The 144,179-nt window shown below is 37.5% G+C and overlaps 1 long non-coding RNA gene across 1 annotated transcript; it reads left to right on the forward strand.

Annotated features, from left to right (window-relative positions):
- The first annotated feature begins 59,434 nt into the window (after positions 1–59,434).
- On the forward strand, positions 59,435–80,584 carry LOC122428632. Its single transcript, XR_006265783.1, has 3 exons — positions 59,435–59,446; positions 69,513–69,517; positions 80,442–80,584. It is a non-coding gene; the product is annotated as an uncharacterized LOC122428632 (long non-coding RNA).
- The last annotated feature ends 63,595 nt before the right edge of the window (positions 80,585–144,179 follow it).

A 144,179-nucleotide genomic window follows, 5' to 3' on the forward strand; every position in this document is an offset into this window, starting at 1 on the left:
CTCATCCTCTGTTGTCCCCTTCTCCTCCTGTCTTCGATCTTTCCCAGCACCAGGGCCTTTTCCAATGAGTCAGTTCTTCAGATCAGGTGGCCAAAATATTGGAGTTTCAGCCTCAGCATAGTCCTTCCAATGAATATTCAATTATTAATTAATTAGAATATATTCCATGCTTTCCCTTGTGGGCTTGTGGCTCAGCTGGTAAAGAATCCGCCTGCAGTGCAGGAGACCTGGGACCAATCTCTGGGTTGGGACGATCCCCTGGAGAAGGGAAAGGCTACCAACTCCAGTATTCTGGCCTGGAGAATTCCATGGACTGTATAGTCCATGGGCTCACGAAGAGCCAGACAGGATCAAGTGACTTTCACTTTCACTTTATATTCCCTGCCAAAATGTTAAATTTTGATATCATACTGTATTAAATCAGGATGCATCTGGATAGACAAACTTTCTCTGCAAAGAAAAATAAATGATATTCTAGCTTTGTGGTTCATAAAGTCTCTGTTACAAAAAAAAACTCTGTTATTTTACCCCTGAAAGTAGCCATAAATCATATGTAAATAAATGAGATGTCTGTGTTCCAATAAAGCTTTATTTATAAAAAGAAAAAGCTACGCGCTGGATTTGGTCCATAAGTCGTGGTTTTCTGATCTCTGATCTAGATATGTAGAATATCATTTTCTAATTTCTTAAGTAGGCAAATGTATTCAGTCTGCCTTCAGAATATGTATGTATGTATAAATATATCTATATATTTTATATATACAGGCATGTGGAGGAGATGTTGCAAGAGTGGTTTCAGACCACCACCATAAAATGAATAAATAAATAAAGCAAGTCATTTGAAATTTTTGGTGCTAGTGTGTATGAAAGTTATGTTTGCACTATTCTATAGTCTACTAAGTGTCAAGTAGGATTATATCTTAGAAAACGTACATACCTCAATTTAAAAAATGCTTTACTGTTAAAAAAATGCTAAAAATCATCTGAACCTTTAGGGGTAGCAATTTTTTTGTTGTAGAGGATTTGTCTCTATGTTCTGAGTGATCAGGGTAGTGATCGCATGAAGGTTGGGATGGCTGTAGGAAATCTTAAAATAAGACAATGAAGTTTTCTGCATCAGTTGACTTTTCCTTTAATAACAGAGAAAAGCAACCTGACACCATGTTGGATATTCTTTTAGGTCTAACTTTTGAGCTCTGTCATCTGTGCTTAGTCATGCTGGCTCTGAAACTTTTTCTAATAGAATATTGTCTATAACCTGAAATATCCATGTAGCCTTTTGTCAAGGCTCTGCCTCTAGGCTGGACCTTTAAAGCCATAACACTTTTCATTCACATAGAGACAAAATGTTGCAGAACAAAAAATGACATTTGTTGTATTGGGGGTTTGCAGGAATACAGTGACTAGACTTAACTGGACAGCTGCAAGAACAAAAGGTTATCACATACCATCTAGAGTGTGGCCAGCACCAAGAAGTCTGCAACAGCCAGTTATGCCTGCCCCTGCCACCAGCTCTTAGTATAAAAGAAGCTTGAATTTTAACTCAGGTAAAATGGTTCTTTAGACACTAGTTTGCCATCTACTCCATCTGCTGGCTTTCCCCTATCAAGCTGCTGTTTCTTTTTCCAACACCTCATCTCTCAGTGTGACCAAAAAGCACATGAAAAGATGCTCTATATCACTATTTATTAGAGAAATGTAAATAAAAACTACTGAGAGGTATCACTTTACATCAGTCAGAATGGCCATCATCAAAAAATCTCCAAGCAACAAATGCTGCAAAAGATGTGGGGAGAAGGGAACAATCCCACTCCTTGGTGTATACCCAGAGAAAACTACAGTTCAGAAAGATATATGCACCCCAATGTTCATGGCACTGCTGTTTGCAACAGCCAGGACATGGGAACACCCTGACCAGGGACTGACATATCTGTATATAAAACAGGGAAACTGATAAAGCGCACAGGGCACTCTGTGCAATACTCTGTAATGACCGATGTCAGAAAAGAACCTAAAAAAAAAGAGTGGATATATGTATAACTAATTCTCTTTGCTATGTACCTGAAAATAAAACAGCATTATAAGTCAACTATACTCCAATATTTTTTTTTAAACTGCTATAATGGAAATGTCTTAAAGCAGGGAAATTTTTGTCTTTTCAATCACATTTGCCATCAAAACTGATAATATTAAAAAAGAAGGTCCTGATGCTAAGTTTTCTCATACTGTTCATGGGGTTCTCAAGGCAAGATTACTGAAGTGGTTTGCCATTCCGTTCTCCAGTGGACCACGTTCTGTCAGACCTCTCCACCATGTCCCGTCTGTCTTGGGCGGCCCCACACAGCATGCCTTAGTTTCATTGAGTTAGACAAGGCCGTGGTCCTGTGATCAGATTGGCTACTTGTTTGTGATTGTGGTTTCAGTCTGTCTGCACTCTGATAACCTCTCTCAGTGCCTACCATCTTACTTGGGTTGCTCTTACCTTGGATGTGGGGTATCTCTTCACGGCTGCTCCAGCAGGCCTATAAAGTCAGCAAAAACAAGAGCAGGAGCTGACTGTCGGTCAGATCATGAACTCCTTATTGCCAAATTCAGACTGGAATTGAATAAAGTGGAGAAAACCACTAGACCATTCAGGTATGACCTAAATCAAATCCCTTATGACAATACAGTGGAAGTGAGAAATAGATTTAAGGGACTAGATCTGATAGACAGAGGGTCTGGTGAACTATGGATGGAGGTTTGTGACACTGGACAGGAGACAGGAATCAAGACCATCCCAAGAAAAAGAAAAGCAAAAAAGTAAAATGGCTGTCTGAGGAGGCCTAACAAATAGTTGTGAAAAGAAGGGAAGTGAAAAGCAAAGGGGAAAAGGAAAGATATACCCATTTGAATGCAGAGTTCCAAGAATAGCAAGGAGAGATAAGAAAGCCTTCCTCAGTGATCAATGCAAAGAAATAGACAAAAACAACAGAATGGGAAAGACTAGAGATCTCTTCAAGAAAATTTGAGATACCAAGGGAACATTTATGCAAAAATGGGCTCAACAAAGGACAGAAATGGTAGGGACCTTACAGAAGCAGAAGATATTAAGAAGAGATGGCAAGAATACACAGAAGAACTGTACAAGAAAGATCTTCACAACCCAGATAATCATGATGGTGTGATCACTCACCTAGAGCCAGACATCCTGGAATGTGAAGTCAAATGGGCCTTAGGAAGCATCAGTTGAACAAAGTTAGTGGATGTGATGGAATTCCAGTTGAGCTATTTCAAATCCTGAAAGATGATGCTGTGAAAGTGCTGCACTCAATATGCCAGCAAATTTGGAAAACTCAGCAGTGGCCACAGGACTGGAAAAGGTCAGTTTTCATTCCAATATCAAACAAAGGCAATCCCAAAGAATTCTCAAACTACCACACAACTGCACTCATCTCACACGCTAGTAAAGTAATGCTTAAAATTTCAAGCCAGGCTTCAGCAATACGTGAACTGTGAACTTCCAGATGTTCAAGCTGGTTTTAGAAAAGGCAGAGGAACCAGAGATCAAATTGCCAACATCTGATGGATCATCAAAAAAGCAAGAGAGTTCCAGAAAAACATCTATTTCTGCTTTATTGACTATGCCAAAGCCTTTGACTGTGTGGATCACAATAAACTGTGGAAAATTCTGGAAGAGATGGGAATACCAGACCACCTGACCTGCCTCTTGAGAAATCTGTATGCAGGTCAAGAAAACAGTTAAAACTGGACATGGAGCAACAGACTGGTTCCAAATACGAAAAGGTGTATGTCAAGGCTGTATATTGTCACCCTGCTTATTTAACTTATATGAAGAGTACATCGGGAAAAATGCTGGGCTGGAGGAAGCACAAGCTGGAATCAAGATTGCTAGGAGAAATATCAATAACCTGTGAGAGATCTCTTAGCAAATCCCAAAGACAACACAAGAGACAAAAATCTAAGACACCAGAGGGCTTTGAAAAGTTTGGCACCTTCAGTTATGTCAAGCAATAAACTCCTAGATAAACATGCACCATCACACCAAAGGCCTATTTACCCAATACATTAAGTCCAGATTTTAACAAAATTGCAAAATGTGCTAAAAGCCAGGAAAGAGTCTGAAGAGACAAAGCAAATTATCAAAAATGGACTGATATGAAACAGATGTTGAAATTATCAGAGAATTTAAAATAGCTATGATTAACTTGTTATGAACCCTAATGGAAAAAAATTGACAATGTGGAAGAACAGATGCATTAGATGGAAACACTGAGACAGCATTACGAGTAAATGCTAGAAATCAAAAACACTGAAACAGGTTTGAAGAATCCTTTGATCATCTCATCAGTAGACTGGACACAGCTGAGGAAAAGATCAGTGAGCTGGAATATATGATGATAGAAACCTCCCAAACTTAAACGCAGGGAGAAAAAGGAATAGGGAAAAAAAAAAAAAAGGAGAGAGAGAGCCGTGGGACAATTTCAGAAGATGTAACTCATGTGTAATTAGAATACTAAAAGGAGAAAAAAAAATCTGAAGAGAAAGATTTAGCCAGATATTTTCTAAAATTAATGACAAATAATAAAGAATAGATGCAGGAAGCTCAGAGAATATCAAACAAGCTAAATACTTAAATACTGAAAAATCTACATGAGGGATAATGTATTCAAATTAAAGAAAATAAAAATACTTAAAAAGACAGAGAAATAACACCTTATCTGCAGAGGAATAAACAGAATTATATGGGACTTCTCAACAGAAAACACACAAGAAGTGTGGTGTGACAAATTTCATTCTTTTTTTAAAGATACCAACACAGAATTCTTTATCAAGCCAAACTATGCTTCAGAAGTAAAGGGAAAAAAAAAATTTCTCAGAAAAACAAAAACTTAGGATATTCATCAACAAAAGAAATATCTTGAAAGAAATAATAAAAAAAAATTCTTCAGGGAGAATAGAAAATATATGGGTCAGATACTCAAATCTATGTAAAGAAAGGAAGGATGTCAAAAAATAAATGAGTAAAATAATTTTTAATTATTTCTATTTAGTGATATAAAAATAACTTTAAAATAAAAATTAGAACAACATATTTTGTGCTTATAGATTATGGCTAAGTCTAAAGTTTAAGGGGCTTCCCAGGTGTGGGAAAGAATCTGCCTGCCCATGAAGGAGACTCAGGAGATGCAGGCTCCATCCCTGGATCAGGAAGGTCCCCTGGAGGAGAAAATGGCAACCCACCTCAGTATTCTTGCCTGAAAAATCCCATGGACAGATGGGCCTGGCCGGCTACAGTCAATGGGGTTGCAAAGAGTAGGGCGTGATGGAGTGACTGAGCACGTACACACGTGTTGGGTGGGTGGTAACAGAAGGTCCCTGTAAAACATGAGATTGAAACGGTAAATACAACAATAAAAGGAAGTGTAAACAAAAACAAATGATGGGACCAAAATTCAAAACCTAAACGTTTGAAAATCAAAAAGCCATTTAAGCACATAAACACTCTGAGTCACCCTTATTCCAACAGTAACATTATTTACTCTCAAATAATTATTTGATATTATCCATATCAAATATGGATAATCTTAGAACACTCTTGAGGATCTTTTTCTGCCTATTTATAACATTTTATGACATAAAGTAAGTTATAAATAATAGCCAATAAATTGTAGCTTATTCTTCTACTTGCCAGTAATTTACTTATGATAAAAATACATTTTGTATATTCTACTACATTTTTATTCATTTATCAAATATCTAGTGAATACTAACCACAGGTAACTGCATCATAGAAATATCTTGCAGAAGTTTTTCTGGCATGCATTATGTAGTGGCCAAGTTTGAAGAGTCTGAAAGTTTCATATCCTGGACCCATCACTTATAAACCACATAAAGAAAAGTGAAGTCGTTCAGTCATGTCCGACTCTGCGACCCTGTGGACTGTAGCCTACCAGGTTCTCCATCCATGGGATTTTCCAGGCAAGAATACTGGAGTGGGTTGCCATTTCCTTCTCCATGAGATCTTTCTGACCGAGGGATCAAACCCGGGTCTCCCACATTGTAGGCAGAGGCTTTACTGTCTGAGCCACAGGGAAGTCACTATACAGTCCATGGAATTCTCCAGGCCAGAATACTGAAATCGAACTGGGGTCTCCTGCATTGCATGAGGATTCTTTACCAACTGAGCTTTGGAATTCTCCTCTAAAGCATGTGGTTGTGGGCAATGTGTTTATCTTTTCTGTATTTCACTTTCCTAATCAGTATGCTGTGTGTCGTAAGTAGCTTCAGTCATGTCCAACTCTTTATGGAATATAGCCCACCAGGCTCCCCTGTCCATGGGATTCTCCAGGCAAGCATACTGAAGTGGGTCGCCATTTCCTTCTCCAGGGGATCTTCCCAACCCTGGAATATCCCCAGGACTGAGGGACTGCAACTTTTCACTTTCATTAATACAAATATAACATATTTGCAGGAGAGGATACGTACTATTTAGTTTTACAAAGTTACTCTAAGGAAGAAAACTTTTGAAACAGATCAGCTTCTCAATCCTAAAATTTTCCTTTTCCTATTCATCTCCACAGCACAGAGTCAGAAGGAAACATGTTGCCAACAGGTGTCCATCTCTAAGACATGACCCTGTAGAAATGATAGATCAGATCTGGAAGCAAGTAGAAAGCCCTCTGAAAAAAATTGGAAAACAGTCTGATTTTCCCCTCCTGCATCCTACCTCAGGCCAGAGATACATTGGATGCTGAAATATTTGGGATGCGCAACAATTCCTTGAGGTAAATATAAATGTGATAGCATCCTTGTTTCACAGTGACTGTGTATTTATTGACTGTACATTGATTTTGGTTGCTTTTGTATTGTTCTTGTTCTGGAAATGCTGTTTTATACTTTGTTGGAAATAGGAAGAGAGTTTAGGTTCATTTGACCTGTTAGCCTTACTATGACTTATGTGTGTATCAGAAGATTTTCCAATGCCTGATTATTGTGGAAAAATTTATGAAAGTGTAAGACTTTCTGGGAACTAACTGGCTCTTGCCACAATTTCTATATTTTCATAACCAGTGTCTGGGTATTTTGATATTATTATTTGGATGGAAAATGATGCAAAGAATATTAAATGTTTTTTTTTCTTTTGCTTCAATGACTGCCAGATATTAAGCAATAGTTAGAATGTACTTCCTTTGAAAAGAAAAAAAAAAACCCACACACAGACACTCTTCAAGTATTTTTTTACCACAAAAGGAAGCAGGTTAGCTCCATTACACCCTTAAGCAAACACATTTGAAACTCAAATTCATTTTAGAAAATAGCTACAATTAAGAAGTAATGTTGATCTTCCCTCTATAATTGCAACATACCAAAGATATGCATTTCTAATATTTTTCAAGGCTACAATTGCTATTCAGTTTTATAGAGACACTTGTTATAGAAGCACTTGGAAGGACTTATATTCTCTGAATATATTCTAAAAGTAAATTTCCATTATGCAACAGCTGGATAGAGAATCCAGAAAGTTGGAAACTCAAACTCTTCAGTAGAGGCCATCAAAGTTTATCCAAATGAGAAAGTGTAGATTTGGCTGAATCACTCCCTTACCTTCATAGAATAATCACTTAGAAAGAAAAACTCCCTGGATAATTCAGAGGATTTGGCAAAGATGTTTTTCCTCAGAAAATTATTTTAAACTCTGAAACAGAAAGTCAAGTTTCCCACACTATCTCACACACCCTAAAAGGAACTAGTTTGTAGCCAGTGGTTACACCCTTCCCCTCTCCTATCTGAGTCTTTGGAAATGGATTCCAGGGTTCTAAATATACTGGATCTCTTAGTTAAAAACTCAGAAGGAATCTCTAATTTCCTAAGGACATATCATGTATCTGCTAAATAAGAGAAGAGCTTTAAAGACAAGTTCATTTCCTAAATGTCAATCAAAAAAGTATGCAGAAACCTTAAAAACAACTGAAGACTCCAAAAAGATGAGGCTGTGTCAGTGACCACGGAAAACTCAGTCTGTGACTTACAGGGTGGCCGTCTGCTGGAGCTTCACTGAGGTGATGAGCAACGCAAAAGTGTCAGCCAGTTTGTTCCCAGGGCTTCTGTAACTGTTTTCAGATGGATGCTTGTGCGAAGTTAAAAAAAAAAAAAAAAGAAGAAGACGAAAAATCAATCTTCTTCTCAGAAATTGCTCTTACAACAACTTTGCTCTGAAATGTAGCCACAGTGGAATATTTCTTGGAAAACACGACAGTCTATATAGTGAATAATTTACATGAATAAAGAAAACACATATGATAGTGAAACACTGGAAAAAGCTTAGCACTCTGGCAACGGACTCATGTTACATCAACATAGAGACCTGCGCTTCTTTACAATGTGAGCTGTTGATGAGAAGGCACAGTGAAAAATAAGTCACAAACACATTAAAAATAAGGGCAGTGCATGGGAGAATGGATCTCAATATGGATCCTACAGGGTAACTGAAGAATTCAGTGGGTGGAAAACAGCAACTGGCTTTGGAAGGACCCAGAGGCATTTCTGTCTTGGGGTATTGTTTACATCATATCCTCACAGATGAGCCAGAGATACGTAGAAATATGAAATTATAGGTCAGCCGTATCATCTTGCTTTGAAAAATGTTCAGAAATGGAAGGCTGCACTTATATATTTCCACCTATTTATCTATCCATTCATTAGTATCACTATAGGAGGAGATAAATAATAAATAGGAAACAAAAAAATGAATGAGACAAGTGACTAGGTCTAAACTGGAGTGAAGTGACACTATATGAGGGATGTCTACTTTATCTTTGGAAGGCAGACTAGGAACTCCTCGGAGGTGGCAGCTAAACAGACTCAGAGGACAGCAAAGTAGTCATGTGATTATCAGGGACTGCATATTTCAGGAAGAAGAAAACAAGGTCTTTGAGTTTGACTAAGCTTGGTTTATTTAGAAAGCAGCAAGATGGGAGAGAGTAACAGGGAGAAAAGTGAAAGTGTTCTTTCAAAACAGTCGTGAAAAGCTGGGAGCGCTACAGGTTTCTCACCACGGTGCACTTATTTTTTTAGCTTATTTCTTTTTTTAAATAAATTTGTTGACTTTTAATTGAAGGATAATTCTTTACAATATTATGTTGGTTTCTGCCATATATCAACATGATGCACTTAAAAATCAAACAACCAATTACCACAATCAGTAATAGCAACAAAAGCAAACTGTGTCCAAGATCAAAGCTAATGAGCTGGGTTAAAAGGCATGAAAGAGGGAAGCAAAATAGGAAGAAAACAGAACATTTGGTAAAGGAGGATTAGAGTCCACTGGATGAAGCTAAACTATGGTATGGGCTGGTCCGAGTTTTGGTTCAAGGAACATCTTATTGCTTCTAATTTTCAGGTATCTTTTACGCAAAGATGATTTTTTTTTTTCTTAAATCTGATTATATCAGGATGAACTCAACTGAATATGTACAACTTGGAAAAGTGAATGAGATCAAGTCGTGGGTCTAAACCTCTACATTATAGGATATGACGCCTAATATTTTCAGTTTGTTTAGGGGTGAGTACACTCAGGGGAGCTGAATGATCTTAACCCTGTTAATTAATTATTTTTTAGCACCCAAGAAGGACAAATCAAGGTGGAAAACCAGGAAAGTATCATAACAGTACAAGATTAGAAGTATAACCTGAAAGAAAAACATCTCTGAATAAGGTGTGAACACAGAAGTGTTTTAATGACTGTCCATCTAAGGTTCACCTACAAAGATGCTTCAGTTCAGTTCAGTCACCAGTGGTGTCTGACTCTTTGTGATCCCATGGACTGCAGTATGCCAGGCCTCCCTGTCCACCACCAACTCCTGGAGTTTACTCAAACTCATGTCCATTGAGTCAGTGATGCCATTCAACCATCTCAACCTCTGTCATCCCCTTCTCCTCCCACCTTCAATCATTCCCAGCATCAGGGTCTTTCTAAATGAGTCAGTTCAACAAAGATGCTTACAGAATTTAAAATCTCCAAAAAGCACTGACTGAACATTGAAACACATGGGAAAAGTCTTACCCAAGATCATACAAACTGCTTCACGTTTCTTTATTGGTTAATTATGCAATTTTTTAAAACTTGAAGTACTTTGATGTATTTATTGAAGGGGGTATTATTCAACTGATAAAATAAATGCTTGTAAACTTGTCAGAAATTTGAAAGTGTCTGCAGGTATGTATTTCATGTTCATGTTTCAGTTAAACACAAGCATAGAAGTTTTCTTCTTTTTTTAAAATTTTATTTATTTTTTTTATTAGTTGGAGGCTAATTACTTCACAACATTTCAGTGGGTTTTGTATGCATTGAAATGAATCAGCCATAGATTTATGAGCTGTACCATATAATAATTTGGTGACTGAAGGTACTTTTAAAATCGTAGAGCAATATACCAATGTGAATTTCTAGTATTATTATGCTTTGTTGTTGTTGTCACTAAGTCATGCCCAAATCTTTGCAACCCCATGAAGTTCTTTGCTATTTCCCAGAGTTTGCTCAAATTCATGTCCTCTGAGTCAGTGATGGTACCCAACCATCTCATCCTCTGTCATCCCCTTCTCCTCTTGCCTTCAGTTTTTCCCAGCATCAGGATCTTTTCCGAGGAGTCAGTTCTTTTTCACATCAGGTGGCCAAATTATTGGAGCTTCAACCTCAGCATCAGTCCTTCCAATGAATAGTCGGTATTGATTTCCTTTAGGGTTGACTGGTTTTATCTCTTTGCAGTCAAAGGGAATCTCAAGCATCTTCTCCAGTGCCATAGTTCAAAACATCAATGCTTCAGCACTCAGCCTTCTTTATTGTCCAACTCTCACATCTGCACATAGCCACTGGAAAAACCATAGCTTTGACTATATGGACCCTTTTGACAAAATGATATCTCTGTTTTTTAATATGCTGTCTGTGTTCGTCATGGGCTTCCCAAGCAGCTTGGTTGGTAAAGAATCTGCCTGCAATGCAGGAGACCCGGGTTTGATCCCTGGGTTAGGAAGATACCCTGGAGAAGGAAATGGCAACCCACTCTAGTCTTCTTGCCTGGAGATTTCCATGGACAGAGGAGCTGGGCAGGCTACAATCCATGGAATCACAAAGAGTTGTTGTGTGAATTTCACTTTCCCTTTTCTTTTCTTCCAGAGAACAAGCCTCTTTTAATTTCATGGCTGCAGGCACAGTCTGCAGTGATTTTAGAGCCCAAGAAAATAAAATCTGTCACTGTTTCCATTTTCCCCCCATCTATTTGAAAGGAAGTAATGAAACTGGATACCATGATCTTAGTTTTTTTAATGTTGAGTTATTAAGCCAGTTTTTTTCACTCTCCTCTTTCACCTTCATCAAGAAGCTCTTTCATTCTTCTTCACTTTCTATTTTAGAGTGGCATCACTTGCATATCTGAGGTTGTTGATATATCTCTTGGCAATTTTAATCCAGCTTGTGATTCATCCAGCCTGGCATTTCACACGATGTACTCTGCATATAAGTTAGATAAACAATATACAGCCTTGACATACTCCTTTCCCAATTTTGAACCAGTTAGTTGTTCATGTCCAGTTCTAACTATTGCTTCTTAACTTGGACTACAAGGAGATCCAACCAGTCAATCTAAAGGAAATCAGTCCTTAATAGTCATTGGAAGGACTGTTGATAAAGCTGAAGCTCCAACTCTTTGGCCACCTGATATGAAGAACTGACTAATTGAAAAAAATCCTAATGCTGGGAAAGATTGAAAGTGGGAGGAGAAGAGGATGACAGAGGATGAGATGGTTGGATGGAATCACTGACTTGATGGGCATGAGTGTGAACAAGCTCTGGGAGTTGGTGATGGACAGGGAAGCCTGGTGTGCTGCAGTCCATGGGGTCACAAAGAGTTGGACATGACTGAGCGACTGAACTGAACTGAACTGAACCTACATACAGGTTTCTCAGGAGACAGGTAAGGTGTTCTGGTATTTCCATCTCTTTACATATTTCCAGTTTGTTGTGATCCACACAATCAAAGGCTTTCATATCATCAATGAGGCATATGTAGATATTTTTCTGGAACTCCCTGGCTTTCTTCATGATCCAGTGAATGTTGACAATTTGATCTATGGTTCTTCTGTCTCTTCAAAACCCAGCTTGTACATCTGAAAGTTTTTGGTTCACATACTACTGAAGCTTAGCTTGAAGGAATTTGAGCATAGCTTGGCTAGCATGTGAAATGAGAGCAATTGTATGGTGGTTCAATAATTCTTTAGGGTTGAAATGAAAACTGACCTTCTCCAGTCCTTTGGCCACTGCCAAATTTTCCAAATTTGCTGATGTATTGAGTGCAGCACTTTAACAGCATCATCATTTGGGGTTTTCAATAGTCATTTCATTCTTTCTGAAGCCATTAGTAATTGCCCTCTACTCTCTCCCAATAGCACACTGGACACCTTCCAACCTGGGGGCGCTCAGCTTCTGGTGTCATAGCTTTCTGCCTGTTCATATTGTTCATGGGGTTCTCATGGCAAGAACACTTGGGAAATTTGCCGTTCCTTCCTCCAGTCAGAACTGCTTTGTCAGAACTCTTCACTACAACCCATGCACCTTGGGTGGCCCTGCTTGGCATGGCTCATAGCTTCCTTGTTACACAAGTCTCTTCACCATGACAGGGCTGTGATCCTCGAGGGGCATTATTATGCTTAGTTTCTAATAAATGATTGGAGATAACTAATTCAAGTCACTATGGAATCTTCTCCAATCAGACACTTCATTGCTTCTAGTTCCTTGTTGTGAAGGCTCCAGAATCTCATGCTTCATTTTTCATAGCTCCTTTGAGGTCTGCCCTTAAATTTGTTTTTATTCTATTAAGATTACTTGTATGGCCTACATCTTTCTTTATTCCTCACTTAGAGTCTCCGTCCTCACAAACCAAGTCAAATATCCCAAAATAAAGTATTAGCCCCAACATTTCTTATTTCTAAAATGTCTTTTGTATCCCATGGTTTTTTAATAAATATTTCACATATGTTTTCTCTAAGTTATGAGGGTTTTTTTTGTTGTTGTTGTTGCTGTTATTCTAAGATTCCTACCAATTAGTAAATTCAGGAATGTGATGGGTAGGATGGCTTTCTAAAGCTTTCCAGTCTCTAAACAGTTGGCTAGGTTATATTAAATGACACAAACACATATACAATCTGAAGATAGAATTGAGATCATGCCTTGTATTAATAGATGAGATTATCCTGGATTATTCAAGTGGGTAATGGGGTAATGGAGGCAATGGAATTCCACTTGAGTTATTTCAAATCCTAAAAGATGGTGCTGTGAAAGTGCTGCACTCAATATATCAGCAAATCTGGAAAACTCAACAGTGGTCACAGGACTGGGAAAGTCAGTTTTCATTCCAATCCCAAACAAAGGCAAAGCCAAAGAATGTTCAAACTACCACACAACTGCACTCATCTTACATGCTAGCAAAGTAATGCTTCAAATTCTTCAAGCCAGGCTTCAACAGTACGTGAACTGTGAACTTTCAGATGTTCAAGCTGGATTTAGAAAAGGCAGAGGAAGCAGAGATCAAATTGCTAACATCCTCTGGATCATCAACAAAGCAAAAGAGTTCCAGAAAAATACCTACTTTTGCTTTATTGATTATGCCAAAACCTTTGACTGTGTGAATCACAACAAACTGTGGAAAATTCTTCAAGAGATGGGAATACCAGGCCACCTGACCTGCCTCCTGAGAAATCTGTATGCAGGTCAGGAAGCAACAGTTAGAAACCTGTATGCAGGTCAGGAAGCAACAGTTAGAACAGCCAGAAGCAATAGATTGGTTCCAAATCGGGAAAGGAGTACATCGAGGCTGTATATTGTCACCTTGCTTATTTAACTTATATGCAGAATACATCACGTGAAATGCCAGGCTGGATGAAGCACAAGCTGGAATCAAGATTTCTGGGAGAAATATCAATAACCTTAGATACACAGATAACACCATCCTTATAGGAGAAAGTGAAGAGGAACTAAAGAACCTTTTGATGAAATTGAAAGGGGAGAGTGAAAAAGTTGGCTTAAAACTCAGCATTCAGAATACAAAGATCATGGCATCCAATCCCATCACCATGACAATAAATGGGGAAACAATGGAAACAGTGAGAGACTTTATTTTGGGGAGCTCCAAAATCACCACAGATGGTGATTGCAGCCATGAAATTAAAAGATGCTTGCTCCTTGGAGGAAAAGCTGTGACCAACCTAGACAGCATATTAAAAAGCAGAGATATTACTTTACCAACAAAGGTCCATCTAGCCAAAGCTATGGTTTTTCCAGAAGTCATGTACAGATGTGAGAGTTGGACTATAAAGAAAGCTGAGCACCGAAGAACTGATGCTTTTGAACTTTGGTGTTGGAGAAGACTCTTGAAAGTCCCTTGGACTACAAGAAGATCCAACCAGTCCTGACTAAAGGAAATCAGTACTGAATATTCATTGGAACGGCTGATGCTGAAGCTGAAACTCCAATACTTTGGCCACCTGATGCAAAGAACTGACTCGTTTGAAAAGACCCTGATGCTGGGAAAGATTGAAGGCAGGAGGAGAAGGGGAGGACAGAGGATGAGATGATTGGATGGCTTCATTGACTCGATGGACATGAATGTGAGCAAGCTCCAGGAGCTGGTGAGGGACAGGGAGGCCTGGTGTGCTGCAGTCCATGGGGTCTCAATGAGTTGGACATGACTGAGTGACTGAACTGACTGATTCAGGTGGGTTCAGTATAATTATAAAATCTCAAAAAAAAAAATAAGAAACTTTTTCTTGCTGCAGAGAGATATAAAGAAGGCAGACACGTGCAAAGTGTGAAAAGAATGTGTTATCCTGTCATTGATTCTGAGAAGTCGCCATCCATACAAAGATGAGAGAGAAACATCTAGAGGCTAAAAGCGGGACCCATATGATAGCCAGGAAGGACACTGGGACCTTCCTCCTGCAGGCACGAAGAACTACATTCTGCTTGCAACTGAGATGAATTTGACCATGGATTCTCCTTCAGAGTTTTCAGATGATAGCCCTTGCTTACCAACACCTTGATTTTGGCCTTGTGAATTCAGAGTGTATGATCCAGTGAGCCCACTTAGCCTTCTGACCCTCAGAACCGTGAGATCATAGATGGGTATTGTTTGAAGTTCTAGGTTTGAGATGATTTGTTACAGCAGCAAGAGAAAACTCATGTAAGTGAAACCGTACACCTCAGATTTGGACTTAATCCACATGCCAAGACGTGAACCTATAAAACCCTAATTGGAACTTGAGCCCATGGTCTTCCAACTGAGATCATATACATGGTTTCAGCACTTAATGAAGCTCAGATTCTTGATGTCTTATTGCAGAAAGAATTCAGTGAGAGACGAAGTGATAGGTAAGAAGTGAATTTATCTAGAGAGAAAACACTTCACAGATGAAATGTGGGCCATCTGAGAGTGCAAGAGTGGCCTCAAACTGTGGTGTGGTTAGTTTTTATGGGCTGGCTAATTTCATAGGCCAATGAGTGGGAGGATTATTCCAATTATTCTGGGGAAGGGGGCAGAGATTTTCAGGAATTGAACCACTGCACACTTTCTGGTCTTTGATGACCAGCCTTGGAACTGTCATGTTGCCTCTGGGTATGTCATTTAACTTGTTGATGTGTTACAATGAGCATATACTGAGGTTCAAGGCTTAGTAGAAGTCCATTTGTCTGCCTGTGGACCTATTTGGTTCTAATCAGTTTATATTGTGTTCTGGGCCTATGCCATCCTTTCAAATGTTGTGCCCTGCCTCCTTCCCTCCTGTTTCATGAGAATTCACTGTTTCTAAATGACCTTTGGTTATTATTAAAAAGATTAATTGGAGAGGAGGGATACTAAAACTACTAGCACTGATGAGAGATTTTCTACCACTGTGAACAGAAGAATGTTAAAGAGCACAGAAAAGAAAAGAAGTTTAATAAAATCTGAGTATGTTTTGTAAGTCATTTATATTCAGGGCAAAATGTCAGCAGCAATTACCCCTAGTATGTCTTTAAAACATATTTACATCAAAGAGAGTATTTCTTCTGTTCTCATTAAGAGGAATTATGGCAAGTTCATGTAACCAAAAGCCCCACCTCAGCTGGTTTGATTTTTTTTCAATATATGAGTCATTACCAATGCAGTTCTTAAATTCCCACAAGAAAACAATAAGTACTTAGCTGACAAGCAATTTTTTTTTTTCATAAGCAAAAGGCTAAGCAATTCTCTTCTTCCTATTTTACTCTAAACTCTATTATGATGTGTTGGTTTTTCCTTTAATGCCATCAAAGATTGTTGTTGTTGTTTAGTCTGTAAGTCATGTCTGACTCTTTTTCAACCCCATGGACTGTAGCCCAAAAAGCTCCTCTGTTCATGTGATTTCCCAGGCAAGAATACTGGAATGGGTTTCCATTTCCTCCTTCAGGAGATCTTTTCAACTCGGGGATCAAACCTTCATCTCCTGCATTATCAGGCAGATTCTTTATCACAGAGCCACCAGGGCAGCTCTGTCATCAAAGATTATTATAAAATAAAAGCTAAAAACCTGCATTTAGCTGTTTGTATATATAAAATACATGAATAACTCTCCGGTTCCCCCTTATTTAGTCAGTATCTAATTTAAGACCCACTTAGTGATTTTATTCACTTTTTAAAACAACTTTATGATACAACAGAAATTGACTAAAAAGTGAAAATTCTGGAGTTAACTGGGTAAATGCTAAATTATTTTAAAATGTTAAGGCAAATTTTATAAATAAAAATGGGTATTGTCAGCAATAAAGTAATTTTAGAAAAATACTTTGATATTTTGTTAATGCCTAATTTTGCAACTTTCCTTTATACAAAATATCCCATCCTTTTTACATTCCAAAAATACTTATTATAATTAAATAGTAACTTCATTTCACACTTTGTCACATAACTTTTCTGCTCTTGTGATGTCTCTGAATCAATACCTGTCATGAAAAACAGTATTAATAAATGCTTCGTGAGTAGTTAGGATATGAAAATGTACAGAAGCAGGAAAACTGTAACAAATTTGGCAGACTACTTAGATTATTACAAGATAGTTTTGAATTGTATATAGGCAAAGAGTGAATGAGGTGGCACTAGAGGTAAAGAACCCACCTGCCAATGCAGGAGACATAAGAGATGCAGGTTCAATCCCTGGGTCAGGAATATCCCCTGGAGAAGGAAATGGCAACCCACTCCAATGTTCTTGCCTGGAGAACCCCATGGACAGAGGGAGCCTGAAGGGCTACAGTCTGTAGGGTTGCAAAGAGTTGGACGTGACTGGAGTGATTTAGCACTCAAAGAGTGAATGTGTTAGTTGCTCAGTTGACCCTGACTCTTTGTGATCCCATGTACTGAAGCCCACCGAGCTTCTCTGTCCATGTAATTCTCCAGGCAAGAATACTGGGGTGGGTAACCATCCCTTCTCCAGGGAATCGTCCTAACCCAGGGATGGGTTAGGGTCTTCTGCCTTACAGGTGGATTCTTTACAGAGGACGAGATGGTTGAATAGCATCACCAACTCAAAGGACATGAGTTGAGCAAACTCTGGGAGATAGTGAAAGACAGGGAAGCCTTATGTGCTGCAGTTCATGGGGTCATAAAGAGCCAGACACAACTTAGTGACTGAACAACAGCAAAAGAGTGCATAAAAAATTCTAAAGTATCATAAATTCATAAAGTCAATTTCTACATTATTTTTATGTTCTGATGTAGTTATAATTCTGCTTATTTTAAAATATTTCTTATATAGGAAAATTAAGAACTCTAATTTATAATATTCTTGTCTACAATATTCTTGGAGCATTTTTAAATTTTCACCTATCCATTTGTTCATTCATTTATCCAGCAACTATTTAATTGAGCATGTCTTATATAGTAAGCACTTTTCTAGATTGTGGTGGTATAGTAAAGGTAATAAAATAGCTCCCCAAATCCTGTCTTCATTGAAGTCACATTATCATTAACAGGGAGGCTCTTAATTCAATGAGTGTTTATAGCACAGCTCAAAAAATATTATTCATGTGAATTTCTATATACATGACTTAATTTAGTTCATCTCCAATTATTTCACTTTTTATGTGGCAACCTTTAGAAAATAAAATATCAATCCCATTATGCTCTTAAAGTTGTTATTAAAAAAAAAACAAAGAAACAAACATATATGAATACTAACCCAGAGGATAGCAGGATCAACTTACTGCTTAACTTGAATGAGGAAATATTTTTTCCCATTTTACAGCTGGAAAATAAGGGACAGACAAATGTTAAGTAACTTGCCTGAGGTCAGTCAGTGAGGTTCAGTTGAGTCTGGGCTGTAACTCAGAAGTTCCTGATTCCCTGTGGTTGGGCCACAAGTTCACAGCCGCTGGCTCATAGCAGCTTCCGGAATAGAGCGGAGTTTTCCTGTAAGCCCTAGAGAGTTGAGCTGCCACATCAACATCAGTGCTTTCAGAATCCAGGCTCCGAGGAAGGTCAATGACCACAGGTTCTTATTGCTTTAACCTTTCTGTCCACGTTGAAGAAATTCATAACAAGGTAAATCTTGCCAAGAGAAGGGAAGCAAGAAAGATAACTGTAGGAAATGTTGTTCCTAACGTTCCATGGGTGAAAATTTAGGGTTCACAAAGTCTGGGAAAATTAACTTTTCTGCAGCAGAAGTTGTGAAATTAAATTTAGCACTCTTGGCAGTTTTCTGACAAATATTTTTGTTTTTTCATTAATCCCAAAAGAAACAGTACTAACTCCAAGTTAAAATTAGAGCCAGGCCAGTGAATAGGCTGTGAATCTTTATACCTAAGAGTTTAATGTGTTATAGTCTTAAACAGTTAATCCTGGGAGTCTGAAGAATCATCAACTTGGATTCAGGTGCAGCTAAATCAATTCCAAAAACTCTGGCGCATAAAATACAGGGTTTCCTGACTTGATGGATTGCAGTGCACTTGGGTGGGCTCAAAAACTACGAGAGAAAAACAAAATTAAATGCTTTTAAATTGACTCAAACCACTGGATTGCTAACATTCAGCACATGAAAATAAGGACGCAGTATTGAAAAGTTGCATTGCAAAAAAAAAAAACAAAACAAAACAAAACAAAAAAAACCACAAAAACACACAATAGAACAAAAACAAACAAAATATAAAATCATACTAGGAAGACTCAATTCTCTCAATGTGGGAAGACTATAGATTTTCCGGTGAGATTACTTGGCTGCTGCAATGGCATTAGAGAAATAGAACAAACATTCTTTTCCAAAGAGAGATGGAGTTGTTCAGTTATCAGCAGAATCCTACTCCCTATGGTACAATTAGACATCCAACATATAGATATCCACTTAATAGCTATTTAAATGCTGAAGTATTTAGATGTAATGTGTATCTTTGATGTGCTCAGCACTACTTTAGGTACTGAGATAAGTTCAATGGACAGAAAAGGAAGAAAACACCCTTTAGGTATAAATTATTCTCATGGACCTTACAGATAAATTGAACGAATAAACAAAAGTTAGATAAGATGAAGCAAAACTTATCTATTAAGAAAATCAGGTCAATGATGTCTTGTTTGTTGTGCAGTCGCTCAGTCACATCTGACTTTTTGTGATCCCATGGACTGCGGCACACCAGACTCCTCTGTCCTCCATCATCCCCTGGAGTTTGCTCAAACTCATGTCCATTGAGTTGATTTTGCCATCCAACCATCTCATCTTTTGTCACCCCCATCTTCTCCTGCCCTCAGTCTTTCCTGGCATCAGGGTCTCTAGAATTTCTATTTGTCATAGACTCAGGGTCAGTATTTGGTTACAGGTAGAGTTGAGCAGGTATCTTGAAGCCATGTGTGTGTAGTGATGTCACAGGTTCACCTAGGATATAGATTTAGTGTGGGTAGCTATGGGAGGAAGCTACTGATGGAGATAATCGGGGAGAAGGGGGATTAAAGATCCCTAAGTGCTTCCCTGAATTTATCCTCTATATACCCACTCTGTCCTCTGGCTGAGTGTGTTTAATATTTTAGATAAACTGTTAGGTATAAGAGTTTCTTCTGCCAGTTATATTGACAGAGGAGGAAAAACAAACTTTGGCCAATTATATCACATGTTACCTGTGCTTTCCATAAAAATAAACATTGTTTTCTAAGAGAGTTAAAATGATATGACTAAAAATCTAGAAGTCAGGCTTTCCCTGGTAGTCCAGTGGTTAAGAATCTACCTTCCAATGCAGGGGATGCAAGTTTGATCCCTGGTTGGGGAATCAAGATCCCACCTGCCACAGAGCTACTAAGCCTATGCGCTGCAATTACTGGACCTACGTGGTCTCGAGCCCATGTCCCGCAACAGGGGAAGCCTGCTCGGGGCAACTAGAGAAAGCCAGTGTGCTATAACGAAAGAACCAGCAAAGTCAAGGAAAGGAAAGAAAGAAAAATCTCAGAGCCATCACTCTCCTGTGTACAGTTATCAAGTTCTTTTATCTGGTGTTTGTTTTTTCAGCCCTTATGACACACATCACCTTAAGGTATGAGGACTGTGACTAAGCCTATAACACATTCCTCTGGCCCCCTTTTGCTACCTGTCATTTTGTCTTAGGTCTTCCCAGGTGGTGCTAGTGGTAAAGAACCTGCCTACCAATGCAGGAGACAGGAGAAGCTGGTTCCCTGGGTTGGAAAGATCTCCTGGAGAAGGGCATGGCAAGCCCCTCCAGTATTCTTGCTTGGAGAATCACCATGAACAGAGGAGCCTAGTGGGCTACAGTCCATGGGGTCACAAAGAGTTGGAAAAAATTTCTAGATGATGTAATGCCTTCAATTTTAACTCTGCTGTCTGGCACCAATCAGCTAAGCACACACTGCCTCTTGCACTCTGTGTTTATAACTCCAGTTGAACCTTGCTTTTCCATTCATTCCCCCTGTAATATAACCTATTACATAGCTTTTCTCCCTCCCTCCCTTCTTTCAGTTTCTTTCCTTCTTCCTCCATCACTCTCTACTTTCTTTCTCCATTTTTTCTTTTGTTTTCTTTTCTTTCCTTCTTTTTTCTCATCACCTATCCTCTCCTCTCCTCTCTTCTCTCTTTTCCATCCCTTTCTTTCTTCCTCCCTCCTTCCATCCCTCCCTCTCTTCCTTCTTTCCATTTTCCCTTCTTTTGTTCATTTATTTATTTATTTTGATCTTCATTAAGACACCTCAGGTGCCAAGTCACTTTACATAGCTTTAACATCAACCTCACTGATTAACGCAGAGGAAAAGGCAATGAATACTACTGGTTTTCTGTTTTATGGCTTGGCTGAGGTTAAAAAACAAAAAGATTGATAACACACTCAGGTGCTGAGAGACTGAGAAACAGGAATTTATATAATTGGATTACATTAGTAGTATTTGGTAAAAACCTATGTGGAGAGCAATTTGATTATAGCTACTGCAAGTGAAGATGAACATGACCAGTGAAAAACCAATGCTGCTTTTTAAGACTTATTAGTTCATTGGAAGGACTGATGTTGAAGCTGAAACTCCAATACTTTGGCCACTTGATGCAAAGAGCTGACTCATTTGAAAACACCCTGATGCTGGGAAAGATTGAGGGCAGGAGGAGAAGGGGACAACAGAGAATGAGATGGTTGGATGGCATCACCAACTCGATGGACATAGGTTTGGGTGGACTCTGGGAGCTCGTGATAGACAGGGAGGCTGGGCATGCTGTGGTTCATGGGGTTGCAAAGAGTTGGACACGACTGAGCGACTCAGCTGACTGACTACCTTACAAATATATGCACACATGTGCAATAAATGCTTATTCTTTGTAGGATTTTTGCTTTACTTTGCTTTTCAGCATAGCAAAGATTTAAATAGTAAGTATTTATCAAAAGAGACTGTTTAGATTAATGAATTTCACACATGGAATTCATCTGACTAAATAAATATGACACATATTTAAATAATTAAATATGATTTTTTTAAACAAAATTAAATACTACTTATTCATCAATAACAAAATAACTTTGTGTTTTAAAGTGGAAGCATATATCCAAGATATATTGAGTAGAAAACTGAAACAACAATAACAATAACAAAAACCAAAGTACTGAAAAACATATATATACTACAATTTTCCGGAAAAAAAAAAAAAAACACAAAAAACAAAACAAAAACTGGAGAAATTAAGTATATATTTAAATTTACTTGTATATCCATGGATATATTCTGCAAGAGTACGCAAGAAGTTGGAAACATTGCCATTAAAGAAGGGAATTGGAGCAGACTAGGAGGGGAACTTTTCACTAAGTGCCCTTTTGAAATTATGAAAATGGAAAATGTATTTTTGAAGAAAGAAATTCTTACTAAACACTCTTCTGAATTGTTTTTTCTTGTCACCATGTGCTTCAGTTACTGAAAATTAATGTGGATTTCATCGCTAAGCACTAAGTGTTGCTTCAGCATGGTGGGGATCAAAAAGTCCAGAAACTCCTAGGACTTAGCTCAAATTTCAAGTTACATGCTCGGGTGTCTTGGAAGGTTTTCAACCTCATTTCAGTGATTCTTCACATGGCCCTAGCTCTGACAGGATGTGGCAGACTTTCCACGTTTTGTGGACCATTGCATATTCAGGAATCTACCATTCATCAGTGAATATTTCTTCATGTCTGGTATTTTTGTTTTTGAAAATTACCGGACACTGAAGACACATTAGACCTCTAAAAATTCCAAAGACCAATGATTCTAAGGTGGTTTTCAAAGGAAAATAAAAGTAAACATGAAGGGGAAAATTGATGACATTCTTGATATAATCCATTATGATTATGGTTTAAAAGGCAACATATACATTTTTGTGAATTACAAATTTGACAGATAATCAAGCATCATTCTGGATATGAAGAGAAAAGTTTGTTCTTTGGGTAGTTTTCATTTTTATAAAGACACTTAAATCCAAAAGAAAGCTACTATTGCATGGAAATTTTGTGTTCTTGCTTGTATTTTATGCATACACATTTTTTCAATGAAAATTTTTTTTTCCCATTTGGACTGAAGGATTTAAGCTAAATTTTCAATCCCTCTAGAAAATTTCCAGGGAATATTTTATTTTGCTTGGCATTATGTAAGCACTGGGCATATTTACTGAGTAGGAACAAAACCACAAAGTTCTACAGCCAACTTCAAACTGAATTAACTCCTAGAAGTTTCAATATAGCATATTTTGTATGTGATTTCCTTTGAATCACTTATCCTCCTGTTTATATACCTCACTACAGTAAATTTGAATGCAAAACTGTATATATGCAACAAAACAGGAAAAATATTTTAAATTATATGTGAAAACTATTTAAGAATTACCTTTCTGTTTCATCAAAGATCAAAGAAAAACATACTAAGCATATCTTGATCTTAGTAAAAATAAAGTTTGATAATATGCAGTCATAAATTATTTAAAGTTTAAAAGTCAATCTTTCTGGTAATTTGATGATTTTATCATGAATTGCCTTCCCTTTTGATTGCTTGCTAGTGTTTAGTTTTAAACACATGTGTATCAAGAAATGTTTACCTTTTATTTCTTGTAACTAAATTTTAGCCATACTGAGAAATGAAGATTATCCTACCTAAAATTAATTATTTCATTTCACTTCTTCATCCTAATTCTTTTGATGGTTTCAGATTATCCTTTAGGATAATTTCAGAATTTCTAAAAATATATATATGCAAAAATATCATTTTTAAAGCTACAGATGTAGTTCTAATATGTAAAAAACATTATATCTTAAAAGGGTTGTGATATTTGAGAATTTTTTTGTATGACATGGAGGATGTAATTAAAGGATGAGCAGCATTCAGGTATCATGACCAAATTTCAGACAGCAGTTGAAGCCATGTTCTTGTGAATTGGGAATATTACTTTTTAGTATTGGGATTACACTTTGTTAGTCTCTTCCTAACTTCTTGAAAACGTGTTAAGGATCAGTGTATCCTAAAGGTTTAATTCTCATTTTAATTATTGTTATTTAGTGGCTTAGTCATGTCTGGTTCTATTACAACCCCATGGATTGTAGCCTGCCAGGTTCCTCTGTCCATGGGATTTCCCAGGCAAGAATACTGGAGAGGGCGGCCATTTCCTTTTCCAGGGGATCTTCCTGACTCAGGTATTAAACCCAATAGATGGATTTAAATCCAACCCACTACTTGAAATATTCCCATTGAAGGGACTCTCTTAGCTTTAATGGCAGCAGCCTTAGCAAAAGATACACCCATCACTGTTGTATTTCCCTCTGATTTTGGGGATCAACTTCGCCATCATAACTAGAGTTTCACCTTTCTTCTGGATCACCTCTTCTTTCAGAAAGACTCAAAATTTTCTGTCTGCCTCTGGCACTGGACAGAACTAATGCCTGCCATGTTGTTTAACTGCCATGGCCATGGCCTCAACTCTGGTACTGAGAAGCCCAGTTCACTAATGCTAAATATTCCCTGCTCATCTTGTAATTTGACAGATACTAGATACTATTGTATCCAAATATATCTAGAATGGCCTGATATCCTGTGGAAATGGCAAACAGAAAAAGAGCTTTAACTCAGATGATAGTGGCTATTTGGCTAAGAGCATCAAGAATACAAGAAGAGAAAATGGTGGCCCATCTCCATCATTGCTAGTGTCTGAGATTACCACCAGATCCAGAGAATCAGTATAGGTCTGCAGGGAATAATGGTCCAAAATCAATAGCTAGTGCCTCCGTGCTCCTATTAGTACATTGAAAAATGAATCATTCAGATCTTGTGATCTACACAGTCAATGGCTTTAGCGTAGTCAATGAAGGAGATGCAGATGTTTTTCTGGAACTCTCTTGCCTTTTTGATGATCCAATGGATGTTGGCAATTTGACCTCTGCTTCCTCTGCCTTTTCTAAATCCAGCCTGAACATCTGGGAGTTCTCGGTTGAAATTCTACTGTTGAAGTCTGGCTTGGAGAATTTTTGGCATCACTTTGCTAGCCTGTGAGATGAGTGCAATTGTGTGGTAGTTTGAACATTGTTCGGCATTGCCTTTCTTTGGGATTGGAATGAAAACTGACCTTTCCCAGTCCAGTTGCCACTACTGAGTTTTCCAAATTTATTGGTGTATTGAGTGCAGTGAGAAACGCTGGGCTGGAGGAAGCATAAGCTGGAATCAAGATTGCCGGGAGAAATATCAATAACCTCAGATATGCAGATGACACCACCCTTATGGCAGAAAGTGAAGAGGAACGAAAAAGCCTCTTGATGAAAGTGAAAGAGGAGAGTGAAAAAGTTGGCTTAAAGCTCAACATTCAGAAAACTAAGATCATGGCAACTGGTCCCATCACTTCATGGCAAATAGATGGGGAAACAGTTGAAACAGTGTCAGATTTTATTTTTGGGGGGCTCCAAAATCACTGCAGATGGTGACTGCAACCATGAAATGAAAAGACGCTTACTCCTTGGAAGAAAAGTTATGACCAACCTAGATAGCATATTTAAAAGCAGAGACATTTGCCAACAAAGGTCCGTCTGGTCAAGGCTATGGTTTTTCCTGTGGTCATGTATGGATGTGAGAGTTGGACTATAAAGAAAGCTGAGCACAGAAGAACTGCTGCTTTTGAACTGTGGTGTTGAAGACTCTTGAGAGTCCCTTGGACTGCAAGGAGATCCAACCAGTCCATCCTAAAGAGATCAGTCCTGAGTGTTCATTGGAAGGACTGATGTTGACGCTGAAACTCCAATACTTTGGCCACCTGATGGGAAGAGCTGACTCATTTGAAAACACCCTGATGCTGGGAAAGATTGAGGGCAGGAGGAGAAGGGGACAACAGAGGATGAGATGGTTGGATGGCATCACCAACTCAATGGATATGGATTTTAGTGGACTCTGGGAGTTGGTGGTGGACAGGGAGGCCTGCCATGCTGTGGTTCATGGGGTCACAAAGAGTCAGACATGACTGAGCAACTGAAATGAACTGAACTGAACTGAGTGCAGCGCCTAAACTTCATCTTTTAGGATTTGAAATAGCTCAGCTAGAATTCTATCACCTCCACTAGCTTTGTTCATAGAGATGCTTCCTAAGGTACACGACTTCACATTCCAGGATATCTGGCTGTAGGTGAGTGATCACACCATTGTGGTTATTTGCATCATTAAGATCTCTTTTGTATAGTTCTTCTGTGTATTCTTTCCACCTCTTCTAACATCTTCTGCCTCTGTTAGGGCCATACAGTTTCTGTCCTTTATTGTGCCCATCTTTGCATGAAATATTTGCTTAGTATTTATAATTTTCTTGAGGAGCTCTCTAGTCTTTACCACTCTTTTTCCCTTTATTTCTTTGCATTGATCACTGAGGAAGGCTTTCTTATCTCTCCTAGCCATTCATTGGAAATCTGCATTCAGATGGATATATCTTTCCTTTTCTCCTTTGCATTTAGCTTTTCTTCTTTTCTCAGCTTTTTGTAAGACCTCTTCAGACAGCCACTTTGCCTTTTTGCATTTCTTCTTCTTGGGGATGATTTTGATCACTGCCTCCTGTACAGTGTTACAAACCTCATCTATAGTTTTTCAGACACTCTGTCTATCAGATCTAATCCCTTGAATCTATTTCTAACTTCCACCGTATAATTGTGAGGGATTTGATTTGGGTCATACCTGAATGGTCTAGTGGTTTTCCCCACTTTCTTCAATTTAAGTCTGAATTTGGCAATGAGGAGCTCATGATCGGAGCCACAGTCAGCTCCCAGTCTTGTTTTTGCTGACTGTATAGAGCTTCTCCATCTTTGACTGCAAAGAATATAATCAATCTGATTTCAGTTTTGACCATCTGGTGATGTCAATGTGTAGAGTCTTCTCTAGTGTTGTTGGAAGAGGGTGTTTGCAATGATCATTGTGTTCTCTTGGCAAAACTCTGTTAGCCTTTGCCCTGCTTCATTTTGTATTTCAAAGTCAAACTTGCCTGCTACTCCAGGTATCTCTTGACTTCCTGCTTTTGCATTCCAGTCCCCTGTGATGAAAAGGACATCTTTTTTGGTGTTAGTTCTAGAAGGTCTTATAGGTCTTCATAGAACTGTTCAAGCTCAGGTTCTTCAGAATTGAGGCATAGATTTGGATTACTCTGATATTGAATGGCTTTCCTTGGAAATGAACAGAGATCTTTCCGTCATTTTTGAGATTGCACCCGCCTATCACATTTTGGACTCTCTTGTTGACTATGAGAGTCACTCCATTTTTACTAAGGAATTCTTGCCCACAGTAGTAGCTGTAATGGTCATCTGAATTAAATTCACCAACAAAGAGTTAAAAATTATTCCATTTCTTTCATATCGTCACCAAAATTAATCACTTGTTTTTATGATGATAGTTATTCTATCAAGCATAAGGTCATATCTCATTGTGTTTGATTAGCATTTTCCTAATGATTAGCAAGCAATGTTGAGCATCATTTCATGTACCTGTTGGCCATTTGGGATAACATTTATTCATTTCTTTTTTTTCATATTTTAATTGATTTTTTTGCTCTTCAGTTTTATGAGTCTATATATTTTGAATGTGAACCCCTTTTAAGTATACTCCCAGCCCTTAGGTAGTCTTCTTATTTGGTTGATTATTTCTTTTGCTGTGTGAAGCTCTTTAGCTTGATGTAGTACTGCAGCACACCAGGCCTCCCTGTCCATCACTAACTCCCGGAGTCTACCCAAACCCATGTCCATTGAGTCAGTGATGCCATCCAACCATCTCATCCTCTGTCTTCCCCTTCTCTTCCCACCTTCAATCTTTCCCAGCATCAGGGTCTTTTCAAATGAGTCAGCTCTTCAAATCAGGTGGCCAAAATACTGGAGTTTCAGCTTCAGCCTCAGTCCTTCCAATGAACACTCAGGACTAATCTCCTTTAGGATGGATTGTTTGGATCTCCTTGCAGTCCAAGGGACTCTCAAGAGTCTTCTCCAACACCACAGTTCAAAAGCATTGATTCTTCAGTGCTCAGCTTTCTTTATAGTCCAACTCTCACATCCATACATGACCACTGGAAAAACCATAGCCTTGACCAGATGGACCTTTGTTGGCAAAGTAATGTCTCTGCTTTTTAATATGCTGTCTAGATTGGTCATAACTTTCCTTCCAAGAAGTAAGTGTCTTTTAATTTCATGACTGCACTCACCATCTGCAGTGATTTTGGAGCCCAAGAAAATAAAACTTAGGTAGTCATAGTCATAGTGTTAGTCACTCAGTCAATGTCTGACTCTTTGCGAACCCACAGAATGTAGCCCCCAGGCTCCTCTGACCATGGGATTCTCCAGGCAAGAATACTGGAGTGGATTGCCATTCCCTTCTCCAAAGGATCTTCCTGATCCAGAGATTGAACCCAAGTCTCCTGCATCACGGGCAGATTCTTTACTGTCTAAGCTACAGAGAAGTTCCTAGTTTAGGAAAGGGTGATGCAATGCTCTGTTAGGATTAAGTAATTAGCTTTCTTCAGAACCTGGGTAGAAATCAGCTCTACCCAATCACAAGCTCTAAGAAGAAGATCCAAGTGTTACTACCTGAAGGGAAAATGGATTCTAAGTGGTTTGAAGAAAATGTGGCTTGTTCTTGTTGAATTCTTAAGTTGGGTCTGACTCTTTTGTGACTGCATGGACTGTAACCTAGCAGGCTCCTCTGTCCATGGGATTTTCCAAGCAAGAATACTGGAGTGGATTCCTGTTTTCTCTCCAGGGGAACTCCTGACCCAGGGATTGAACCCACATCTTCTGCATAGGCAGGTGGGTTTTTTATCACCAAGCCAACAGAGAATATCATGAATTCATGTCTACTAAAACACTTTTCATGAGAAGCCAACTAATAGAAAGCATAATAAAAGTGGAATTGCAAATATAGTAAAGAGTGGAAAATACAATTATTCTTTGTAATAATCTATATCATAAAACTATGATATTTTATGTTTTGATATTAAGATGCATAGTTCTAGAATATATTCTTTCAAGAAAGCAAGTTATTTTTACCTTAAATATATTTATATATACATATATGTACATAGATATAGAGAGAGATATCATCTCATATATGTTTAGAAACAATTTGGTGTTGAAGGTTTAAGAGCCTCAGACCCAAGTGCATTTATATAATTTAAATGAATGTTATGATTTTTAAAATTGACCCACATTTAGATATCAATGTGTATGTGTGTAGAGCATTTAAATTATCCTTTGAAAATTAGACTGACTATAAAAGATAAGTATTGAAGTGAAAATGAATCCTAAAGAATTGACTTCATTGAAAATATTACTTTCTCAAAGTTTCCATTCTGCCTTGTCATAAAGGTATATCATTAAAGATGTGTCATAGACTTAGTTTCACTGATGAGTGACTCACAATTATATACTTAAAAGAGGAGAGGCACACTCATTGAATGCTTTCTAACTCCACCTCTACATTTTACATGAAATAGTAATGTATAAAACACCTTATAACTAATAGCTCTTTGATATAGATGACTCATAACCAACATTATTAACTAAAATACCACTTACAAGTTGAGCAGTGTGAATCAGGAGGTGAAAGTTTCGTATGTGAAATTTCCTCTATAAATTAAGAATAGCGTATTCTTAGGTAGAGAACAGGTCATATTTCCCTAATGGATGTTGTAAAATTTTAATATCAGAGAAATACTGTGTGATTCATGTCAGAAATATTTACTTTCATTTCATTAAAAATACGTGTGTTGTAGGGCCTTAAGGAGTTTCTAGAAATACATATTATTTACATTAAATTAGATGTAATTTATCAACTGGATTTTTTTAATCTTCTCAATCATTTAAGTGCTCCAAACAGTCATTTTGATTAAATAATTAAAAGTCTTAATTAAATTGGAAGAAAAATATATAGACTACATAGAAACCTAATTCTACAAGGAAACACAAATGGTTTATTTAATTTACACTAATTAGCATATAGTTCCATTAGTACATATTCTTTTAAAGAAATATAACTCCTGAAAGTGAAAAAAAAAAAAAAAGAAAGAAATATATGTCTTGCAAGTAGTGATAGCCAAGAGAAAACCATCATTTTAGACACCACTTTTGAACACTATGTCAAATTTTTACTACTTACTTTACATCTCAGCTCTATTTCACAAATTTTATGTCTTAGGAAATAGCTTTACTTTATATTCCAAGGTGAAAATAGATGTGATAAGCCAAAACATCCGTTCATTTTTGTTTTTCCTACTCCTATGGTTACCTCATTAGCTCCTATGTTTAGTAGGACTCTTTCATATACACTCCTGGATCCAGTCACCTTTCTCTTGCTTATGTAATTTTGTTCTTCATCCAACTCATATCTTTGAATTTTTAACCTTTTTCTTCCTTATGACTTATTCCAAATAATTAACATGCTCAAAACTCTTCCTACTAAAAAATAAAAATCTAATAAATAGCCTTTTTATTAACCCAACCTCTGTTTTTTTTTTATTACAGTCTCTCCTGTGTCCCTTTCTTTCTTTGTAATCAAATTTATTGAAGGCATGCAGAATCAGTCTTGAGACTAGCTTGAGACACAGTTAGTCTCAAGCAATACTGGCTTAGATAAAAGGTCTCAACCTACAGCCACCACCTATACTACATAGTTCATTTCATGACCTTGAGCTACTATTACTTGTGCTATCCATGGACAGGCTGGCTCTCAAAACAGAAAGGAAAAGGAAAAACAGAGCAAAGCTTGCTAATCCTGATAAAAAACTTGTCAAATAACCCCATCTGAGGAGCTGTGAAAAGCCAGAGATGTTCCACTACTGGAGCAACCTTCATGATGAGGGAATGAACAAGAAAGCTAAACATCCCCTCCCACTCAAAACAGTGCTCTAATTTGTTCTCATAAACCACTGGGCTTCTCTGCCAAAACTATGGTCACTTGAATTTGTGGCTCTTAGGAAGAGGTTTTTATGTCTGTATTGGAATGCCCAAGCCCTCCACCCCCACCACAGTTTGCACCTCCGTCTCCATCTCCATCTCCACCTCTAACTCCACCTCCATCTCTATCTCCGGGTTGCTTTCACAGAATGCTGTATATTGTTTTGTGATTCCAGGTCTTTGAATACTTTATTTTGCTGTTTCAGCATCCTTCTTTTCCTTTTTTCACTTAACCACCTTCTACAAGCACGCCTCAAAGATACTGACGGTTTGGTTCTAGACCACAGCAATAAAATGAATATTGCAATAAAGTGAGTCACACAAAATTTTTGGTTTTCCAGTGCATATGATAATTATGTACACATGCTACTAGTCTACTAAGTATGCTATAGCTTAATGTCTTAAAAGAAAATGCCACATATCTTATTAAAACTTATTACCAAAAAATGGTAACCATCATCATATCCTTCAGCAAGTCATAACTGTTTATGAGTGGAGGATCTTGCCTCAGTGTTGATGGCTGCTGACTAATCAGAGTCATGGCTGCTGAAGATTGGGGTGGCTGTGACGACTTCTTAAAATAAGGCAATAATAAAATTTGCTACATCAATTGACACTTCTAACATGAGTGATTTCTCTGTGGCATGTAATGTTGTTTGATAGCACTTTAATCAAGGTAGAACTTATTTTAAAATTGTAGTCAATCCTCTCAAACTCTGCTGTCTACTTTACTGGCTAAATTTATATAATGTGTGTGTGCGTGCTAACTCGCCTCAGTTTTGTCTGACTCTTTGAGACCCTATGGACCATAGCCTACCAAGCTCCTCTATCCATGGGTTTCTCCAGGCAAGAATACTGAAGTGGGTTGTCATGCTTTCTTCAGTGTTGTAATTCAGTACAGTTCAGTTGTTCAGTCGTGTCCGACTCTTTGCGACCCCATGAATCGCAGCACGCCAGGCCTCCCTGTCCATCACAAACTCCCGGAGTTTACTCAAACTCATACCCATCGAGTTGGTAATGCCATCCAGCCATCTCATCCTCTGTCGTCCCCTTCTCCTCCTGCCCCCAATCCCTCCCAGCTTCAGGGTCTTTTCCAATGAGTCAACTCTTTGCATGACGTGGCCAAGGTATTGGAGTTTCAGCGTCAACATCAGTCCTTCCAATGAACACCCAGGACTGATCTCCTTCAGGATGGACTGGTTGGAACTCCTTGCAGTCAAAGGGACTCTCAAGAGTCTTCTCCAACACCACACTTCAAAAGCATCGATTTTTTTGGCGCTTAGCTTTCTTCACAGTCCAACTCTCACATCCATACATGACCACAGGAAAAACCATAGCCTTGACCAGACGGACCTTTGTTGGCAAAGTAATGTCTCTGCTTTTTAATATGCTATCTAGGTTGGTCATGACTTTCCTTCCAAGGAGTCAGCGTCTTTTAATTTCATGGCTGCAGTCACCATCTGCAGTGATTTTGGAGCCCCCCTAAAATAAAGTCTGACATGGTTTCCACTGTCTCTCCATCCATTTCCCATGAAGTGATGGGACCAGATGCCATGATCTTAGTTTTCTGAATGTTAAGCTTTAAGCCAACTTTTTCACTCTCCTCTTTCACTTTCATCAAGAGGCTTTTTCAGTCCTCTTCATTTTCTGCCATAAGGGTGGTATCATCTGCATATCTGAGGTTATTGATATTTCTCCCAGCAATCTTGATTCCAGCTTGTGCTTCATCCAGACCAGAGTTTCTCATGATGTACTCTGCATATAAGTTAAATAAGCAGGGTGACAATATACAGCCTTGACATACTCCTTTTCCTTTTTGGAACCAGTCTGTTGGTCCATGTCCAGTTTTAACTGTTGCTTCCTGACATGCATACAGGTTTTTCAAGAGGCAGGTCAGGTGGTCTGGTATTCCCATTTCTTTCAGAATTTTCCACAGTTTATTGTGATCCACACAGTCGAAGGCTTTGGCGTAATCAATAAAGCAGAAATAGATGTTTTTCTGGAACTCTCTTGCTTTTTCGATGATCCAGCGGCTATTGGCAATTTGATCTCTGGTTCCTTTGCCTTTTCTAAAACCAGCTTGAACATCTGGAAGTTCTCGGTTCATGTATCACTAAAGCCTGGCTTGGAGAATTTTGAACATTACTTTACTAGCGTGTGAGATGAGTTCAATTGTGCAGTAGTTTGAGCATTCTTTGGAATTGCCTTTCTTAGGGATTGGAATGAAAACGAACGTTTTCCAGTCCTGTGGCCACTGCTGAGTTTTCCAAATTTCCTGGCATACTGAGTGCAGCACTTTCACAGCATCATTTTTCAGGATTTGAAATAGCTCAACTGGAATTCCATCACATCCACTTTGTTCATAGTGATGCTTTCTAAGGCCCACTTGACTTCACATTCCAGGATGTCTGGCTCTAGGTGAGTGATCACACCATTGCTATTATCTGGGTCATGAAGATCTTTTTTGTACAGTTCTTCTGTGTATTCTTGCCACCTCTTCTTAATATCTTCTGCTTCTCTTAGGTCCATACCATTTCGGTCCTTTATTGAGCCAATTTTTGCATGAAATGTTCCCTTGGTATCTCTAATTTTCTTGAAGAGATCTTTAATCTTTTCCATTCAGTTGTTTTCCTCTATTTCTTTGCATTGATCACTGAGGAAGTCTTTCTTATCTCTCCTGGCTATTCTTTGGAACTCTGCATTCAAATGGAAATATCTTTCCTTTTCTCCTTTGCTTTTCATTTCTCTTCTTTTCACAGCTATTTGTAAGGCCTCCTCAGACAACCATTTTGCCGTTTTCTGTTTCTTTTCCATGGGGATGGTCTTGATCCCTGTCTTCTGTACAATGTCACGAACCTCCGTCCATAGTTCATCAGGCTCTCTGTCTATCAGATCTAGTCCCTTAAATCTATTTCTCACTTCCACTGTATAGTCTTAAGGGATTTTATTTAGGTTATACCTGAATGGTCTAGTGGTTATCCCTACTTTCTTCAGTTTAAGTCTGAATTTGGCAATAAGGAGTTCATGATCTGAGCCACAGTCAGCTCCTGGGTCTTGTTTTTGCTGACTGTATAGAGCTTCTCTGTCTTTGGCTGCAAAGAATATAATCAATCTGTGTTGTAATAGGGAAGAACAAATACAGCTCCATGTTAGGTCTGTTCCAATTACTTTAACCTTTGTGTTTGTTTCCTGTGCTTACCCATGCTGTACCTTTTTAAAAAGAATGTTGCCTATAGCTTGAAATACACAGGAACATTGTGACCTGACAGTAACCTAACCTAAACAGAAAACAACATTTGTCTTGCTGACGGTTTACAAGAACATCTTGACCGGATCGACGTGGACAGCAGCAAGAACAAAACATCTGACACCAAGGAGTTTGCAACAACTAATCATGGTCTGCTGTCACTTTGCTTTTTGAAGGGCTTTGCTGAAAGCTTTCAAACAGCTCAGAATTTTTAAGTCATGAGCCACTTGTCTCCTGGCATGGCCTTGCAATAAGAGTTTGGCATGTCTCAAACTCTGATGTTTCAGTATTGTTTGGCCTCACTGAGCGTCAGACACAATGGCTTGCATTCATTAGCAATATCCTCAATCTTTTGTTGTTACCTTAACAATTTTTATAGCATTTTAACCAGCATTTTATGCTGATCCATAAGAAGTAGCTCCTAATCTCTTAAAGATCTATCATGAAATTATAGTAATTCAGTTACATCATCAGGTTTCACTTCCAATTCTCATTATGTTGCTATTTTCGCTACATTGTGGTTTTTTATTTCACTGAACTCTTAAGCTCCACATGTCCATCCGTAGGGTTGTAATTCCAAACTCCCATTAATGTTGATATTTTGACCTTTTCCTAAAATCACAAATGTTCTCAATGGCATCTAGAAGGGTGAATTTTTTCCAGAAGGTTTTCAAATTACTTTATCCACATCCAACAGAGAAATCACAATCTATAGCAGCTTTAGTTATACTAAGTGTAGTTATTACATAATAAGGGGCTTCCCTGATAGCTTCCAATACTTTGGTCACCTAATGGGAAGAACTGACTCATTGGAAAAGACCCTGATGCTGGGAAAGATTGAAGGCAGGGGGAGAAGGCGATGATGGAGATGAGGTGGCTGGATGGCATCACCAACTCAATGGACATGAGTTTGAGCAAGCTGCAGGAGTGGTGATGATAAGGAAGCCTGGAGTGCTGCATTCCATGGGGTCGCAAAGAGTCAGACATGACTGAGCGACTGAACTGAACTGAACTGTTAGCTTAGCCGGTAAAGAATCTGGCTGCAATGCAGGAGACTCTGGTTCAATTCCCGGGTTGGGAAGATCCACTGGAGAAGGGATGGACTACCCACTCTAGTATTCTTGGGCTTCCCCAGTGGCTCAGCTGGTAAAGAATCCATCTGAAATGTGGGACTCGAAAGTCATAATTAATCCTTGAACCAGCATGGGCTGCAGAGTGGATGTTGTGTCAACAGTCATGAAAAGAACACTAATCTCAGTGTACATCTTCATTAGATCTCTTGGGAAATAAAGCACATTGTCAATGAGCAATAATATTCTGAAAGGAATATTTTTTTTTCTGAACACTAAGTCTCAACAGAGGGCTTAAAATATTTAGTAAACCATATTGTAAACAGATGTGCTATCATTCATCCTTTGTTGTTTCATTTATAGAACACAGAGTAGATTTAGTATAGTCCTCTTCTTCCAACTGTTTCCCTTACATTGAAATTCTGTTGTTTAGTATAGGTGCCTTCATTAATGGTCTTACTGAGATCTTTTGTATAACTTGCTGTAACTTTTATGTCAGCACTTGTTGCTTCAACATGTACTTTGATGTTATGGAGATGGCTTCTTTTCTTAAACCTCTGGGGCTAACCTTTTTAACTTAAAAGTTTCTTTTTGCCGTTTTCTCACCTCTCAGCCTACATAGAATTGAAAAGAGTTAAGACTTTGCTCTGTAATTAAGCTGTGGTTTAAGGTAATGTTGTGGCGGGTTTGATCTTCTATTCAGACCACTAAAACATTCTCTAAATCAACAGTAGGACTATTTTACTTTCTTATCTTCCATGTGTTCACTGGAGTAGCATTTTATTTTCCTTCTAGAACTTTTATTTTGCAGTCACAACCTGGATAATCTTCAGCACAAGAAGCCTAGTTCTTGGCCTATCTCAGCTTTCAACATGCCTTCCTCACTAAGTTTAATCACTTCTAGCTTTTGATTTAGACATCTGCCACTTTCACTTGAACACTCAAAGGATGTTGTAGGGCTATTAATTGGACTAATTTCAGTATTGTTGTGTTTCAAGGAATAGAAAGGACTGAGGAGAGGGAGAGAGACAGAGAATTACTGGTGGGTTGAGCAGCTGAAACATATACAACATTCATCCATAAGCTCACTTGTCTCACATGAGTGGGATTCATGGCTTTCCCAAAACAATGACAACAAACATCAAAGATCACTGATCATGATAACAAATATAATAATAATTTTAAAGACTTGAAACATTGTGAGAATTACCAAAATGTGATACAGAGGCACAAAATGAGCAAAGGCTGTTAAAACAAATTGTATAGACAGACTTGGTAAATGCAGGATTGGTACAAACGTTTAATTTGGAAAAAATGCAATATCTGTAAAGTTCAATAAAGCAAAACACAACAAAACAGGAAAACTAGATATGACGGCATTTACTCTTTAGTTCCCACCTGTGCAAGAAAGCTTTTCTTTAACCCAATCCTCCAACACATCACACTTATTTTAACTCTCCTGTGTCTCTCCTATGTCATGAGCTGTCTGTAGTAGAGAACTGAGGATTATGATTGTTGATTAGGTGGATTTTATATTCAGTACAATCCCTGGGTTGGGAAGATCATCTGGAGAAGAGAGTGGCAGTCCACTCCAGTATTCTTGTCTGGAGGATCCCATGGAGAGAAGAGTCTGGCAGACTACAGTCCACGGGATCACAAAGAGTCTGACCAGACTGAAGCGACTAACACTACACAATGTTACTACAATTTAAATGTACACTGTGACTTTCAAAATGTTCAGTGCGATTAGATCCAGGTAAGTCAGTTTACTAAGATAGTAAGTACTACTGCCTGTCTTTATATTTACCTTTCCAGTTATCACAAAAATTTGCATATTTACATTTACTTATTAGATTTAAAGTGAAGTTGAATAAGTTTGGCATTGAGTTTTAGAGGAAAAAATCAAGAACTCTGATTTAAAAGACATATTTATAAATGCCAGTTGTTTAATCTTGACATTCATTTAAAAATATCAGTATATAAATTCTGGCTAAACTCTTATTTAAATAATATTTATATTCTTCATCTAAATCTTCTTTTATTAAAATGCATTTTTATATTATTTCTGTTCTGTTTTCTTCAAGTTAATGTTATCTTAGTCAAAAATCACATTATCTTTGACAATAAGTAGTTTCTCATTGATGCTTTCAATGTGGAAATCATGAGACATAAAATTTTAAATGCTTAGCCTATGTTAATGATTCAACAGAATATTCATCAAGGCAAAACTGCTTTAAAAGTCATCCCTGGAGAATTATCTCATTTTTGAAATATGGATCCATGACTGAAGACAATCCATGATTCTCAAAGCGAGGTGGAAAGAAAATGTGGTAACAGTGGCTTGGAAAGAAAAAAAAAAAAAAGTGTCCAAGGAAAAAAGAAGTAGTCACACTACTAAAGAATTATTTTGTTGTTTGATTCTCTTGTGTCCATTGCCATTTGTATAAGAATATTATGTGTTTCTATTCAATCTTTGTAAAACACACATATGCATTTTTCATTTAAAAAAAATAAATCATATGGAGACACTAATTCCTTTTTTGTATATGTAGCCTAACTGCAAAATGAAAGTGAAAAAAAATGAGATTCAAACTAATCACACTTTTATCCTGTGGTGAGAAAATTTTATCCAAGCAAGGTAAATCTATTTTGTGAAGGTTAGTATCTGCCACTAAAAGCCAAGTAAAAACTCTAAAGTCAAAATCTATTTGATCAGCCAACTCCCACAAAGTGTATCAGCTGTTCACTTGATTTGGAATGGGCCTGAACAACCCCTTTGATTTTGTGGGAATGGCTATTTGCAAAGAAGCTTTTCTACACAAAAATAAATAGAACACAAAATTCTTGAAGTTACTTATTTCAAAATGACACATTATCAAGAAATGTTTCTCAGGCAGTAACAAAAAATGCATAATGATAGCTACAAACACCATAGACTTGTGTTTAAAAAAAAAAGAAAAGGAAAGATCTGTAGGTTTTAAAGAGCTGCCTACCTCATCTTCTTTATGACTGGGATGGACAGTAAAATCAATTGGAAAAAAAGAAAAAACAATTTTAAAGTCATGCAATGAAAGCGTCAGATAGTAAAGCATATTGCTCAAGCTAGAGTAGGTAAGTAAAGGCTAAACTGACACATTTTACCAACTAGACAAAAAACCACAACAGCTGTGAATGAAACATTATTCACACATCTGAGGCTCTGTCATCCATTCTTCAACAATGTGAAGTTTTCCACTTGTGTAAGCTTGTTTTGTTGGTGTTTTTATCCAGGAGACAATTTGATTCACTGATGAAATATTCTAGCTATGTAAAGCCTTCCTCATAGGTGGACTCTTAGAAAAGTGAGCATATCCAACTAAAAGAAACTGAGGTCCATTGGTAGGTTGATGATGACTGATTATATCTACTGTAATGTCTAAAAAATCTCCAAGAACTTTAGGGGGAATATGAATAATTGTCCACAGCTTGTAAAAATTAAACTACATGAGGTGTTATATCCTACAGAGCAAATCAGTAATACAGTGCAAAATTTCCAGTAGATGTGTTCTATAATTACAGTTTTTCTTTACACTGGAGATTGCAGAACTGTATAAAATAAGCTATAAAAAGTCATAAAGAGAAGGAAAATCACTTAAAGACACTATTTTAGAGTTAGACCATTGCTTAAAATGTACTGATTTTAGGCTTACATACTAGTTTCAAACTTTAATTCTTCTATTAATACCTATGATCCTTAAAATATAAAATTTGATTTACCAATAGATTTGTTATTAGTATTGCTGTCCTTAAATCCTCAAATTATGATAAACTTTTTTTGACTCATCACATAAGAGAAAAAATTTAAAACTATACATTACTCAGTGATATCAAGTAATCAAAAGAAGTCATCAAAAAACCTTATCATTCCTCTAGAATCTTGGTATGTTTACTTCAGCCCATTGATTAGCAATACACTGACTTCTAGTAGATTGTTAGAAAGATTATTTAAAACATTAGTTTCAGAATTGATACCTGTGACCATGGAAGAATATATTGCCTCCCCTCTGTTATGCGCTTTGATATATTCAGCAGCAAGAAATGCTCTCCTCTTTCAATGTGTGTTCCACAAACCCATCTGGGAAGACTATTAGCTTCTAGTCAGTCGTTTAAAGCTGTGGAGTAAGAAATGACTTGGCATCAAGCTTCTTGCCATTTGTGTTCATTCCTTACCTCCATTCCTGCATCTTACTTCCCAATCAACTCTTTCTGTTGCTTTGGGCTTTCCCATTATGTTCTATGGCTTCCCCAGTGGCTCAGATGGTAAAGAATCTTCCTGCAGTGAGGGAGACCCAGGTTCAATCCCTGGGTTGAGAAGGTCCCCTGAAGGAGGAAATGGCAACCCACTCCAGTATTCTAGACTGGAGAATTTTCTGGATAGAGGAACCTAGCAGGCTACGGTCCATGGGGTCGCAAAGAGTTGGACACTACTGAGCAACTAACACACACTCTTCATGCTATATCAGTGTCTTAAGTCTGCCATAAAGATACACCATAATATGAGTGGCTTAAAAGAGCAGGGATTTATTTTCTCATGGTTCTGGAGGCCAGAAGCCTGAAATCAAGATGTTGGCAAGGTCATATTCATTCCAAAAGCTGTAAGGGTGAATCCTTCCTTGATTCTTCCAGCTTCTTGTGGGTCCTGACATTCTTGGCTTGTGGTAACATAACTTTAATCTCTGCCTCTATTTCTGCACAGTCTTACTCCTGAATGTTTCTGTGTCTTGTCTTCATCTTATAAGGTCACCTGTCTTTGGATTTTAGGCTCATGCTCAATCTAGATTAATTTCATATCAAGATTCTTAGCTACTGTATTGGTCTTTATCTTTCTGGCTTACTTCACTCTGTATAATGGGCTCCAGAGAAGGTGAGGGTGGGATGTTCTGAGAGAATAGCATTGAAACAAGTATATTATCAAGGTTGAAACAGATCACCAGCCCAGGTTGGATGCATGAGACAAGTGCTCAGGGCTGGTGCACTGGGAAGACCCAGAGGGATGGGATGGGGAGGGAGGTGGGAGGAGGGTTCAGGATGGGGAATACATGTAAATCCATGGCTGATTCATGTCAATGTATGGCAAAAACCACTACAATATTATAAAGTAATTAGCCTCCAACTAATAAAAATAAATGAAAAAAAAAAAAAAGATTCTTAGCTAATTCAATTTTGAAAAGATTTTGTTTTCCTAATAAGACCACATGGGGCTCTGGTAGACTTGAATTTGGGAGGGTGGGTATTCAACTCTTCAGCATGTTATTAATCCCTTTCTTCTCAGTTATTTAGAATTAATTTAGCAGAATTCTCAGACACTAGTGAGTAGCTCTTTGTGAAAAAAATCAATCCATCTTTGGCAAAGGACTGTACAGAAGTATAAATTTCACTTCTCCACTTATCAGGAGAAATAAAGTGAACAATTTTATTTCTGCCACCCACACCACTGTTGGGATATTAAGCTATGCCTGTGGCTAGTATTTGGATTTCACATCCTGAGAATTCTTATTGCATGATGGAATGTGCCAGTTGGCAGGCCTGCAGAATTGTAGCTCCTAGTGCAACAGCTGCATCTTGATGTGTTCCCCTAATTGGAAGAAGGGCTCAAGAGCAATTCTTAACTGCTTCCAAGGAAGGAACATAGTTGGACACGAACATCTGCTGCTGCTGACATCAGAGAAATGAGCATGTGACTTGGAAGGGCCTTTGTGCCTGTGCAGTGGTAGAAGAGTTATGAGTTAAAGCACCCTTAGCAAATAAAGCCTGAAGCAGTTTATGGTGAAACACTGTAGGAAGGGGTGCAATTTTAGGTCACAAAAGTAGAAGGGGGAAAAAAAAATCACATTTGAGGTGGTATGTTACTGAGCTGGCGACATGACACACAGCTATTTGCTGAGTGCTGCTCGGTTGGTGGAAAAACTATTGAAAATATTTTCCCAAAGATGACTCTTTGAGGGTTAGGGAGGATGTGAGTAAATGTGAAGAAATAGTATGTTGGCCCCTCCATTTCTCCTGACTCTCAACCATCATATTTTATCCCCAAAGCCTGAAACCTCCAACACTGTTGCATGGTGCTACCTAGTCCCCCTGGCAGTAACTGGGGAGGCCTCACAGGGTTCAGGAAGCTTTGCATAGAGTATTGGAGTCCCTACAGCTTCCACCAAAGCAGGTAAGACTGATACAGTGCTTCTGTCAACCCATTTCACAAGGAGGTTGAGATAGCCAGTGATGCTATGAGATGAGGCATGGACACCCACGAGACTATGTGGAACAAGTAGAGAGGTCTGGCACAACAAGTTGGGCTGACCAAATACCTTAGGAAATACCACATGGACATGTGTACTACACAAGAAGGGGACATGTGTATACCTATGGCTGATTCATGTTGATGTGTAACTGAAGCCAGCACAATATTGTAGAATAGCTATCCTCCAAATAAAAATAAACTAAAAGAAAAATAATAAACAAAACCAGCTCACCTCTGACAACCTATATACTGCTATTCCCTGATTTTCAGAGGCAATTTTAAATTCATTTTTATTTTGAGTAATTTACATAAATTACTTCTTGATCTTTGAATTTTATACACCATTGACCTTGCACTGTGCAGAAGAGACTTCCATCACACATATTTCTTTTCTATCTCCCATTCACTCAAGATAATCAAAACATAATTTTTATTAGACTAAGGTTCATTTTTCAGATGTATACCATGATTGCCTTTTCTACATATTTTGCAGTCTCTATTATTAATATACATCTTACTTTATATGTTTTGTTTCCCTATAAGGTTAATTATTAATGAATTTATATTTCCCCACCAATCACTTAAATCTCCTCTAAATTAATTCAAAAATTTTTAGGTACTCAAATTTATTTTCTAGAAAAAGTTGTTTATGAGAGCCTTTTGATAAGTTTCAATAAAGACCAATTATTCTTTCATATTTGTCCTGTAAATACCTTTTGGCTCTGTCTTACTGTACGTCATGCCTGGATCCTGTGTTTTCTGATTCCTTGTTTATTCCTTTATTTTAGACACATACTTTACTAATATCTCAAGAGAAACACAAGTGCTAAAATGTGGAGGGCCTCCTCTATGTCTTAATTCTACTTTGAGACTGATGCCAAAGTAATCACTGGAGTGGGTTGACATTTCCTTCTCCAGCGGATCTTCCCCACCCAGGGATCAAACCTGGGTCATCTGCATTGCAGGTGACTCCAACTGAGCCACCAGGGAAGCTGATCAAACTACTACATTTAGCTTTTCTACAGGCCCATCACTGTATGGGACAGATTTAAAACAAGCTTTCAAGAAAGTATTCATAAACTTCTTGACTCAAGTATCTCTGCCAGTCATATCTGACTCCTTGTCTCCAGGATTTAAATTTAACTGATAACACAGAAATCACAATAAATTTTTATACTATTAAAGAATGCCTGCATGAGTTTCATTCTAATAGTTCAGAGAAACAAGGCTACCCACATAGAGAAAAACAAAAACTATTCAAAAAACTTAAATTATTCATTAGTTTAGCAGAGCATTAGATGATTAGATAGCATCACCAGTGGACATGAATTTGAGCAAACTCTGGGGGATAGTGAAGGACAGGGAAGTCTGGCATGCTGCAGTCCATGGGGTTGCAAAGAGTAAGACATGACTTAGCAACTTAACAACAACAATGAATCAACTATATTCAGTACTGGAGAGATTGGAAGCGATAAAGACACAACCCCTGATTTCAGAGAGCTTATGGCCCAGTAGGGGAAGGTGGCTCGGGTGGTAGGAAGAGACAAACATTCAACAAATCAGTTTTTCAATATATGTGATAAGAATTAGAAGGAGAAACACAGGAAGTTGTTAGATTGAAGAGAGTGGAGTGATCAGAAAAAGGATTCATTGAGAAAATGATATTTAAATTGGAAACCTATGGGTGAAAAGGAGCAGAGAGGATGTGGTAGGGAGAAGAGAATCCCAGCATAAAACAACAGAAGATGTTTAGATTTGAAAGCGAGAATGAGCTTAGTGATTAAAAGAATTATATATGTTTTAAAATGAAACAAAAGTAATGTGGCTAGAATAAACACAGAGGGGGCTGATGAAAGATGTGGCTGGAGAACCAATTCAAGTCTGGAACATACAGAGCCCTCATTGTTGTTGTTTTCCAGTTGCTAAGTTGCGTCTGGCTCTTGTGACCCCATGGACTGCAGCACACCAGGCTTCCCTGCCCTTCACTGTCTCCCAAAGTTTGCTCAAACTCATGTCCATTGAGTTGGTGATGCCATCCAACCATCTCATCCTCTGCTGCCTCCTTCTCCTTTTGCCCTCAACCTTTCCAAGCACCAGGTCATTTCCCATGAGTCACCTCTTCTCATCAGTTGGTCAAAGTATTGGAACTTCAGGATCAGTATCAGTCCTTCCAATGAATATTTAGGGTTAATTGAATTTACGATTGACTGATTGACCTCCTTACTGTCCAAGGTACTCTCAAGAGTCTTCATCAGCACCACAGTTTGAAGCATCAACTCTTTAGTGCTTGGCCTTCATTAAGGTCCAATACTCAAATGCATACATACTACTGGAAACCATAGCTTTGACAATACAGACCTTTGTTGGCAAAGTGATATCTCTAATTTTTAATACACTGTCTAGGTTTGTCATAGGTTTTCTTCCAAGGAGCAAATGTCTCTGTATGTTGTGACTGCAGTTACCATCTGCAGTGATTTCAGAGTCCAAGAAAATAAAATCTGTCACTGTTTCCATTTTTTTCACATTTATTTATCATGAAGTGATAGGACAGGATGCTGTGATCTTAGTTTTCTTAATGTTGAGTTTTAAGCCAACTTTTTCACTCTTCTCTTTTACCCTCATCAAGAGGCTCTTTAGTACCTCTTTACTTTCTGCCATTTGAAGGGTATCATCTGAGTATCAAAGGTTGCTGATATTTCTCCTGGCAATCTTGATTCCAGCTTGCAAGTCACCCAGCCTGGAATTTTGCAGGGTGTACTCTGCATATAAGTTAAATAAGCTGGTTAAATAAGCCTTTTTGTACTCCTTTCCCAATTTTGAATCAGCTAATTCTTCCATATCCATTTTAACTGTTGCTTCTTGACCTGCATACAGGTTTCCCAGGAGACAGGTAAAGTGGTCTGGAATTCCCATTTCTTTAAGAATTTTCTACAGTTTGTGGTCATCCACACAGTCAAAGGCTTTATTTAGCATAGTCAATGAAGCAGAAATATATGTTTTTCTGATTTTAATTTCTTTTCTTTTTTATGATCAAATGGGTGTCAGCAATTTGATCTCTGGTTCCTCTGTCTTTTCTAAATCTAGCTTCTACATCTGGAAGCTCTTGATTCATGTACTGTCAAAGTCTAGCTTGAAGGATTTTGAGCATTACCTTGGTAACATGTGAAATGAGCACCTTTGTATGGTGGTTTGACAATCTTTGGCATTGCCTTTCTTTGGGATTGGAATGAAAACTGACCTTTTCCAGTCCTGTAGCCACTGCTGAGTTTTCCCAATTTGCTGACATAATGAGTGCAGTACTTTAACTGCATCATCTTTTAGGATTTGAAATATTTAAGATTGAACTCCATCACTTCCACAAACTTTTTTTTTTTTTTTGGTAGTAATGCTTTCTAAGGCCCACTTGACTTCACACTCAATAATATTTGGCCATAGGTGAGTGACCATACCACTAGGGTTATCTGGGTCATTAAGAACTTTTTGTACAGTTCTTCTGTGTATTCTTGCCAACTCTTTTTAATATCTTCCATTTCTTTTAGGTTCTTGCCATTTCTCTCCTTTATTGAGCTCATCTTTGCATGAAATGTTCCCTTGGTTATCTCCAATTTTCTTCAATAGTTCTCTAGTTCTCCCCATTCTATTATTTTCCTCTATTTCTCTGTACTGATCACTTAGGAAGGCTGTCTTGTCTCTCCTTGTTATTCTCTGGAACTCTGAATTCAGTTGGGTATATCTTTCCCTTTCTCCTTTGCCTTTGACTTCTCTTCTTCTCTCAGCTGTTTGTAAGACCTCCTCAGACAAGCACTTTGTCTTCTTGCATTTTCTTTTCTTGGACATGGTTTTGGTAACCACCTCCTGCACAATCTTACAAACCTGTGTCCATAGTTCTTCAGGTAATCTGTCTACCAGACCTAATTGGCTGAATCAATTAATCACATCCACTGTATAATCAAAAGATATTTAATTTTGATCATGCCTGAATGACCTCATGATTTTCCCTACTTTCTTCAGTTTAGGCCTCAGTTTTGCAGCCACAGTAAGCTCCAAGTCTTGTTTTTGCTGACTGTATACAACTTCTCTATCATAAGCTGCAAAGAATATAATCAATCTGGTTTTGATATTGACCATCTGGTGATGCCCATGTTTAAAATCATTTCTTGTGGTGTAAGAAAAGGGTGTTTGTTCTGACCAGTGCATTCACTTTGCAAAACTCTATTATCCTTTGCCCTGCTTCACTCTGTACTCCAAGGCCAAACTTGCCTGTTATTCCAGGTATCTCTTGAGTTCCTACTTTCGCATTCCAATCCCCTATGATGAAAAAGACATCTTTTTTGGTACTAGTTCTAGAAGGTCTTGTAAGTCTTCATAGAATCATTTGACTTAAGCTTCTTCAGTGTTAGTGGTTGGCACATAGTCTTGTATTACTGTGATATTGAATGGATTGCCTTCGAAACAAACCGAGATCTTTCTGTCATTTTTGAGATTGCACCCAAGTACTGCATTTCAGACTCTCTTGTTTTGACTATGGGCCACTCCATTTCTCTAATGATTCTTACCCATAGTAGTAGATATAATGGTCATGTGAATAAATTCAGCCATTCCCAGTTTTCCCAATAGCCAGTCCCTCCCATTATGAAGTTTGCAAAAGCCTCTCAATCGCATCCATTAGAGGGCAGACAGAAGGCATAAGAACTTTAACCTCACAGAATGAAAACCACAATCACAGAAAGCCAACCAAAATGATCACATGGATCATTGCCTTATATAACTCAGTGAAGCTCCATAACATGCTGTACAGGGCCACCAAAGATGGATGGGTCATGGTGGAGAGGTCTGACAAAACGTGGTCCACTGGAGAAGGGAATGGTAAACCACTTCAGTATTCTTGCCTCCAGAACCCCATGAACTGTATGAAAAGACAGAAAAGAAAAGAAAAGAAAAAAAAAAAAACCTTGACAGCAGAAGATGAGCCCCCCAGGTTGGTAGATGTCTCATATACTACTGGGAAAGAGTGGAAAAATAGCTCCAGATAGAAAGAAGAGACAAGGCCAAAGCAGAAATGACCCTTAGTTGTGGATGTGTCTGGTGGTGAAGCAAAGTTTGATGCTGCAAAGAACAATATTGCATAGAAACTTGGAATGTTAGGTCCCTGAATCAAGGTAAATTGGATGTGGTCATGCAGGAGATGGAATAGTGAATATCAATATTTTAGAAATCAGTGAACAGGGTCTTAGAGGGCTCATTAAGAGCTATGCATTTTCAGTTCAGTCCAGTCGCTCAGTCGTGTCTGACTCTTTGCGACCCCATGAATCGCAGCACGCCAGGCCTCCCTGTCCATCACAAACACCTGGAGTTTACTCAAACTCATACCCATCGAGTTGGTAATGCCATCCAGCCATCTCATCCTCTGTCGTTCCCTTCTCCTCCTGCCCCCAATCCCTCCCAGCTTCAGGGTCTTTTCCAACGAGTCAACTCTTTGCATGACGTGGCCAAGGTATTGGAATTTCAGCTTCAGCATCAGTCCTTCCAATGAACACCCAGGACTGATCTCCTTCAGGATGGACTGGTTGGAACTCCTTGCAGTCAAAGGGACTCTCAAGAGTCTTCTCCAACACCACAGTTCAAAAGCATCAATTTTTCGGTGCTCAGTTTTCTCCACAGTCCAACTCTCACATCCACACATGACCACTGGAAAAACCATAACCTTGACCAGATGGACCTTTGTTAGCAAAGTAATGTCTCTGCTTTTTAATATGCTATTTAGGTTGGTCATAACTTTCCTTCCAAGGAGTCAGCGTCTTTTAATTTCATGGCTGCAGTCATCATCTGCAGCGATTTTGGAGCCCAGAAAAACAATCAGCCACTGTTTCCACTGTTTCCCAATCTATTTGCCATGAAGTAATGGGACCAGATGCCATGATCTTAGTTTTCTGAATGTTAAGCTTTAAGCCAACTTTTTCACTCTCCTCTTTCACTTTTATCAAGAGACTTTTTAGTTCCTCTTCACTTTCTGCCATAAGGGTGGTGTCATCTGCATATCTGAGGTTATTGATATTTCTCCTGGCAATCTTGATGCCAGCTTCTGCTTCTTCCAGACCAGCGTTTCTCATGATGTACTCTGCATATAAGTTAAATAAGCAGGGTGACAATATACAGCCTTGAGGTACTCCTTTTCCTATTTGGAACCAGTCTGTTCTTCCACGTCCAGTTCTAACTGTTGCTTCCTGACCTGCATACAGGTTTCTCAGAGGCAGGTCAGGTGGTCTGGTATTCCCATCTCTTTCAGAATTTTCCACAGTTTGTTGTGAGCCACATAGACAAAGGCTTTGGCATACTCAGTAAAGCAGAAATAGATGTTTTTCTGGACTCTCTTGCTTTTTTGCATATCCCACGGGCTATTGGCAATTGATCTCTGATTCCTCTACCTTTTCTTAAACCAGCCTATGAACATCTGGAGTTCGGTTCACGTTCTAAAGCCTGGTTGGAGAAATTTTGACATACATTTAGCTTGTGAGATAGTGCAATTGTGCAGTAGTTGGCATTCTTTGAATTGCCTTCTTAGGGATTGGAATGGGAAAAGATGGGCATTTCCAGTTGTGTGGCATTGCTGAGTTTTCCATTCTGGGCATATTGAGTGCAGCACTATTCACAGCATCATTTTTTGCAGGTTTGAATAGCTCAACTGGAATTCCATCAACCTTCCTAGCTTTGTTCATGTGATCTTTCTAAGGCCCACTTGACTTCACATTCCAGGATGTCTGGCTCTAGGTGAGTGATGACACCACTGTGATTATCTGGGTCATGAAGATCTTTTTTGTACAAATCTTCTGTGTATCCTTGCCACCTCTTCTTAATATCTTCTGCTTCTCTTAGGTCCATACCATTTCGGTCCTTTATTAAGCCCATTTTTTGCATGAAATGTTCCCTTGGTATCTCTAATTTTCTTGAAGAGATCTCTAGTCTTTCCCATTCTGTTGTTTTCCTCTATTTCTTTGCATTGGTCACTGAGGAAGGCTTTCTTATCTCTCCTGGCTATTCTTTGAAACTCTGCGTTCAAATGGGAATATCTTTCCTTTTCTCCTTTGCTTTTTGCTTCTCTTCTTTTCACAGCTATTTGTAAGGCCTCCTCAGACAACCATTTTGCCTTTTTGCATTTCTTTTCCATGGGGATGGTCTTGATCCCTGTCTCCTGTACAATGTCATGAACCTCCGTCCATAGTTCATCAGGCTCTCTGTCTATCAGATCTAGTCCCTTAAATCTATTTCTCACTTCCACTGCTATGCATTTTAGTTAAGGATAATTAGAATTAGCTGCAGTTTTGTTTTGTTTTTTATGAAAGATGACACTCAAAAGAAAATAAAATATTTTTCAAAGGCCATTCATTCAGATTTTGCTCCAATCCTCAAATCTCACTGCAAAGATGCCTGTATTGCCTCCTCTATTTAATACAGTAATCTGTCCTTACCCTTACTCCAATCCTCTCAAATGCCCCAAATCCATTGCATTTTTTTTTTTCTGCCTCCCACCAATCAAATTACTTATCCTGTTTGCGGTCAGTTGTGAGCCCCTGGTCACTAATACAGGAAGCACAGAGCAGAGAGCTGTTCTGGTGGTTGCTGCTGTATTAAGTACAACTTCATAGGGGCACTTAGTACATGGGAGAAAATCTGCTTGATAATTATTTACTCAGGACATGAATTTCCGTCTTGGCTAAATCACTTATTAAACTTTTAACCTTTCTCACAAATTCACACTAGACAACTTAAACTTAATTGAATCATGCATGAAATAAGCTGTTTCTTTTTTCCTTCCTTTAGATTTTTTCCAGTGAAAAATCTTAGGTTTTTTTTTTTTTTTTAACTTTGTAGCAGACTTCATCACATTCTCAGCAAAGAGGTCATGGACCAAATATTTTCATCCAAGAATATATTTTCTTTAGATCAGACTCAAGAGGTACAATATTGGCAAGTCAGCACATGCAATATTTTTCTGGGCCAGTTCTCACATATATCCATTTCTGTGCACCGTCCACAGCATGAACTTCACATTTATGGGAGGTACTGTTTAAGTTCACATAGAGACCCCTCAAATATGTACTCAAACTCAACCTGCTTAAAGATTCTGCAGCAGAAACTCAATTATGTTTTAACTCCTAAAATATCAGAGCTGACATTGATCAGAAAATGGCAGACTTGCATTTTTAAAGGGACATTGGCCTTTTTTCCACAGGGTCTGAAGCATTGACCAGTAGAGGGCAGCTGCATCTCTTCAAAACTGGCTCCATGTTCCTGAACATCAGGAGACACACTTCACTCATCATTTATAGAGAAGTTATGGTTGCTTTCCGTATATGTAAATCTTACAATACTGCTGATTTTTATACATGAGTAATACAAGTAAACCGATTAGTAAAAAGAGAAAAAAATCACTGATATCACCCTGAGATAACATAGCAACTACTGATATTGACTGATGTACTCCAATCATATATTTATATAAATTTCATTGATTTTCCAAAAATAGAATCCTAGAGTGAACACTAATATCTTTTAAAAATAGAATAAATATGCACATTGATGGGGTGATGTCAAAAGGACAGAGGGACCAGCTGAGAGAGCTCTCAGTGTTCAAAGCTGAACCATTTTGGGCAGTAAAATGGAGTAGTATTGGACTACAAGCCGAGGTGTGAAATAAACATCTGAATCTCCATGTTGATATCAACATTGACTAAATAAATTAATGAATGTAGAAAAGAGACAAATCTTTGTAGAAGAATCCCAAAAATTGGGAATAATTTCTCACTTATGTGTAGGCTGTGTGCAACTTTCTTTTAAAGAGTACAATGTAAAAAGAAAGGAAAACCTGACATATACTATATTAGATAGGTATCAGGGTCAAAAATAAAAAGGAATGTTGATGGTATGTAACCTTTATATGTTTGATGCACTTTACCTCTGTGGTTGTCCTTCTAGAACTTAATAACCTAGAAGAAATGGAGATCTGGAAAGACCAAAGACAAATTTCAAATTGCCTGTATTTATTGATCAATTAAGTATTGGAGAGAAGGCTAAGGCAGTTGAAGTATCTCAAAAGAAAGTTGCCAATGGACATCTGGATAAAAGTAGATCTATTCTATCAATTTGTGAACAAAATGCATAATCAATTGCACACAAATGTTGGCTGTAATATATACAAACACCAGATGCCTTGGGATATGATGCTGAACCCACCTGATGGACAGAGTATTGGGGTGTTCTAAGAGATCACCTGAGTGATAGAAGAACAATAATCTTGCTGTAAAAGATATATAGTCACCTTTTAAAAAGTAAATATAAGTGGAAAACATCATGGAGAAAAGTTTGGGGTCAAAATCCAACTCTGCTGTTGTAACTTTGGGGCAAGAAAATGATGACACGAAGTGGAATAATACCTAAATTTCAGAGTTGTTATGAGAATTGATGAAATTATATAAAGAACTATAAGAAATCATATTCCCCTTTCAAAACTGGAACCAGAGAAGAAATCATAATTATTATTAGCTGTCAGGAATGACAGAGGTAGTATGTTTCTGGTTACTATTAAAATGGGATGACGACAGATAATCTGCATCTCCATGCCACCCTTCTACTATAGGTGATATTTTTATGTTGATCTTAAATTTAATACCCCTACTTTTAACTCTCTGGTTACTAAAATAGCCATTCTATCATAAAAAATAAGACTTCAGAGAGTATCAACATTTGTCTTCTGACCCTTATGCCATAGAACAGAAAAAATATATATATCCTTCTAAGTTTTGAAGGCTTAAAAAAAAAAGACTATCTTTTACTTAGCTAATATATGAAACCTTAGTCAGATAAGCAAACAGTTTCTATAACCAAATCAGATAATTTAAAATCACGTGGAACTTTTGGTCATTATGCCAACATATCCATTCACAAGTAGAAGATAAGTCTGGCCTTAACTAAACTGGCAGCAGGAATATGCACCTATTTGAATAGGTTCACTTGCACAACCAAAGGTGATAAGAAAGAGAAAACTTGAGAACAAATCTTAATGGGAAATACTCAATCAGGTTGCTTCTTGAGTAGGGAGATATCCTTAGACTGATGCAAACGTTCTAGCTGCTGTAGTAGAATTCAATCTGTGTAGCTTTTATATCCTGGTTATTTGATTATATTTCTATAAGTATGAGGACAGTTGATGTGATAGTATATATGATGGGGAATGGGCACCTATGTCCTAAGTTAATCTGGGAGTTTATTTGAGTCAATAATGATTCCCAAATCATACTGGAAGAAACATGTCCATAAGAGACATTAGAATGCCCTGGATAAAATATAATGCAGAGACAAAAAGCAGGTCAACGGTGGCAGAGTTTGGAGAAACGTGGGAGGGCTTAATTATACAAAGGCATTCCAAAAAGATTTTGAGGATGATGGAATTCTTCTGAATGTAATTATAGTGGCAAATACATTGCTGTATGCATTTGTTAAAACAAACAAGACTATAAACCACAAAGGGTAATTATTATTGCACATTAATGTTAAAAATACCGATCAACATATGGAGGAAAGGTGGAATGTAGACCATGACAAATGAATCTAACTTATCGCAAATGAATCATATAACTACACTAAAATGGACGGGGAAGAAAGGGTAATTTTGGAAAATAATATTTTGATTGACTGTCAGATTATTAAAGACAAAATAAACTACAGAAGCACTGTATTCTAGCTCATAATGGATTAGCAATTCTTGTTACATTATATGTGTAAAATTGTTGAAAAATAAGTAAATATGCTATTAATATAAATATGCTATTAATATAAAATAAATAACTTCTTGACAGTTTATCAAGAAGTTATCAATTAAACAGCGGGAAGTTTAGAATGATTTCTGTGGTGTGGAAATGAATTCTTTGTGTGCGTATGTGTGTGGAAATGCATGTATTTCACATACATGCATATATTTCCTGTCTGTATCCATTAAGAGCTATTAAAAACAGTGACATCTCATTGGCAAAGAGCGCACTTAATCACCCAGTTTGCCGTTCCTAATAGCATTTCTTAACAAAAGGGATTAAAATTTCCTGGAGACATCGATGATTTTAGGGCTTGTGTAGGGAAATTATAAAATGATCCTGAAGTATCTTGTGGTGCTATAAGTTGAGGAAAGGCTCAAAACAAACAAACAAGAAAACAAAAAAAAAAAGGTGGAATAACGCCAAAATGGCATGTGAGCCAAACTGAAAGACCAGCCACGTAGAAGTTCTGTTGCTCAAGTTAAACAAGATTAATGACAACAACAAAATGAAAAATAGTCTAAAGTTATTCTTGCATGATTCCATGCTAATAAATAGAAAATTAATGAATACATAAATAGTAAAAGAGAAGGAACATCTCTTTTTTGCAAAATAATTTCAACAGTACATGTAGGAGAAACTGGATAAAACAGAAAACCACTGTTAAAATACCGTCCTTGCAGACAACATTCACGAATGGATAATGAAATTAGTGGACAAAAATTTAAGTGAGAAGAAAATACCTGCATAGATTCAAATAATTTTTTCCTAAATATTTAGTAAGTACAAAGGGAAACATAATGATTTTAATTATAGAAACTTAGTAAATATCCGGAGAAGGCAATGGCACCCCACTCCAGTGTTCTTGCCTGGAAAATCCCATGGATGGAGGAGCCTGGTAGGCTGCAGTCCATGGGGTCGCTAAGAGTCTGACACGACTGAGCAACTTTACTTTCACTTTTCACTTTCCTGCATTGGAGAAGGAAATGGCAGCCCACTCCAGTGTTCTTGCCTGGAGAATCCCAGGGACAGGGGAGCCTGGTGGGCTGCACTCTATGGGGTTGCAGAGTCGGACATGACTGAAGCGACTTAGCAGCAGCAGTAAATATCATTTTAACCAAATAACTGAAGTTAACATCTCTATAATAGGTGTTGGCATCATGTACCCACTGATGTGATGCAGAAAGGTACCTCCATAGTATCCTTGTCAATAATGCATGACCTCAGTATAATAATCAGGACATATAAGGGAGGTGCAAACTGATAGACGTAAAATAACTGAGTAATACTAATCAAGTGTGTCAGAGAAAAATAAAAGTGTGTCAAGCTCAGGAAAGAAAAGGAAACACTAAGAGAGTACCACAGACTGAAAACACTTAGGAGACATAAATGAATAAAATGCTAAACTGGAGTCAAGAAGAAAAATGGGTTATCACTGGGAAATAATCTGTAGTTTAGTCACTATAAATGTACCAAAGTTATGTTCTTTGTTTTAACAATCGTTTTGGTCATGTAAGAAGTTAACATAAGGGGGAAAAAGATTACATGAATACCAGACTTCTTTGTACTGGGTTTTGTAACTCTTTTGCAAATCTAAAATTATCTCAATATAAAAATAAATAAATAAATAAATAAAAACACTTAAGTCAAAATTATAGACATTTTAATTATTATTTTAAGAAGATAGTGTTATAAAAATCTCTGTAATAATTATGTGAAGTTTAGTAGAGTATTTTGGTCATTGATACGAGCATGAACTGGGTTTAAAAGAAATTCCTTAAAAATATATTTTTTAATTTCTTTTCCCAATATCTTGTTTAAAGAGGGCAAAAATAAGAATAAAGCTATAAAAGGCTAGTGGCAATTAATAATAAAGCAATATTGGTAATATATTCAACTGAGTATGCAAATAATATTCAATAATTCTTTTTCCTATGGATTTTGTACTTAAAACAACAGGAACATTTGAAGGCACACCACAATAAGCCTGTTTGGTAATGATGAGTAGGGGGAGGGGGGAAAACAGTTCATTCTTAAGGTGTTTAATAAAAAAAGCTTACCTGTGAATTACATCTGATTTCGTTCTGAGACCAGAGTTTTGAGCTCATTGAAGTTATCTGAATGATAATTTTCTTATAAATATGTAATGTAAAATAGAAAGCTATTTAAGAAGGAAGTAGTATACTATTGTAGACATATTTAACAAAGCTCCATGGGAGTATATTTTATTAGAGTGCTTCCCTATTAAAAAACTACTTTAAGATGTATCTAGATTACTATTACATTACATCCTGGGACAAAACAGTTAAAACTGAACATTTCATTTCAACCATTCAGAATATATGCCTAATGCACAATAAATTGCACTAAGAAGGTAGGGGGAAGAGTACAAGAATAGAAAGCAGCCAACTAACAGAATGGGATAGAATACAGCAGTAATTTTTAGCTTTGGATTGGTCAAAATCCATTTAAGATTCTGGTCGAGAATACAGATCAAACCAATTTCTCTACCTTCACTAATGAAATTATACACAAGTTCATCCCATTAAGATTTTGCCAGCTTTCAAGAGTTCAGAAATACCTTGAGTCCTATCCATGGAATTAGGCTGAATAATTCTTGGTATAAGGAAAGTTAGTATCTCATTCAGTTTCAGTTCAGTTGCTCAGTCGTGTCTGACTCTTTGCAATTCCATGGACTGCATCATGCCAGGCTTCACTGTCCATCACCAACTCCTGGAGCTTGCTCAAACTCATGCCGATCGAGTCAGTAATGCCATCCAACCATCTCATCCTCTGTCGCCCCCTTCTGCCTTCAATCTTTCCTAACATCAGGGTCTTTCCCAGTGAGTCAGTCCTTCACATCAGGTGGGCAAAGTATCAGAGCTTCAGTTTCAGTATCAGTCCTTCCAAGGAACATTCAGGACTGATTGCATCTATTGACTGGTTGGCTCTCCTTGCAGTCCAAGGGACTCTCAAGAGTTTTTTCTAACACCACAGTTCAAAAGCATCAATTCCTTAGCACTCAGCTTTCTTAATGGTCTAACTCTCACATCCATACATAAAGTGAAAAGCGAAGTAGCTCAGTAGTGTCCGAGTCTTTGCGACCGTATGGACTCTAGTCTACCACGCTCCTCCATCCATGGGATTTTCCAGGCAAGAGTTATGGAATAGGTTGCCATTTCCTTCTCCAGAGGATCTGGATCCATGTATGGATCATGTCATATCCATTCACGGCTACTGGTTAAACCATAGCTTTGACTAAACGAAACTTAATCGGCAAAGTGGTGTCTCTGCTTTTAAATATGCTGTCTAGGTTGGTCATAGCGTTTTTCCCAAGGAGTAAGCATCTTTTAATATCATGGCTACAGTCATCATTTGCTGTAATTTTGGAGCCCAAGGCAGTAAAGTCAGCCGCTGTTTCCATTGTTTCCCCATCTATTTGCCATGAAGTGATGGGACCAGATGCCATGAGCTTAGTTTTCTGAATGTTGAGTTTTAAGCCAGCTTTTTCACTCTCCTCTTTCACTGTCATCAAGAGGCTCTTAAGTTCCTCTTTGCTTTCTGCCATAAGGGTGGTATCATCTGCGTATCTGAGGTTATTGACATTTTCCCCAGCATCTTGATTCTAGCTTGTGCTTCATACAGCCTGGCATTTTGCATGATGTACTCTGCGTACTATTTAAACAAGTAGGGTGACAACATACAGCCTTGATGCACTCCTTTCCCAATTTGGAACCAGTCCATTGTTCCATGTCCAGTTCTAACTGTTGCTCCTTGACCTTCATACAGATTTCTCAGGAGGCAGGTAAGAATTTTTCACAGTATGTCATTGATACTTTGTAAATATGCAATCTCACTGTTTCATGAACATAGAAGGGATGGCAATGTTGCCCATTGAATTTAGAGCCATGAATGTTATAATATTTAAACATGTTACTTCAATAATCTAAAAGGCTGATTCAGTTTGTCTGTCTGGCAAGATAGCTGCTTCACCTTCATAATTCTTCTCACTGTCAAACTGGTGGTTGACATAAAGATCAGCCATCCATAAAAGAATAGAATTGGTCTTTGACAAAAACATATGTATTCTTTTGTTCTCTATCTGCCACAGAAATTTTGAAGTTTTCGATGTCTCTAAAACCTTTCCCATGACACATGAACACAGTGGACATTTTAACTTCAAGTTTGAGATCATGATAACATGCATATTATGGACTTTTCAGATGTCTCCACATCATTAAAAGTAGGACTTTTTTCTCACTGACCTCTAGTATTACTCAGGCATTAAACAGGGCTTAAGTGTTAATGTCTGCTTTGTGATTGGTGATATTATTTTTATTATAATTACTAAGCTCAATGACACTTGATTACATATTTTTTTGTATAATAAATATGTGCCCTATTGCTAGACAAGGCTTAGAGCCAGGGTTTTTGATATAATGAAGCTTTTCTTGTTGAAATTTGACTTAACAACATATGCAGTTAAAGCAATCATATATTTGGCAAACGTTCTAAGATCCAAATATAGCAGATATTTCAGTGTAATTTAATTTATGATCAGATTTTCCTTAAACTTGGGACACAGCAAGAATTCTCTGATTTGCTTTATGACCTAAAGAAGGCAGCTGTTAAATATGGGATGTTTCCCCATAGGAACCAAGGAGATTTTTTAATATGAATATTGCAAACAAAGTAGGCTAGAAAAAAACAATTATTTCTCTTTCCTCCAATGTGTTGTTGAATCACTATAGTGTATCATGATTCTAAAATGTTACATTTTATTTGAGCTTGGCTTAAAACTTAAGCAAGCTTAAAACTCAACATTCAAAACACTAAGATCATGGCATCCAGTCCTATCACTTCACAGTGAATAGGTAGGGAAAAAGTGGCAACAGTGACAGACATTTTTGGGGGGCTCCAGAATCACTGCAAATGGTGACTGCAGCCATGAAATTGCTCCTTGGAAGAAAAGCTATGACCAACCTAGACAGCATATTAAAAAGCAGAGACATCACTTTGCAGACAAAGGTCCATCTAGTCAAAACTACAGTTTTCCAGTAGGCATGTATTGATGTATTGATGTGAAAGTTGGACCATAAAGCAGGTTGATGGCTGAAAAACTGGAGCTTTCACACTGTGGTACTGGAGAAGACTTGTGAGAGTCCCTTGGGCATCAAGGAGATCAAATCAGTTACTTCTAAAGGAAATCAACCCTGAATACACATTGGAAGGACTGATGCTGAAGCTGAAGCTCCACTGCTTTGGCCACCTGATGTGAAGAGCGGACTCATTGGAAAAGACCCCAATGCTGGGAAAGATTGAGGGTGGGAGCAGAAGGGGACGACAGAGGATGAGATGGTTGAATGGTGTCCTATTTAGTGGACATGAGTTTGAGCAAACTCTGGGAGATGGTACAGGACAGGGAAGCCTGGTGTGCTGCAATCCATGGGGTCACAGAGAGCTGAACACCGCTGAGTGATAGGGCAACAATATTGAAACAACAGCAGTGGTGATGAAAGCCAAGTGCTCTTTAATATGAGTAATCACACTATTAGATCTTTATCAGACACAAGATGGATGATATTATCACCCACCAGTCTACCGAACAACTTCCAAATATAAAGTGACATGAAGACTAATAAAATAAAATTATTCAAAGAGGCAAATGATATGATGTTCATTTCAACCACAAGTTTGTCATTTTAAACAACTTAAAATAGTATAATCTCTATTTTTTCCAAAGTTCAACAAAATTTGTATTGAATGAATTTTTTGTTGTTAACAGAGGACTTTCAAATATTCAAGATACATTGGAGAGCATAGTTAATTACCATGGATACATTCATTTATCCTTTGAAATTAATGTTAATATAAATAAATAATAGAATATTATTTATTTTATTGGTTATTTGCCTGTTTTTAATAATACAATTTTTGGTGTGCAATATAAGGGTTTTTATTGTGTAGTATATTATTTTTCATAGTGGAAGAACACCACAAAGAGATGGCCATAATCATTTCAGGGCAGTCCTGAAGTGAACAAGTTAGAAAGAAAAACAAACTGGCAATCAAAGAGTAAGTAAAGTGATACTTAAAAGACAATGCCAGATGTCATGATGGGGGTTGTTTTATCTACATTTATTAGAAAATGGGAACTGTGCAAATATCCAGGAATAAAAACCAACCAGGGCAGAGCTGATATCACATGTAAACATTTTAGCTCATAAATCTGGACAGCCACTGTATATGAGTGGGACTAAGTTGTTATACAGTCATAATCTAAACATCATAAGCTTTGTTCTTGGCACTTTGCTAATACACATTTCTCCCACTTACAGGGGTCTTTGCAGTTTTCACCACAGCACTACAGGCTTTTCTCAGAGGTAATCTGATACAGAAGGATCTAAATGAGATGAAAACTCAGAACGCATCCAAAATAAACCTCATAAATAACAGTAATTCCCTTATTCTGATTTCATGTTTGACCAGATGGATGAAATTTAGAAGCAAGATAAAGAAAGTAAAAAATATTTCATAAAACTGGATGGACTCTGGATTAATATTTCATTATGCCTTTAAACCTTTTCAGTTGAACATGTTATGCTCAGAATCTGGAAACAAGCATGATTTTACAGTACAAACTCTGTCATGTCATTCACAAACATTTGGTTAAAATGACGAAAATGTCAGTCTGTGGTCTCCTTCGCTTACACTCACTTCTTCCGTCCTCTTGTGTCTCCTTCTTCCTTCTCTTTGCTTTCTTCCTTACTCTGAGAATAGCAGACAGTGCTTTCAACTTTGGGGTCTCAGCCTCAGCGGTGGGCTTCACAAAGCTCGCCTAAATTGCTTATTTATTCATAATGTTCCTAAAATCCACATTGCTATAAAGGTCAGAATGTTTTGTCCTTCTGGAACACAGAAGTACATATGAGAGAGAGAAAATTCCTTTAATGTCTGCTCTGTCCGTCTAGCCCAGGTCTGAACTTCAAACCTCTAATCTTACAGGATTAAAGAGGTGGGATAGGAAAGAAAATTTCAATCACCTGACATGTGCTTATGACTAGTATCCAGTGTCTCCCACGCTCACTCATGATACCAATAAATTTTAGGGTAAATATAGATGGCTTAATTCACCAAGTCTTGACCTAAAGTAAAGATTTAATCCTTTAATGCAAGTGGAGGACATGAGATAAGAGACCAGGCAGAACAGATGGCTTGTCAAAGATATTTAGAAGACTCAAAGACAGAAAAATGAACAAGGAATCACACAAACATGTACTGTTTTATCTCTCATCCTGATTATGATTGTAATGAAATTAGATCATAGTTTCTTTCTCACAGTACTTAAAAATTGAATCTAACATTATTTATTCACACCAAAACAGATGAGCATGTTAAAAAGCTCAGTATCTCTAAAAATATTTGGAGTTTCTTAAAATTTTACCAGATTTTGAAATTTCTAAACTCAATGGAATACAAATATAACTTGCTTTACTTTTTTCTCCCTTAATTAATCCCCATACATTCTCAGTCACTCAGTCATGTCCAACTCTTTGAGACCCCATGGATTATATCCTGCCAGGCTCCTCTATCCGCAGGATTTCCCAGGCAAGAATATTGGAGAGTGTTACCATTTCCTTCTCCTGGGGATCCTCCTGACCCAGAAATCAAATGGATTCTTCCTGCATTGCAGGTGGATTCTTTACCACTGAACTACTGAGGAAGCCCTTCATTTTTGTGGTTTTATATAAAATCTCTTTTCCCATGCCTGGATGACAAGAGAGTTTCTATGTTTAAGGTCACATTCAATTGCAAATATAAGGTTTTTTTTTGTTTTTTTTTTAATAATTACAATTTTCTTCAGGGATTTAAATTTCAAATCTAACCAAAACATCAAGCATAGCTAACTCGTCTTCTTCTCTCTCCTGTAGTTGGAGTCTACTCCTTAGCTAGTGAACTCACAGTGGAGGAAGTGTTAAAACCCTGGGTTTTGTTTGTCAGTTTTATTGTCTTATCCTCCCTTGATATTCTGGATCCTCGAAAATTGAAAGAAAAAGAGAGTGTCAGAGGAAGAGGGCAAAATTCTTTACATCTAACTTGGATTATTTGCAAAATTTTATTTCATTGTCAATGCCTACAAATGTGGCAAGCACCCAAATGCTCTGTCTTCCAAGGGCAGTGTTAGTGAATTCTACAAAATTTTCCCTGTGAACATGTATATACTGTAATTGCCTAATATTCACTCTCTGGTGGCCTCTGGTAACTCACCTTTAGTTTCTGACCTCTGGAAATCTCCCTCCAGACAGAGGCAGCTCAGGCAGCCAGCTCTCACTGGTGAGATCACATTGACTGATGCCAGTTATGTGCCGTGGCCTTTGCTTGACCCAGAAGAAAGGCATGGGTTCTTGCCAGAGTGCATTTACTTTATAGTTTATGAGATTAGCTGTGCACTGAACAAGATGAATGAATGACCATACTGTTGTGTAAGAGAACGCTACTGCTTGCCATGATGATCACTGGGAACATAGGCAACTTCCTGTCATTTCTAGGAAGTTTCAGAAAATCTTCCATCTTGAACCTGCAGAGAAATAAGAATAAATACTTATGTTCATAAATAATCTAGAACTCTCTTCTATGGGATGAGGGAAGGTGTTAGGTTGCCTTTTAATCAACTTAAGTCAAGGTGTATTTAAATTCTGCAAATTAGTGGCTAGCTGTATATCTCTTTAGAATATCAGCTTTTCAAAGCTATGGTTTTTCCAATAATCATGTATGGATATGAGAGTTGGATTATAAAGAAAGCTGAGCACTGAAGAATTGATGTTTTTGAACTATGGTGTTGGAGAAAACTCTTGAGAGAGTCCCTTAGATCCAACCAGTCCATCCTAAAGGAAATCAGTCCTGAATATTCATTGGAAGGACTGATGCTGAAGCTGAAACTCCAATACTTTGGCCACCTGATGTGAAGAACTGACTCCTTGGAAAAGACCCTGGTGCTTGGAAAGATTGAAGGCAGGAAGAGAAGGGGACGACAGAGGATGAGATGCTTGGATAACATCACTGACTCAATGGTCATGAGTTTGAACAAGCTCCAGGCATTGGTGATGGACAGCAAAGCCTGGCGTGCTGCAGTCCATGGGCTAGCAAAGAGCTGGACACTGCTGAGAGACTGAACTGACTGAGCCTCTCTAATATTCTTGTTCTTTTGGGACTTTCAGAGCCAAAACGTTGAGAAAAATGGTAAATACCCCATTCAGCACCCACTAATGTTTATAAATTATTATTATAATTTTGGCATAGTCCAGTCTTGCTGCATGTATTATGTTTTGTTTAAATCTATTTTAAACAAATGAGTTAAAAGCTAATGCCTCAAATAGTCTGCCACTAATTATGCTTGTTTCAAGATTTAAAAAGTTTTGTTTGAATTCTACTTTGTATTTATTTTATTATAAAAATGTGTTTTTTAAAAAATGTCTTTGCTACATCTATTGAGTTGACCACCTGTGTTTCAACCATCAGGTCTATTAATGTGGTGAATAGCATTTATTTATGTTAGAGATATATCAGTTAGGAGTGCTGTCACTAGCAAATAATCACAAAACTAAACTAACATCAATATAAGCAAATTTCCCCCCACATAAGTCAAGAGATGGCTAGTAGACAAAATTAATAATTCATTACTTAAACATGGAGTCAGGGATCCAGGCTTTTATCATCTTTTCACTGTGTCATTCTTAGCTTATTGTATTTCATTCTCACATTTTTACCTAGTTCCAGGGTAGCTACTAGAGCTTCAGACATCATATCATTATTCAATAAATAAAGAGATGGAAAAGGGTGACTTTAAATCTCTGTCCCTTTTGTTGAAAGACAGAAAAAAAGTATTCCACTCAAATGTTCTGGTAGATTTAATAGTATTTCATTGGATACAACTGTGTCAAATGGCATCTTTGCAAAGATATGAAAGTGAAATTTAAAGGAGAAATTACTTACCAGGTAAATACAGTTTTTATTAGCAAGCAAAAAGAAAAGAATAGATATTAGGTAGGTGTATAATTTGTCTGGGCTTCCCTGTTGGCTCAGACTGTAAAGAATCTGTCTGCAATGCAGGAGACACAAGTTCAGTCCCTGGATTGAGAAAATCCCCTGGAGAAAGGAATGGCTACCTCATCCTATATTCTTGCCTGGAGAATTCCATGGACAGAGGAGCCTGGTGGGCTATAGTTCATGGGGGTGGCAAAGAGTCAAACACAACTAGGCGACTAACATAAACACTCACAAATCTTGTCTATAAAGCCATCCTTTAATTTCTAGGTTAGAGTCAAATTGACTAGCATGAGGATTTTTATGTTAATGTTGTTGATTTTTTCATGTATGGAATATTTAATTATTTTTCAGAAGTGAGATTGACCTACATTTTTTTTCTTTTGACTTGGGTATCAAGATTATGCTAAATTTATAAAACAATTTTAGGAGTGTTCCTTTATTTCTATAGTCTCAAAGGCATATTTATGTAGTCCTGAAATTTTATCTCAAATTAAGTTAGTCAGCCTGAAATACACTATATCTTAGGGATATACATAATGCATCCAACGTTTTATAGGCTTTTAATTTTAAAAACTGTTTGGTTGGTTCCTTAAAAATAAAAATGCATTTATTTAACCTTCCATTTTTATAATATATTCCTAGGTATTTGTTCATTTGCCTTTCAGAAAATTGGCTTTCTTTAATGGTTAGATAGAAAGCTCCTCAATGAACCAAAATGTTTTGTTTGGTTTGGTTTTCTTAAAAAAAAAATAAATAAAACTCCACATATCTCTCCTTGACAAGGCTAGAATCACACAATGACAAACAGTTCACAAGACCATTTAATCATGCTCTTTGTACTTTTCCATGTCTTTATGTCAACTAGCCAGGTAAATACATCTTCAGTAGATGAGTCAAGAATTGCATTAAACATAGTACAGAAGGTAAGGGCAGCTGATTGTAGAGGGAGAAACAAAAAAGGATACCTGAAGATTTGCTTGTCATATGATCATAGATGTGTTTCATGTGTCGTAAGTTAACAGACAAAGATATCTAAAGTATGTACAAGACCAAAACACCAGAGGCAAACTGCTGTCCCAATGTAATCAGATTCTTTAATCTAAAGCATACATTCTCACCTCTAGCTAACAAGGAACATGTCTCTCCAACTAATTCAAACACCAGTGTTTTTAAATTGTTTTCGTTTTATATCTTTAGGAAGAAGTATATTTCTCTTATGGGGTGTAAGCGCTGAGCACCTATAGCACATTTTTATTGAATATTGATTGGAGTGAAAATATAAAGAGGGCTACTGCTATTCTTGGTCATATTTGGCATTATATTCATGATTGCAAAATAACTGCAAAGGCTCCTACTTCTCTGCTTTGTGCCTTAGCATCTTGTAGGCCAGTGTATTCTCTGAATTTTTAAAAATTTTGTTACATAATTATTTGTATTTTGGTCATGCCACAGGGCACTCATGATCCTAGTTTTCTGATCAGGGATTAAACTGTGCCCCCTGCAGACGCAGCACAGACTGTTAACCACAGGACGGCCAAGTAGGTTTCCCCGACTGCATTTTTAGCTTTCTCATCTGCTATGCAACATTTGTCAAAATAGATGCGTCAACCTCTCCTTAGATGGATGTTGACTTTTCACCTTTTCTTATTCATTTCCTTGAGGCTTAATTATTTTTAATTTTTGTATTTATAAACAATTGAAATTGTTTGCAATTTTAAAGAGCAAATTCAATGTTGTATCTTTTCAAAGAGGCTTTTCCTGCTGCCCTCTCTGTGTGGATGCTCCTTTGTGTGTGTGTGTTACTCAGTCATGTCCCCTCTTAGTGACCCCAGGGACTGTAGCCCACCGGGCTCCTCCATCCATCGGATTCTCCAGGCAAGAATATTGGAGTGAGTAGCCATTGCTTTCACCATGACATCTTCCCAACTCAGGGATCGAAACCGGGTCTCCTGCATTGCAGGCGGATTCTTTCCCATCTAAGCCACCAGGTAAGCCTTTATGATCCTATGTGGCATATTATAACCTAAGATTTTTTTTCCAACCTGGGCTCGAGACTTAAAGCAGAAGAGATCAGTCTTGCCTCAGTCAGTTCAGTTCAGTTCAGACGCTCAGTCGTGTCTGACTCTTTGCGACCCCATGAATCGCAGCACGCCAGGCCTCCTTGTCCATCACCATCTCTCGGAGTCTACCCAAACTCATGTCCATCGAGTCAGTGATGCCATCCAGCCATCTCATCCTCTGTCGTCCCCTTCTCCTCCTGCCCCCAATCCCTTCCAGCATCAGGGTCTTTTCCATTGAGTCAACTGTTCGCATGAGGTGGCCAAAATACTGGAGCTTCAGCTTCAGCAGCAGTCCTTCCAATGAACACCCAGGACTGATCTCCTTTAGGATGGACTGGTTGGATCTCCTTGCAGTCCAAGGGATTCTCAAGAATTTTTTCCAACACCACAGTTCAAAAGCATCAATTTTTCAGTGCTCAGCTTTCTTCATAGTCCAATTCTCACATACATGACCACTGGAAAAACCATAGCCTTGACTAGACAGACTTTGTTGGCAAAGTAATGTCTCTGCTTTTTAATATGCTATCTAGGTTGGTCATAACTCTCCTTCCAAGGAGTAAGCGTCTTTTAGTTTCATGGCTGCAATCACCATCTGCAGTGATTTTGGAGCTCCCCCCCCCCCCACCAAAATAAAGTCTGACACTGTTTCCACTGTTTCCCCATCTAGTCTTGCCTAGGCATTCAATATTCCCTGGAGTTTTACAACACTATGACTCTTTGTAAAACCTCAGAGATGCTCTCTGAATTTCACATTTTGTCATTAAGGATTCAACTGTCCTCAGTTCTTCATTATTCTTCTGCAAGATATTAAGGCAACTTGTTCCTTCCACACCTTAGAAATAACTGGATCACTAAATCAGCCAGGGAGTTCTCTGTCCCTGGGGATATTTTCCAAAGATATATTTCAGCATAGTTTATAGAACTTGGAAAATTTTTTCCAAGTTTTCAAGCTGGAAGATGAGCCATGCCAAAAAATACCTTATAGCCTGTCTGATCACTTTTGCTTCCAACAGTGTTAATGCACATCTAGGAAGCAGACTCCAAGATGAAATAAGAAGTGAAAGAGATTTATCAGAGAGGTGTTCATAAAAACTCTAAGGGAGAGGGAGCAAGAATGAACAGAAGGTTCCCTGTTTTATTTATTACATGTCAATCCCAATCTCCCACTTTATTCCCTCTTATCCCCTGGAAAAAGAATCTTAAAAAGAGTGCATATATGAATATGTATAACTGATCCACTTTGCAGTACACCTGAAATTAACACAACATTGTAAATCAATCATATTTCAATTTAAAAAAAATTGATTTGCAATATTCTGGTGGCTCAGATAGTAAGGAATCTGCCTGCAATGCTCAAGACCCATGTTATGAATTGTTATGAAAATTGTTATGAAAAATGATGCCAGTGACTTGAGCTTCTCACCCCAAATTTCCCTTGGAGCTCTGTTTGATCCCTGGTTTGGGAAGATCTCCTGGAATGGTTAGCCACTCCAGTATTCTTGCCTGGAGAGTTCCACAGACAGAGGAGCCTGAAGGGGTACAGTCAATGAGGTCACAAACAACTGGACATGACTGAGCGACTAAGACTTTCACTTCACTTTCCAAAAGAAATTTTTTTAAAAATTGAATTAAATAAAAAATGAAAGAGAGAAAAAAAGAATAAGCAGAGATATGCCATAAGTCATGATGTAGGCCTGAGACTTGAGACAGAAGAAAGAAAGAAAAAATCAAGGATTAGGTCGTGAGAGTCTCAGATGGCAGGGTAGTTCTGAGGAAGTCTTGGGTGGGCTGCTGGGAAGCCCCAGAGCAAATAATGTCCACTTCAGGATTTCTTAGTTGGGTAGAAATGGACAGGTTCTTGTACCCCACTGTGGATACATTGGCTAGTGGCAACTCAGGAACTGTGTGGTCTCAGTGAATGCTGTAGGGAATCCAAAGGCAATCAATTAATTACATGCTTTACAGTATGGTTTTCAGTTGAAAATCTGAAAAGCACACTTTTATAGCTTCTTTGGTTCCTTACACAAAAGTGAACACAACCAAAGGAACAGATCTGTGAATAATAATAATAATAATAATAATAAATGCCTACAAAACAACCAGTTGAAGAACTAGAACTTTGCCAGCATCTTAGAAATCTCTTGTGTCCTCAAAAAAACATGACCCTTTTATCCTTCCTCATTAATCTGACTTCCAATATCATGCATTTTTATCAGCTATTATGGGACATCATACATAAAGTACTTTCTCCTGTGTTGGCTGATTTCACTTAACATTACTTTTGTAGATTCATATACACTGCTGTACACAGTTATCAAGGATAAGATAGTTATGAAAAATCATGCCAGTGACTTGAGTTCCTCATCCCAAATTTCCCTTGGAGCACTTCATTAGAACTGTTGTGTCTTAAGGATTATGTGTCTTCAACTTCAGTGGCTAATATTAAAATATTTTCCAAAGGGGCTGTGCCAATTATCCTTTCTTGGCAGGATATAAAAGAGCAGTTGCTCTGTATCTTTAACTATTTTAAGAGTCTGTAGTGGTGTCTCTTTGTGGTTTAAAATAATATCTTTAAGCTGGCTATCTCTATACATTCAAATCTCTCAGTCTTTTCCTTATGAATAATTCAACATATTTAGACTTTTGTTTAATGGCCCTCTATATGAAAGTGAAATAAATATGAATTATGTTCTTTTAATTAAAACAGTTATTGCTATTTTATTTTGATTTCTTAATTTTTCCTACAGCTTGTTTACTACAGAGAAATATTCTGGAATTTTCTCTGGAGTAACTAGCCAATTTTACCACATTGTTTATGAAAATACAATTTAATCTCTTTCAAATTGTGTTGTTTCAATTATTTTGCTAAGTATTTATGTAGGATTCATAACGTTTCAGGACTATTTCTTCTATTTCAATGATATGTCCATGATTAAGGCCATATAAGTTTATTATTGTGATTTAAAAATACTCTTTATTATTTAATTGTCATTCAAGCAATATGTTTATATAGTTATATCAGTTGTTCTTATTTTATTCCCACTTAAAAAATAATTATCAGCTCTTTCACTTTTTCATTATTTTATACAAATTTTATGTTTAAAAAGTGTGGATGTAAGTTTGAATTACATTAAATTTATTTGGGAAAGTGCTTTTAATATAATATCCTCCAATCCAAGAAAATAACAGTTTTACCAATATTCTCAAGTTTTTCTCTCAATTCTAATGCTATAATTATTGATTTTGTTTTGCTTTTAATGCTTATACCAAACTTTTATTGTTGGATGATTTCCTATTCGTACATAATAGTGGATTTTTATTGTCTGCTGTCCTTTAATTTCTTTTATTGAGATCCCAGCTGATCTCCAGATGTTTTCTTGGCAAATGTTTAACATGGACAAACTAAGTAGGTCATCACAACTCAGTCTTTTATTGCTGCAGAATTACTTTATGTGGTTCCCTCAAGGGAAAAAAATATCACTGCAATAAATTCTAATCATAGGTAAAAACCAAGTGATTACTGTGTACTAGACGCTACACTACTGCTCTACATCTAATAACGCATTAATTTCTTTATTATAGTGAAATTTACTGTTACCAGCTCCATTTCACAGATGAAAGAAATGAAGTACAGAAAAATTAACTTTTCATGTTTCATACATATTGTAAGTGATGAGGACAGATTTTAAAGCTATATTGATGTGTGCTGCTTGTGCACCTCTGATCAGCACGTTGTATGTTATTTTTGTGTTTAAAAATGTGTAAATGTGTACAGCACACAGATTTTGTAACCTTAAAATTAGACAGAGGAGGATGAATTTAAACACAAGAGAAAGCATGTCTGAAATGGTATAGATTTCACTGAAAGAGGAGATAATGGTAACAAAATAAGAAATAATAAGAAATTAATCATTCTGTAGTTGGGAAAACTCAGGAAGGTAATTAAAAAAAACAGGTAAATATTGGCGAAATATCATAGTCAGAAGGTTAATGTTCAGTCTAACCATGTCAGCTTTGGAATAAGGTAGATGAAACCATGGATAGGTCTTGATGAATTATTTAGGAAAAAACAAAGATGTATGCATGATTTCTGTAATAGATATAAATAAAATTATTTTTTTTAAAAATAAAGTTTTCTACATGAAAATAGAATCATAAAAATCAGAAAATTTAATAGGGAAAGATTTAGAGAGTACCGGGTTTCACACCTAGACCAGAATCCACTATAAAAAGATCCATTTTACATTCTGATGCATGTCAACAACAACAAAATAATGCAAGAGAAAATAATGCAAATAAGGAAAAAAGCATATCTGGGTTCTTAATAATAGGAATTCAGGAGGCACAGATGTGGGTAACCTCCGTGTTTTCAGGATGAGAAAGAGTCAGAGGCTTATAAAGACAAAACTCCATGAAATTATTAGAAGTTGCCCAGCAACAATTGTGATTGACCCTGATGTGAGTTGAAAAGTATTTGTCCTTAAGGAAACATGAGTTATTGCACAGTAGGGGTTCAATAAGGAGATAGACTGTCACTAGATTCTGACAGATGTTCTGAATGACTTCATTAGGTCAAAATGTCAGATTCCATCCAGGCTGAGACGTGCAAAGTTACACTCCCTTAATGGCTCTCTTGGCTTAATTTTAGAACACTCTCTCAACAATAGTGACTTCTTTGTGATTTTCCTTTTATAATTTTCCCTTTTGATTAAGATCTTTCTGTAGAAAGCACTGACGGTCAATCACTGTGTTATTTGGCACAAATATCAACTCCCTTGGCACTGGGAACTCTTGTTCTCAAAGTCATGTCCCAAGAAGGAGAGAAAGAAGTGGTTGGGAGAGAAGTACACTTTTAGAGAGTTTACATTAACATTGGAACAACGGGAATCATTTGGAAGTGAGTCTTAGGCAGGATCTGAAATGGCAGAAATGTATTGATCTACCTTCAATTCAGTTCAGTTCAGTCGCTCAGTCGTGTCTGACTGTTTGCAACCCCATGAATCGCAGAGCGCCAGGCCTCCCTGTCCATCACCAACTCCCAGAGTTCACTCAAACTCATGTCCATCGAGTCGGTGTTTCCATCCAGCCATCTCATCCTCTGTCATCCCCTTCTCCTCCTGCCCGCAATCTCTCCCAGCATCAGGGTCTTTTCCAATGAGTCAACTCTTCGCATGAGGTGGCCAAAGTACTGGAGTTTCAGCTTCAGCATCAGTCCTTCCAATGAACACCCAGGACTGATCTCCTTTAGGATGGACTGGTTGGATCTCCTTGCAGTCCAAGGGACTCTCAAGAATCTTCTCCAACACCACAGTTCAAAAGCATCATTTTTTCGGTGCTCAGCTTTCTTCACAGTCCAACTCTCACATCCATACATGACCACTGGAAAAGCCATAGCCTTGACCAGACAGACCTTTGTTGGCAAAGTAATGTCTCTGCTTTTTAATATGCTATCTAGGTTGGTCATAACTTTCCTTCCAAGGAGTAATTTCATGGCTGCAATCACCATCTGCAGTGATTTTGGATCCCCCCAAAAATAAAGTCTGACACTGTTTCCACTGTTTCTTTATCTATTTCCCATGAAGTGATGGGACTGGATGCCATGATCTTAGTTTTCTGAATGTTGAGCTTTAAGCTTTAAGCCAACTTTTTCACTCTCCTCTTTCACTTTCATCAAGAGGCTTTTTAGTTCCTCTTCACTCTCTGCCATAAAGGTGGTGTCATCTGCATATCTGAGGTTATTGATATTTCTCCCAGCAATCTTGATTCCAGCTTGTGCTTCTTCCAGCCCAGCGTTTCTCATGATGTACTCTGCGTATAAGTTAAATAAGCAAGGTGACAACATACAGTCTTGACATACTCCTTTTCCTATTTAGAACCAGTCTGTTGGTCCATGTCCAGTTCTAACTATTGCTTCCTGATCTGCATATAGGTTGCTTAAGAGGCAGGTCTACATTAGGAGGGATTATTTAAGGGTAGTCAATCATCTGCAGACATCAAACTATGATTTTTCTTGTGGAGGATGTCAACCTATAGCAGCAGTATAGTAACAAGTGATACAAAGTGTGACCAGTTTAAAAACAACAGAGAGTAGAAATTAACACAATAATTAGCTTAAGTAATTGCAACCTGGATCACAATAAGTCACCAAATTCAGAGGAGAGTCAGCTAAATATATTTAGATATCAGAGTTGAACCCTGTTTTGACATTTGAAATGTCTCTCATGACATCATCAAGCATTTAGTTAAAGGACAGTTTTAATTCTCAATGATTCCAAATTAAAAGGTTGAAATGAAAACTAGAAACACTAGTTTGGAGAGTAATAGCCAGATATCGAAGAAAACTAGAAAAATTCAGGATCAGTTTCATTTACAGATAAAATAACAAAATTTCAAAAACAATTAACAGCATTTGAACCTAATATCCATAAAGGCATTTAATACTAAAATGTAGATCAAGAAGCAATAGTTAGAACTGGACATGCAGCAATGGACTGGGTCCAAATCAGGAAAGGAGTAAACCAAAGATGTATATGCTCACCCAATTTATTTAACTTTATGCAGAGTACATCATATAAAATGTTGGACTGGATGAATAACAAGCTGGAATCAAGATTGCCTGGAGAAATATTAAAACCTCAGATATGAAGATGACACCACATTAATGGCAGAAAGCAAGAGGAACCAAAGAGTCTCTTGAAGAGGGTGAAAGAGGAAAGTGAAAAAGCTGGCTTAAAACCCAACGTTCAAAAAAAGAAGATTATGGCATCTAGTCCTATCATTTCATGGCAAATAGATGGGAAAAATTAGAAACAGTATTAGATTTTATTTTCTTGGGCTCCAAAATCATTGCAGATAGTGACTGCAACTATGAAATTAAAAGACACTTGTTCCTTGGAAAGAAAACTGATTAACCTAGACAACATCTTAAAAAGCAAAGATATCACTTTTTTACAAAGGTCTGTCTAGTTAAAGCTATGGTTTTTCCAATAGTCACGTACAGATGTGAGAGGTGGACCATAAAGAAGGCCGAGTGCCAAAGAATTGTTGCCTTTGAATTGTGGTATTGGAGAAGACTCTTGAGAGTCCTTTGGACAGCAAGGAGATCAAACCAGTCAAACAAAAATTCAGCACAAATCTCACCCTATATGAACCTTACACAAACAACTGGACCAAGCTTAGGAGGGCAGAAACCAAAAGGGAGAAATAATTCAATCTTGAAGCCTGGGAAAAGGAAACCTCAAACACAATAAGTTAAAAAAAAAAAAAAAAAAGAATGAAAAGGCAGAGAAATACCACACAAATGGAGGAACAAACAAGAAACATAGAAGTCCAAATAAATGAAGAGGAAATAGGCAAACTCCCTGAAGAAGAATTCAGAATAATGACAGTAAAGATGATCAAAAACCTTGAAAACAAAACGAAGAAAATTCAAGATCAGCTAACAAATACCTAGAAGAATTAAAGAATAAACACGCAGAGACAAACAATACAATTACTGAAATGAAAAACACTCTAGAAGGAATGTAGAACTGTGGTGTTGGAGAAGACTCTTGAGAGTCCCTTGGACTTCAAGGAGATCAAATCAATAAATCCTGAAGGAAATCAGTTCTGAACATTCATTGGAAGGACTGATGCTGAAGCTGAAGCTCCAATACTTTGGCCATCTGATGCCTGATGACCACCTGAAGACTCACTGGAAAAGACCCTGATGCTGGGAAAGATTGAAGGCAGGAGAAGGGGATGACAGAGGAAGAGATGACTGGATGGCATTACCAACTGGATGGACATGAGTTTGATCAAGCTGAGGGAGTTGGAAAAGGACAGGGAAGCCTGGAATGCTACAATCCATGGGGTTGCAAAGAGTCAGACATGACTGAGTGACTGAACTGAACTGAGATTCTGACTGAACTTACATAGATAACTATATTCGCATGAAAATAGTACTAAGAATTTCCAAATTCTGGATGGTAAAGTAGGGGTGAATATAAATGTTTAATCTGTGTTTGCAAAAGTTTACTTATCAAATCACTGTTTTAGAGAATGTGTTTCCATAAATCAGGAAAAGCAAAATGTAAAAGAACAATATTTCAATTAAAATGTCATTAAAATTATAATTTTCTTATCAGTTCATTCATTCCCATGTAATTAATTCTTGATCTTAATCATTTGTTAGCTGGTTATAAAGCTATCAGTTTCTTCATTAGATTTCTGTAATTTTTACCTAGGTCAATGATATGATATAAAATTTATTAGTAACCTGCCTTCTATGGTGTCAGAGTCCTTTGCATGAATTTTTCTAAAGATGAAATGCATTTATAATTGTTTCAAAATAAAACAATTCATTTTGTCTATAAATGGCAAAGACTTAAAACAACATGGTTAAAGACTATTACAGTGTAATTGACAAGAAAAGTAAGTTCTTTCTGTGTCATGTTTTTGTAGTTCAGTTGATAAGTTAATACCAATTCTTTGCAACCCCATAGAGAGGCCAGCACAAGCTCCTCTATTGTTCACTACCTCCCAGAATTTGCTCAAAATTTTTTTTTTTTTCCACTGAGTCAGTGATGCTATATAATCATTGGCTCCTCAGCCATCCTCTTCTTCTTTTGCCTCAGTCTTTCCCAGCTTCAGGGTCTTTGTATATGAATCAGCTCTTTGCATCAACTGGCCAAAGTACTGGAGCTTCTTATTGAGTATCAGTCCTTCCAATGAATATTCATGGTCAATTTTCTTTAGGATTGACTGGTTTGATCTCCTGGCAGTAAGGGACTCTCAGGAGTCTTCTCCAGCACCATAGTTCAAAAGCATAAATTTCTTTGAACACTGCCTTCTTTATAGGCCAACTCTCATATCTGTACATAACTACTGGAAAAACCATAGATTTGACTATATGGACCTTTGCCAGCAAAGTGTTATCTCTGCTTTTTAATATACTGTTTAAGTTTGTCATAACTTTTCTTCCAAGAAGCAAGCATATTTTAATTTCACAGCTGCAGTCATAATCTGCAGTGATTTTGGAACTCAAGAAAATAAAAATCTGCCACTGATTCCACTTTTCCCTTGTCTATTTGCCATGAAGTGATGGAAAAATATGCTGTGATCTAGTTTTTGAATACTGAGTTTTAAGCCAGCTTTTTCACTCTCCTTCACCCTCATCAAGAGGCTCTTTAGTTCCTGTTCACTTTCTGCCATTAAAGTAGTAGTATCTATATATCTAAAGTTATTGATATTTCTCCCAGAAATTTTGATTCCAGCTTGTGATTAATCCAGCCTGGCATTTTGAATGATGCACTCTGCATGTGAGTTAAATAAGCAGGCTGACAATGTACAACCTTATCATACTCCTTTCCCAATTTTGAACCAGTCCATTGTTCCATGTCTGGTTCTAACTATCGCTTCTTGACCCGCATACAGGTTTCTCAGAAGACAGGTAAAGTGGACTAGTATTCTCCGTTTGAAAATATTCCACAGTTGTGATCCACACAGTCGAGGTTTTTATGTAGTCAGTGAAACAGAAGTAGATGTTTTTCTAGAATTCCCTTGATTTCTCTATGATCCATGGAATGTTGACAATTTGATCTCTGGTTCCTCTGCCTTTTCTAAACCCAGAATGTACATCTGGAAGCTCTTGGATCATGTACTGCTGAAGGCTAGCTTGAAGGATTTTGACAATATCCTTACTTGCATATTAAATAAGATCATTTATACAGTAGTTTAAACATTCTTTGGCGTTGCCTTTCTTTGGGATTGGAACGAAACTGGCTTTTTCCAGTTCTGTGGCCACTGTTGAGTTTTCCAAATTTGCTGATATATTGAGTATAAGTTTCACAGCATCATCTTTTTGGATTTGAAATAGCTTAGCTAAAATTCTATCACCTCCACTAGCTTGGTTCACAGTAATGCTTCCTAAGCTTCACACTTTAGAATGTCTGACTCTAGGTGAGTGACCACACCATCATGCTTTTCCTATTAGTACTTTTTTTTTTTGGTACAGTTCTTTTGTGTATTCTTGCAACTTCTAATCTCTCCTGCCTCTGTTTGGTCTTTACCATTTTGTCTTTATTGTGCCCATTCTTGAATGAAATTTTTTTTTTTTTTTTTTTGGTATCTCTAATTTTTTTGAGGAGATCTCTAGACTTTCCTGTTCTATTGTTTTCTTCTTATTTCTCCTTGCTATTCCCTGGAACTCTGCATTCAGTTGGGTGTATCTTTCCCTTTCTCTATTGCTTTTCACATCTTTCTTCAGCTATTTGTGAAGCCTCCTGAGACAATCACTTTGCCTTTTTGCATTTCTTTTTCTTAGTGATGGTTTTACGCACTGCCTCCTGCACAATGTTACAAACTTCTGTCCATAGTGTTTCAGGGACTCTATCTACAAGATCTGATCCCTTGAATCTATTCATCACCTCCACTATGTAATCATAAGGGATTTGCTTTAGGTCATACCTCAATGATCTAAGGTTTTTCCCTTCTGTGTTCAACATAAGCCTGAATTTTTCAATAAGGAGCCCGTGATCTGAGCCACAGTCAGTTTCAGGTCTTGTTTTGCTGACTGGATAGAGATTCTCTATTGTCATCTGAAAATACTATAATCAATCTGACTTTGGAATTGACCATTTTGTGATGTCCACGTGTAAAGTCATCTCTTGCATTATTGGAGAAGAGTGTTTACTATGACCAGTTTGCTAAAACCAGAGTTTTCTCTTGACAAAACTCTGTTAGCCTTTGCCCTGCTTCACTTTGTACTCCAAAGCCAAACTTGCCTGTTGACTTCCTACTTTTGTATTCATATCTCCTATGATGAAAAAGACATTTTGATGTTGTTGTTGTTAGTTCTAGAAGGTCTTGTAGGTCTTCAGAGAATGGGTAAACCATCTTCTTTGGCATCAGTGGATGTGGCATGGATTTGGATAACTGTGATGTTGAAAGGTTTGTGTGGAAACAAACTGAGATCATTCTGTCACTTTTGAGGTTGCACCCAAACCCAGCATTTCCAACTTTTTTGTTGACTATGTAAGCTACTACATTTCTTCTGAAGAATCTTGCCCATAGTAGTCTATATAATGTGTGTGTTAGTCGGTCAGTCCTGTCCAACTTTTTGTCCATGTCCAGCTCCATGGACTATAGCCCATCAGGTTCTTCTGTCCACGGGATTTCCCAGGCAAGAATACTAGAGTGGGTTGCCATTCCCTTCTCTAGGGGACCTTCCCCATCCAGGGATCCAACCCAGGTGTCCCACATTCCTGGCAGATTCTTTACCATTTGAGCCACCAAGGAAGTCCCTGTAGATATAATGGTCATCTGAATTAAATTTGCCCATTCCCTTCCATTTTAGTTCAATTCCTAAGATATTGATGTTCACTCTTTCCATCTCCTGCCTGACCATGTTCAATATACCTTGATTGGTAACATCCCAGGTTCCTGTGCAATATTGTTCTTTACAGCATCAGACTTTACTATCACCACCGGACACATCCACAAATGAGTGTCATTTCCACTTTAACACAGCCACTTCATTCTTTCTGGAGCTCTTAGTAATCATCCTCTGCTCTTCCCTAGTAGCATATTGGACACCTTCAGACCTGGGGGAGCTCATCTTCTGGTGTCATATCTTTTTGTTTTTTTCATAAGGAGTCATAGAATATTTTAAATAGCTAGACTTATGACTGATAATGTTATACTGGGATGTATAAGATTTCCAGAAATTTCACATTGTTTTTGAAATACTTATGACATATGGTGGTGGTTTAGTTGCTAAGTTGTGCCTAAATCTTGAGACCCCATGGACTGTAGCCCATTAGGCTCCTCTGTCCATGGAATTTACCAAGAATAATACTAGAATGGGTTGCCATTTCCTTTTCCAGAAGATCTTCTCAACGCAGGGATCGAACCAGTTGTCTCATGCATTGAAGGCAGATTCTTTACCAACTCAGCTACTTATAAACATATACCTATACAGATATAACAACCACAACAACAACAAAAAGGCAATATTACCTCTTATTTGACAATGCTTCCTATATAATTTAGCATATCAAATAACCCTGATTAATTTGTTAATAAAGAGAGAGATATTTTAAATATCTTTAATATTTAAGTATCCTTGAGATATTTCAGGGGTCCTGTGAAACATCCTTTATTTCATGATTAGTTCTAAGTCAAAAAGACCATTTAGAATTTGATTTTGGAAAGTTTTTCAAAATATAACAAGTTTTTCTCCTTTTAATGCTTAGTTAAATAAGATCAAAGTTCATTATAAAGCAATTCTTAATTTTCCATTTTACCATAGTAAAATTTGAAGGCTTCATAGGGCAAATATGAAAGGCTTTATAGTTGTAAAAACCCTGGGTGAACAATATAAAATCTTTATCTTTCTAGACAAATTTCATTAAAAGTAAACAAAAACAAAAGAAAATACTTTCTTTGAAATTCTTATTAAGACCAGAAGAATAACTAAGGAAACTGTCTGCTTCACAGAGAGAAAAACAAAAGACAATGCTTAATTTTTTGCTAGCTTACTTTTCATGTTAAAACTCATCTACTTAGCTAAATTTATTCCAATCTTCGCCAATCCTGACAACATATAAATTCCTTTCTAAAGACTTCTTTTTCTCACAAGCCTTTTACAACTTTCTATCCCCATGCTAGTGTGTCCTTTGTCTTCTTTCCCATTTAAGAAAGCCAGTTTTAGGATAACATCGCTTTCTTTTCCATTAACAAGATGCGTTTCAATTTTTGTACTTAAAAAATTCTTTCAGTATGAAGATGCTTTTCTTATTGATTTTAATAGTTTTAATCATGTATAATAATGAAAATGTTTAACTCTTTGAAACTTCAATATCTAGTGAAAACTAGGAAGGAAGCAATTTTGAACATTTACTTTAGCAATCTATGGACTGGCAAACTTATGAATATATTTTATAATTTCATGCTTTCTTGTAGATAGGTTCTCAGTGAGGCAGTGAACACATTTACCAATATCCCCAACTTTCTTTAGTTTTCTGTAAAAGAAAGCCTGGAATTTGAAGGTAATAGCTGCTCAGTCATATCCCACTCTTTGGGACCCCATGGACTGGAGCATACCAGGCTCCTTTGTCCACGGACTTCTCAAAGCAAGAATACTGGAAAGGGTTGACATTCCCTTCTCCAGGGGAGCTTCCTGACACAGCGATCAAACCTGTGTTTCCTGCATTCCAGGTGGTTCTTTACTGTCTGAGCCACCAGAGAAGCCCACGTCTCTTGGGTCTCCTGCTTTGACAGGTAGGGTCTTTACCACTAGCACCACCTAGGAAGCCCAGAGGAAGCTTATGTTTTGTAGTTAATCTCTCAGTATTTAATTTCACTTGAGAATGATCTCTGGCTTCCCTAGTGGTTCAGATGGTAAGGAATCTGCCTGCAATGCAGGAGACTTGGGTTCGATCCCTGGGTCAGGAAAATCCCCTGGAGGAGGGCATGACAATCCACTCAAGTATTCTTGCCCGGAGAATCCCATGGACAGTAGAGCCTGGAAGGCTCTGGTCCATAGGGTCGCAAAGAGGTCGACACGACTGAAGCGACTTAGTATGCAGCATGAGAATGATCTAGATATGTTGCAGGAAGGGGGACCTCTTCCAGGGCCTGAGAATGGGTTCTTGTCTAACACTCAGAAATGAATTGTCCAAGGAGACACATGTGTTGCAAAGCAAAAGGCTTTATTGGTAAGGGATGCCTGGGCAGAGAGCAGCAGGGTAAGGAAATCCAAGAAAACTGCTTTGCTATGTGGCTCACAGTCTAGGAGTTTATGATAAAGGGGTTAGTTTCCAGCTTGTCTCTGGTCAATCATTCTGACTCAAAGTCCTTCCTGGTGGTGTGCTCATCACTTAGCCAAGACAGAGTCTGGTGAGAAGGATTCTGGGATGTTGGTAGGACATATGGACTGTCATCTCCTTTCTCTTTTTGATCTTTCCCAAAGTCTTCTACTTAGTGTTAGATTGTTAGTTCTGCATTCCTTACCAAGACCCCTGTTGTAATATGATTCATGCAAGTGGTTATATTGGGCCTGGCCAATGTGAGTGGTTTTGGTTAGCAGTTCCTATCTAATAGTTAATATATTTTTATCATTTAACTTAGTTTAGCAAAACGATAAATTTTTAATTTATCAAAATGTTGGGGGACATTATTTTTAAGTATAAATACTATAAATGATTACTTTTAAAGAGGTCACTTTAGAGAGAACAGCATCGAAACATGTATATTATCAAGGGTGAAACAGATCACCAGCCCAGGTTGGATGCATGAGACAAGTGCTCGGGCCTGGTGCACTGGGAAGACCCAGAGGGATCGGGTGGAGAGGGAGGTGGGAGGGGGGATCAGGATGGGGAACACATGTAAATCCCTGGTTGATTCATGTCAATGTATGGCAAAATCCACTACAATATTGTAATGTAATTAGCCTCCAGCTAATAAAAATAAATGGAAAATAAATAAATAAATAAAGAGGTCACTTAAAATCTTGTTACATTTACATTTATTTAATCTATTTACATTTATTTATTTAGGAAATATCTTACCAAGTTATTTTTCATGCTGATAAATTTTATAACAGACATAACACAAACTTGACTTTTAGTAAATCTAAGTACAATAAAACTATTCTACTTAATATTACTGCTTCTAAAGACATGCTTGTATTAATTAAACCTAATATTTCCTAATTTTTGTGAACATGAAAGCCATTTTAGTTAGGTTGCCTTGCATTTCTGAGAATTTATATAAGCATTTACTTTTTAAGCCAATTACATAGAACTCTTTACACATTAATTTTGATAATACAATATGAAATTAGAAACATACCATATATAATGCACATACACACATATAGATAGATACAGATGGGAATCTCATATTTTTGTTTATTTTGAAACTTTAGTTATAAATCAGGTACAACATAAAACTCCCTAATTTATAAATAACAGCTGGAATAAATTAAATCTACTTCTCAGATGGCTGTAGTCTTTCCTTATTTATGGAAAAAATTTTAAGATTTGCATTTGCCCTTGATAAGCAATTTCAAGGAAGCAGTTTGAGCATGAGAGTTCATTGAGAAATTTTAGTTTAAATGTCTTCTTTTCCTTTTTTATTTTATTTTTAAAATAAGTTTATTTATTTTTGATTGAAAGACAATCGCCTCACAACATGGTGCTGGCCTCTGCCATACTCTCTACCATGACTCATCAACATAAGTCAGCCATAGGTATACATATGTCCCCACCCTCTTGAGTCTCCCTCCCAAATCCCACCTCTTCCCACCTCTCTAGGTTGTTATACAGCCCCGTTTGAGTTCCCCGAGCCATACAGCAAATTCCCATTGGTTATCTATTTTACATATGGTAGCAAATATGCTTCCATGTTACTCTCTTCATTCCTCTTTTACTTTTTACAGAATTAGGAAATGGAGATGATTTAGGCAAGAGTTCTCAGAGAAGACCAAGTAGAACATATATGTCTCAAAGGCACAGAAAAAGAAAAGCAAAGTCCCTCCAAAAAGACCTTTGTATCCTTGGGGTCAGAATTTTGGGGGAAAAAAAAAAAAATATATATATATATATATAAATATATATATATATTTCTCAGAATGTTTATCATACTCACAATGGATATTAAATCATATCATATCAGACTTTTCCATCATCATTAGATATATTGTTACCTTCTGTGGGACATCAATTTTAGTGTTATGCAAAGGTGATTGATGGCAAAGAAGAGAGCCTTCAGAAGAACAGGAAACATCAGAAGAAGAGAGAGAGAGAGCTCTCAGAAACTTCAGATAATTTTTTTTTTTTTAATTTGGAAATCCTTTGGGAAAATTATGAGTTAGTTTCTCTGGTGGAAACAAAAGTGAATTCACAATTATGCATGGATACCAATTAAAATATGCTTCCATTATTGTCTATTTTCTTTTTTTCTAATTGGCTGCTCAGATAAACTAATTTAGAAATTTCAAAGAAGCCCCAAGTCAGTCAGTTGCTTGGTCATATCTGACATTTTGCGACCCTATGGACTGCAGCATGTCTGGCCTCCCTGTCCATCACCAACTCCTGGAGTCCACTCAAACCCATATCCATTGAGTCGGTGATGCCATCCAGCCATCTCATCCTCTGTCGTCCCCTTCTCCTCCCGCCTTCAATCTTTCCCAGCATCAAGGTCTTTTCAAATAAGTCAGTTTTTTGCATCACGTAGCCAAAGTATTGGAGTTTCAGCTTCAGCATCAGTCCTTCCAATGAATACTCAGGACTCATTTCCTTGTCAATTAATTATAAATCATCCAGTAATCATTGTCTGGCAACACAAATGCTTACAAGACTGTAAGCATACATAAAACCAGCTCAAGTTCCAGAATAAGGCAACTCTGCAACCTTGCCCCGAGGGAATGAACTCCCATATTTCAAGAGGAATTACTCACCAGAAAAAAAAAAAAAAAACAATACAAAACTAACAAAACAGGAAATGAAATCCTGAAAACAGAAACTGGCAACAAAAACTAAACAGGAAGCATAATCTTGAAGTCTACTCATAAAAGCTTGGAAGCTAAATCCCAAAAGCTACATGAACAAAATATAAAAATTGGAAAGCAAAGTCCAAAAAACCATTCAAACAAAAGCAGGAAGTGAACTCCTGAAGGATACTTAAACAAGACAAACAAAACAGGAAGTGAAATCTCAAAGACTATACAAACAAAATGGGAAGTGAAATCCCAGAAGACACCTAAACAAAACAGACAAACCAAAGGACAATTAAATAAAGCAGAAAGCAAGATTCCAGAGCACAACAGCAAGCAACAGAGGATACTCAAACTAGAACCTCTTCCAAGACAGGAGGTTTGAGTACAGGAGGACTTTAATGACACAGTCTGGGACCACTGAGGAGACAATAGAACATAATGAATTCTTGTTGGTAACTTACACTCATCTAAGGGGGCAGGTGAGGGCCGGCGCCCAGAATGCTCTATATCCCACTTCCAACACTATGTAATGTCAACAACAACAAAAATAAGGCAGGAGGATGCAAATTTTAAAAAATAAATAAATAAAAAATAGTTTGCTTGTAATCTTAAGAAATTCAGTTTGAGTAAAGACTTGAGTCACCCCAAAAGAATGTTTCAAACAGAAAAAGTTAGGGGTTTATCAAGACAAAAACCATGCAGTTGTTAAAACTGCCTGGTGAGAAGTGTGATTGACTTTGACACAAGTTGGAAACATTTGTCCATGAGGAATCAGAATTGTTTTTAGGTAGGAGTTTGATAAGTGCCTAAACTGTCATGAGATTCTGGCAGATGTTCTGGATAACTTCATCATGTTAAAAAGTCAGCTTCCATTCAGGTTGAAAAGTGTGTAAGTGATTCTTCCTTAATAGCATTTTGGCTCTGTTTTAGATGGTGATCTTTGCAGTGCTTACTAAATTTTAATTTTCCTTCACACCCAGTATACCTACAAATACCACACAATAGAACACACACACAGACACATTTCACAAAGCAATAATACTCTTATCATATGCTGACTACTCTGATTGTTTTGATCCTATTTTATTTTTATGCTAACCACACTCTATTTTGCTGAAATAATGACTTTCTAATAGCTTTAAATGGCAGCACAAAGATATCCAAAGGAAAATGACAGAAATACAAATAAAAGTGAAAAAGGAGAAAAATATTAAGTGACATTAAACTGAATAGGATCGAAGATATACAGAAATCTATACATTTGTTAAAAATCTTATGAGAAGTTTGCAATTAGAGTTGGATTATAGGTCAGACAATATCAATAGTAGATAATAGGAAGTAGACACATGGATTGCTATATCTTGTACAAAATAATCTGATCAAAGTGATAAAGACAGAATGGTAGATGACCTTTGAACTCTGGTTTTCGCATTGTTATACTTTAAATGTTTGAGGGACTAAACATGCTATCTTTGAATCAGTTCAAGAGATTTATTAACTAAGCCAATAATTGTTAAGAGTAAAATACATGAAAATGGGAAATATGGAGTTGTATGAATCTGAGTTGAATTTTAGAAAAAAAAATTCCCTTGAGTGATCTTTTAGGCTTTCTAAAGGATGTGTATTTTTTCTCTGAGGACTTTGCTATGAAGGCACCTGAGCAGAAGCTGAAGTTAATTAAGGACAAGAAAGTGAGCCTAGAAGGCAGAGTTTTAATAAGCAAAATAGGACTTCAGCAACTGTTATCTAGAATTTTGAGATATTTTCAGTAATGACATTTTCCAAGATCATTATTCAACGAATGATCTTTGTGCTTTTTTTTTTTTTTAAGAAATCTATATGCCACAAAAATAATCACCAAATTTTTGTACTAAGTGTGTTTGACCTGCTTTACTTAACTTTCATTTAAGTTAACATTATTTCAGCTAACTTCCTTAAAGAGTAGGTTTACATCATTCAAAAGAAATGTAAATACTATATGGATTTAACTCTATTTTAGCCTCAGTTACCTTTTTAGATAGTGATTAAATTTTGATTAAATAGTGATCTGCCAATAACAGCACCACTTCGAGAAAGCAGTCACAGGAGATGAGCTCCATCTACTAGATATTTTACAAACTGAAGGGAAAGGCCAAATCTTACCAAGTAGGAAAATTCTCTGTGATTATAAAATAGATTAATATTTCCTCTGAACTATTCTGAAATTACCCTTCTATGGCTAAAATATAGGATTTAATTAGGATACTAACGATAAGAAGTGCTGATTTTGATCAACTTCTGAAATTATTCAGACTACAGAAAAGATAAATGAATACATATTCAATGAAATCAAGCTTACAATATGGAAGGCAGAGGGAAATTGAGTCTCTAGTGTTATTTTATCACTTAGAAACATGCACTTTTTTAAGTGGGGCTTCCCTTGTGGCTCAGCTGGTAAAGAATCTGCCTGCAATGCAGGAGACCTGGGTTCAATCCCTGGGTTGGGAAGATCCCCTGGAAAAGGGAAAGGCTACCCACTCCGGTATTCTGGCCTGGAGAATTATGGACTATATAGTCCAGGCTCACAAAGAGTTGGACACAACTCAGTGACTTTTACTTTCACTTTCTCTTAAAAACATGTATTAAATTGCTTAAAGCATTATAAATGAATATTTAAAGATATTGATGGCTCCTTACTTCCTAGATTACCAATGTCTCATTTAACTCAAGATAGCAAAACATTATGCTCAGTTGTATTTTTACAAAAATTGATTCTGAAAGGCAGATGAGTTTCTTGCAGCTAGATATTTTCTATGGAATGGTACAACTAAATATGTTCACACATCAACCTTTTCTTTCTCAAGTTTAGAAAAGTCATTGAACCAATGGCTTTCTAACAATTTGATCTAGAAAATATCTTTGTGAAGTTTTGAAAAAGCCTGAAAATGTTCAGCTACCAAACAATTTTAGGAAGAGATGAGCATAGCTGCTACATTAACTGTCACTAATTGAGACGCTAGATGAGATTAAGAGTTATTCCAGAGTGAAAAGCATTGCTTTAAATGCTATTGAGCATTTACAACAAATGATATAATTTTTTCATATTTAAAATTTTAATGATAATTTGATTTTATCTTAAATATGATTATAAATGTGGTACACTGAGAAATATAAACTAAGTTTATAAATATGATGAAGTATAGCTATTATAATAATTCCCCTTATAAGCTTCTGACATTAGAACATAAGTGCAGGATTACCTACTTTGGCTATAAAAGGAAAACCTCTTCCTTTCTTCCCATATCACTTTCCTATTGAGAATTGTCTATGTGTTAAGCAAAAGAGACCGCCTAGTGGTTTCAAAGAATATCGATGTTGAACAATGTGTTTTTAATCCATTGTTACTTAGCTCTCCTTGAAGGCAAGGAAAAGGAGAAGTTTCATAGCTCTAATTCTACACTGTTTTATATTATGCCTCTCCATTAAAAAAAAAAAAAATACAATGACTTCTATTTGCCTAGAAAATTAAATGCCTGCCCCACTTCCTCCACTATCATTTTAACATTTAAAGTTCTAAACTACAAGTAACCACCGGAGGGTGAAAGGTGGCAAGTTCTGTACGGCCATCACCACATTTGATCTTCTCACCAATGCTCTGAGGCAGCTGCTGTTATTATTCCCATCGTTCAGGAATCTGAGGCCCATATGGGTTAAGAAACTTAGTTAATCATAAACATAGTGAGACACCTGGGCTTCCTAGCTGGCGCTAGTGGTAAAAAATCTGTCTGCCAATGCAGGAGACATAAGAGGTGCAGGTTTGATCCCTGGGCCAGGAAGATCCCCTGGAGAAGGAAATGGCAACCCACTCCAGTATTCTTGCCTAGAGAATCCCATGGACAGAGTAGACTGGCAAGCTGTAGTCCACGGGGTCACAAAGAGTCAGATAGGACAGAAGCGACTGAGTAGGCATGCATAGAGAGAAACAGAGCCAGTTTGGAAGCCAGATTTTATTTGACTTAGTTTCACCAGAGTAAGCTTCAGTGCATTCATTCATGATGATCTTTTTTTTTTTTTTTTTTTTTCAGTGGGTTTTGTCATACATTGATATGAATCAGCCATAGATTTACACGTATTCCCCATCCCGATCCCCCCTCCCACCTCCCTCTCCACCCGATTCCTCTGGGTCTTCCCAGTGCACCAGGCCCGAGCACTTGTCTCATGCATCCCACCTGGGCTGGTGATCTGTTTCACCATAGATAGTATACATGCTGTTCTTTTGAAATATCCCACCCTCACATTCTCCCACAGAGTTCAAAAGTCTGTTCTGTATTTCTGTGTCTCTTTTTCTGTTTTGCATATAGGGTTATCGTTACCATCTTTCTAAATTCCATATATATGTGTTAGTATGCTGTAATGTTCTTTATCTTTCTGGCTTACTTCACTCTGTATAATGGGCTCCAGTTTCATCCATCTCATTAGAACTGGTTCAAATGAATTTCTTTTAACGGCTGAGTAATATTCCATGGTGTATATGTACCACAGCTTCCTTATCCATTCATCTGCTGATGGGCATCTAGGTTGCTTCCATGTCCTGGCTATTATAAACAGTGCTGCGATGAACATTGGGGTGCACGTGTCTCTTTCAGATCTGGTTTCCTCAGTGTGTATGCCCAGAAGTGGTATTGCTGGGTCATATGGCAGTTCTATTTCCAGTTTTTTTAAGAAATCTCCACACTGAATACTGTTCTTCCACGGACAAAGATTTAGCAACCTCTCCCATTCCTGATTTTCACAAGTGGATGTTTTCTGTCACTCTTTTTTGATTCCATTGAGATAGTTTCCCATCTCACTGTATAACACATTGGGATCCAGTTTGCTTTAGTTATACCCAAGATGATGTGTGCTGCAACTAATATACTGGTATAAGTTTGGTATGAACATTTTGTTTGAATGTACAGAAACTTGGGTTAGTTAGCAATGCAATAACATCAACAAGTATCCAGGGTTTTCAGAACTCTGCTCCCTTTCTTAAGGTATTGTTATGTTACTGAGTCCAAGCTTGCCCTAGACAGGCCAATGAATTAGAGACGAGGTGTTGGGGCAAGGAGTATGACTTTATTCACATAGTCGGCAGACTGAGAAGATGGCAGGCTAATGTCTCAAAATAATTATCTTATTGGGATCTGGATGCTAGATTCATTTATAGAACGGAGATGGGGGAGCTGAGGAAATACAAAAGTTATTATTTAGACGCTAAGTTGTGTCTGACTCTTTTTGACCCCACAGACTATAGCTTGCCAGGCTCCTCTGTCCATGGTATCTCAGACAAGAATATTGGAGTGCCTTGTCATTTCCTCTCCAGGGGATCTTCCCAACCCAGGGATCAAACCCACATCTCCTGCATTGCAGGCAGCCTCCTGCATTGCAGGTGAATTCTTTATCCTGAAGTCACCATAAAAGTCCATTAATCTTGCAAGTACTTCCTGGAATGAATGCTCAGCCTTCGGAAGGGGGTGTGTTTATTTCTTCCTTCCTCTAGCCATTCACTGATGGACAGGTCCTGAAAAGGGATATTTGGTTTAGCATCAGGTAGAGGAGTAGGTTTTTCCAAGGCAGGCCATTATGTAAGGACAGTATTCCTTTAGTGAGCAAAAGAATCCAAAAGCAAAAGTTAAAGTAACAGATCCAACATGGCATCATAATTGGCTCTTCCCTGTAATACTTAATGTCCCCACATATGGTTTTTAAAACACTCCAGAGTTTCTAAGCATCATGTCCTCACAAACCAGTGTCTGAACATAGGAAGGAAATAAATTCTTGCATATTCCTTACTTTTCATCATGGAATTTCCCTTCTCAGACCTCCCAAGTTGTTCTATTGTATGTATTAATTAGTTCAACTAATTTTACATGGATTTTAGCATCTAATACTTAAGGTCTTACCATATAAAAACTAATTATTATTAGCAGCGAGGAAGGATTCATTCATTAACAAAAAGGAAACATCTTGCTTTCATGAGGTTTGAATTCCAGTTAGTAAAGACAGATACTAAACAACAAAATACATATATATGTCAGGATTAAATAAATGAAAAGAAAGAAAAGCATGTAAAGGATAAACTATAATATGTTAGATGCACTAATAATACTCAGACATCAAGTATTACAGGCTTAAAATAAAGCGTAAACACTGGGAAATTACCTGTACCCACAGTGGCAAGAGAGATTATAAAGAAAAATAAACCCAAAATAGGTTTGAAGAATAAAATAACTGAGAGTTCAAGGAAGTGTCCTTGATTCTGAGTAAAGTGCTTTGGGAGACATTGATGCTATTGATGGGGAAAACTGGAGGTTTTGTCTCTGAAAAAAAATTGAAGGAATTCACTGGGAAACACAAAGACAGCTAACTGTTGTAGACATTAGTGCCCCAAAACACAGCCAGCCATCATATGGCACCTGTCCTGCCTATATGCTCTCCTGCTCCTCAAAATGAAATTTGACAGTTGACAAATTTCTGCCATGTACTTAGAACCCTAGTTAGCCTTTATACCATCTCATCATTTAGTCTGAGAGGGAAAAAAAAAAAAATATATATATATATATATACACACACATATATATATATTCTTAGATATATGTGTGAGACTGTCCTCGGAGACCAAATAATCCAACATGAAAATAATGATCCTGGTGAAAACAGAAATAAGACAACAGAAAATACTTCAAAACACTTCCAAGTGGTACCCAGTAGAGGCTTGCTATGTTCACTTCCTTCTTCCCGGGTGGTGCAGTTGGTAAAGAATCTGTCTGCCAGTGCAGGAGACACAAAAGACACGAGTTTGATTCTTGGATCAAGAAGACCCCCTGGAGGAGGAAATGGCAACCTATTCCAGTATTCTTGCTTTGGAAATCCCAAGGACAGAAGAGCCTGGTGGGCTGCAGCTCATAGGGTTGCAAAGAGCTGAACACTGCTGCTACTGAGCACAGTAGCATATTAATCCTGCCATAACCAACTACCACAAACTGAGTGGCTTAAAACAACAGAAATTAATTCATCACAGTTCTGGGAGCTAAAAGTTCAAGTTATCATTAGGGCATGCTCCCTATGAATGCTGTAGGGAATAATCCTTCATTGACTTTCCCTAGCTTCTGGACACTCCTGGTAGTCGATGTTCTTTGGCCTGTGACTTAATCATTCTAATCTCTGCTTCTGTCTTTACAAGGACATTTCCTGTGTGTATATATATGTGTGTGTCCTTTCCACTTCCCATAAGAACACCAGTCATTGAATCTAGAGTAAATTTTAAATTCTAGTGGCCTCATCTCAATCTAACTGGTGATGTCTATAAGACCATATTTCCAAATATATTCTGAACTTCCAGCTGAACATGTTTTCAACTCACTACACTTGTGAAGGTAAATATAAGATCGTAACAGAATGAAAAGGAGACTATCAGAGAATACATTTTAAAAATATAGCTAATTTAAAAATTAAATCAAAAAGTTGAGACAAGAATATCAGAGTACCTCTGGACATAGAACTAAGAAACAAAGCAGTAAGTCATGATGAAGGAAAAACATTATAATTTATTTTAAAAAATAGACAATCATTCCAATGAATATTTATTTAAATTTATTTATTTAAAGACACATTTAAATATTTAAAGATTATTTAAAGATTAACCCAACTAATAAGGCTTTTGGAAGTATCATCTAAAACTTTCATATTGTAAACCTGTAATTTTAGAAAGATCAGTTAATAGAATAATTATAAAGATCAACTAATAGTTCTAGAAATCCAAATAATAGGAAATCTAAACAGATAAGAGGAAAAAATTGAAAAATTATTAAATGAAGAAAAAAAAATCCTCCTATAGTGCTATAACAGAAATATTCTATGATTTATTGTTAGACTCAATAAACAAATTAAGGAAAAGTTTCTAAACATTTCTTAGAGAAAAAGCAAGTCAGCTACAAAGAAATGAGAAACTGTAAAATTTTTGTCATAAAACTGGATGCTATAATTCCACTGATGTTTGCCTTCAGATTTCTAAGAGTAAATTTTTTTCAGTAAAAATTCCATAAACCAACAATCAAGTGCAGGAATGGGATAAGTATATTTTAGACTATTTCAGAAAGCTCCTCCCATGCACTTTCACTGAAAGGTATTTCAAATTATACTACAATAAAATTTAATTTAAATAAACATAAAAGTTTTTATTGAGGTGGTGACACAATGTGATATTTAAGCTAAAATATGGATGACAAGACATTGATCGTATAAAAATTCAGGGAAGAATATTCTAGGCAGAGGATATTTAGCTAGTTATATAAAGAAGTCATAGCATGGCCACATGGTCAGAATTGGTGTGGATAAGGAGTGGAAGTTTCAGAAGAGTGAAAGTACTTTGAGTAAAAAATAAGAAACGAGTTGATAAATTGCATTCTGAGATGCAGTAAGAGCTTCTCATATGAAATTAATTTGCCACTGAACTGATTTATATAGTCCCACTTCACTGAAAATAAAGATATACTCTACCCAACTGTCAATTTTATCCAGTCTTTCTCTAACTGGGATTGAACAATGAGTATCATTGGTACAAAAACTATGTAAAGAAATTATTGCAAGTAATTTCAATTGAAACCTTTATCATCTTTTTTTTTCTTTTTAAATCAACAAAACACTTTAAATTGCAGCTTGAAAACACACATGCTTAAGATGCCACAGTGATTAGGAATACAGTTTAATTTGATTTAACAAAATATTAGCTGATTCAAAATTTCAGATTCATTGCTCCCAAATAACAAAATAAAAAATGAATTTAGTAGATAATATAGAAGATTTCCCATATTATCATGATTTCATAAATACAACCTTTAAATGAAGCTCTGGATAAATGTACATTTTGTTCTATATGGTTCATATTTTAGAATTTCATTCCCACTCAAAAGAAAATGGTGAAACTGCATAATTTGTCTCTTAAAATCCACTGGCAATCAATTTAACTTTGTACCTGGGCTAGTCTACCATAATTTAGATTGTTCTTACTTCCAAGATTTCTGATTGATTTTCTTTTTCACACTAGGAGAAGGAATGCCTGTTTCTTTGATCAAATTCTTAATACCATTTCTTCTTTTTTTAACTGTTTATTTTATTTTATATTGGAGTAGAGTTGATTAATAATATTTTGTTAGTTTCAGGTATAACAAAGTGCTTCAGTTATATATTTACATGTACCTATTCTTGGTTGAGAGTTTATGTTGACATATACACACTATTATAGAAAATGGATAATCAACATCTATTGGATCATAGAAAAAGCAAAGGAATTCCAGAAAAATATCTACTTCTGCTTCATTGACTACGCTAAAGTCTTTGACTATGTGGACCATAGCAAACTAAGGAAAAATCTTAAAGAGATGGGAATACGAGACCATTTTACCTGTCTCCTGAGAAACATCTATGCAGAGCACGTCATGCTAAATTCTGGGCTGCATGAAGCTCAAGCTGGAATCAAGATTCCCGGGAGAAATACCAATAATCTCAGGAATGCAGATGACACCACCCTTATGGCAAAAAGCCAAGAGGAACTAAAGAGCCTCTTGATGAAGGTGAAAGAGGAGAGTGAAAAAGCTGGTTTAAAACTCAACATTCAAAAAACTAAGATCATATCATCCAGTTCCATCACATTATGGCAAATAGAGGGGGGAAAAAGAAACAGTGACAGACTATATTTTCTTAGGCTCCAAAATCACTGCAGATGGTACCTGCAGCCGGGAAATTAAAAGACACTTGCTCCTTGGAAACAAAGCTATGACAAATCTGACAGAATATTAAAAAGAAAAGACATTACCTTACCAACAAAGGTCCATCTAGTCAAAGGTTTTTTTGTTTTTGTTTTTGTTTTTTTACAGGAGTCATGTATGGATGTGAGAGTTGGACCATAAAGAAATCTGAGCACTGAAGAGAATTGATGCTTTAGAAAGATGATGCTGGAGAAGACTCTTGAGCATCCCTTGGAGAGCAAGGAGATCAAACCAGTCAATTCTAAAGGAAATCAACCCTGAATATTCATTGGAAAGACTGATGCCGAAGCTGAAGCTCCAATATTTTGGTCACCTGATGCAAAGAGCCGACTCATTGGAAAAGACCCTGATGCTGAGAAAGGTTGAAGGCAGCAGAAAAAGGGGATGAAAGAGAATGAGATGGTTGGATGGCATCACTGACTCAATGGACATGATTTTGAGCAAACTCTGGGACATATTGAAGGACAAGGAATCCTGGCGTGCTGCAGTCCACAGGGTGGCAAACAGTCAGACATGACTTAGCAACTAACCAACAACAATGAATATATAATTTTTACTTTATAACTCGCTTGGTCACTCAGTGGTGTCTTACCCTGTTAGCCCACCAGGCTCTTCTGTACGTGGAATTCTCCAGGCAAGAAAACTGGAATGGGTGCCTATTCTCTTCTCCAGGGTATTTTCCCTACCCCAGGATCAAACTCGAGTCTCCCACAGATTTTTTACCATGAGCCACCAGATAAGAGAATATATATGTGTATGTATATATATACATACACATATAACACAAAAGTATCTGTATGAATATAATATATATATATATAACAGACTAGAATATATGTATGCATATGTGTATGTATTTTATCCATTCATCCATTGCTTAACATTGAATTTGCTTTCATGTTTGCTATTGTGAATAATGCGGCAACAAACATGGAAATGCAGGTATTGCTTCAAGATCGAGGTTTCATTTCCTCATATATATATGCCCAGGAGTGGTATTGCTGTATCATACGGTAGCTCTATTTTTAATTTTTTGAGGGCCCTCCATATTGTTTTCACAGTGGCCATACCAATTTACATTCTGCCCAATAGTGCATAAGGGTTCTCTTCTTTATATGTTCTCACCAGCATTTGTTATCTTTTGTCTTTTTTATTATAGCCATTTTAAGAAATGTGAGGTGCTATTTAATTTTGGCTTTGATTTTATTTTCCCTAATGATAAGTGATGTTGAGCACCTTTAAATGCACCTGTTGTAAGTGCATTCGTGAGACAAAATTCCATTGGGCAGATCAAGAAGGCTGAAATATCAGGTAGGAGCCCTATGTTGTAGCCTCCAGGGCAAGAACCATGAACTTACAGATATTTAAGCTGGATTTAGAAAAGGCAGAGGAACCGGAGATCAAATTACCAACATCCACTGGATCATTGAAAAAGCAAGAGAGTTCCAGAAAAACATCTACTTTTGCTTTATTGACTATGCCAAAGCCTTTAACTGTGTGGATCACAACAAACTGTGGAAAATTCTTAAAGAGATGGGAATACCAGACCACCTAAACTTCCTCCTGATAAATCTGTATGCAGGTCAAAAAAACAACAGTTAGAATTGGACATGTAACATCAAACTAGTTCCAAATTGTGAAAGGAGTATGTCAAGGCTATATATAATTCACCCTACTTATTTAACTTATATTCAGAATACATCATGTGAAATGTCAGGCCGGATGAAGCACAAGCTGGAATCACGATTGCTGGGAGAAACATCAATAGTCCCAGATGTGCAGATGATACCACGCTTGTGGCAGAAAGCGAAGAGGAACTAAAGAACCTCTTGATAAAAGTGAAAGAGGAGAGTGAAAAAGTTGGCTTAAAACTAAACATTCAGAAAACTAAGATCATGGCATTTGGTCCTGTCACTTCATGGCAAATAGATGGGGAAACAATAGAAACAGTGACAGATTTCATTTTGGGGGGCTCCAAATTCACTGCAGATGGTAACTGCAGCCATGAAATTAAAAGACACTTGCCCCTTGGAAGAAAAGCTGTGACAAACCTAGACAGCATATTAAAAAGCAGAGACATTACTTTACCAACAAATGTCTGTCTAGTAAAAGCTAGGGTTTTTCCAGTAGTCATGTATGGATATGAGAGTTGAACTATAAAGATAGCTGAGTGCTGAAGAATTGACGCTTTTGAACTGTGGTGTTGGAGACTTTTCAAGAGTCCCTTGGACTGCAAGGCAATCCAACCAGTCCATCCCAAAGGAAATCAGTCCTGAATATTCACTGGAAGTACTGATGCTGAAGCTGAAACTCCAATAATTTGGCGTACCTGATGCGAAGAACCGACTCATTGGAAAAGACCCTGATGCTGAGAAAGATTGAAGGCAGGAGGAGAAGGGGTTGACAGAGGATGAGATGGTTGGATGGCATCACCGACACGGTGGACATGAGTTTGTGTGGGCTCCAGGAGTTGGTGATGGACAGGGAAGCCTGGTGTGCTGCAGTCCATGGGGTCGCAAAGAGTCGGACAGGACTGAGCGACTGAACTGAATTGAATTACACGAGACAATATCCCCTCATTGTTGCTGTTCAGTGGCTAAGTCATGTCTGACTCTGTGACCTCAGGTCTGAAGCATGCCAGGCTTCCCTGGCCTTCACCGTCTCCCACTGTGTGCTCAAACTCATGTCCACTGGGTCAGTGATGCCATCCAACTATTTCATTCTCTGTCTCCCTCTTCTCCTCCTGCCTTCAGTCTTCCCCGGCATCAGGGCCTTTTCTGATGAATCAGCTCCTCGCATCAGGTGGCCAAATTATTGGAGATTCAGCTTCACCATCACTTCTCACAATGGATACTCCAGGCTGATTCCTTTAGGATTAACTGGTTTGATCTCCTTGCAGTCCAAGAGACTCTCAAGAGTCTTCTCTAGCACCACATTTCAAAAGCATTACTTCTTCAGTGCTCCGCCTTCTTTATGGTCCAGCTCTCACATCTATACATGACTACTAGGAAAACCATAGCTTTGACTGTGGACTTTCATTAGCAAAGTGTTGTGTCTGTTTTTTAGCACACTGTCTAGGTTAGTCATAGCTTTTCTTCCAAGGAGCAAGCATCTTTTGATTTTGTGGCTCCAGTCATCATCCACAGTGATTTTGGAGCCCAAGAAAATAAAAGTCTGTTACTGTTTCCATTTTCCCCCTCTATTTGCATGAATGTGGCACTTGTGGTAAAGAACCCACCAGCCAGTGCAGGAGACTTAAGAGATGTGGGTTCGACCCCTGCATCGAAAAGGTCCCCTGGCAGAGGGCATGACAACCCACTCCAGTATTCTTGCGTGTAGAATCCCAAGGGTGGAAAAGACTGGCAGGCTATAGTCCATGGGATTGCAAAGAGTCGCACACCACTGAAGTGACTTAGCACAATGGGACCAGATGCCATGATCTTCATTTTTTGAATTTTGAGTTTTAAACCAGCTTTTTCACTCTCCTCTTTCACCCTCATCAAGGCTCTTATTTCCTCTTTGCTCTCTGCCATTAGAGTGGTGTCAAATGCATATCTGAGGTTGTTGATATTTCTCCTGGCAATCTTGGTTCTGGTTTGTGATTCTTGCAGCCAGGGGTTCTCTGCATCTAAGGTAAATAAGCAGGCTGACAACATACAGCCTTGATATCCTCCTTTCCCAATTTTGAACCAGTCCATTGTTCCATGTCCAGTTCTAACTGCTGCTTCTTGACCTACATATAGGTTTCCCACATTATGGAGAGTAATTTCATCTACTCAAAGTCTACTGATACAAACATTAATTATATCTAAAAATATTATCACAGAAACATACACTGATATTTAATTTAAAAAACTGGGCACCATGTCCACAGAAAATTGACACCTAAAATTAGCCATTATGATATATAATAGGAAAAATACCGTCAAGTTTTCAAATTGAAATGAATACTTAAGTAGAGTGAATTCTGTTCTAAACCTCATAAATATTAGCTCCTTTAGTCACCACACATCTCTATAAGGTTATAACTACCATTTCCCCCACTTTAAAGATTTGAGAGAGGAGGGTTGGTTAATAACTTGTTCAAGATGAAAATAGATAGCTAGGATTCAAACTTCATCTTGCTTCAGCTATCATACTGTATTGCCTCTTGGATGATTAAGCCTAAACAATTGTCTCTTAACAGCAGAAGTAAAACTTTGCAGTTCTCTACCCTTTTCACTAAAGGGTATATACACAGATGATATGTGAATCTCTATGAGGCTGACTCCATCTATATTCCAGTGTCATTTCCGCATGATCAAAAAGTTGAAGCACAAATGGTTGAGCTAAATCACTGTTCCATCCTTCAAATTTTAAAGTATTATCAACATTTTAAAGTACAAGGATATCCTTAGAATAGACTGGGGGAAAAATGAAACCAAAATGGCAGTCATTGAAGAGTAGCAGGGTTGGCACTGCTTCAGTCTCTACTTAAATAGCTTTGGCTGCCCAGTTGTTACGCTCTTGCTAAAACAAAGTACAATATTCGTCTTTTGTACATTTCAGTCATGGTGTTGTTATTGCTTAGCATGAAGATAGACACTTAATTGTGCTTATTTCTTTCGTTAGGGGTGACTGACATTGCCAGCAATCCAATTTGTCCTCCTACAGAGGAAGTAAAAATACCTGATGGCTCCATATTTGCCTGAATGTAGAGATCACTGAGTATGATAACCTCTTGCTTTTCTTCTTTTATATTTGTTCTATTATGTGCCTGCAGTGTTCTCAATGTCTTTTTCCTGGATCCTCTAAATTTAGATTTTTTTAAAAAATTCCATTTATTTTCTGGGGGAGCATTTCAACTCACACTGACAATCTAAACTTATGTTTCATTCACTTTGACTAACACAAGATATTTATTTTCTTTACTACTTTAGTTAACAGTTTGCTGACCCCCGAGTTTATAATATCAGAGGTGCTGGCAGGAAATATACACAATGACATCACCCTCAAAATTCCCTAGAGCCATATGTTACCTCTTCCAAATTGAAAACACTTCATCATGCCAGATACAGATTGAGCGTACTGTGCTTCCCAAGTTTGCTTTTATATTTTCTGAAAGTCAAGTTCATCTGGTGGTTATATTCTGACAGCAGAGCTTCTTGTATTCCCATGTGGCATTGTATAGACATCACAGATTTACAGTGTGTTGAAATGGACACAATTGCCTCCTTTGTTTTTGCTCAATAATAAAGACAGTACAGCTAAAGCAAACTTTTCCAAGTGTTTATAAACTAGTAACACATGGCATGTAGTGGTTCTACTCATTTTCTTATATCAGCATGTTTTTTAGTACAAGATGGAAATTAGATAAGGAAATATATTAGTCATCAAAGATACACATTTCTTAATTTAAAACAGGGTGAAGTTCCTCAGATGTCAGAATGAATCCTAGGAACCAAGCAGTAGACAAATAATTAAAAGCCAAATATTGTCTTACTAAAAAAAATGGTGGGTTGATAGTTTAGAGTTTAATAAAACATGATGCAGTGTGTAGACTGGCCCTAAAGTTTGTTCTGAATATATAACTTAATCACATACTTATTGGCCATTTCTCTTTGTTACCATTGAGGCAATACTTTTAATTTTTTTCCTATATAATGTGTGTGCACTTTAGTGAAATACATCTAAAGAACAGATAGAATATCTTTTTTGCCTTAAAAAAAATTCTGATGATTTCTTATGAAGAATCAGCTACTATTTAATCAATCCTAATTATACGGCTGGGGATTCCCTGGTGGCTCAGATAGAAAAGAATCTGCCTGCAATGCAAGAGACTCAGGTTCTATCCCTGAGTCAGGAAGATTCCCTGGAGAAGGGTTGCCATTCCCTTCTTGCCTGGAGGGAAGTATTCTTGCCTGGAGAATCCCATGGACAGAGGAGCCTGGTGGGTTACTGACTGATACTGGAAACTGTTAAAAGAAATGTCATAGTGAAATGAGGAGTAGAACAAATCTTCCTGGAGGGACCCATCTGCTTCTATCTTTTGCCTAAATTCTTTCCTCTTAAATGGATTTTTATCACCTAGTTTTGAAATCTTGTCACATGTTTTCTTCATGCAGCCTGAGTGATCTTTATAAGAGAGAAAAGTCTGATCAAGTGACAATTCTGGCATACTCCATTTGTGGCTTTTCATGGACTTTAGAATAAACGTTGAACTTCCTGACACTACATACATGTTCTGATTCCTGTTCACGTCTCCAACCTCAGATGATCATCTACTTTACCATCATCTCTCAAAGTCCAGTGTATTGGCCTCTACCCACATTTATCCACAATTAGCTTGTATTAAACCTTCAAATTTTAGCTCAAATGTCACTTTCCCAAGAAAGTTTTTCTGACCTATTAGAACACAGTTCTCAATTTTGTGCCATTCTGTGTGTGTGTGTGTGTGTGTGTGTGTGTGTGTGTGTGTGATACTAGTTTTTGGTGTGATATTACTCATCATAGTTGTAGGGACATAAAAAAAGTACTGATCAAAAAAATATAGATCTAGAGCCAGTCATCTCAAAAGACTAAGGCAGGTTCTTGGTCTACTTTTCATGATTTTCTATAGCCCAGGCACAATCAACATACAGGAGGAATATGAACTTTTGGGACTCTAAACCACTCACCCAAGGTTATGTAGATTTAAGTAGTGGAACCAGGAATTATGTCCAGGACTATTTGACTAAATTCCTAAGCTAATAAATGTGTGACTTCACCTCAAACACTAATTGGTCATGATATATTTCTTTTAAACTGCCTTACCGTAGACACAGTGATTTTAATCTGTGCTCATTAATTAAAATTTCAATGCTAGAATAGTTGTCTAACTGGGAGCTCCTAATCTGAAAGTGACAGTTGCTCAGTCATGCCCAACTCTTTGCAACCCCATGGACTATACAGTCCATGAAACTCTCTAGGCCAGAATAGTGGAGTGGGTAGCCCTTCCCTCCTCCAGGGGATCTTCCCAACCCAGGGATCGAACCCATGTCTCCTGAATTGCATGCAGGTTCTTTACCAACTGAGCTATCAGGGAAACCCCTAATCTAAGAATGGCCATTTAGTATTAGATCAGAAACCTAACACATATGAAGCTTCAGCTATCATACTCACATAATACTTCACATTTACACGTAATACATTCACATTGATTAGTAGGTAGCACATTAAAGAATAGTTTCTATTGTTGGTTGAAAATATATTCAAGCTATGAATTTCGGCTAAAATATCTTAAAGACACTGTCTAGTCTTGCATGAACTGGACAGCAAACTCTAGTGAGATGTGTAGTGCAACATCAGGGTTATATCTCTAAGTTCTTTTTCCCCCAAATCATTGATGTAGGAGGATTTCTGGATGCTGGATTCAGAGAATAAGAGTAATAAAATACCACCTCTAGTGAGCCTTTAGTGTAAAGGTATGGATGGAGCCCCAAAGTAAGATAAAGTCCTATAACTTCGGAGCCAAGATGGCGGAGGAGTAGGACGGGGAGACCACTTTCTCTCCTACAAATTCATCAAAAGAATATCTGAACGCAGAGCAAACTTCACAAAACAACTTCTGATTGCTAGCTGAGGTCTTCAGGCACCCAGAAAAGCAGCCCATTGTCTCCGAAAGGAGGTAGGACAAAATATAAAAGATAAAAGTGAGACAAAAGAGCTAAGGATGGAGATCCGTCCCCGGAAGGGCATCTTTAGAGGACATTTCCAGACACCGGGAAACCCTCGCACTGGCGGGCCTGGGGGAAGTGTTTGAATCTAGGAGGGCAACCTGACTGGGAGGGAAGCAATAACTAAAACCCACAGATTAGGTGCCTAAAAGCAACTCTCAGCAGAAAAGTACCCCAGACACCCGCATCCGCCACCAGCAAGTGGAGGCTGCACGGAGAGGAGCGCGGCATTGCTTGGGGTAGGATCCGGGCCTGAGTGCCCTGAGGACAATCGGAGGGAGCTTCTGTGAGTTGCCAACTTGAACTGTGGGAGAGCAAAAGAGAGAGAGAAAATTAACCGGCCCAAACACACTGCCGGCTGTTCGCAGAACAAAGGGACCGAGAAAGTCCAGAGAAGAGCTCGCAGACTGCGGACCGGCCCAGACCCGCCGAGGCGGGAGCAGGTCGCAGCGAGACACAGGGCGCAGGCACCCGACCGGCGCTGGCGGGGACTGGGGCTGAGGACGCGGAGGGCAGAAGGCGCACGCACCCGACTGGCGCCGGCAGAAACTGAGATTGGGACCGTGGAAGGGAGTGGGCGCGCTGCACCCGGGGAGAGTGCGCCTGTCAAGCCCCTGGCTGCCAAGACCGCTCTGATGGGAAAGGCAGAAGAGCGGACGCAGCCTTCTGTTCCGCGCTTTTGTGGAACACCCGAGGGCTGGAGCTGTGCGCAGCACGCGGCACGCTCCATGTAGAGCAGCCGGGAGCCTGAACAGCGCAGATAGAGAAAGCAGCGCCAGCCTCTCCCCGCAGCGCCAGCCCCTCCCCGCAGCATCAGCCCCTCCCAGCAGCGCGACAGAACTAGCTACCTGAATAAGAGTCCACCTCCGCCCGCCTGTGTCAGGGCGGAAATGAGGCTCTGAAGAAACCGGCAAACAGAAGCCAAATAAACAAAGGGAACCGCTTCAGAAGGGACCGGTGCAACAGATTAAAATCCCTAAGTGTAAGCTGGAACGAGGAGATATCTGAAACTGAGCCGAACCCACACTGACCGCAACAGCTCCAGAGAAATTCCTAGATATATTTTTACTTTTTTTTTTTTTTAATAAGAAAAATTTTTTTTTTAATTTTTTCTTTTTTATTTTTTCTCTTTTATTTTCCTTTAAAATTCCCTATTACTCCCCCATCACTCCTTAACTTTCATTTTCATAGATTTTTATGATTTTTATAATTAGGGAAAATTCTTTTTTTTTTTTTTCTTTTTTTCTCCTTTTTCTCTTCTATTTTCTATTTTTCTTTTTCTCTCATTTCTTTTAAAGTCCTCTAGTACTCCTCTACTACTCCTTAATTTTCATTTTCAATACACTATAACCTTACCAAAAAAAAAAAAGAAGAGAAGCCCTATTTTTAAACTGAACTTCATATATATTTCCAAAATTTTTTTGTGTGTGTTTTGGTTTTTGTTTTTAATATAGTATTTTAAGAGTCTAACCTCTACTCTAGATTTTTAATTTTTGTTTTTCAGTATATGATATAAATTGTGAACATTTAAGAATCCAATATTCAGTTCCCATTTTTATTCAGGAGTGTGTTGATTATTCTCTCCCAATCTTGACTCTCTGTTTTCTACCTCAGAACACCTCTATTTCCTCCTTTCCCCTTCTCTTCCCAATCCAATTATGTGAATCTTGGTGGGTGTCTGGGCTACAGAGAACACTCTGGGAACAGACAGCTGCGTAGATCTGTCCCTCTCCTCTTGAGTCCCCCTTTTTCTCCTCCTGCTCATCACTATCTCCCGCCTCCCTCTCCTCTTCTTCATGTAACTCTGTGAACCTCTCTGGGCGTCCCTAACGGGGGAGAATCTTTTCTCCATTAACCTAGAAGTTTTATTATCAGTGCTGTATAGTTGGAGAAGTCCTGAGACTACAGGAAGAATAAAACTAAAATCCAGAGGCAAGAGACTTAAGCCCAAAACCGGAGAACACCAGAAAACTCCTGACTACATGGAACTTTAAGTAATAAGTGACCGTCCAAAAGCCTCCATACCTACACTGAAACCAACCACCACCCAAGAGCCAATAAGTTTTAAAGCAAGACATACCACGCAAATTCTCCAGCAACGCAGGAACATAGCTCTAAATGTCAACATACAGGCTGCCCAAGGTGACACCTAACACATAGACCCATCTCAAAACTCATTACTGAGCACTCCACTGCTCTCCAGAGAGAAGAAATCAAGTTCCACGCACCAGAACACCGATGCAAACTTCCCTAACCAGGAAACCTTGACAAGCCAATCATCTAACTCCACCCACTGGGTAAAACCTCCACAATAAAAAGGAACCACAGACCTCCAGAATACAGAAAGTCCACTCCAGACACAGCAATCTAAACAAGATGAAAAGGCAGAGAAATACCCAACAGGTAAAGGAACATGAAAAATGCCCACCAAGTCAAACAAAAGAGGAGGAGATAGGGAATCTACCTGAAAAAGAATTTAGAATAATGATAATAAAAATGATCCAAAATCTTGAAAACAAAATGGAGCTACAGATAAATAGCCTGGAGACAAAGATTGAAAAGATGCAAGAAATGTTTAATAAAGACCTAGAAGAAATAAAAAAGAGTCAATTAAAAATGAATAATGCAATGAATGAGATCAAAAACACTTTGGAGGGAACCAAGAGTAGAATAACGGAGGCAGAAGATAGGATAAGTGAGGTAGAAGATAAAATGGTGGAAATAAATGAAGCAGAGAGGAAAAAAGAAAAAAGGATCAAAAGAAATGAGGACAACCTCAGGGACCTCTGGGACAATGTGAAATGCCCCAACATTCGAATCATAGGAGTCCCAGAAGAAGAAGACAAAAAGAAAGGCCATGAGAAAATACTCGAGGAGATAATAGCTGAAAACTTCCCTAAAATGGGGAAGGAAATAGCCACCCAAGTCCAAGAAACCCAGAGAGTCCCAAACAGGATAAACCCAAGGCGAAACACCCCAAGACACATATTAATCAAATTAACAAAGATCAAACACAAAGAACAAATATTAAAAGCAGCAAGGGAGAAACAACAAATAACACACAAAGGGATTCCCATAAGGATAACAGCTGATCTATCAATAGAAACCCTCCAGGCCAGAAGGGAATGGCAGGACATACTGAAAGTAATGAAAGAAAATAACCTACAACCTAGATTACTGTACCCAGCAAGGATCTCATTCAGATATGAAGGAGAATTCAAAAGCTTTACAGACAAGCAAAAGCTGAGAGAATTCAGCACCACCAAACCAGCTCTTCAACAAATGCTAAAGGATCTTCTCTAGACAGGAAACACAGAAAGGTTGTATAAACGTGAACCCAAAACAACAAAGTAAATGGCAACGGGACCACACCTATCAATAATTACCTTAAATGTAAATGGGTTGAATGCCCCAACCAAAAGACAAAGATTGGCTGAATGGATACAAAAACAAGACCCCTATATATGCTGTCTACAAGAGACCCACCTCAAAACAAGAGACACATACAGACTAAAAGTGAAGGGCTGGAAAAAAATATTTCATGCAAACGGAGACCAAAAGAAAGCAGGAGTCGCAATACTCATATCAGATAAAATAGACTTTCAAATAAAGGATGTGAAAAGAGACAAAGAAGGACACTACATAATGATCAAAGGATTATCCAAGAAGAAGATATAACAATTATAAATATATATGCACCCAACATAGGAGCACTGCAATATGTACGGCAAACACTAACGAGTATGAAAGAGGAAATTAATAGTAACACAATAATAGTGGGAGACTTTAATACCCCACTCACAACTATGGATAGATCAACTAAACAGAAAATTAACAAGGAAACACAAACCTTAAATGACACAATGGACCAGCTAGACCTAATTGATATCTATAGGACATTTCACCCCAAAACAATCAACTTCACCTTTTTCTCAAGTGCACACGGAACCTTCTCCAGAATAGATCACATCCTGGGCCATAAATCTGGTCTTGGAAAATTCAAAAAAATTGAAATCATTCCATCATCTTTTCTGACCACAGTGCAGTAAGATTAGATCTCAATTACAGGAAAAAAATTGTTAAAATTCAAACATATGGAGGCTAAATAACACGCTTCTGAATAACCAACAAATCATAGAAGAAATCAAAAAAGAAATCAAAATATGTATAGAGACAAATGAAAATGAAAACACAACAACCCCAAACCTATGGGACACTGTAAAAGCAGTGCTAAGGGGAAGGTTCATAGCATTACAGGCTTACATCAAGAAACAAGAAAAAAACCAAATAAATAACCTAACTCTACACCTAAAGCAATTAGAGAAGGAAGAAATGAAGAACCCCAGAGTTAGCAGAAGGAAAGAAATCTTAAAAATCAGGGCAGAAATAAATGCAAAAGAAACTAAAGAGACCATAGCAAAAATCAACAAAGCTAAAAGCTGGTTTTTTGAAAAAATAAACAAAATTGACAAACCATTAGCAAGACTCATTAAGAAACAAAGAGAGAAGAACCAAATTAACAAAATTAGAAATGAAAATGGAGAGATCACAACAGACAACACTGAAATACAAAGGATCATAAGAGACTACTACCAGCAGCTCTATGCCAATAAAATGGACAACTTGGATGAAATGGACAAATTCTTAGAAAAGTATAACTTTCCAAAACTGAACCAGGAAGAAATAGAAGATCTTAACAGACCCATCACAAGCAAGGAAATCGAAACTGTCATCAAAAATCTTCCAGCAAACAAAAGCCCAGGACCAGATGGCTTCACAGCTGAATTCTACCAAAAATTTAGAGAAGAGCTAACACCTATCTTACTCAAACTCTTCCAGAAAATTGCAGAGAAGGTAAACTTCCAAACTCATTCTATGAGGCCACCATCACCCTAATTCCAAAACCAGACAAAGATGCCACAAAAAAAGAAAACTACAGGCCAATATCACTGATGAACATAGATGCAAAAATCCTTAACAAAATTCTAGCAAACAGAATCCAACAACATATTAAAAAAATCATACACCATGACCAAGTGGGCTTTATCCCAGGAATGCAAGGATTCTTTAATATCTGCAAATCAATCAATGTAATACACCACATTAACAAATTGAAAGATAAAAACCATATGATTATCTCAATAGATGCAGAGAAAGCCTTTGACAAAATTCAACACTCATTTATGATTAAAACTCTCCAAAAAGCAGGAATAGAAGGAACATACCTCAACATAATAAAAGCTATATATGACAAACCCACAGCAAGCATCACCCTCAATGGTGAAAAATTGAAAGCATTTCCCCTGAAATCAGGAACAAGACAAGGGTGCCCACTCTCACCACTACTATTCAACATAGTGTTGGAAGTTTTGGCCACAGCAATCAGAGCAGAAAAAGAAGTAAAAGGAATCCAGATAGGAAAAGAAGAAGTGAAACTCTCACTGTTTGCAGATGACATGATCCTCTACATAGAAAACCCTAAAGACTCTACCAGAAAATTACTAGAGCTAATCAATGAATATAGTAAAGTTGCAGGATATAAAATTAACACACAGAAATCCCTTGCATTCCTATATACTAACAATGAGAAAACAGAAAGAGAAATTAAGGAAACAATACCATTCACCATTGCAACAAAAAGAATAAAATACTTAGGAGTATATCTACCTAAAGAAACAAAAGACCTATACATAGAAAACTATAAAACACTGATGAAAGAAATCAAAGAGGACACAAACAGATGGAGAAACATACCGTGTTCATGGATTGGAAGAATCAATATTGTCAAAATGGCTATTCTACCCAAAGCAATCTATAGATTCAATGCAATCCCTATCAAGCTACCAACGGTATTTTTCACAGAACTAGAACAAATAATTTCACAATTTGTATGGAAATACAAAAAACCTCGAATAGCCAAAGTAATCTTGAGAAAGAAGAATGGAACTGGAGGAATCAACCTGCCTGACTTCAGACTCTACTACAAAGCCACAGTCATCAAGACAGTATGGTACTGGCACAAAGACAGAAATATAGATCAATGGAACAGAATAGAAAGCCCAGAGATAAATCCACGAACCTATGGACACCTTATCTTTGACAAAGGAGGCAAGGATATACAATGGAAAAAAGACAACCTCTTTAACAAGTGGTGCTGGGAAACTGGTCAACCACTTGTAAAAGAATGAAACTAGAACACTTTCTAACACCATACACAAAAATAAACTCAAAATGGATTAAAGATCTAAATGTAAGACCAGAAACTATAAAACTCCTAGAGGAGAACATAGGCAAAACACTCTCCGACATAAATCACAGCAAGATCCTCTATGACCCACCTCCCAGAATATTGGAAATAAAAGCAAAAATAAACAAATGGGACCTAATGAAACTTAAAAGCTTTTGCACAACAAAGGAAACTATAAGTAAGGTGAAAAGACAGCCCTCAGATTGGGAGAAAATAATAGCAAATGAAGCAACAGACAAAGGATTAATCTCAAAATATACAAGCAACTCCTGCAGCTCAATTCCAGAAAAATAAAGGACCCAATCAGAAAATGGGCCAAAGAACTAAACAGACATTTCTCCAAAGAAGACATGCAGAGGGCTAACAAACACATGAAAAGATGCTCAACATCACTTATTATCAGATAAATGCAAATCAAAACCACAATGAGGTACCATTACACGCTAGTCAGGATGGCTGCTATCCAAAAATCTACAAGCAATAAATGCTGGAGAGGGTGTGGAGAAAAGGGAACCCTCTTACACTGTTGGTGGGAATGCAAACTAGTACAGCCGCTATGGAAAACAGTGTGGAGATTTCTTAAAAAACTGGAAATAGAACTGCCATATGACCCAGCAATCCCACTTCTGGGCATACACACTGAGGAAACCAGATCTGAAAGAGACACGTGCACCCCAATGTTCATCTCAGCACTGTTTATAATAGCCAGGACATGGAAGCAACCTAGATGCCCATCAGCAGATGAATGGATAAGGAAGCTGTGGTACATATACACCATGGAATATTACTCAGCCGTTAAAAAGAATTCATTTGAACCAGTTCTAATGAGATGGATGAAACTGGAGCCCATTATACAGAGTGAAGTAAGCCAGAAAGATAAAGAACATTACAGCATACTAACACATATATATGGAATTTAGAAAGATGGTAACGACAACCCTATATGCAAAACAGAAAAAGAGACACAGAAGTACAGAACAGACTTTTGAACTCTGTGGGAGAAGGTGAGGGTGGGATGTTTCAAAAGAACAGCATGTATATTATCTATGGTGAAACAGATCACCAGCCCAGGTGGGATGCATGAGACAAGTGCTTGGGCCTGGTGCACTGGGAAGACCCAGAGGAATCGGGTGGAGAGGGAGGTGGGAGGGGGAATCAGGATGGGGAATACGTGTAAATCTATGGCTGATGCATATCAATGTATGACAAAACCCACTGAAATAATAAATAAATAAATAAAGGAAAAAAGAAAGAAAAAAAAAAGTCCTATAACTTCATAGAGCTCACAATATAGACATCTTGAACTAGTTTGTGCATTAGTATTTGCATGAGGCAGAGTACGGTCTTCAAACTGCTTTCCTTATAACCTCTAGTGAGGTTTGGTAATGTCTCTCTCATCTCCCAAGTCTTTAGGAAAAATCATTATCTTCCAAATAAAACCCAAGAAATGTGCACAAACAAATTCAGATGTGGATTAACTCACTGTGTCAAAAGTCCTGGGCTGAATGCACAAAACGACAATCAACCAATATAGATCCTCATAAGGAAAGAACAAATTGGTGGGAGAGATTTAAGGCTTGTTGAATTTTAAATCTATTTTGAAAATCTAACTGAGAACATTTGAGTTAGACACATGTACAGAACTAAGACCTAAACAGCTCTATTCAGAGATTGAAAAATATTAGTAAACAAGAATATATGGAAGCAGCTATACTCTCCAGGGAAACTATTTTTAATAAGAAAAGATAATGGCCAGAGACCACGGGTCACTAATAAGATGACTGCTTTCCCAGAATTAAAGACTATGTCCTCTTTTTAATGGAAGTACTTTACAAAGTATAAAGCATTTTTCAAAGTATTTCATAAATATTTTTATAAATAAATAATAAATCAACTTAGAAAATATTAAGAGGATTATTTGGTCTTTATTAATAAACAGAGGGCTTCCCTGATAGCTCAGCTGGTAAAGAATCCACCTGCAATGCAGGCGATCCCAGTTTGATTCCTGGTTGGGAAGATCCCTGGAGTAGGTAAAGTCTACCCACTTCATAATTCTTGGGTTTCCCTGGTGGTTCAGATGGTAAAAACCTGCCTGCAATGAGGGAGACCTAGGTTTGATCCCTGGTTTGGGAAGACCCCATGGAGGAGGGCATGACAACCCATTTCAGTATTCTTGCCTGAAGAATTCCATGAACGGAGAAGCCTGATGGGCTGCACACTCCAACATTCTTGCCTGGAGAATCCCAGTGACCAAGGCGCCTGGCAGGCTGCAGTCCATGGGGTCGCAGAGAGTCCGATATGACAGAGTGACTCAGCATATGCACACTAAGCAGAAAAGTCTGATGGAAAAGTCTGTGCAGGAAACGAGTCATTTTTATGATGATATATCACTTTGATTATAAAAGTCTTGATTTTGTATAGCAGTAAACACTTTTCAAAACCTTTTCATTTGTATTTGATACTTTAGTTGCACTGTTGAAATATTTCATTTACTGGCTCAAATGTATTTGGAAGGAGTTGTATTTTAAATTGAACAAATGTTTCTACATTCTGCATTTATTATTGTAATTTAGAATTCATGTGAGAAATCACAGATTAGTTCAGAAGTCTTAAAAGAAAAAAATCCTATGCACAAATTATTTCACAGTGAAAATTCATTTACTTAAACTGGTGTGTATATTTCTTCCTCAACAGGCATTTTAAGAAATATTATTGATATAACTAAACAGAGTTCTGATCTGGATAATCAGAAATAGAAAAAGGCCAAGGAAAAAAACAACATTAAAAGATAAATTTGTTTTTTTTTAATTTTCAAATTATTAAAAATAACTGTTGTGTTTTAGCATCCAAACTGCCTCTCTACAGAAAATTATACTTATGTGAGTGAGTATAGACAAATTATTCATAGCATTAACAGAATAATAGATCTAGCATACATGTGAAAAAAATCAGTCTCTGTCAATCTGTTATAAACCTAGAAAAATTATTTAATTATTAGTGTACCAATATACTTCAGTATAAGTCAGTCTCATGTAAAAACTTGTTCAATTGCATGGATCTAAATGTTTACATAATTCTGAAAGTCTAAGATAACAGACTAAATTTAGCATGCTCCCTTAGTTATGGAGGACATTGTTAGATTATTTTGCTAATCCTTTAGACTGTATGATTTTAAGATCTACATGACTATAAAGAAAATATATTTCTTTTTTTTATTTTATTTTTTATTAGTTGGAGGCTAATTACTTTACAATATTGTAGTGGGTTTTGTCATACATTGACATGAATCAGCCATGGATTTACATGTATTCCCTATCCCGATCCCCCTCCCACCTCCCTGTCTACCCAATCCCTCTGAGTCTTCCCAGTGCACCAGAAGAAAATATATTTCTATTTTCGTTTTTACCACAGTGTGTATGTAATCAGTACTGTTATTTGTTTCCATATTACAATTTTACTGAGATGTACCTAGCACCATGCCAGAGGACTGGAGCAAAAAAAGTGAATAAAAAGAAATATTTGATCTTTTCCCTCAAGGAACTTACACATGGAAGTATCTTTAGTAGAATGTGTTTGGTGTGATTTTAGACCCAAAGCCTGTATATTTGAATTACCCGTACTCAGAAATCCATCTCCAATATTTTCAGTTTTATGGAAGCTTGATGTGCAAATTGAATTAATATTTTAATATCTGATCATAAGTGAAACTTGATTCTGAATATTGTTGAATGGTTTCAATTTATAAATGGTTGAACACTAACTCTGGTTATCTACTGCTGTGTAACAAATCACCCCATAACTAAAAGGTATCAATCACAAGCTGGCACTTGCTGTGGGTGCTTGCCATCCACCTCTACAAAGATTAAATCATGTGTTGCTGCAGCTACTGACTTTCAACACCCTTTGAAGGAGTTCAGCTTGGAGAGCAGAAGTGAGTCACTCTTCCCAGGTGGCCTAGTGGTAAAGAATCCGCCTGCCAATGCTGGAGACATAAGAGATGCAGGTTCAATCCCTGGGTTGAGAAGATCCCCTGGAGAAGGACACGCAACCCACTCCAGCGTTCTTTCCTGTAGAATGCCATGGACAAAGGAGCCTGGCGGACTACGGTCCATAGGGTCGCTAAGAATAGGATACAACTGAAACGACCTAGCATACATGTACGTACTCCAGGAAACTGGCAGGAGAGGTCTTCAGATAGATACTCTCAGGAACTGACTTTACAAGCCCAATTCTTGTATCTCCTCATATCTAGAAAAACACTAAAGTCCTTCATGGTGACAACTGTTTCTCGTGACTAGCAGAAGCTTCATGAGATTGGCAGAAACTTTCTACAAAATAATATGTGCTTGATTTCATGTACTCCACCTTGACCAGTATCATATGTATACTGTCCTTCCCCCTACCTCTTTGGAGCAGTTTCTCAGAGCTATCTGAAATACTATCTCTTAGGCTGCAGTCCTCACATTGCCCTATACAAAACATGACTTGCAATTCTCACATTGTGCATTCTTTAAAGTCAGCAACAGTATCAACAATCATCAAATTTTTTTATAGATTCTATGGGTCAGAAATTCATAGAAGACAGAATAGAACTTTGTCTGTTCTATAACGATTGAGACCTTAACATGGAAGTCTCAGATGTCTGGATGTGGCCGACAGCTGGGGGATGAACGATCTGGAACCTTTTTCACCCATATGTCAGCTGGCTGGACTGGGATAGTTTGAAGGCTGAGCTTAACTGGGACTCTCTCTGTCATAACATCCACCTGTGGTCTCCTTGGAGGCTTCTTCTCAGCATGGCAGCTTTCAGCTATTTGCATTTCGTATATAATGAGCCCAGGCTCAAAGATTGAATGTGCCAATAAATAAGATAGAGCTGAATGGCCTTTGTCCAGTCACAGCATCCCTACTTTATTGGGTTAAGTTTTACAAATTTAACTAGGGCTTTCCCAGGGGATCAGATGGTAAAGAATCTGTCTACAATGCAGAGACTCAGGTTTGATCCCCGGGTCAGAAAGATCCCCTAGGGAAGGGAATGACAACCCACTCTAGTATTCTTGTCTGGAGAATTCCATGGACAGAGGAATCTGGTGGGCTACAGTCCATAGGGTCTGAAAGAGTTGGACATGACTGAAGCAGCTAACACTTTCATTTTTCTTTTGTAATTAGATTTAGTGGGAGAGGACATAAACCACACATCTTGATAAGAGGAGTGTCAATTTCTGGCCATGTTAGGAAATATACATATTCTTTCTATTTAACACTTTCAGAAGATATTATTTGTGAAAATGGTTAGCCCTCCAGAGCTGGAATAATATAATTTTTGAATTCTGTGGTGTGTGCTTGTGCTATTCAGTATATGAACTATGTCTTGTCAAAGTTGAAAAATATTAATTTTCTCTTGATATCTATTTGTGCAACAAAAATAGCCAGGTTAATTTCCATAATGTCACTTGGCATGAAAGTGTTTGGGAGCTGTCTACAAAGATGGAATAGTCATTGTATAGTAGCTATTTATTTGGGATCAAAGTCTCTGAGTTTAAATATCAAATTGGAAAATAACTTGGAAAAGTTAATTTCTTTGTTTTCCTCATCATTATGTTGGAGGTCAAATTAATACTAAACCTAGGGTTTCTGTGAGGATTAAATGAGGTAGCATAACTATAGGCACTTAGCACACAGCCTTGTACTTGGAAAGAGCACAACCAGTAGGATCGTTTCCTGGCTCAGCAATATGATTTCTTTAGCAAGAGGAATTCTATTAAAGAGCACAGATAATGACAAGGATTCAGCCAATTTTGCACATTCTTCAGATTTGAAAGAAAGATATCTGCGCAAACAAAAGCCTACTGAAAACGGTTTTCTCACCTTAACTTGGCTAGACTTTTATTTGAAGCACAATGAATCCTAACTTCATTGAGAACAAAGGCTGGGTTCATAGAATATCTTAGTTACTGGTTCTGATTTGTAGATGTTTACTCTTCATTTGTCTCTATGGTTGAGTCTGGCTGGGCCAAATAGGCTCTTAATTTGCATTTGATCTACAGAAGTCAATGGCCAAGAAATTTCTTTATAATAGAATATTATAATGTTTCACTCCAAATATTCAGTTGGTTGAAGTTTACAGGGTGAATTTAGCAAATGTAGATCAGCCTGATTGAGACTGCATACCTGGTGGGTACAGGTAGAAAAGTCTCCAAAACTCAAAAATTTGGGCTCCATAAGGCAGCTCCTAAGCTTGCCAGCAAAGCTTGCCATACGGAGCTACCTTATGGAACCCAAATTTTTGAAATAGTGAATCACATCTGTAATCGGCAAGTGTCTTACACTATAGTTTGGCATCATTAAAGTCTTTAATGCCATCTGGAAAGGAAAAGAGCAAAAGGTTTCCTAGTAGGTGGCTTATAAAACTCTTAAGATATTTAGTGATCACATGTAATGTTTAAAATATTTAAGGCACATTTAAAGAAGCTATTTGAAGCACTCCAAATGGTTACCTCCCTAATTCACCAAGTACTTGCAAGATTAGGTTTTTAACAAGCAAGACTGGTTTTGATTTATGAAGTGCAAAAAAGGAACCTGAAAAAAAATCTACTTGAAATTTTGTTTCTTTTTAAAAAGACCTGAAAGAAGGTTTTGTAAAAAAAAAATAAAATAAAAATAAAATAACATGAATTCTCTTGAGCTAATATTTTACATGCCAAGTAGAGCCCAAGGCTCATTTTTACAGCTGTTTCATGAGTCTTTAAAATAGCAATTTATGATGGAAAAAGTGACACAACCTTAATTATAACATGATGTACCAGGTATTATAATGAGCAAAGATATTTTTCTCAAACATGTATAACATTTAACTTCTGCTAAAAGGCTAGGAGTATTTTCCTTATGATTATAATTCTCAATTATGCCTAGATCCATTTCTACAGAGTTTCTTTTCTTAATAACTATTATCTTCCCTTTATTTCTCTTTTTGTCAGTGATGAAAATGCTGCAGCGAAATATTCTTGAAAAATGAGACTTCTAGTCTAACTACATCATAACATAAAAATATTAGCAAATAATACAACTTGCAAAATTCAACACATTACACTATGACAATTGTTTTCTGATTTTATTTTATAACTGCCTATTTTATCTACTGGTATTAGGCTCTGAGGTAGCACTGGTATAACCTCCCTAACAATAGACATTGGTCATCTAACAGAGAAGTTTGCTGAAGGAGGTATAAATGCTCTGAGAAACCTTGATTCCCCAGGTGCTGAAATACTGAGAAGTCAAACAGGAAAGAGACCCTGATTTATAAAGTAGAAGACAATTCCCATTGGTCCATCTACATCCCTGACCCAGGGATTGGACACAAGTCTTCTGCATTGCAGGCAGATTCTTTACCATCTGAGCTATCAGGGAAGCCAGGTAGATAATGAGTTAATGTCATACTAATGCACATCCTGCAATGTGTGTTTTTCTCCTTTAAAAGATGATATATTCCCCATTCCTATAATTCCTAAAATAGAAATGATTTTATGGAGGGAGAGCTTTGGTATTAAGATGGTACTCATTTATTTCTGTAGAAAAAAAATGGTAAACTATGATTATATTTAAGTAATATGATAATTCCCTTTGTCTTCCTTAAATATAAATAAAAATATGGTCCACTTAATAACCTTGTCTTGGATCTTGTGTGTGGTCAGTCATGTCCAACTCTTTGTGACCCCATGGACTATCACTTGTCAGGCTGCTCAGTTCATGGAATTTTCCATGCTAGAATACTGGAGCAAGTTGTCAATCCTTACCCCAGGGAATCTTCCCCAACCAGGGATCAAATCCAGGTCTCTTGCATCTCTTGCATTGATGGGTATATTCTTTACCACTGTGCCACCTAGGCAGCCCTTAATAATAACAAGATGCAAACATTTAACAAAATAGAAGCATGCATCTAAGTATAAAACTTCGAGCAATCAGAAACTCATTCGGAAAATGGTAAGAATCTCACAGATATTTTCCTGCTCAGTTTGGAAAGCAATATTAATTTACAACAATTGTAACTCCCACAGAATGCCTCAGGTCAGTGAGTAGACCATATCATACTTACTTAACCACATTATTTAAATGTAGCTCAAAGCAATTATAATGGGTTGCATAATAAAAGTATTTGTATAATGCAACTTATTGTTAAAGCCACCAGCAAAACAATGATCATATTATAGGTAGTCTGAGTAAAGCTGGTTTGCAAAGGGAATGCTCCCTAATTTAGTATTGTTTAGAGAAATGTGGGCAAATCAAATAGTTTTCCTGAACAATATGTAATTCACTGAGTAGACTTTTAATTACTGATTAAGATCAGGAAATTACAAAGACTAGTTCAAATCAGGAAAATTTAAGAGAAAAAGTTCACTGATTTATTATAAGCAAAGTTTGGATAGATATGGTTTGTATTTTTCCGTGGTGGTCCTATTTACTAGTTTTTTGCACTTTGACTTAAAGCACCAATACGCTGTAGTGAACTTTTATAGTGTTTAAGTAATGTACCTTAAATGTCTACTATGTGTCAATATTGGTGAGAGGCAATGGGGACACACAAAGGAAGGAAGAGATTAGGCAAAATCGCTGTCATCAAGAGTTCAGAATACATTGGCATTTCTCTCGAAACAAGCTTCAGTACTATTTACAATGGCTAAGATATGGAAGCAACCTAAGTGTTGATCAGTGGACTAAGCGATCAAGAAGTTGTGAGATATATATATATACACACCACACACACAATGGAATATCACAGATATATGTGTGTGTGTATATATATACCACACATACAATAGAATACTACTCAGTCATAAAAGATGTTATTGCAGCAACATGGATGGATTTGGAGGGCATTATGCTAAGTGAAACAAATCAGACTGAGAAAGATAAATACATGTATGTATGATTATTACATACATGGAATCTAGAACATACAACAAACTAGTGATTATAGCATAAAGGAGCAGATTCACAGATATAGAGGACAACCTAGTGGTTACCAGTGGGGAGGGGGAGGGACAATAGATGTGTGGAGAGGTGGAAAGTACAAATTATTCTGTGTAAGACAGGCTACAAGGATGTACTGTACAACCTTGGTAATATAGCCACTGTTCTGTAATAACTGTAAATGGGGTGTAGTCCTTAAAAATTGTATAAAACTGCTGCAACAAGAGTAACATAATATTAATTGTTTCTGGTCTTACATTTAGATCTTTAATCCATTTTGAGTTTATTTTTGTGTATGGTGTTAGAAAGTGTTCTAGTTTCATTCTTTTACAAGTGGTTGACCAGTTATCCCAGCACCACTTGTTAAAGAGGTTGTCTTTTTTCCATTGTATTTCCTTGCCTCCTTTGTCAAAGATAAGGTGTCCATAAGTTCGTGGATTTATCTCTGGGCTTTCTATTCTGTTCCATTGATCTATATTTCTGTCTTTGTGCCAGTACCATACTGTCTTGATGACTGTGGCTTTGTAGTAGAGTCTGAAGTCAGGCAGGTTGATTCCTCCAGTTCCATTCTTCTTTCTCAAAATTACTTTGGCTATTCAAGGTTTTTTTGTATTTCCATACAAATTGTGAAATTCTTTGGTCTAGTTCTGTGAAAAATACCGTTGGTAGCTTGATAGGGATTGCATTGAATCTATAGATTGCTTTGGGTAGAATAGCCATTTTGAAAATATTGATTCTTCCAATCCATGAACACGGTATGTTTCTCCATCTGTTTGTGTCCTCTTTGATTTCTTTCATCAGTGTTTTATAGTTTTCTATGTATAGGTCTTTTGTTTCTTTAGGTAGATATACTTAATCATAAGTAGAATTTTTAAAATTTTGATTATCAATAAAGTGAAAGTCGCTCAGACATGTTTGAGTCTTTGTGATCCCATGGACTATGCAGTTCATGGAATTCTCTTCCAGATATTAAATATGTAGAATCATTAATACAGTATCAGTTTTTTGTCCTTACAATCTAACTTAATACAATGACTAATTTTTTTTCTCACACAACCTGTGGTCTGAGTGGACTCAGATGAGTATTTGCTCTTGGATTCTTCATGTGGCTGAAATCAGATGGCATTTGGAATTGGTCTGGTCGTGCAAGATGGCATACTCACTTGACTGCCTGCCAGTTGATGCTGACTTTGCCTGGGAGTTAACTCAGACCACGGACCGGGTTCTCTACACGTGCTTTGTCCGCATCATGCGGGCTTCTCACAGTATGACGATTATTTTCCAAGAGCTAATATTCCAACAGTCAGAGCCCACTAGAAGCTGCCAGACGGGCACAGCTTCCCTTCCCCCATATCCTCTTAGGGAGCTTCCCAGATTCAAGGATAGGGGATGTAAACTTGGCTTGGATCTTTTTGGATTCATCTTGTTTGGAACTCTCTGAGTTTCCTGGATCTTGCTAGTTTCCTTCCCCAGGTTAGGAAAGTTTTCAGCCATTACTTTTTGAAATAAACTTTTGTCCCTTTGTCTCTCTTTTCTTCTTCTGGAAGAAAGTGAAAGCGAAGTCGCTCAGTCCTGTCCAGCTCTTTGCAACCCCATGGACTGTAGCCTGATAGGCCCCTCCCTCCATGGGATTCTCCAGGCAAGAATACTGGAGTGGGTTGCCATTTCCTTCTCCAGGGGATCTTCCCGACACAGGGATCGAACCAGGGTCTCCCACACTGCAGACAAACTCTCTACCATCTGAGCAACCAGGGGCTCCCTTTTTCTTCTGGGACTCCAATTATTCAAATATTGTTACACTTGATGTCCTATAGGTCTCTTAAGTTATCTTCACTCTTTAAAAATACTTTTTGGGGCAGGAGATGGTCATGTACACCATGCTATATTTGAAATGGATAGCCACCAAGGGCTGTTTTATAGCACATGAAAGTCTGCTCAGTGTTATGTGGCAGCCAAAATGGGAGAGGGGTTTGAGGGAGAATGGATGCATGTATACACATGGCTGAGTTCCTTTGTTGTTCACCTGAAACTACTACAACATTGATAATTGGCTATACCCCAATGCAAAATCAAAAAATTTAAAAGAAAAAAGAAATTATGTTGGCTATTTTGGGTGAGTCTCTCTGCTCTTTCTCCTGTCACTTATCTTTTCTTGTGCTTCATGTAGTCTGCTGATGAACTCTTCTAGTGCATTTTTTTTTTCAGTTGTTATTGCATTTTTCAACTGTTTGACTTCTGTTTGGTCCTTATATTATCTAATCCTTTTGCTGAAGTTCTCTCTATGATGATCCATTCTTCTGAGCATCTTAAATAAGCATCTTTAAGATAATTACTTTGAACTCTGTCAGATAAATTACTAATCTCTGTTTAATTCAGTGTTTTTAAAGGCAGGGTATTTTATCATGTTCTTTCATTTGTAATACATTCCTTTATTTCCTCATTTTGATTGATTTGATTTTATTTTTTTTTTCTACGTATTAGGCAAGACAACAGTCTATTCCAATTTTGAAACAGGGGGCCGAGTCAGTATTTGCCTGCTGTCCATGCAGTGTTCAGGGAGTGGTAGCCTGCCAAGGACTCTCTTACTTTTTCAGCGGCATGGGGCTCAGAAATGTAAGTTCTCCTGACCATCAGAGCCAAGCATTTATGGAGTCTCTCTTGGGTGGGCTGGGCTTCCCAGGCGGCTCATGTGGTAAAGAACCTAACTGCCAGTGCAGGAGCCACAGGAGATGCTGGTTCAATCCTTGGGTTGGGATCATCCCCTGGAGGAGGAAATGGAAGCTCACTCCAGCATTCTTTCCAGGATAATCCCAAGGACAGAGAAGTCTGACAAGCTATAGTTCATGGGATAGCAAAGAGTTGGACCCGATGGAGAACTTACACATTGGGTGGACTATCTTCATTCATAGGCTTGTGTGGGGCATAGGGATGCACCAGTTGAGGCATGCCTTACAGCTGGATTTAGTGAGGCAAGGATGTTTAAGAGGGCACCAGCAAGGAAAGTGGCATTAGCAAAGAAAAAGAAAGCAAAAATGGTGCCTGCCAGCAGCAACACTAGCAAGGTAGAAAAAAGATCCAAAAATGTAAACCGCTTATGCCTCCACCCCCAGAGAAAGTTCCAATAGACACCTGACCCTCTGGCAGATGCTTTAAAATGAATCAGCCTGCCAATGCAGAAGACACAGGAGACACAGGTTTGATCCCTGAGTCAGGAAGATCCCCTGGAATAGGAAATGGCAACATGCTCCAGCATTCTTTCCTGGAGAATCCCATGGACAGAGGAGTCTGTCAGGCTAAAGTCTATGGGGTTGCAAAGTGTCAGACATGACTGTGAGATTGGACACACACACAATGAATCTCTTTCATATATTGTCCAATCTGCTGCTTTCATATCAGATTGTCAGGTGACTGACTCTGTACACAAGTGTTGTAAGACCAGAATCTTAATTCCCTGTAGACTTTTGGGTCTCCTGGACATAAGCACTTCTGGTTTTCAAATCCAGGTACTTGGGGGTTCATCCCAGGGTTGAGGTGCCTGGTGTAGGGTTCAAAATCCTTGCTCCACAGAGATACACTTTGCATTTGTAACATTCCTCTTGTTTGTGAGCTGCTGAGCTGGAGATTTTGGCAAGACCACCTCTCTGCCTGTCTTACCCATATGATGTGACCTTTTTGTGTTTGTCCTGTGGAGAGGCTTCTCAGCTAGTTTTCAGGTCTTTTGTAGAGACAATTATTCTATAGGTAGCTCTGTATTTGGTTTGTCCATGAGAGGAGGTGAATGCAGTCTTCCTGTGCGACTAATCTTAAACCCAGATAAACAAATTATTTGAAAATAATGATTGCATTTTTCAAGATTTATGTCTATTTATTCATTTTTTACTGAAAATATAATATCAGTATTAGAATGTTAAATATATAACTCAAAGCAGTTTTACCAAAATATGTTTATTCCTTATTTTACATATATATTAATATATATGTGTGTATGTATATATATATGCACACACAAGCATGCATGCTAAGTCACTTCAGTTCTGCCTGACTCTTTGCAACCCTATAGGCTGTAACCCACCAGACTTCTCTGTCCATGGGATTCTCCAGGCAAGAATCCTAGAGTGGGTTGCCATGGCCTCCTCCATGGAATCTTTCCAACCCAGGGATCTAACTCATGTCTCTTAGGTCTCCTGCCTTTGCAGGCGGGGTTTTTACTACTAGTGCCACCTGGAAAGCTCATCACACACACACACACACACACACACACACGTATACCTATATATAATATATATACACTGAATGACTAATTTTGACAGTTATGAACTTGGACTACTTTAGCTAAAATATTTTAGTTGTACTTCTGATTTCAGCTACCACTGCTTAAATTTCTTGCCAAATCCTAAAACTCAAAGTGATTTCCAATTAGCACTTTGTTTATTGGCTAATTTACGGTCTCATCTTCTTCTTCCCCTCTTTCTGTCCTTGAAGCACAAATTTTCCTTTTAATCCTCAAAATTATTTTTGCTTCCAGCCAATCTCTATTCATTCCTTACTGCCCATTTGTTCACATAATTAAGCTATCTAGTTCACAACATCAGAGGTTTTCTAAGGCTTAGGTGCACTATGTCAAATAGGAAGAAATTAAAAGTGCTTCAGAAAGAAATAATTTTGTTTCTTAGCAGACATGTTACATGTGTGTATGTTATTGTTTAGTCGCTAAATCATGACCAACTCTTTGTGACCACTTGGACTGTAGCCCACCAGACTCCTCTGTCCTTGGGATTTCCCAGGAAAGAATACTGGTAGTTTATTTATATTTCACATCTCAAAATATGTGGAGTCCATACCAATTCAATGTTAGAATGAGAATCAATGGGTTAATTATTCCACAGATGGGACAATGACAGAGGTTCAAGTGCTCCTCTTAACAATATCTAAACTTTGAGAAGGTAGGAACAAAAATAAGTCACTGAGTCACCTTCTAGTTTACATAGCACAGTCAAAATGGATAGCACATCATATTCTCTGAATTTATGCTGTCTTACTTGGGAAAGGCTTAAACTTACAATATTTCTTCTCCAGCCTCAATTTGTTTATTTTGGGACAAAAACATTTCCCTGCCTCTGAGTTTCACCTCAGAATCCCTTTGGAAAGTGATTGGAACAAGAGGATGCATTCTTGGTAAATAAAGCAGAGACCATAGCTAGCATACTTGGGGTTTGGTGTATATCCAAGCTTCAATAGCTGGCTCTTAAGGTAAGTCCCGCACTCATTTGTTCAGAAGCTTGGTCTTTTTGGTGGCTAAGGGCAAAGTGTTCTGCATAGCTGGCTGATGATTCTGTGTGTAGGTGGTTCTACCTAGAGTTGGCACTCTTTGTCAGGAAGGAAAGGATTCCAGATTTTAAAGGGGGTTTTATTCAGGGTGATCAAGTAATAAAAAGAACATACTTTTCAGCCCATTCAAAGTGATCTCCCTTAAACAAATCTATAGTATAGTAAAGAGTCTATCAGGGGGTCACAAATTAACAAATTTATGTTTAACGAATAGCACTGACTCTCCCACATGTGTATATCACTGCAGTTAACTCTGTAGCTTTATTTTAAAGAATGAAAAGTGAAAATATGCCCTTCGGGTTTCAATGTTATACTTCACTGAATATTTTTATACCTCTTCCTCAACATATGTTTCTGCCTGGGTTGGGAATATTCCCTGGAGAAGGAAATGACAACCTGTTCCAGTAATCTTGCTTGGGAAATCCCAGAGAGAGAGAAGCCTGGTAGGTTCATGTGGGTCCATGTGTCCACGAGGGTCACAAGGGTTTGACACAACTTAACCACTGAATTACCACCTGCATCTTTTCCTATTTCTAAACCCAAAATGGGCTTCCCACAAGGATACTATCTCTTGACCAGTTACAGAAGTGTTTCTACTAATGAATCAAAACTAAAATGACTACACCCTAGGCCAAGTGAAGGGAAAGAAGGAAGATTTTTCTGAATATAAAGATCGGACATATTCCCTTCATATTTATACTCTTATATTACATATTCTTTTTGAACACGGACTCAGTGCCAAACAATGGTAAGTACATTACATGCATTAACTTCTTTTGTGTTCTAATAACTAAATGAGGTAGCTACTACAGATTTATAGTTGAAGAAATTGAAGCTTAGACATGTTAAGTAATATCACCAAATTACAGTACTGATAAGTATAGGAGTGGGATGTTGATGCCAAAAACTGTAATTTTTGCTGCAGCATTTGGGCTGAGCTTCCTTTAAAGCTGTATCACTTAATGACATGATGCAGGCTTTTTTTTTTTTTAATTTTAGCCATCAGTTTTTTAAAAAAAAAATAGATGTATAGTTCAGTTTAACTGGTCAAGGTATTTCAAGTGAACTACATTTTGCTGTCCCAACTTTTTTTTTTTCCTGCATTCAGAAGCATTTTTACAGTGAAAGACTAATATTCTTTGAAATTAATTTTGAAAATTTAATAACACACTTCAGTTCCTTGAAGCTGTACTAATAAGTTTAGCTGTCTGGGGTAAGACAAGTGAAAATAGGTACTTTCATTACTTAAAATGAGTTCAGATACTTGCCACATCTTGAACTCAAAGTAACCATGAAGAAAATAAATCAATATAAATATAACTACTTCAGAATTTACAACTTTATCAAAAATGTCCTAGTGTTAGTTTTCACTTAGACTCCTTGAAGCATAAGGCTTCCATTTGGAGGCACACAAATTGTTTGAAAGTTGCACTCTTTGGAATTTTCAATCAACACAATTATTATAAATTTCATAAATAGTGTCACTAAAATCTAGCAACAAATCTAGATGGCAAAATTTTCATAATATTTTGATTACAATCACTTATGTGGAAAAGCAGTACAATATTGAAAAATCCTTAATCCTGATCCAAATTCCATAAAAAACAATGATCAATATATATAATAAGTAGACTTCCATGAAAAAAATGAGAGATTAAGTGACCTTCACCATATTTATGCATGTTCTTATTGAATAAATATTTATTGTGCTCGTTTTGTTTGTTTATCACTCCTCTGATTATAATGCATCTCATTTAGCAAGACCACCTGCCTCTTGAGAAACCTGTATGCAGGTCAGGAAGCAACAGTTAGAACTGGACATGGAACAACAGACTGGTTCCAAATAGGAAAAGGAGTACGTCAAGGCTGTATATCGTCACCCTGGTTATTTAACTTACATGCAGAGTACATCATAAGAAACGCTGGGCTGGAAGAAGCACAAGCTGGAATCAAGATTGCTGGGAGAATTATCAATAACCTCAGATATGCAGATGACAGCACCCTTATGGCAGAAAGTGAAGAAGAACTAAAAAGCCTCTTGATGAAAGTGAAAGGGGAGAGTGAAAAGGTTGGTTTAAAGCTCAACATTCAGAAAACTAAGATCATGGCATCTGACTCCATCACTTCATGGGAAGTAGATAGGGAGACAGTGGAAACAGTGTCAGACTTTATTTTTTTGGGCTCCAAAATCACTGCAGATGGTGATTGCAGCCATGAAATTAAAAGATGCTTACTACTTTGAAGGAAAGTTATGACCAACCTAGACAGCATATTAAAAGCAGAGACATTACTTTGCCAACAAAGGTCCCTCTGGTCAAGGCTATGTTTTTTCCAGTGGTCATGTATGGATGTGAGAGTTGGACCATGAAGAAAGCTGAGCTCAAAAAAATTGATGCTTTTGAACTATGGTGTTGGAGAAGACTCTTGAGAGTCCCTTGGACTGCAAGGAGATCCAACCAGTCCATCCTAAAGGAGATCATCCTGGATATTCATTGGAAGGATTGATGCTGAAGCTGAAACTCCAACACTTTGGCCACCTCATGTGAAGAGTTGACTCATTGGAAAAGACCCTGATGCTGGGAGGGATTGGGAGCAGGAGGAGAAGGGGACGACAGAGGATGAGATGGCTGGATGGCATCACCGACTCGATGGACATGAGTTTGAGTGAACTCCGGGAGTTGGTGATGGACAGGGAGGCCTGGCATGCTGTGGTTCATGGGGTTGCAAAGAGTTGGACAAGACTGAGTGACTGAACTGAACTGAACTGAATACAGGAGTGAACATCAGATGTGCAGAATGGTCTTAAGTTTACAAAACCGAAACTAGCTAGTTAATCTTCATTTTGTTAAAACTGAAGATAATATACCCACCTCTTGGGTGAAGATTATCTTTGATCTATTATAAAAATTGTGATGGAAGAGCAAGATGCTAAACTAAGTTAAAAACTACTTCACAGGACTTCTCTGGTAGTCCAGGTGCTAAGACTCTGCTCCTTGTGCAGGGAGGCCAGGTTCCATCCCTGGTCAGGGAATTAAATCCTACATGCTGCAAATTAAAGATCTGGCATGCTGGAATACTCCAGAACATGTTGGCCTTGTTAGTGTATCTTCATGGATAATCTGCAGACAATTTGTGTTAAAATCACCCACAGTGCTCATTAAAATAACGTATATCCAAACCATACTCTGAAGCCTCTGATTTCCAATTTCACAGAGTGGGCCTAGAAATATGCATTTTGCAAGTTCTTGTAGAATTCTGACCTGGAGAAGGAAATGGCAACCAACTATGGTATTATTGCCTGGAAAATCTCATAGACAGAGAAGCCTGGTGGGCTGCAGTCCATGGGGTCATAAAGAGTCAAGACATGATTTAGCAACTAAGTAACACCATGGCATTCTGAATAACAATATCTGAGATCCTCTGGCAGGTAATAAGGGGAAGAGACAGCTCTACATAATGATACAGAAAAACAGATGTGTCTGCTGCTGATGAACAAAATGTAAATACAAATTTTTTCATTTTAACTTACTTTCAAAGCATAGCTACTAATACTCTTTCTACATATGAGTTATTTTGAGTGATCAAGACTGTTTCCAATCAGAGCAGAGATTACCTTGAGTTTGTAACTTTTTAAATATTCAAAAGATTTCTCAAAGCAATTAAAATCTCCCAGAAAAAAATGTTTTCCACAGGAAAAGCAATGTGGGACTCAGTATTTCCAACAGCATTAAGAAATGTGTTTAGAAATAGATTATGGACATCCACATAGAATTAAGTAACACATTGTATTAATTAATATAAATTAAAATTTTGTAACTTATAGCCTAACTAACTTTATGAGCTTAAATAAAATAGGAAAAATAGCAAAATTCAACTAAATACCAAATTGGATAAAGTATATAGGGGGAGCAAAATTTGGATTGAATTGATATAATTTAATTTATAAAGTATAATTTGATTAGTGATTCATCATGAACTTCAGAGCTTTAGAACAAGAAAGTTTTCAGATGAGATAAAATTGATTTAATCTCTTTTCTTTAAAAAATGGAGACAGCACATGAGAAACATCATTTCTAAGATAAACACTGTAACAGTCCTCTCTGGCTTAAATTAATTACAGCTGCAAAGCAGAAAATGAACACATTAGCACTTTTGAGACTTTAGTAGAAAACCATTTATTTTGGTGTTATAGGAAGATAAATTGACCCAGATGAAAGGAAATTGGACTACCATACTATACACAAGCTGAGAGGAATTAGGAAGCCAGAGGGACTGTGTGGTCAATTTCAAGCTCACTTTTCCCAAATGAGTGTAACTGTTCTTAATCAAGGAGAAGCGTGTGGTGCACACAAGGTACAATGTACTCTGTCCGTGAAAATGAGCAGCACTCCTTCTTCCCAGAATCTAAGAAAAACCTGGGTGGGCTTAACAATCAACCAATTGGTTTTGTGACTGAGCTTTGTCTTTTAATTCTCTTGAGTTACTTTTCATGAAAATCTGCATTTATTGGGAAGATTCTAAGCATGTCAAATGCAGACACACATGTATGTTTTGAAATTTAGGGATGAGGATGCCAAGGACAGGATTAGAAGAGTGGGCACTAATAAAAACTGTTTTGTGAAAGGCCAATCCCAATTTAATGACCCACTTAAAACTCATTTGTAGGACTCTAAGGAAAGCATTTCCTTTTCCCACGCTTTATCATCTCAGTGTCACATCAGTGGTTTTGACTGCCTTTCCAGGACATATCAAATCCCTTTGATGTCAAATTTAAGACCCACTCCCTTTTTCTTGATAAGATTAGGTTCTATATTGCTATCAACCCACCTTCTTTTTTCTCATTATGGAATATCCTTCTTCCTTCTATCATGCATTCAGAGTACCAGGCAAGACCAACTCAAATTTTTTCTTTGTAAACTTTTCAAATTTTTTCTTTCATATGCTATGTGAAGATGTATTAACTATCCATGTCAATAGGTCAGTATTTTACAAATAGTAAGCAGCTAACAGTTTTAATCTTGTTTAAAACTCTAAAATCACATTGAAGTGGATGAAAAAACTACTAATCATGACAAAATATATAGAGACAATATATATGTAGATATGAATATATATGCTCACATTTCATTTTGAATTTTCAAACTCAGGAAAAAATGCTTGAATAATAAAATTGATCATTATTTACTGAATATATATAAACATAAATGCATACTACATTTACCCCCACACACTGGTATTATGTGCATATTATCATAAAAATGACAGTAATAGATTTCAGTTCAGTTCATATCAGTCGCTCAGTCGTGTCCGACTCTTTGTGACCACATGAACCACAGCAAACCAGGCCTCCCTTTCCATCACTAACTCCCAGAGTCTACCCAAACCCACGTCCATTGAGTCGGTGATGCCATCCAATCATCTCACCCTCTGTTGTTCCCTTCTCCTACTGCCCTTAATTTTTCCCAGCATTAGGGTCTTTCCAAATGAGTCAACTCTTCACATGAGGTGGCCAAAGTATTGGAGTTTCAACTTCAGCATCAGTCCTTCCAATCAACACCCAGGACTGATCTCCTTTAGGATGGACTGGTTAGATCTTCTTGCAGTCCAAGGGACTCTCAACAGTCTTCTCCAACACCACAGTTCAAAAGCATCAATTTTTCTGTGCTCAGCTTTCTTTATAGTCCAATTCTCACATCCATACATGTCTACTGGAAAAACCATAGCCTTGACTAGATGGAACTTTGTTGATAAAGTAATGTCTCTGCTTTTTAATATGCTGTCTAGGTTGGTCATAACTTTCCTTCCAAGGAGAAAGCATCTTTTAATTTCATGGATGCAGTCACCATCTGCAGTGATTTTGGAGCTTCCAAAAATAAAGTCAGCCACTGTTTCCCCATTTATTTGCCAGGAAGTGATGGAACTGGATACCATGATCTTAGTTTTCTGAATGTTGAGCCAACCTCTTCACTCTCCTCTTTCACTTTCATCAAGAGGCTTTTTAGTTCTTCTTCACTTTCTGTCATAAGGGTAGTTTCATCTGCATATCTGAGGTTATTGCTATTTCTCCCAGCAATCTTGATTCCACCCTGTGATTCATCCAGCCCAGCGTTTCTCATCAGGTACTCTGCATATAAGTTAAATAAGCAGGGTGACAATATACAGCCTGGACATACTCCTTTTCCTATTTGGAACCAGTCTGCTGTTCCATGTCCAGTTCTAACTGTTGCTTCCTGACCTGCATACAGGTTTCTCAGGAGGCAGGTCAGGTGGTATGTTACGTCCATCTCTTTCAGAATTTTCCACAGTTTATTGTGATCCACACAGTCAAAGGCTTCAGCATAGTCAATAAAGCAGAAATAGATGTTTTTCTGAAACTCTCTTGCTTTTTTGATGATCCATCTAGTGTTGGCAATTTGATCTCTGGTTCCTCTGCCTTTTCTAAAATCAGCTTGAACATCTAGAAGTTCACAGTTCACATATTCCTGAAGCCTGGCTTGGAGAATTTTGAGCATTACATTACTAGCGTGTGAGATAAGTGCAATTGTGTGGTAGATTGAGCATTCTTTGGCATTGCTTTTCTTTGGGATTGGAATGAAAACTGACCTTTTCCAGTCCTGTGGTCACAGCTGTTTTCCAAATTTTCTGACATATTGAGTGTAGCCCTTTCACAGATTTGAAATAGCTCAACTGGAATTCCATCACCTCCACTAGCTTTGTTCGTAGTGATGCTTTCTAAGGCCCACTTGACTTCACATTCCAGGATGTCTGGCTTTAGGTGAGTGATCACACCTTCGTGATTATCTGGGTTATGAAGATCTTTTTTTGTACAGTTCTTCTGTGTATTCTTGCCACCTCTTCTTAATATCTTCTGCTTCTGTTAGGTCCATACCATTTCTGTCCTTTATTGAGCCCATCTTTGCTTGAAATGGTCCCTCAATATTTCTAATTTTCTTGAGGAGATCTCTAGTCTTTCCCATTCTACTTTTTTTCTCTATTTCTTTTCATTGATCACTGAGGAATGCTTTCTTATCTCTTCTTGCTATTCTTGGAACTCTGCATTCAAATGGGTATATCTTTCCTTTTCTCCTTTGCTTTTTGCTTCTCTTCTTCTCACAGCTATTTGTATGGCCTCCTCAGACAGCCATTTTGCTTTTTGGCATTTCTTTTCCATGGGGATGGTCTTGATCCCCGTCCCTTGTACAATGTCACGAATCTCCATCCACAGTTCATCAGGTACTCTGCCTATCAGATCTAGTCCCTTCAATCTCTTTCTCACTTCCACTGTATAATCATAAGGGATTTGATTTAGCTCATACTTGAATGGTCTATTGGTTTTTCCCCACTTTCTTCAATTTAATTCGGAATTTGGCAAAAAAGGAATTCATGATCTGAGCCACAGGCAGCTCCCGGTCTTGTTTTTGCTGACTGTATAGAGCTTCTCCATCTTTGTCTGCAAAGGATATAATCAAAGGATATAAAAATTTAGAAATTAATATATTGCTGGAAATGTTTTTTTTTTTCCCTAGATTCTCTAACTCTCTATTTAAGAAATTTAATGAAAAGCTTATATTTTTTCTTTTGTTTGGTAATAGTTTTCCCTGCAAAAAGTCATATGCCATGTGTTGTCATAAATTTAATATGAAGAAAGTTTCACTTGCCTATGAACAGTGTGATTCTGGCAAATGACATTATGTTTTAATTATGCAAATGAAGCACATGCAATAAAGGCATATTCATGTGTTATTTCTCTATTCTCCCTACATAAAATCTATATATGTTACAACTATATGTATATGCAGTAAAATGCTTACTGTAGGCAATAATTAGACAGGTGTGTGCATGCTCAGTCATGTCCGACTCTTTGCGATTCCATGGACTGTAGCCCACAAGGTCCCTCTATCCATGGGACTTTCCAGGGAAGAATACTGGAGTGAGTTGCCATTTCCTTCTCCAGGGAATCTTCCCAACCCAGGGATCAAACCTGCATCTCTTGAGTGTCTGCATTGTCAGTGGGTTCTTTTCCACTGTATCACCTGGGAAGCTCCATTGTTAACTATTCACTAATCATCTCTGCCAATTTTAAGGCCAACACAATTATTCAAATTAAAATCAAAATAAATGACATGCTATCATATATTTGAGATTTTATTTGTGAAATCACTCAAGGTCTAAAAATTAGCTAGACTTAAGATACTCACAGTTGATAAAACATTCACAGAAAATTTAAAAGCAAATAACATATACATCAATTTTTTTATACTTATCAATTTTTAAAACTGATTTTCTTAAGTTTATAGTCAGTAAAGATTCCTAAATGTCAGCGCTGATAAGACAGCTTGTGTTAATGTTGCATTACCATTTGCAAAGACAAGAATCTAGAATGGTTATGCAAACACAGCTCTAGGAGTTCCATTCAAGGAGTGTGCGGGTGCACGCTCAGTCGCTTCAGTCTTGTCCGACTCTGCGACCCCATGGACTGTAGCCCACCAGGGTCCTCTGTCCATGGGATTCTCCTGGCAAGAATACTGGACTGGTCATGCCCTCTTCCACGTTTTTCTTCCTGATCCTGAAATAGAACCCATGGTCTCCTGCGTCTCCTGCATTGCAGGCAGATTCTGCACTGCTGAACCATCAGAGCAACTCATTCAAGGGGTAGCCTATTTGAATCTTGTGCCAAGAATTGTGAAGTGCACACTTGCACACCTATCATCTCGGCTCTGGGAACCCTCACTGTTCTCTTAGAAACACGATCGTTCTTGAAATTCAGGGGCTGTCCCTTTGCATATGTCACATGTAAGGATATCAGTGCTCCATGTGGTCTCTTTTATCTTTTAACTTGCATAGTCAGTTAGTTTGTAATGACTAAGTATTATTTGCTGATTAAAATAATTCAAGTAATACAAAATATCACAAAGAAAAGTTTAGTCTTTCATTCTTGCACTTCAAATTCATATTCCTGAGGTAATGATTCTAGACATTTGCTGTGCATCACCTTAGATCTTGCAATTTATTAGTGCACATTTATTATATAAATTTACCCAAATCAGATCACATCACACATTCCAATTTGACACTTTTTTCTATCATTTAAAAAAAAAATAAAGAATATCCTGAGCATTTCCTTAAGTCATAATAGTATATTGATCTGCTTTATTTTTTGCATTGCTGCAATCTGTTAATATCACAGATTGAGAAAAAGCAGGGAAACAATGAACTTGGAAACAGGGAGTGAAAGTGTAAATTTGTACAGCCACATGGGACAGTCACTCAGTAACTTTTAATGAAGATGAAAATACCTAGAATTCTGATTGTGTAAGTGTGCCGCAGAGAAATTTTTTTATATTCTCAACAGAACACATCTTCAAAATAAGATCCATCAAATAAAGTAATAAGCTACAATAGTAAAAATAAGTAAACAATATTCATGGAAGTATTTATTACCAAGAGGTTGAAGGATGGAAAGCAAAGTTGATTGCAAATGCATATTGTCATTAATTTCATAAAATTAAAACTGAGTAGGAAAAAAATTCAGTGCTATTGATTGTTCATGGATACTCATGTGTCCCCACCCACTTCACATGTTCAGTAGCTAAGTGATTTGAAAATTTAAATTGACAAAGGAATTTTACATCAATATATCAAACAAAGAAGTTTTAAGTAGATACATATTAAGAATAAATGTTTACCAAGCTACTCTTCAATTTATATTGATGGAATATTCAATTTTGGAAATGGAAGCAACATATTATCTTATTTATTTTTAATGAGTAAGAAAAGATAGTTTGCTTTCAGAGAAGAAGGAAAATAACATTTTTTTGTCCTCTATTGACAAATATAATACATTTAAAGAATGGTAAATGAAACCTATAACAGCTATAAAACAATTTATAGTATCAAGAAATCAGTCTCTTGCTATTTCTTCTCTGTACATAAACAAAGTAATTCAACACAGAGTCTTTTTGCCAAAAATAACATCAGAAAAGACAAATAAACATCCTAAATGGCTTTTATCCAAACAATACAGTAAATGAAATGTACCTAAATCACTTTTAAAAGCCATTTTAAATGTATTTACTTCCTTACTTCTTACTTATGCTTGCTTTTAAAATATGGAACTTTTAAACACGTGTAATATCATTGAACATGTATAACGGATGTTTGTACAAGTGTACATATTTTTCCTGCAATTTTATCTAGGCTTTTCTTTCTTGTTTGAAAAAAAAAAAGTGTATGTATATATATATACATATCAGTTCAGTTCAGTTGCTCATGGGGTGACTCTGTGACCCCATGAACTGTAGCTCATCAGGCCTCCCTGTCCATCACCAACTCCCAGAGCTTACTCAAACTCATGTCCACTGAGTCAATGATGCCATCCAACCATCTCATCCTCTGTCGTCCCCTTCTCCCCCTGCCTTCAATCTTTCCCAGCATCAGAGTCTTTTCAAATGAGTCAGCTCTTCAAATCAGGTGGCCAAAGTATTGGAGTTTCAGCTTCAAGATCAGTCCTTCCAATGAACACCTAGGACTGATCTCCTTTAGGATGGACTGGTTGGATCTCCTTGCAGTCCAAGGGACTCTCAAGAGTCTTCTCCAACACCACAGTTCAAAAGCATCAATTCTTCAGTGCTCAGCTTTCTTTATAGTCCAACTCTCACATCCATCCATGACTACTGGAAAAAACGTAGCCTTGACTAGACGGACCTATGTTGGCAAAGTAACGTCTCTGCTTTTTAATATGCTGTCTAGGTTGGTCATAACTTTCCTTCCAAGGAGCAAGCGTCTTTTAATTTCATGGCTGCAATCACCAACTGCAGTGATTTTGAAGCTCAGAAAAAGAAAGTCAGCCACTGTTTCCACCGTTTCCCCATTTATCTGCCATTAGTGATGGGACTGGATGCCATGATCTTAGTTTTCTGAACGTGGAGCTTTAAGCCAACTTTTTCACTCTCCTCTTTCACTTTCATCAAGATGCTTTTTAGTTCTTCTTCCCTTTCTGCCATAAGGGTGTTGTCATCTGCATATCTGAGGTTATTGATAATTCTCCAAGTAATCTTGATTTCAGCTTGTGCTTCATCCAGTCCAGCATTTCTCATCAGGTACTCTGCATATAAGTTAAATAAGCAGGGTGGCATACTCCTTTTCCTCTCTGGAACCAGTCTATTGTCCCATGTCCAGTCAGTTGCCTCCTGACCTGCATACAGGTTTCTCAAGAGGCAGGTCAGGTGGTCTGGTATGCCCATCTCTTTCAGAATTTTCTACAGTTTATTGTGATCTACACAGTCAAAGGCTTTGGCATAGTCAATAAAGCAGAATTAGATGTCTTTCTGGAGCTCTCTTGCTTTTTCAATAATCCATCCAATGTTGGCAATTTGATCTCTGGTTCCTCTGCCTTTTCTAAAACCAGCTTGAACATTTGGAAGTTCATGGTTCATGTATTGCTGAAGCCTTGCTTGGAGAATTATGAGCATTACTTTACTAGCGTGTGAGATGAGTGCAATTGTGAGGTAGATTGAGCATTCTTTGGCATTGTTTTTCTTTCGGATTGGGATGAAAACTGACCTTTTCCAGTTCTGTGGCCACTGCTGAGTTTTCCAAATTTGCTGGCATATTGAGTGCAGCACTTTCACAGTATCATCTTTCAGGATTTGAAATAGCTCAACTGGAATTCCATCACCTCCACTAGCTTTGTTCATAGTGATGCTTCCTAAGGCCCACTTGACTTCACATTCCAGGATGTCTGGCTCTAGGTGAGTGATCATACGTTGTGATTATCTGGGTCTTGAATATCTTTTTTGTACAATTCTTCTGTGTATTCTTGCCACCTCTTCTTAATATCTTCTGCTTCTGTTTCTGCCAGAATAAATGTATACTGATATGCTTGTATCAGGGATTTAGGAGTGTCCTCCTGCAGACTAGGGTAAAGAAAGGCGCTCTGAATTATTTCAAAAGAGAAAACTGGAAGATTTGCTAAGAGACTGTATTTTTGCTGTAGGAATTCACATGAAACAAGCTAAGATTGTTTGACTTTCCCTCTTTCACTGATGCTAGTGTAAATCCCATCTGTCAGTCATTTAGTTCCTAAGTATGTAAGTAAAGGACATATAATGGAATGCTGTTGATAAACGTCAGGAAATAAAATACCATACATAACTATCTGCTCAAGAAGTAAAGTATGAAAGCTCCCTTCCAAAATATTTGTAAACACCACTGAAGCCAGTACATATATCAGAGTTAAAAGTCAAAGATTAAGTATAATTTTTCATTGGCAGTTCTAAAATAGTTGTGACATATTTCAAGTCATCTTTCGCCGAATGAGAACCAGATGATACTATATAGAAGATTAAGAAAAACTATGTATGAACAGTAATAGATTAGAGAACATATATTAAAATTTGGGACCTGATGGAATGAAAATAAACACAAGTGCACTCTCTGCTCTTTCTAAATTACACTTCATTGCTCAATTCAAATAGTCAGTTTAGAGTCATAAATTTACCCTATGGGTAAAAAACTTTTAAATTAGACTTTGGATCCACGTGGATCTTGTGAGTGGAAAAGCGAGTTTTCCAATTAACTACAATGAAGTTAATATATGCACATACACATTGTGGCGATGGGTCTTTGCCAATCATGTTTACTTTACATGAATATTCAGGGCTGATATGCTATCCTCTTCACCATTTACGTCCACAACTATAGAGTCTACATGTCTTCACTGAAAATTGCCATCTCATATACCTTGCTTGATTCTAACTTAACTGAAAGAGAATAAAAGGAAACAGGTGTATGAACATATATAAGATTGGATTTTGCATGTGTTCATAGACTTTGGGACTCAAACTCTAGAGGAAAACACATTCTTAGCATGACAGCAAAGCCTCTCTCAATCATAGAGAAATTGCCAAGAGTTCCCTGACCCTCAACCATTTGCCTCTAAAGGCTCTGGTAAGACCTGAACATGAGGAATACTAAACCTACTAGACCAGAAACTGTCGAGTTAGAGCTCAGAAATAGACATTTTAGTAAGAACTCTGCATATTTCTGGCCTGTGCTAAAGTTTGGAAATGACTGCAAATTTCCCCTATTGAATTATCAAACATTTTCTAAAATCACAGAACCACCATATCAGTTTTAGGGGCATTGCGATAATAGCTGTTCCTGTATATCAAACAACATGATTTTGCCTGAGCTATGGGGAGCCAGTGTTCAGTTTTACCCATTTATCATCTCCCTGTTCAGGTACAGAACTCTTCTACTTTTACCAAGACTTCCTCCGTGTCTATGGGTGTGTTCTCAGTTGTTTCCCACTCTTTGCAGCTGCAATAAGAGTTGACCGCCAGGCTCCTCTGTCCATGGGATTTCCCAGGCAAGAATATTGGAGTGAGTTGCCATTTCCTACTCTGGGGCATCTTTCTGACAGAGGGATTGAATCCTTTTCTCTTGAATCTTCTGCATTGGAAGGCGATTCTTTACCACTAGCCCCACCTGGGAAGCCCCAGATATTTGTTTAAACTTCCCCCAAAACCATCACTTTACTTCTTAGGAAAAAGTTTGGTGGTATTAGGAAGTGTTCTGATTTAATTCTCTTACATGTAGCTGTCCAGTTTTCCCAGCACTAATTATTGAAGAGGCTGTCTTTCAGCCATTGTACATTCCTGCCTCCTTTATCAAAGATAAGATGCCCATACATGTGTGGGTTTACCTCTGGGCTTTCTATCTTGTTCCATTCGTCTATATTTCTGTTTTTTGTGCCAGTACCATACTACCTTGATGACTATAGCTTTGTATATAGTCTGAAGTCAGTCAGGTTGATTCCTCCAACTCCATTCTTCTTTCTCAATATTGTTTTGGCTATTTGTGGCCTTCTGTGTTTGCATACAATTTGTGAAAATTTTTGTTTTAGTTCTGTGAAAAATACACAAAGATAAACTCAAGATGGATTAAAAACCTAAGTGTAAGACAAGAAACTATAAAACTCTTAGAGGAAAACATAGGCAAAACACTCATCCACGTAAATCACAGCAAGATCCTCTATGGTCCACCTTCTATAATAATGGAAATAAAAACAAACATAAACAATTGGGACCTAATTGAACTTAAAAGCTTTTCACAGTGAAAGAAGCTATAAACAAAGTGAAAAAACAACCTTCAGAATGGCAGAAAATAATAGCGAAGGAAACAACTGACAAAAGATTGATCTCCAAAATATATAAGCAGCTCATTCAGCTCAATAACAGAGAAACAAACAACCCAGTGAAAAAGTAAGCAGAAGACCTAAACAGAAATTTCTCCAAAGAAATATATACATGGCTAACAAACACATGAAAAATGCTCAACATTGCTCATTATTAGAGCAATGCAAATCAAAATTACAATGAGGTATCACTTCACTCCAGTCTGAATGGCCATCATAAAAAATCCACAAACAATAAATGCTGGAGAGGGTATGGAGAAAAGGGAATCTTCTGCACTCTTGGTGGGAATGCAAATTGATATAGCCATTATGGAGAACAGTATGGAGATTCCTCATAAAACTAGGACTAAAACTATTATATGACCCAACGATCCCACTGCTGGGCATATACCCTGAAGAAAGCATAATTGAAAAATATGCATGCACTTCATTGTTCATCGCAACACTCTTTACAATAGCTAGGACATGGAAGCAACCTAGATGTCCACTGACAGGTGAATGGATAAAGAAGCTGTGGTACATCTATGCAATGGAATATCACTCAGCCATAAAAAAGACAACATTTGACTCAATTCTAAGGTAGATAAACCTAGAGCCTATTATACAGAGTGAAGTAAGTTAGAAAGAGAAAGACAAACATCATATATCATATCATATATCATATCATATATCATATCATATATCATATATATTAGTACATATATATGGAATCCAGAAGAATGATACTAATGAACCTATTTGCAGGGCAGCAACAGAGATGCAGACATAGAAAACAGGCTTGTGGACACAGAGGAGAAAGGAGAAGGTGGGTTACATTACCATGAGAGCTAGTGGAAATTTACTGCATGACTCAGGGAACTCAAATCTGGTGCTCTGTGATAACCTAGAGGGGTAGGATGGGGTGGGAGGTGGAAGAGAGGCTCAGGAGGGAGAGAATATACATATACCTATGGTTGATTCATATTTATATATGGAAAAAGCCAACACAACATTGTAAAGCAACCATCCTCCAATCAAAAATAATTTTTAAGCTGTGATGCATATACACAGTGCAATATTACTCAGCCATAAAAAAGACCACAGCATTCCACCAGCATGCTGTTGGAAGAAAATAGTTTTTATTTTTAATTGGAATTTTCCAAGAGATTGCATGGGAAATGACACATTTCTATACAAAGTAGGGGAAAGCCTTCCCATAAATTTTATGTCATTCAAAGACAGAGACACAAGGAGTGACCAAAGTAAGATGGAAGGTATTGCTATGTCAAGGAGAGATACCAAAATTGAGATGTAATCATCCTCATCTCACATTTTCAGAGTGTTTGGAGAGAAGTAGTTTTAGTATTGTCTTACAGTCAATGAAGACTCCAGTTGAGCAGCTGAAGACTTATTTCAGTGACTGAGTATGTCAGCTACTTTAATGGATCAAATATGAAGAAAAAGCAATTCACATTAAGGACATGATACATAGGATAGGCCTGATTACCAGTCTACCATGTTTTCATTTTGTGGGTGATATACATTGATCATAATCTGAGGTGGAATCACTTAATCTCATCTGAAGATTACCTATTTTTTTCCTCAAATGTGTGCTAAGTCGCTTCAGTCATGTCTGACTCTTTGCAACCCCATGGACTGTAACCTAACAGGCTCCTCTGTCCATAGGATTCTCCCAACAAGAATACTGGAATGGGATATTTTTCTCAAGTATACTTCCTTAAAACTTTTTTTCTTCAAGATCAGTAATACTTCATCATCAGTGAAATTATTTATTTTCTGTTGTGTTTTCTAGGAACTGGGTGGAGGGAGGTGCAAACGAAGAAGCAGGGGACCATTCAGGGACACTATGCTGCCTCACCAAATGAAGTGGCTCTCTGAAAATGGAGGGAAGTGTGTCTACTTTGCTAGTAGATATAATGCTGACGCTGACACTGGAACAGACATTGCAGAGCATGAGTGGTACATTATTGTTTGACTTAATTAATATTTTAATATCAATTGATTCAGTCTAAGCCACATTATTTCCCTCAGCACAACAATGACTTGCCAGCTACACATTGCCATTTGTGGGATTATTTCAACCCACAAAATAACTATTTAGCATCTTCTACATGCAAGGAGCTTTAGACAACACAAAGATAGAACAGAGATTGCCTTTAGAAAAATGTGTAGTGAGTAAACTAGCTAAGGCCTTTGGCCTATAAATATAAGAAGTTATAGATTGAATGAGATGTTCATACCATATCAAATGCCGTCACATGTCAGGGGACTGAAAAGTCCTCTCCAAATTGGGGTACGAGACTTATAATGGAAGATTTCATATAAGTTATAACATTTAATATTTGAGATATGTCTTAAGGGGTAGGGGGATTTGAACATTTGGTAATAAGGAGACGATTTAACGTAAAATGATAATATAGACATTTGTGATGTTTGATCAGAAATACTCAAATATGGGCCCATCCAAGAATGACAGATCCCTAATATGCAGGGCTTGATATAGGCACACATCTTTTCAAAAACTCCACAATTAAATTTAAGATAAATCCAGTGTTAGTAATTATGACTCAAAAAGAGATATGACAGTGAGTATTTGAAGACTGATGGGAGGAAAAGTGAACCAATTTGTCTGAATGAAGTTTGCGTGGTAAGCCTAGTGCCTTAGGCTACCTCAAAATGTCCTGCTTAATTATACATACATGGGCTACTTGAAAGTCTGGCTCCTGATTGCCATTGAAGGCATCTGTTGGGAGGAACAGTTGTCTGGGGAGAAATGTAGGATGACTTGCTAGGGTAAGGCATGTGAGGTAGAGAGAGAGAAGATTTAAGTTCACATTTATAAATGACGGGCTGTGACCCATGGATATTTAAGATTAAATGGTGACAGCAGGAGAAATGTAACAATTACTCGAATGTTTGAACATAGATATAATAGGACTTAACTAAAGTTTAGATTTAGAGGACAAGAATAATAAAAGGAAAAGTCAGACATCCTATCAAGGAGAGAACATAATAATACTCATGTGTGTTCAGTAGTGTACAACTATTTGAGACCCCAAGGACTGTAGCCTGCCAGGCTCCTCTGTCAATGGGATTTCCCAGTCAAGAACTCTGGAGTGGGTTGCTGTTTACTTCTCCAGGGGATCTTCTCAACCTAGGGATTGAACCCATGTCTCTTGTGTCTCGAGCATTGGCAGGCAGATTATTTTACCATTGAGCCACTTAAGAAGTCCCAGAATGTAATAATATTGGAGAAAGCAATTGTGCAAGGGAAAGGTGAGAAACTCAGTTTTGCCATAGTGTTAGAAAAAAAATCTGAGTTGTTGGTTACATGATTATTGATTATGAAGAAATTAAACATTGCTTTATATCAATAATCTATTAATTATATCAATAATTTTTTCACATTTATGATATGTCTTCTCTACTATATCAATTTTTCTAACACACCTAGGTAATTGGAATGAGCAGTACACATAATGGATAGTTGGCTTGCAAATGGGTAAAAGTTAAGCAAATTGCCAGAGTTGAAATTTTGACTAGGAAAATTGACTTAAAATTTTTCTCTGTAGACATTTTTAATTTCATAAATCAAAAAGTACCCAGAAGTCTGTGTTTTGTTCTGTTTTTTAGTTTTCCAGATGGATTGAAGACATTGGAGAAAAACCATGATTGAAAAAATTGTGCCCAAACCAGCTAAGGTCTAGCCAAAAAAAAAAAAAAAGAGAGAGAGAATAAATGAATTTATCTATTTACACACAGAAATGTAAGGAATGAATAAGATTTGAGTACTTTTATTTTTATTTATTTATTTTTTTGAGTACTTTTATTTAACCATGAGAAATGATGTATTCTGCACCTTGTCTGTTGGCAGATATATCTATAAATTGAAACACCCAATTGAAAATAATCTTAAAAATTAGTTATTTAACATTTGATTCATATTTTTTAATGGCACGACTGATGTTAGTCCATCTTTCATTCATTCAGCTGGTTGGCCCATCCCATCTTCACATGTGCATGGTTGGTTGCTCAGTCATGTCTGACTCCTTGTGACTCAATGGACTGTAACCAACCAGGTTCCTCTGTCCATGGGGATTCTCCAGGCAAGAATACTGGAGTGGTTTGCCATTCCCTCCTCCAGGGATTCTTCCCAGCTCAAGGATCAAACCCAGGTTTCCTGCATTGCAGGTGGATTCTTTACCATCTGAGCCACCAGGGCAACCCATTCCATCTTCATGCCCCCCACTAATTTTTACAGCTTTCTAGAAACTAATAGAGCTCATAAATTGCATTAGGTTGTATTTAGTTTTATGGAAGATATTTTTAAAATTTGTTTTTTACATAATGGGTTCTTTCCAACAGAGTTGACTCTTTATGTGAATGGAAATCAGTAATATTATGTTTTACTCACTTCTATATTTTCATTGCTTTCTTTTCAAATATTTTTCTTTACAATATTCTACTACAAAATATTTATGCCATGAATTTCTAAGTGTATTTTTTCTTCTACATTTCAATTCTCCAACTCTGTATACAGAAAAGTATCCTAAGATCTATCTTCCAGAGCATTAATTCATTACATAATTAGATGGTTGTTTATTCTTGATTTTTTCTTTTCTTCTATTAATTTTCTTCTGAAGACATGCACTCTTTGATGGTTCCTAATTATGAATGAACATCCAGGCTAGTCGTTACCGCAAATGCTATATTTTGTTTTGTTTTCTCATTAGTGCAGGTCTATTTACTCTTAAGTGGACAAAAATATCAAGCCACAGAATCATTTTATGGGTGAAAGTGAGGAGTAGTAATGTGGGTAGAAATCCATTGTTGGGATAGAAGTAGAGCAGTATTTTATTCTAGGCATGAATTACTTTAGATTTTCATTCCAAGTTGGATAATTCAACTTTACCTCTCCAGCCATTTTGGGGGGTTCATCATTACCTTATGTTTTCTTTTGCTTATCTTTCATGTCCCTTCATCCATACTAGGTTCTCCCCAGAGATGATCTATCTATTATTACTATTTACTACTACTGCTGCTGCTGCTGCTAGTGTTATTACTATTAATTTAATGGGAAAACTGCCTAGGATTAAATGTTTCTGGTAGCCTCTGCTTATGTTAGGGCAGGGCCACTGCATCAATAGGTTCAGAGACAGATCTTTGATGATGATGACTTTCCCTGAATCCACTTCTACATTTCATATCATCTCACTCTGAGATTTCAGCTCCTCTGGGGAATGGTGTTACTGCTGGAAGAGTAAACTGATTGTGTTCTGAGTTGTATCTATATATTTACACGAATATTTGTTTAATCTATGTGTTTCAACGTGAAGAATCTTGCGCTATTTATGGGCTTCAATTGTGGCTCACCTGGTAAGGAATCCACCCTCAATGAGGGAGACCTGGGTTAGATCCCTGGGTTGGGAAGGTCCCCTGAAGAAGGGAAAGGCTACCCACTTCAGTATTCTAGCCTGGACAACTCCATGGACAGTGTACTATATATTTCTATTCCTTCAATTATCTTGCATAGTCTATATAAAAGATATAAATAGAACTATACAGCTACCTTACAATTGAATTATCTTGAAATATACCTTGGGTATTATTATGTGTCAATATCTAAAAATATTTATGGTATTTTGCTGACTGTAGTATTGTGTGATTTATTTGCATAAAACAGAAACCTGTTTGCAATATTTTAAATAAACAGGAGTGCATTTTTAACCCTTAAATGCAGCAAAATCAGGATTCTTTCTCCATTTCATACCCAGCACTCTTTCTTTGGAGTAAATGACCAAACTCCTGTCATACTTGGTGAAGGAAAAGCAGTGCCACATAAACAGAAAAATTGTTAAGCACTTCAACAGTATTCTTTCAAAATGCTTAGAAATAACAAATTATATGAATACTCTATTGAGGAACACTTAGTTGTGTTTCTTTTCTTAAAACTAGTCAGTGGTTTAAAAAATGTTTCAAATAAAGATATAGAAATACATCTTTGCATGTGCATGAACTTTTCCTATGGAAAATTCCTCAAATGAAATTGCTAAAAAAGAGGTATTGATAAATTAAAAATTTAATTTTTGACTGGCTCTACTGGAAAATGAAAATAATTTATTCCCTCATTAACATTAATCTCACACACTAGCAAAGTAATGCTAAAAATTCTCCAAGCAAGCGAGGCTTCAACAGGATGTGAACCATGAACTTTCAGATGTTCAGGTTGGATTTAGAAAAGGCAGAAGAATCAGAGATCCAATTGTCAACATCCGTTAGATCATCAAAAAAGCAAGAGAGTTCCAGAAAAGCATCTATTTCTGCTTTATTGACTGTGCTAAAGCCTTTGACTGTGTGGATCATGACAAACTGTGGAACATTCTTAAAAGAGATGGGAATACTAGACCATCTGACCTGCCTCCTGAGAAATCTGTATGCAGGTCAAGTAGCAACAGTTTGAAGCAGACGTGGAAAAATAGACTGGTTCCATATAGGGAAAGGAATACGTCAAGGCTGTATATTGTCACCCTGCTTATTTAACTTATATGCAGAGTACATCATGCCAATGCCAGGCTGGATGAAGCACAAACTGGAGTCAAGATTGCCAGGAGAAATATCAAAAATTTCAAATATGCAGATGACACCACCCTTATGGAAGAGAGGAAAGAGGAACTAAAGAGCCTTTTGATGAGAGTGAAAGAGGAGAGTGAAAAAGTTGGCTTAAAGCTCAACATTAAAAAAACTTAAATCATGACATCTGGTCCCATCAGTTCGTAACTAATAGATGGGAAACAATGGAAACAGTAATAGACTTTATTTTCTTGGGATCCAAAATCACTGTAGATGGTGACTGCAGCCATGAAATTAAAAGACGTTTGCTCCGTGGAAGAAGAGCTATGACCAACCTAGACAGCATATTAAAAGCAGTAACATTACTTTGCCAACGAAGGTCCATCTAGTCAAAACTATGGTTTTTCCAGTGGTCATGTATGGATGTGAGAGTTGGATTATAAAGAAAGCTGAGCACCGAAGAATTGATGCTTTTAAACTGTGGTGTTGGAGAAGACTCTTTAGAGTCCCTTGGACTGCAAGGAGATCCATCTTAAGGGAAATCAGTCCTGAATATTCATTGGAAGTTCTGATATTGAAGCTGAAACTCCAATACTATGGCCACCTGATGCGAAGAACTGACTCATTTGAAAAGACCCTATCTTTGTGCCAGTACCATACTGTGTTGATGACTGTGGCTTTGTCGTAGAGCCTGAAGTCAGGCAGGTTGATTCCTCCAGTTCCATTCTTCTTTCTCAAGATTGCTTTGACTATTCGAGGTTTTTTGTATTTCCATACAAATTGTGAAATTATTTGTTCTAGTTCTGTGAAAAATACCGTTGGTAGCTTGATAGGGATTGCATTGAATCTATAGATTGCTTTGGGTAGTATACTCATTTTCACAGTATTTATTCTTCCAATCCATGAACACGGTATATTTCTCCATCTCTTTGTGTACTCTTTGATTTCTTTCATCAGTGTTTTATAGTTTTCTGTATATAGGTCTTTCGTTTCTTTAGGTAGATATACTCCTAAGTATTTTATTTTATTTTTTAATTTTTTAAAATTTTTGTTGCAATGGTGAATGGTATTGTTTCCTTAATTTCTCTTTCCGTTTTCTCATTGTTAGTGTATAGGAATGCAAGGGATTTCTGTGTATTAATTTTATATCCTGCAACTTTGCTGTATTCATTGATTAGCTCTAGTAATTTTCTGGTAGAGTCTTTAGGGTTTTCTTTGTAGAGGATCCTGTCTGCAAACAGTGAGAGTTTTACTTATTCTTTTCCTATCTGGATTCCTTTTATTTCTTTTTCTGCTCTGATTGCTGTGGCCAACACTTCCAAAACTATGTTGAATAGTAGTGGTGAGAGTGGGCACCCTTGTCTTGTTCCTGACTTTAAGGGAAACACTTTCAGTTTTTCACCATTGAGGACAATGTTGGAACAGAATAGAAAGCCCAAAGATAAATCCACATACCTATGGACACCTCATCTTTGACAAAGGAGGCAAGGATACACAATGGAAAAAAGACAACCTCTTTAACAAATGGTACTGGGAAAACTGGTCAACCACTTGTAAAAGAATGAAACTAGAACACTTTCTAACACCATACACACACACACACACACAAACTCAAAATGGATTAAAGATCTAAATGTAAGACCAGAACCTATAAAACTCCTAGAGGAGAACATAGGCAAAACACTCTCCAACATAAATCACAGCAGGATCCTCTATGACCCACCTCCAAGAATATTGGAAATAAAAGCAAAAATAAACAAATGGGACCTAATGAAACTTAAAAGCTTTTGCACAACAAAGGAAACTATAAGCAAGGTGAAAAGACAGCCCTCAGATTGGGAGAAAATAATAGCAAACAAAGCAACAGACAAAGGATTAATCTCAAAAATATACAAGCAACTCCTGCAGCTCAATTCCAGAAAAATAAATGACCCAATCAAAAAATGGGCCAAAGATCTAAACAGACATTTCTCAAAGAAGACATACAGATGGCTAACAAACACATGAAAAGATGCCCAACATCACTCATTATCAGAGAAATGCAAATCAAAACCTCAATGAGGTACCATTACACGCCAGTCAGAATGCTGCTATCCAAAAGTCTACAAGCAATAAATGCTGGAGAGGGAGTGGAGAAAAGAGAACCCTCTTACACTGTTGGTGGGAATGCAAACTAGTACATCCACTATGGAGAACAGTGTGGAGATTTCTTAAAAAACTGGAAATAGAACTGCCATATGACCCAGCAATCCCACTCCTGGGCATACACACCAAGGAAACCAGATCTGAAGGAGACACTTGCACCCCAATGTTCATCTCAGCACTGTTTATAATTGCCAGGACATGGAAGCAACCTAGATGCCCATCAGCAGACTAATGGATAAGGAAGCTATGGTACATATACACAATGGAATATTACTCAGCCATTAAAAAGAATACATTTGAATCAGTTCTAATGAGATGGATGAAACTGGAGCCCATTATACAGATTGAAGTAAGCCAGAAAGATAAAGACCAATACAGTATACTAACGCATATATATATGGAATTTTAAAATATGGTAACAATAACCCTATATGCAAAACAGAAAAAGAGACACAGATGTATAGAACAGACTTTTGGACTCTGGGAGAAGGCAAGGGTGGAATGTTCTGAGAGAATAGCACTGAAACAAGTATACTATCAAGTGTGAAACAGATCGCCAGCCCAGGTTGGATGCATGAGACAAATGCTCAGGGCTGGTGCACTGGGAAGACCCAGAGGGATGGGATGGGAAGGGAGGTGGGAGGGGGGCTTGGGATGGGGAACACATGTAAATCCATAGCTGATTCATGTCAATGTATGGCAAAAACCACTACAATATTGTAAACTAATTAGCCTCCAACTAATAAAAATAAATTTAAAAAAAAGAGAGAGAGAAAAGACCCCAATGCTGGGAAAGATTGGAGGCAGGAGGAGAAGGGGATCACAGAGGATGAGGTGGTTGGATGACATCATCAACTTGATGGACATGAGATTTAGCAAGCTCCAGCAGTTGGTGATGGACAGGGAAGACTGGCGTGCTGCAGTCCATGGGATCACAAAGAGTCAGACACTACTGAACAAATGAACTGAGTATTAATCTTGAGTACAACTTATTCTTCACTCTTAACAACAGAAAATTTGGCCTTTTAATCCTCTTATCTCATTGTTGAAAAGCAATTCATCACATCCTTGGGGTATTAGCAATGTTGATGAACTATAAGAATATCTTGAATCTTTCTCTTCTTTTCTCTGCAGTTTACTGGCTCATGGGTATTATTCATTTTATTGGATTATTTTCATTTTAATTAATAATATATAAATGCATTTTTGTACATTAAAGAAACTAAGCATTTATTTGTATGCCTTACAAAATCTTTCCCATTCTTGACTTTTGCCTTCTTATTTGACTTAATATGCTTTAAAAGCAGAAGTTTTTTATTTTTTGTGTTTTTGTTGTTGTTGTTGTTGTTTTATAATGGAGCATAGTTGATTAACAATGTTGTGTTAGTTCAGGTTTGCAGCAAAGAGATTCAGCTGTACATACACATCTATCTATTATTTTCTCAAATTTATTCCCATTTAGGTTAATTACAGAATATTTAGTAGAGTTCCCTGTGCTATACAGTAGGCCGTTTTTGGTTATCTATTTTAAATATTGCAGTGTGTACATGTCCATCCTAAACTCCCAATCTTTTCCTCTCCCTAACCCTTCCCCACTGACAACCATAAATTCATTTTCTGTCCAGGAGTCTGTTTCTTTTTTGTAACTAAGTTCATTTGCACGAATTTTATTTTTAGAGTCTGCATATAAATGACATTGTGTGATATTAGTCTTTCTCTGTCTGATTTGTTTCACTTAGTATGATGATTTCCAGGCCCATCTCAGTTCAGTCTGTCAGTCATTCCGACTCTTTGAACCACAGCACACCAGGCTTCCCTGTCCAACGCCAACTCCCGGAGCCTACCCAAACTCATGTCCACTGGCATCAGTGATGCCATCCAACCATCTCATCCTCTGTTGTCCTCTTCTCCTCCTGCCCTCAATCTTTCCCAGCATCAGGGTCTTTTCAAATGAGTCAGCTCTTCACATCAGGTGGCCAAAGTATTGGAGTTTCAGCTTCAACATCAATCCTTCCAATGAACACCCAGGACTGATCTCCTTTAGGATGGACTGGTTGGATCTCCTTGCAGTCCAAGGGACTCTCAAGAGTCTTCTCCAACACCACAGTTCAAAAGCATTAAATTTTTGGTGCTCAGCTTTCTTTATAGTCCAACTCTCACATCCATACATGACTACTGGAAAAACCATAGCCTTGACTAGATGGACCTTTGTTGGTAAAGTGATGTCTCTGCTTTTTAATATGCTGTCTAGGTTGGTCATAACTTTCCTTCCAAGAAGTAAGTGTCTTTTAAGTTCATGGCTGTAGTCACCATCTGCAGTGAT

This window comes from Cervus canadensis, chromosome 27, assembly GCF_019320065.1.
Source record: "Cervus canadensis isolate Bull #8, Minnesota chromosome 27, ASM1932006v1, whole genome shotgun sequence".
Lineage (NCBI taxonomy): Eukaryota > Metazoa > Chordata > Mammalia > Artiodactyla > Cervidae > Cervus > Cervus canadensis.